The 144,179-nt window shown below is 45.2% G+C and overlaps 2 protein-coding genes and 1 long non-coding RNA gene across 3 annotated transcripts; all 3 read left to right on the plus strand.

Annotated features, from left to right (window-relative positions):
• The first annotated feature begins 17,873 nt into the window (after positions 1-17,873).
• LOC143786276 (FAST kinase domain-containing protein 1, mitochondrial-like) lies at positions 17,874-62,395 on the plus strand. The gene is made up of 15 exons (XM_077275553.1): positions 17,874-18,598; positions 29,901-29,983; positions 37,695-38,178; positions 38,253-38,321; positions 38,702-38,827; positions 40,779-41,177; positions 41,412-41,522; positions 42,331-42,462; positions 43,444-43,944; positions 45,164-46,062; positions 49,999-50,127; positions 51,539-51,670; positions 53,053-53,166; positions 56,918-57,059; positions 62,029-62,395. The coding sequence occupies exons 3-15, from the start codon at positions 37,844-37,846 to the stop codon at positions 62,219-62,221; spliced, it is 3,282 nt and encodes a 1,093-aa protein (XP_077131668.1). The 5' UTR covers positions 17,874-18,598; positions 29,901-29,983; positions 37,695-37,843; the 3' UTR covers positions 62,222-62,395.
• A 28,411-nt stretch (positions 62,396-90,806) lies between these two features.
• Positions 90,807-118,995, plus strand: LOC143785827 (uncharacterized). Its single transcript, XR_013218099.1, has 4 exons — positions 90,807-91,173; positions 104,240-104,322; positions 118,351-118,834; positions 118,909-118,995. It is a non-coding gene; the product is annotated as an uncharacterized LOC143785827 (long non-coding RNA).
• A 163-nt stretch (positions 118,996-119,158) lies between these two features.
• On the plus strand, positions 119,159-130,700 carry LOC143786277 (FAST kinase domain-containing protein 1, mitochondrial-like). Its single transcript, XM_077275554.1, has 6 exons — positions 119,159-119,235; positions 119,358-119,483; positions 127,490-127,888; positions 128,123-128,233; positions 129,047-129,178; positions 130,160-130,700. The coding sequence occupies exons 1-6, from the start codon at positions 119,159-119,161 to the stop codon at positions 130,698-130,700; spliced, it is 1,386 nt and encodes a 461-aa protein (XP_077131669.1).
• Positions 130,701-144,179: the final 13,479 nt, after the last annotated feature.

Genomic DNA, 144,179 nt, shown 5'->3' on the forward strand with positions numbered 1-144,179 from the left:
CAGCCAAAGTCTCTTCCTTGCAAAACAGGACGGAACACAACACACAGTCTTTCTATCTTCCCTCAGGAAACTTCTTCCTGCACGCTGCTACAGCTCCACCTCTTCACTCAGCCTTGAGCAGTCCATAGCAAAACAAGAGCAGGGGAGAACCACAGAACATACCATCACATAGACAAAGGGGGGTGCAGCCTCTTAAAGTGACAGCGTGTTTCTTATTATGCATAACAGCACCACCCTCTTACATGCCTCCCTTCTTAATGATGGTCGTCCTCGGCCATCACAGCTTCATGGTAAAAGTATAATGAAGGAGACAACAAAGGTATACAAACAGACAGAGCACACTGTTCTACATATCGGACTGGTGGAACCCCTGCATTAGACCTCTGGGATCTCCGAAGCTCTTGGCTGTCAGGCAAGGCTTGACTATCTTCCAGAGGAACACTTGTTGCAGGGGACACTGTGAGCTCTTGTCTAGTTTCATCCTCACATGGCGGTACTGGTACATCCATGGGATTACCGTTTCTGGGCGGCTGAGAACCCCCTACTGTGTCAGGGACGGTCCACCACTCCTCATCGATTTGGCCATCAGGCATGACAGATTCAGGAGGTGGAGTGGCGCCTTCAGGCGACAATGGCGTAGAACAGACCTCAGACCGGCAAGGCCGCAGCATATTTCTGTGAAGTACTCTAGGGGCGGATGCCCCATTCTCAATCTGTACCTTGTAGACAGGGCCGTTAGCATACACTCTCTCGATAACCTTGTACGGCTGTACTTCCCATCTCTCACTTAGTTTTCCCTTGGGGCGCTTCTCTCTGACCAACACTCGGTCTCCAGGTTGGAGCGGTAACTCTTGAGTCGGTTTGCGGGCCGTATGTTCTTTTTCTTGCAGTTGCTGACCCGCCAACCGCCGTATCGTTTGCAAACGTTGTCGATGCTCTTTCACCCATGAGGTGACATTTCGCTCCATCAGCTCCTCTGGCTGTTCCAGGTTCAGCTCAATGATCTCTCGTCCAGCTCTTCCAAACAACAGTAGATAGGGGGTGTAACCCGTGGTGGAGTGGACCCGATTGTTGTAGGTCCAGACCAATTCCGGCAGATAGTCTGGCCAACACACCTTCTTATCCTCTTCCAATGTTCTCAGCATCTGAAGCAAGGTTCTGTTAAAGCGTTCGCAAGCTCCATTGCCTTGAGGATGATAAGGGGTGGTCCGGGACCGCTCGATGCCATACATGCGATACAATTCTTCCATCACCTTGCCTTGGAAACACGCGCCTTGGTCGGAGTGGATGCGCTTTGGGCACCCATACACCCGGATGAAGTCTTGGCAGATGGCTCGCGCCGCCGATTCCGCAGTCTGGTCTCTAGTCGGGGTTACTACTGCGAACTTAGAAAAATGATCGGTCATCACCAAACAATATTGCAGCCCCCGGGCCGAGTGTCCCACGAGGAGATAGTCGATCATCAAGACTTCCAATGGCTCCTTAGTTTGTATGGTCTGGACGGGTGCCCTCTGTTCAGTACTCTTAATGAGGTCACATACTCGACACTGCCGGCAAACCTCTTCCACCACAAGCTCCAACCGAGGACAATAGACATGCCGCTGCAACCATTGGTAGGTCTTTGTGGAGCCAAAGTGCGCTCCGAATTCATGGGCTTCTTTAGCTATTTCTTGAGCCATTCTTCCTGGGATGACCACTTGCCACCTTACTTCCATATCTTTTGGCTGTTGCTTCTTACGATATAGTACTGACTCTCTCACTTCCAGTCTATCCCACTGGTGCAACACACTCCTCATTTCAGAGTCCAGATCATCTCTTTCTTGTTTGCCAGGCTTCCGCTTTTGCGTTATCCACCATTTCATCTGTCTCAGCCCTTCGTCTTCATCCTGAACGTGTCCCCATTCTTCATTGGTTCTTCCCAGGGACCGAGGTAAGGCGCAGGCCTCCCTTCTTGACTGGGCCACAACCATCGGGGGCTTGAACTTATTAAAGTCTGGGGTTTCCTCCTCTTCAAGTTGTTCATCAAGATCCCCCACTGGAGTCTCCACAGGCACTCTGGACAGCCCATCCGCATTTGCGTTTTCGGTAGCAGAGCGATAGCGGATAGTAAAGTCGAACTTGGCCAGGCGAGCCATCCACCTTTGTTCTAAGGCCCCCAGTTTAGCATTCTCAAGGTGGGCCAGGGGATTATTGTCTGTTCGAACTTGAATTTTTGTACCTGTCAGGAAGCCTGCAAACTTTTCTGTCATGGCCCACACCAGAGCCAGGAGCTCTAACCGGAAGGAGCTGTAATTGTGAGGGTTTCTTTCGCTGTCTCGCAGGGACCTGCTAGCATACCCGATGACTCTCTCATGTCCATCCTGTATCTGAGAAAGTACGGCACCGAGTCCATGTAGGCTACCATCGGTGTACAACAGGAACGGTTGATCGAAGTCTGCGTAGGCCAAAATCGGGGCCGAAGTAAGGGCACTCTTCATAGCCTGGAAGGCCTCGTGTTGTCCCTGTGCCCAGGGGATGCGCTGGGTCTTCGGCACTCCAGCGGTCCCCCTCAGCAACTCATTGAGAGGACCGGCCATCTTCGCGAAATCTTTAACAAACCGACGGTAGTAACCCGCGAGTCCCAGGAAGGCCTGGAGTTCTCTCACTGTTTGAGGGACTGGCCACTTCTGGATAGCAGCCACTTTTTCTGGCGAGGGTAGAACTCCATCTTGTGACACAATGTGACCCAGGTACTCGATCTCCCTCTTGAAGAGGTGGCATTTCTTTGGCTTCAACTTCAGGTTATGAGCACGCAATCTTCCGAGTACCTGTCCAAGCCGGGCAAGGTGGTCTTCGAAAGAGGACGAAAACACAATGATGTCATCCAGATAGATCAGGGTAGCCTCGAAATTTAGATCTCCCAAACACTTTTCCATCAGCCGTTGAAAGGTGCCTGGAGCATTGGAGAGCCCGAAGGGCATCCGGTTAAACTCGAACAGTCCCATAGGGAGAATGAAGGCAGTTTTCTCTCTGTCTTTCTCCGCCACGGCTACTTGCCAATATCCGCTTGCTAGGTCCAGGGTGGAGAAGTACTTGGCTTTCCCCAAAGCTGTCAAGGATTCCTCGATGCGGGGCAACGGATACGAGTCTCGAACAGTGCAGGCATTGAGTTTTCTGTAATCTACACAGAACCGGATAGTCCCGTCCTTTTTCTTGACGAGCACCACCGGGGCTGCCCAAGGGCTCTGACTACTCTGCACCACTCCTGAATCCAGCATCTGCCTCAGTAATGTTTTCACCTCTTGGTACATTTTGGGCGGGATCTGCCGGTATCGTTCTCGAATTGGACGAGCTTCCCCAGTCGGGATCTCATGCGTGATGGCTTCAGTACAGCCGAAATCTTCGGCATGACGGGCGAATGCGGCCTGATTCTTCCACAGCATAGTTTCTATCGCTTGCACACGCTCAGGGCCCATAGCCTTCACATCCACTTCCATTTGCTCAAGGATGACCCGTCCACTCCACTCCGGGGATGGTGTCTCTTCGTCTTCCGCAGCAACTGCTAGGGCCCACCCCACGCCTTCTTTCGGTGATAAAGACATCTCCTTCTGACTCACCACTTCACCCTTATGCAGGTACACCAAGGCCAGATCTGTCCCTCGTGGCAAGGCGACCTCCCTGGGGCTCACATTCAAAGCTCTTATGGGGACATGTCCTCGCTGGACCACAGCTATCGTACGAGCTATCATGACTTCTTGATCCACTCCTCCGCCTACCATAGGCTGAACAACCACTTCCAACCCATCAAGGTTGCGGTGAGTCCCCACTGGGAGGTACACTATAGTTTCTTGCTCGGGAGGTAGGATTACAGGTTCTTTCCCAGGAGCCCGGATGACCCCTACCGTCTGATAAGATGGCACACTCTTCTGCGTCCCACAGACGCGGATCAGTCGTTGAAGGGCTTCTTGAGTAGGCTTATGTGGGGTAGCCTTCTTCCAATATCCAGGTCCCGCTTGGTAAACATAATCTGATCGAGTTCACGTAGGATATTCATTCCCAGTACTACAGGCACATCTTTCTTGATAGGCTCAGGGACTAGCAGGATCCCTTTTCTCCCAACTTCTTGGCCACAGATTCGAATATTCATCCACACGACCCCTGTGACCGGGATCGGTTGTAGGTTGGCAGCAAACAACCGGATCAATGTCTCTTTCTCTGGCTTGGCCAGGTCCTGGAAATGCTGCTTGAAGTATGCTTCTGGCATCGTTGTCACTTGTGACCCGGTATCTACCAGGCAATCTACCAGAACTCCTTCAAATTCAGCACGTAGGATGGGGCTCCCAGCGATCAAGTGTTCGTTATGATATGGAGCGGCCTCTCTTCTCGCCTCCCCCGCAGAGTGCCGCACTACTGCGGGGGTTGGTAGTTTAACGGCGGCTTCCACTGGCCTTGAGTATAGTTCCGACAGTCTCTGGCGAGGTGCCCCCGTCCTCTACACTCCCAGCATTGAACGCCTCCCCCTCGCCGAGGGGTACTTCCAGCCTGTCCTCGGGCCGCCGATGTCTGACGGGAGGGGGCTTGTTCCCACTGATCCCTTGTCGATCGGGCCGAAGAATGGTTGTATGAGTATGGTGGGCCAGTTTCTTGTAGTTCCCCCACTCTCCGCTCCATCTGGGTCAGTTTCTCTTGTACGTTCACAAGGGACCGCTGCAAATCTTGCACTACCTGGACCAGCACTTCTTGAGGGTTTGGGTCCCCTCTGGCATTGGTGCTCTGGACACGCATCACTCCAGACGCATAGCTTTCTTCTTTACTTCGGGCCACTGTTTCCGCCAGGACTTGACGAAACGTAAGGGCCGGGTCTGCCCGGACCCATTCTGACAGTGCTCTCCTCAAGGATGTACTGTGTAGTCCCAGAATGAATTGCTCCCGGAGTATCCGGTCTTTAGAGCCCATGCCGCCAAGTCCATCTGCCTCCTTTCTCTGCACCTCTTCGAACACTTCTTGCAGTGCTGTTGCATACTGAGAAATTCCTTCTTCTTCCCGCTGCAGCCTAGAGAAAAATTTGGCGCGAAGGTGTCCCGCGCTAGCGGTCTCACCGTAGATCTCTTCCAGGAACTTCACTAGCTCCTTCAGGGTACTGCGGGTGAGTTCTGGTTGTAGGCAGACGTTTCTGCGGGCTTCCCCCTCTAAGGCAGTTAAAGCAATGTCCACTTCAAGGTATGGGCTGATGTTATAAATCTTCAGGGTGCATTGCAGCCGTGACACCCAGTCGGACAGTGGCATATTCTTGCCGTCAAATTTTGGGAGCACACTAAATATGGTGCCCATAGGGAGTGTCCTTGCAGGGGTTCCACCAATGCCCACAGCATCCCCATTAATGTTAGCATTCCCGCCATTGCTGTCTGCTGCCTCCATCTTAGTGACAGAACCCTGCTCGCAGCGCCACTTGAAGCGATGGCCCGGGGACCACCACGGTGCAGGAGACTACTGTACACAAGACGAGGTGCAATCAACAAAGGATAGATTTATTGGGAGACAGGGAATGGAGGGGACATGGAAGATGCAAAAGCGGATTTACAATAGCAAAAGATAATGCACATGAGTCAACTTGTCTATATAACCGCACAGTGCTTCAACAATCATAAACTCAGAATCTATCTCATCAGCAACTTTACACAATAAAACATATATATCTCAATGCTACTCTGCATATATCCTCCCTGGCCTCTACTACGCAGGCCACACGGATACCGTGCTCTAGCTACTGTAGCCTGCACTAGACCCTAACTGGTGCACCAGGCAGGAACAGACTCACGGTGATGTTGGGGACACAGGTCCAGTCCCAGGGGGCCCCCAAAAGTCCACAACGGTGGTGCGCACGGATTCCTATCGGCTCTGCAAAGCGTGGTCTTCTCCTTGCTCCTGGAAACTGTAAGTCCCCTTCCAAGTATCTTCGTGGCTTCACCAACCAGCGCAGAACAGCCACTCTTTGCTGTAAACGGGAAAGTCTATCTGACAAACACAGTTCGTCTCAAGCTGTGTAATCTTTCTTGCAGCCAAAGTCTCTTCCTTGCAAAACAGGACGGAACACAACACACAGTCTTTCTATCTTCCCTCAGGAAACTTCTTCCTGCACGCTGCTACAGCTCCACCTCTTCACTCAGCCTTGAGCAGTCCATAGCAAAACAAGAGCAGGGGAGAACCACAGAACATACCATCACATAGACAGACAAAGGGGGGTGCAGCCTCTTAAAGTGACAGCGTGTTTCTTATTATGCATAACAGCACCACCCTCTTACACATCCACCCAAGAACTGGTTGCAAATTCATGACCACTAGGGGTCTCACTAATCCACTGTTCACAGTCTGCGAGGCGTGGTCCTTCTGGGCAGCAAAAACAGGAACTATGGGAGTGTCCTACACGATCTGATTCTGCAGGGGAAGTGCATGTCTTCAGTGCCATCTCACAGATCTGCGGAGCATCATTTCTCTCTGTACGATATACCTTGATTCAACTTGTCCAAGTGTTTTTGCAGTACCATTATATCTCCATCCATGATTTCTCAAGCACTTTTCCAAAATTGTGTAGTCAAGCTAAGTGAATTCACTATCTACCTTTCTGTTATTTCATAAGCAGTTGCGATGATCGGCATCTTCTCTGAAGTACTGATGAAAACAGAATCATTTTACTTCTTTTCAAGAACAGTTTAGTGCTTCTATTGGTTTCTGTTCTAACTTGGCTTGTCCCATGACTTCTATCTCACTAAGGCCAGTCTCACACGTCCAGATAATTCCGGCACTGGAAAAATCGGTACCGGAGTTATCCGTGTCCGTGTGTCCGTGAGCTCACGTGGCACATCAGTGTGGCACACGAACCGTGCAGGAGACAGCGCTACAGTAAGCGCTGTCCCCTGCTTTGGGTGCTGAAGCCGCTATTCATTTCTTCTCTCCAGCAGCATTCGCTGGAGAGAAAGAATGAAAAATCATTGTTTTTTTATTTTTTTTTTCCGGTTAAAATAAAGTACCCTGTAACCAACCCCCTCCCACCTACTGTGCGCCCGCCCGCTGGAAATAAAATACTCACCCAGCTCCCTCGATGCGTCCTCTCAGCGCCGCAGCTTGTCCTGTATGAGCGGTCACATAGTGCTGCTCATTACAGTGATGAATATGCGGCTCCACCTCCCATAGGGACACACAGATGGCATACGGACAGCATCCGTGTGCGGTACGTGTTTTACACGGACCCATTGACTTTAATGATGTGTGATACGTGCGCTCCCACGAACACTGACATGTCTCTGTGTTTTTCAAACGGACACACGGTCCGTGAAAACACACTGACATGTGCAGAGACACATTGATTTTAATGTGTCTACGTGAGTCAGTGTCTCCGGTACGTGAGAAAGCTGTCACCACACGTACCGGAGCCACTGACGTGTGAAACCGGCCTAATGATACAAGGAGTTTTCCATTCTCTACCAATGATGTAGCAGCATGTCTCCCCAGTGTCAGACTGGGGTGTTTAGAGCCCAATAGACGAATGCGAAGGGTCACCCCACAGCTGCAAGAAAAGATTTTCTTTTTGATCTTATGCTCAAGGACCAAGTGTTCTACCATTTAGTACATGTGCAAAACAGGACCCTAATGTACATGCTCCAAGTTAAAAATTAGGTGTCCATCAAGCACTTAAAACCCTTTTTTAACAACTTCCACTGCCAATAATAATAATAATAATAATAATCTTTATTTATATAGCGCCAACATATTCCGCAGAGCTTTACAGTTTAACAGTTTCAAACACAGCAGTCATAGGAAACAACGTTAACAATACAGTAATAAAGCACAATAAGACGACCCTGCTCGTGAGAGCTTACAATCTACAATGAGGTGGGGAGATACAACGTACAGAAGCTTATTTACAATGATGGTCCAGCCATCTTCAGGGGGTGGGGGGTAGATGGAGATAGTGAATGGGCTACACACACACAAACATAAAATGAGTTTGATTAGGGAACGTGACAGGCCGCTCTGAACAAATTTGTTTTGAGCGAGCGCTTAAAACTATGCAAGTTGTGGCTGGTCCTAATATCTTGGGGTAGAGCATTCCAGAGGATTGGCGCAGCACGGGAGAAGTCTTGGAGTCGGGAGTGGGAGGTACGGATTAGTGCAGAGGTTAGTCGAAAGTCATTTTGCAGAGCGCAGCGGTCGGTTAGGCCGATAATGGCAGGGAGTGCTGCTGTGTGCTGGAAAAAATCAAGGTAAAGTTTATTGTTACTGTTGTACAAATATGTATAAACCTAGATTTGCTATTTCTTTTAAAATCTTTGCATACCCTTTCCACCTTTTTCATAACTCATCACAGTTTTCTCCTGTTAATTGTAATGTAGGCCAGCCTCTTGTCTCCGTACATTTCATAATACACTGTTGGGGGAACATTTATCAGGACCGTCATGTCATATGACGGTCTTGATATCTCCCTTGCAGGTGCAGGATGTCCCATAGGGTCACATGACTGATATTTTTGGTTCATGTTTTGGCAGTGTAGTGCGCAAGCTTCCTCCCTCCTTATTTTCTTCCTGACTTCTCGATGTATACATCCTGAATGCGCCCAGTGGCATGAGGTACTGCACTATGTGTGTCTTACAACACAATGAGTGTTATAAAGAGTAAAAATACGCGTGGAAAATAAAATTGAGTTGAAAATATTGTTTGCATGCAGTTTCAGATCTATCCAATATATTTTTTTGCTGTGTTACACAAAAGCATTCCACCTCAAGCCACAAATATTAATTACTTTTAATAACATATTGTAAAGTAATATCTTATAAAATTAAAAAATGTATGTCTGTCTATCACCCTACCTGTTCCCTCTGTTCTGCTAATGACCTAAGGCCGACGTCACACTGGCATATTGCATCGGATGCGAGAGCACAGTCCTCTGCACAGTCAAAACACATGACCCAGTGTTATTGGGTTTTAGTAACGTCAGCTGATCCCCAGCTGTGTATGCGGCAATGTGTCCTGCAACCGCCACGCTGACACAACAACTGAAATTTAAGGGAACCTGTCCCCCCCCAAGCGTTTGTTACTGAAAGAGCCACCTTGTGCAGCAGTAATGCTGCACAAGGTACAGGTAGCTCTTTTAGTTTTGCTCCTTGCTCATGCTGAACTTAACACTTATACAATGTGTCCCCTGATGCCGTAAAACTGTCCCGGAGGTGGGACTTTCCTTCGTAACGGGACTTTCCCAGCCGTCATCCCTACCCCCTTGGTGCCCTGCGCCACCTCCTTAGCGGTGTTTGAATCTGTCTAGTAGCCTGTGCTGTTTTGTTCAACCTTGGCCATGCGCAGTCTGCGCTGCCCGTCTTCTGACATCATTTGGTGTCAGGCAGACTGGGCCTGTGAGGCCGCGCTGCCCGAGATCCCTCCTCGCAGTCTCTTCTGATTTAATCATACTGCGGGCCTGGGATCCATGGGCATGCGCAGTGCATATCTTCACCTCAGGCTCTCACTCATCTCCCTCCGCCTTCTTCAGACTGGGCCACTGCCGTGACGCGCGGTGCATATATTCGCCTCTCACTCATCTCCTTCCGCCTTCTTCAGACTGTGCGGCTTCACGGCCGTGGCATGTGATTAGGGATCAGCTACCGCCGCACAGTCTAAAGCAGGCGAAAGGACGTGAGTGAGAGGCGAACATATTTACTGCGCAAGGCCATGAATCCCAGCCCCACAGTGTGAATAAATCACAAGACACTGCGGGGCTGGGATTCATGGGCAGCGCGACCGCACAGGCTGACATCAAATGATGTCAGAAGACAGGCAGCGCTAACAGCGCATGGCCAAGGGATAACAGCGCAGACTCCGGTACACAAAAAAGCAGCGCTCAGGAGGCTGCGCCCAGCGCCAAGGGGGTATTTTTAACAGCTGTGCTGCGTGTCATTAAGAAGGAAAGTCCCGCGTCCATGACGGTTTCACGGTATGAGTGGCACAATTTTAAAAGTGTTTCGTTCAGCGTGTGCAAGGAGCATAATTAAAAGAGCAACCTTTTCCTTGTGCAGCATTACTGTTGCACAAGCTGGCTCTTCTAGTTACTAACGCCTGGGGGTTTAAAGGTTCACTTTCAATTTGCTCCAATTAGGCCTCAGCCTATACTCTGCTCCTCCTGCTGACCCTGGGCTCCAACACCGCTAGTTGCTGCCTGGAAGTGCTGAGAAAAACAATTGCTCCTGTGTTAGTGGGGTTCAGTAACGTCAGCTGCTCCCCTGCTGTGTAACCGACAATGTGTCCTGCGACCGCCACGCTGACACTCCATCAGATATTAAAGTGCCTCCAGTGCAGGCTTCGGCCTGCACTCTGCTCCTCCTGCTGACCCTGGGCTCCAACACCGCTAGGGGCTGTAGGATGACAATCTTGAATAGGCCCCCATCCTGGTTCCAGTACTGTCAGCTGGTTCCAGGCAGAGCCTTTGGCTTAGGTGCCTCCTTCTGGGTATCCGAGTTCCACCAACGTCAGGTGGTCCTTGGTAGTGCTTTCTGGCATGGGTACATCCTGCTTACTAACCGGGTTCCAGTAACGTCAGCTGGTCCTCGGTAGTTCCATTGGCTCTTGGACCTTTGGGTAGCTATCCGGGTTCCAGTTCCATCAGCTGGTTCTCGGCATTTTCTCAGCCTTCATGTACCTTCTGCTACATTTCCAAGTTCAAGACCCTAAAGACGACGACCCTGAAGACCACCCCTAAGATGACAACGACACCAGAGACAACAACCCCTGAGATGACGACCCTGGAGACGACGACCCTGAAGACCACCCCGATGACAACGACGACCCCGGAGACGACGACCCTGGAGACGACGACACGGAAGACCGAGAAGCAGAAGAACAAGACGCTGCAGAACAAAGAGCAGAAGAACATTAAGCATAAGACTAAACATCAGAGCAAAATATATTATCTAAATTATAAGCAGAAGAAGACTAAGCAGTGTATGGGGGTGAGTCCGTTCCTCCTCGTGGTGCCCCTGGATAAAGCCTGATGCTGCAGGCCTAACTGAACGCAGACAAATGTAACTCTTTTGTGACAGGCAGAACGGAAGGTGTAATCTTCAAACTTTTATAGACAACAACTACAGGAATGCCTGTCACAAATAAGAATATGATGAAGAAGTAGAATATGAAGAAGAATAATAGTTTAATAAAAAGAATATGAAGAATGTAACAAAAAAAATAATAGGTAGAAGATGAAGAAGAAGATGAATAAGGTGAAGAAGAAGTTGATGTCAAAGATGCTGCTGAGGATGATGAAGAAGAAAGTGTGGGAGAAGTAAAAAAGAAGGTGAAGGGCATGGAAGTAGTGAAAGATCAATATCTGACAAATTAAAAAAAATCTTAACATGGTCAATATCTTTGTAACTCCGAACGTCTTAAATTTTTTTTTAAATTCCTGCTATTCTATTTGATTGGGCTAAACCTCTGTGCCTTTAATGTCTCCGCCACCTCCCCCAATACATCCTACATTATTCTTAGCTGTTTTCCTTCATGTAGAATGAACCTACAAGGAAAGAAAGGGTTTATTTTAATTCCGATATTTTGGTCCCATTGACTTGCATTGGTATCGGGTATCGGTATCGGCGATATCCGATATTTTTTGATTATCGGCCGATCCAATCCGATACTGATACTTTCCGATATCGGAAGGTATCGCTCAACACTAATTGCGACGTATTGCCACACGTCGCAACCGTCGTGCGACGGTTGCGTCGTGTTTTGGGGACCGCCGCAACAAAAAAATGTTACATGTAACATTTTTTTGTGCATCTAGTCCGCCATTTCCAACCGCGCATGCGCGGCCGAAACGCCGTGCCCTCCTCCCCGGACCTTGCAATGGGGCAGCGGAAGCGTCGTAAGACTGCTTCCGCTGCCACGTCGGGCATTTTTTTCACAGTATGCGTCGGTACGTCGGGCCGACGCAGTGCGACGACCCTGTACCGACGCTAGTGTGAAAGCAGCCTAATGCAACTGTTGCTGTATTGCAGGGTAGTCTGTAACCATGGAAATGAGAAGTGTATACTGCAATAGAAAGATGAGTCAACCCAACAAAGGAGGCAATGTGGACAATTACAAAATACTAGTAAGTGCCATAGATTTACTTTCTGTACACAGTCAATATCATTTATTAATGTGAAGCAGCCCGTTTAAGAAGCAAAAAAGGGACAAAGGAAGTTTGAGAAAAAAAGGGGAAAATAACAAAAGTTTATATTTTTGGTTTATCGCTTTCCACTCCCGCCATTCTCGCAGCCATAGCTTTATATATTCATATAGTTTTATGACCAGCTTATCTTTTTGCAGGACAATTTGTAAGTTCTAATGGCTGCACTTAATATTAGGTTCAAGTGGAAAGCAGAAAAAAAAGCAAAATGGGGTGCAATTTGAAAATTCAATTTTGTCACAATTTTATGGCTTTTATTTTAATGCCGTTCCCCACGTGCTCTGAGGAACCTGTCAGCAGGATTGTGTTCAGCAAACTACACACAGTGTCAGGTCGGCGCCGTTATACTGATTACAGTGAGACCTGGTGCTGAAATCCGTCTTGTGGTTGTTGTTTAATCTTTATTTTCAGTATTGAGTTAATGATATGCTTGTGCTTCGGGGCGGCCTGTGGGGGTCTTCATGTGATGCTCTGATTAGCTATTCATAATGCAAAATGCTGACAGGTCACTGATCCCTCACTGACCCGCCCCCTAGTTTCCATAATGAATACAATCACATAGTGAATAAAAAAAAGAAACGCTTTTGCAGGCAGATGCCAGCCTTGGCCCCTGCACTGCAGCATAATCGCATGGTTACTGTGCACTTAATCCCTTTTGCAGATTTCCTTGAGCAAAAATAAAATATCAATTTTGTCAGTGGCACTTGGGGCACCTGTGCAATAGCAGCTATCGGTTTGTATAGAGATCCGATAGCTGCAACTGCGCATGCGCCAGCGTCACCATCTTACTAGAGAAGATTTTAAAAATCCTCATCAAATATGGCGCCGCTTGCGCAGTAGCAGCTGTCGGAGATCGCCAAGGGATCAGTGACCTGTCAGCAGTCTGCATTATGAATACCTAATCAGAGCACCACATACATGAACCCCGTGTTAGGGCTGTCCCACACGTCCAGATAATTCCGGTACCGGACAAATCGGTACCGGAGTTATCCGTGTCCGTGTGCCTGGGAACTCACGGAGGCCATACCTGCGGCACACGTGTGCCGCCCGTATGGCGAGTGGGTACCACACGGAGCGTGTGGTACCCACTCTGCATGGTGCTGAAGCTGCGATTCATATCCTCTCTGCAGTAACGTTTGCTGCAGAGAAAATATGAAGAATAGTGTTTAAAATAAAGATTTAGGTGTCCGCCGCCCCCCCACCCCCTGTGCGCCCCCCCCGCTGGTCAGAAAATACTCACCCGGATCCCCCGTCGGCAGTCGCTCCTTCCTGGTCTGGCCGCGGCTTACTGTATGCGGTCACGTGGGGCCGCTCATTTACACTCATGAATAGGCGGCTCCGCCCCTATTGGAGGTGGAGCCACATATTCATGAGTGTAATCGGCCGCATACAGTAGAGAAGCCGCGGCCAGACCAGGAAGGAGCGACTGCCGACGGGGGATCCGGGTGAGTATTTTCTGACCAGCGGGGGGGGCGCACAGGGGGTGGGGGGGCGGCGGACACATGGATCTTTATTTTAAACACTATCATTCATATTTTCTCTGTAGCAAACGCTGCTACAGGGAACATATGAATGGCGGCTTCAGCACCATGTGGGGGGGACAGCGCTTACTGTAGCGCTGTCTCCGGCACGCCACACGGACCCCAGACGGAGAATGTCCGTGTGAGGTCCGTGTTTTACACGGACCCATTGACTCTATTGGGTCCGTGTAATCCGTGCGCTCCCACGAACACTGACATGTCTCCGTGTTTGGCACACGGAGACACGGTCCGCACACGGTCCGCACAAAATCAATGACATCTGAACAGATGCATTGATTTTTATGGGTCTACGTGTGTCAGTGTCTCCGGTACGGGAGGAAACTGTCACCTCACGTACCGGAGCCACTGACGTGTGAAACCGGCCTTAGGACTCGAGCATATCAGCACCACAAAACTGAGAATAAAGATTAAGAAACAACAAGATAGATTTCATCACCAGGTATCATTGTAATCAGTATGACGCCGCCGACCTGACACTGTGTGTCGGTTACTGTGCACAATCCTGCCGACAGGTTCCCTTTGACGTCCTTCTCCAGGTCAGTATGACTACAGCAGCACAACAATAAGTAGAGCTTTACTTGTGTTTACTAGAAAAAAACTAAACGTGGGAACATTTTTATTCTGCTTGTTTCATTGCCATATTCTAATATATTTTTTTTATATTTCCGGATCTGTGTGAGAGCTCATTTTTTGGTGTCACAGCCTTTACTTTTTAATTATATGATTATATAGTGTGTATCACTTTTTGAATAATTTTGATTCGATATTTTCACAGATGTGACGTCACTAACCAAAAGGAGAATCAGCCATTTAGATTTCTTTTCTATTATGCTGTTTGCCGTATGGAATCCAAAAATATATTGTAATAGTGCAGGCAACTTCAGATGGTAGAACACTTGGTCCTTGAGCATAAGAGCAAAAAGAAAATCTTTTCTTGCAGCTGTGAGGTGACCCTTCGCATTCGTCTATTGGGCTCTAAACACCCCGGTCTGACACTGGGGAGACATGCTGCTACATCATTGGGAGAGAATGGAAAACCCCTTGTAGCATTAGTGAGATAGAAGTCATGGGACAAGCCAAGTTAGAACAGAAATCAAGAGAAGCACTAACCTGTTCTTGAAAAGAAGTAAAATGATTGTGTTTTCATCAGTACTTCAGAGAAGATGCCGATCATCGCAACTGCTTATGAAATAACAGAAAGGTAGATAGTGAATTCACTTAGCTTGACTACACAATTTTGGAAAAGTGCTTGAGAAATCATGGATGGAGATATAACGGTACTGCAAAAACACTTGGCCAAGTTGAATCAAGGAATAACTTACAGAGAGAAATGATGCTCCGCAGATCTGTGAGATGGCACTGAAGACATGCACATCCCCGGCGAAAAAAAACGGATCCGGCGGAAAAAAACGGATCCGGCGGGAAAAAAACGGATCCAGCACAAAAAAAAACAGTTCAGCAGGAAAAAACGGATCCGTCGGAAAAAACACGGATCTGGCTTGTCAAAAAAACAGATCCGGCGCAAAAAAAACCCCGATTGGCGGGAACAAAACGGATTCAACAAAAAGAAAAAACGGATCGGCGGAAAAAAACGGATCTGGCGGAAAAAAACGGATCTGGCGTAAAAAAAAACGGATTAGGTGGAAAAAACGGATCGGCGAAAAAAAACGGATTAGGTAAAAAAAAACGGATCGGCGAAAAAAAAACGGATCTGGCTTGTAAAAAAACGGATCTGGCGCAAAAAAACCCCGATCGGCGGGAACAAAACGGATTCGGCAAAAAAAAAAACGAATCGGCGTAAAAAAAACCCGGATCCGGCACAAAAAAAACGGATTGGCGGGATAAAAACAAAGTCGGCAAAAAAAACGGATCAGAAAAATAAAATGGATCCGGCGGAAAAAAAACGGATCTGGCTTGTAATAAAATGGATCCGGGGCAAAAAAAACCCGATCGGCGGAAAAACACGGATCCGGCGAAAAAAAAACGGATCTGTGGTAAAAAAAAACGGATCCGGCGCAAAAACAAACCGATTGGCGGAAAAAAACCGGATTCGGCAAAAAAACACAGATCGGCGGAAAAGAACGGGTCCGGCGGAAAAACAAACAGATTGGCGGAAAAAAACGGATTCGGCAAAAAAAAACGGATCTGCGGAAAAAAAACAAATCCGGTGGAAAAAAAACCCGGATCCGGCAGAAAAACGGATCGGCGGAAAAATACGGATCCGGCGAAAAAAAAACGGATCTGGTGTAAAAAAACGGATCCGGCGCAAAAACAAACCGATTGGCGGAAAAAAAACAGATTCGGCAAAAAAACACGGATCGGCGGGAAAAAAACGGATCCAGCGGAAAAACAAACAGATTGGCTGGAAAAAAAATGGATTCGGCAAAAAAAAACCGGATCTGCAGAAAAAAACGAATCCGGCGGAAAAAAAAACGGATCCGGCGGAAAAACAGATTGGCGGAAAAATACGGATCCGGCGGAAAAACGGATCGGCGGAAAAATACAGATCCGGCAAAAAAAAACGGATCTGGCGTAAAAAAACCCGGATCCGGCGCAAAAACAAACCGACTGGCGAAAACGATGGATTCGGCAAAAAAAAAAAACGGATCGGCGGAAAAAAACGGACCCGGTGGAAAAAACGGATCCGGCAGAAAGATAAAACCAATCCGGTGGAAAAAAAAAAGGATCCGGCCGACAAAAAATGGATCCTGCGTCTAGAGACTACAGCCGTCGGCCTTACCATTGCACCACAAGGTCAAGTGATCCCAGGTACTAATTTTTGCTAATTTTACTAATTTTACTAATTTCCTGTATCAGAGTCAAGTATCAGACTCCGGTATCAGAGTATTTCTGAGGTTTGACTTTCATTTGTGACTTTGATATGTGAAAGTCAGGTATCAGAATCAAGTATCAGACTCCGGTGTCAGAGTATTTCTGAGGTTATTTCTGATGTTACTGTGATTTGTGACCATGTTGCAGCGGTATACTGACTTATGTTACTGACTTTATGGCAGGTTCATCCTGCAGACACTAGATGGCGCTGTGGCTCCCGATGACGTCACGGCTCCTTGCAGCCTCTAGTCAGTAATAGCAGCACTAGACAATCGCCGGGCGCGGTGGCGTGCGCCTGTAATCCTAGTTACCAGGGAGGCTGAGTGCTGGAGCGCTTGAGTCCAGGTGTTCTGGGCTGCCCTGTGCTATGCCGATTGGGGTGGGGTGTCAACATCAGGTCGGTATTTGTGACCCTGGGGGACCTCAGAACTAACCAGTGGTCCTGAAGTGGGAGGAGGCCGGACGCGGCCTAAGAGACCCCATGCCGATCAGCGGTGCGGATCGCCCCGTCCATAGCCCTCGTTGTAGAGTCTACAATGGGGAGCAGGCTGGACAACACAGCGTGACAACCACTTTTTATACACACAGAAAATATTCATTTTAGATCGGGAAATCATTATTAATGTAGAAAAAGATCCAATTTCTTAAAATTGTGATGTTTATTAGAAAATTCAATGCAAACATTCAAGACTGTCTATGTAAATACTATGCATTGAACTTTGTACTTAGTTCTCTAATAAACATCGACATTTTAAGACGCTGAATTGTTTCTACATTTGATCCCTTGGCTTCCGTGCTACAATGCCCCTAGAGTCGGAGCTGTTTTTTCTTTTTTCACCAGATCATTATTAACCCTCAGTCACATCTGCAATAATTATTATTCGGTTGCTGCTTTGAAGGTAAAAATAATGAACTATGCAAAATATGAAAATGTAAATATATATATATATATTCCTCCTGTACTTTCTCACTATCTCCCCAGATTCTGATATTACGTCTCCTTATCTCTCTGTGATGCCGTTACACTGAGCGCTACTGACACCTACTGGCGAAACCAATAAAATGCTTCCATCTGTTGTGCAGTACTAGGTGTTACCAGCAGAGGCCACTCCAGCTCTAAACCTTCAGGACGAAACATGAATCACCTGCAAATATCACATTATAATGAGGTTACGCTGAAGGCCTCATGAGAAAATGACCTATTGTTTATATCAGGTTTTTTTTCTTCAATGTATTTTTTTCCATATAACAATCTGTATTAAAAATATAGTAGTAATATAATATATCAAAAATTATTAACACAAATAAATATATTTAAAAAATTACCAATAATAAGTATAAAATAAACAGACCACAAATCAACCCCCTAAAAACACAAGAAGATCCTAAGGGTGCGTGTCCACGTTCAGGATGGCCGGCGCTTTGGACGGAGCGGAAAACTCGCTCTGCCCTAAGCCCCGCCCCCTTCTGGAGACACGATGATGCCGGATGTGTTCATTGCACACATCCGGCATCATCGCACCCCACACATAGGGCCCTGTGATTTACCTTGCAGCGGCGCAGCAAGGTAAACGGACATGCTGCGATCTAAAAAGACGCGGCGCATGTCCGGAATCGCAGGGCCGCCGGGTGCGTATTAGCACGCATAGTGGAGACGGGATTTCATAAAATCCCCTCCACTATGCTGTAACATCTGGACGCGGCAGATTGAATGCTGCGGCTCTGCTCAGCGTTCAATCCGCTGCTATTCCGGATGTAAAACGGCCCGTGGACACATACCCTAAGACAAACACACTGACGAGCAAAAGAGTAACAATGTTTTGACCTTTTGACTTTCAGGCTCCATATCTCACCATCCACTACTGCTTCCAACGTGAGACTCCCATCATTTTATAGACAATCATCTTGGCTGTCTTATACACAAATGTATTGTTTATTGTTGATGCGTTTCAGATTCCACCGACTCCTTCCTCAGGATAACCATACAAAAATCAATCAATTGTCCTGCAGACGTTACACAAGTCTGGAAGCTGCAAATAAGGTGAGAGACTTCAACTTCACTATTGTGATGAGAAGCGTTGGCTTGAGTTTGCAAAAACGTATGACAAATGGACAGTATAAGATTGAAGATGGGTGATTTGGAGCGATGAGATGAAAGGCAACAGACTAGTCTCTGATGGGTGCAAATGGGTCTGGAAGAAACAAGGGAAAACGGGGCCAATGGCTGCAATCATTGAAGGAACTGTCAAGTTTTGGTAGAGGAAACCTGATCATATGGGGTTGTTTCAGGGTATGTACACACTTTCCGGATTTTTTGCGTTTTTTCGCTATAAAAACGCATACATATGCATCCCATCATTTAGAATGCATTCCGCAATTTTTGTGCATATGTCACTTTTTTTTCCCGCGAAAAAAATGCATCGCGGTAAAAAACGCAGCATGTTCATTAATTTTGCTGATTTTTTGCGGATTTCCCACCATATTATTGCATTTGGAACCCCCGGAAAAATCTGCAAAAAAATCCACACAAAAAATGCGAGAAAAACATGAAAAAACGCACAGGATTTCTTGCAGAAAATGTCCGGTTTTGGTCAGGAAATTTCTGCAAGAAATCCTGACGTGTGCACATAGCCTCACAGCCAAAGATGTTGGATACTTGACCAGGATCGATGGTGGTCTCACGGCTGAGCTATATGTGTATTTTGATCTGACGTTTAGATCGGACTCGGACATCACTAAGATGACAGTTCTGTTCGATTTTTACACAGACCCATAGACTTGCATTGACAATTTTGTTCTGACGTTTGGATCAGTATGGAACATATCTCCATGATTTTGTATGGACTACAAACAATCCCGGACATGTGAACTGCCCCATTCACTATTTTAGGCACAAGTGTTATCTGTGAAAAGCACGGATAGCACATCCCACCCTATTTCCTTATAGATTGTAGCTTGCGAGCAGGACCCTCACTCCTCCTGTACCTGCGGATCTGTGTCACTTTGTGATATATTTATTGTCTGTTCATGTCCCTGCTTAATTGTAAAGTGGTCAGAAAATGTTGGCGCTATAGAAATAAAAATATCATCATCACTAGTATAAGAAAATATAACGTGTGAATGAGCCGTTGATAATTATCAATTGTAATAATTAATTTAGTTCCAAGTTTATTAAGCTAATTTATAGATGAATGGGAAAGTGTCTAATATTTCTAGGGAAGACCACAAATGTATTACATAGGGCAAAAATGTGACGGGTTTGGCAGAGGTTTTAGGACAGTTAGGCCGGCGTCACACTAGCGAGTTTTACGGACGTATGAGCGCAAGAAAATACGTCCGTAAAATACGCATTACACACGGCCCAATGATTCTCTATGGCCCAGCTCCTATCAGCCGTATTTTACGGATCTGTATTATACGGCCGTAGAAAATCGCAGCATGCTGCGTTTGTCACCGTATTGCGCAAAAAAATCGCCAATGAAAGTCTATGGGGGCGAGAAAAATATGGATTACTCACGAACCAGCAGTGTGACTTGCAAGAAATACGCAGCGGTGTTATAGAGAAAAGCCGGCAATTCAATTGCCGGCTTTTGCTATCTCCTTCCCAAACCCGACAGGATATGAGACATGGTTTACATACAGTAAACCATCTCATATCCCTTTTTTTTTTTGCATATTCCACACTAATAATGTTAGTAGTGTGTATGTGCAAAATTTGGGCCCTCTAGCTATTAAATTAAAGGGTTAAATCACGGAAAAAATTGGCGTGGGCTCCCGCACAATTTTCTCCACCAGAGTGGTAAAGCCAGTGACTGAGGGCAGATATTAATAGCCTGGAGAGGGTCCATGGTTATTGGCCCCGCCCCCGGCTAAAAACATCTGCCCCCAGCCACCCCAGAAAAGGCACATCTGGAAGATGCGCCTATTCTGGCACTTGGCCACTCTCTTCCCACTCCCGTGTAGCGGTGGGATATGGGGTAATGAAGGGTTAATGTCACCTTGCTATTGTAAGGTGACATTAAGCCAGATTAATAACGGAGAGGCGTCAATTATGACACCTATCCATTATTAATCCAATAGTATGAAATGGTTAAGAAAACACACATTATTACAAAGTATTTTAATGAAATAAAGACAGATGTTGTTGTAATATTTTATTAGACTCTTAATCCACCTGAAGACCCTTGTCACCTGAAACAAAGTAAAAAAAAAACAAACAACAATATTCCATACCTTCTGTCGTTCTGTCCCACGTTGCAAATCCATCTGAAAGGGTTAACTAATTTTACAAGCAGAAGCCTGTTAATGCAGCCGCACCTGCCTGTAAAAACCAGGGGAATGAATGGAAAGCAGGGTGACCTGTAGTTACCTTGAGTTGCGGTGATGCGCCCTCTGCTGGATGTCCTCATGAACTGGAGCCTGTGAAAAGTTCCCACGCTCGAGTTCATATGAGGACATCCAGCAGAGGGCTAGGTAGTAGGTAGGGATGTGAACGCTGTGTTCTGGGATGGGTGGGCGCAGAGGAGTCTGCGGGATGTGCCGTGGTGCTGTGCCTGGATTTGCCATTGTGCCGCGTCTGGATGTGCCGTGATGCTTGGATGTGCCGTGATGCTTGGATGTGCTGTGGTGCCGGCATGTGCCGGTGCCTGCGCCGGGATGTGTCGGCGCCGAGATGTGCCGTGGTGCCGGCATCTGCCGGTGCCTGCGCCGGCATGTGTCGGCGCCGGGATGTGCTGTGGGGCTACGCCGGGTGGTGCGGTGGGTCCGCTGGCCGTGCTGGGGTCTGCTGCAGGCGTCATTGCTGTGTGTGTCTCTGTGTGCAGGCGTCGTCCGATGGGACTACAAGTCCTATCGGACGATGCCTGCTACAGTGACAGTGAGTGACACATTAGCCAATGATGGGACAGTAGTAGTCCCATCATCCAGCTAATGTGTTGAATGTAAAAAAAAACAACACACACACACACACACACGTACATACATACAGACATACAGTACATACAACATGCAGACACAGTACATACAGACATACAACATACACCATGTGACATGCAACATGTGGCGACATGAGAGGGAATGCGACATATGACATGCAAAATGTTACATGCAACATGCGACGACATGCAACATGCCACATGCAACATGCAACAACATGTGACGGCATGTGACATGCAACGACATGTGACATGCGTCAACATGCAACATGTGACAACATGCGACATGCGACATGTGACATGAGATGACATGCGAAATGCAACATGTGGCAGCATGCGACATATGACAACATGTGACATGCAACATGCGACGACATGCAGCATTCGACGACATGCAGCATTCGACGACATGCAACATGCGACGACATGCGACGACATGCGACATGCGGCGACATGCAACATTCGACAACATACGACGACATGCAATGACATGCAACATGTGACATGCGACGACATGCAACGACATGCAACATGCGACAACATGCAACATGCGACGGCATGCAACAACATGCAACATGTGACATGCGACGAAATGCGACATACAACATGCGAGGGCATGCGACATGTGACAACATGTGACATGCGACAACATGCAACATGAGACATGTGATATGCGACATGCACCATGCGACAACATGCAACATGCGAGAACATGCAACATGTGACGACATGCAACATGTGACATGAAACATGCAACATGCGACGACATGCAACATACGACATTCAACATGCCACATACAGTACATACATACAGTACATACATACAACATACATACAGACGTACAGTACATAAAACATAGAGTACATACTCACTATCACTTGTCACTTTGTTCCTCGAAGCCAGTGTTACCTGTAAAAAATATTAAAATAATAAACAAACACTATACTCCCTGATCTGCAGAAATCCAATTAAAACGAGTGTCCCTCGCCGATCTCCCGTGGAGAGCAGGAGCATCAGCTGATGCGACCGCTCTCCAGGGGCTCCAGGAATACAATGATGGAAGGTATCCTTCCACAATGTTTTCCCCACAATGTATTCCTACGCCCCTGTGAGAAAATAGTCCCTAGTCTCACTTTTGGCATTGCTGTGTGAGAAAGTTCCCACGCAGCTTTTTGCCATAAAGTGATACCAGTGAACTATAGTAACCTCTCAGTGATGCACTGCAGGAGCCATTGTCTCCTGTCAGTGTGTCACATAGGGTCCTATAGAGCAGTGACATCACCCGATGTCACTGTTCTATAGGGGAGATCGTCATGGGACACTCGTTATTAATTGGACTACGGTGGACAGGTAGTATACGGTTTATTATTTTACATTTTTTGCAGGCGCCGAAGTATGGTAAGTATGCTTAAATGAAGAATATTAACCCCTTTCTGCCAGCTGACGGAATAGTACGTTAGCTGGCAGATCCCCTGCTTTAAGGTGGGCTCCGGCGGTGAGCCCACCTTAAAGCCGCAATATGTCAGCTGTTTTGTACAGCTGACATGTGTGCGCAATGAGCGCGAGCGGAATCGCGATCCGCCCGCCCCCATTAACTAGTTAAATGCCGCCGTCAAGCGCTGACAGCGGCATTTAACTAGCGCTCCCGGCTGCACGGCCGGAAGTGCTCACACCGCTGACCCCCGTCATATGATCAAGGGTCAGCGGTGCATTGCCATAACAACCAGAGGTCTCCTTGAGACCTCTATGGTTGTTGATGGCCGATTGCTTTGAGCGCCACCCTGTGGTCGGCGCTCAAAGTACACCACCATTTCTACTACATAGAGGTGATCTGTACTTCACCTCTATGTAGCAGAGCCGATCGTGTAGTGCATGCTTTTAGCCTCCTATGGAGGCTATTGAAGCATGCCAAAATAAAAAAAAAAAAGTGTTTAAAAATATAAAAAATATATAAAAGTTTAAATCACCCCCCTTTCGCCCCAATCAAAATAAAACAATTAAAAACAAATCAAACCTACACATATTTGGTATCACCGCGTTCAGAATCGCCCGATCTATCAATAAAAACAAAGGATTAACCTGACCACTAAATGGCGTAGCGAGAAAAAAAATCAAAACGCCAAAATTACGGTTTTTTGGTCGCCGCGACATTGCATTAAAGTGCAATAACGGGCGATCAAAGAACGTATCTACACCAAAATGGTATCATTAAAAATGACAGCTTGGCATGCAAAAAAGAAGCGCTCACCTGACCCCAGATCACGAAAATTGGAGACGCTACGGGTATTGGAAAATCGCACACTTTTTTTTTTTTTTTGCAAACTTTGGAATTTTTATCCACCACTTAGATAAAACATAAACTAGACATGTTAGGTGTCTATGAACTCGTAATGACCTGGAGAATCATAATGGCAGGTTAGTTTTAGCATTTAGTGAACCTAGCAAAAAAGCCAAACGAAAAACAAGTCTGAGATTGCACTTTTTTTTGCAATTTCATCACACTTGGAATTTTTTTCCCATTTTCTGTTACATGGCATGGTAAAACCAATGGTATCGTTCAAAAGTACATCTCGTCCCGCAAAAAATAAGCCCTCATATGGCCATATTGACTGAAAAATAAAAAAGTTATGGTTCTGGGAAGTAGGGGAGCGAAAAACAAAAACGAAAAAACGGAAAAAGCTCTGGGGGTGAAGGGGTTAAAATACTTTTTCCCTAATGTGTGTGTGTTTTATTAATCCTTTAATACTATTGGATTAATAACGGATAGGCGTCTTATTGACGCCTCTCCGTTATTAACCCGGCTTAATGTCACCTTACAATAGCAAGGTGACATTAACCCCTTATTACCCCATATCCCACCGCTACACCGGAGTGGGAAGATAGGGGCTAAGTGCCGGAATTGGTGCATCTTACAGATGCGCCATTTCTGGGGCGGCTGCGGACTGGTATTTGTAGCTGGGGGGAGGGCCAATATCCATGGCCCCTCTCTAGGCTATGAATATCAGCCCGCAGCTGTCTGCGTAGCCTTTCTGGCTATGAAATATAGGGGGACCCCACGTCATTTTTTTGGGGGGTCCCCCTATTTTAATAGCCAGTAAAGGCTACGCAGACAGCTGCGGGCTGATATTCATAGCAGGCTACAAATATTGGCCCTCGGCTGTCGGCTTTCCCCCTCTGGCGCAGAAAATTTCGCGGGAGCCCACGCCATATTTTTTTTTCTTCGTTTTTTTTTAACTGAAACATATTGTTCATTAACCCCTTTCTGCCAGCTGACGGAATAGTACATCAGCTGGCATTATCCCCACGCTTTGAGGTGGGCTTCGGCGGTGAGCAACATGTCAGTTGTTTTCATTACAACAAAAAAAATTGTTTTTTTGGTCGCCGCGACATTGCATCAAAATGCAATAATGGGCAATCAAAAGAACGTATCTGCACAAAAGTGGTATCATTAAAAACGTCAGCTCGGCGAGCAAAAAATTAGCCCTCACCCGACCCAATATCTCAGAAAATATAGACGCTACGGGTATCGTAAAACGGCGCAATTATTTTATTTCTTTTTAGCAAAGTTTTGAATTTTTTTTTACCACTTAGATAAAAAATAATCTACACGTGTTTGGTGTCTATGAACTCGTAATGACCTGGAAAATCATAATGGCAGGTCAATTTTATGCTGTGTGCACACGTTGCAGATTTGGGTGCAGAATTTTCTGCACAAAATCTGCATCTCCTTGCTGAAAACGCAGCTGCGTTTTTTATGCATTTTTTTCACGTTTTTTTCATATTTTTTGCGTGGTTTTCATGCGGGTTTTTTGTGTGGTTTTGATGCAGTTCTTGGTGCGGTTTTTGCGTGGTTTTGATTCAGTTTTTGCTGCAGTATTTGGTGCGGTTTTTTGCGTGGTTTTGATTCAGGTTTTTGATGCTTTTTTATGCAGTTTTTGGTGAAGTTTTGATGCAGTTTTTGATTCAGTTTTGATGCAGTTTTTGGTGCGGTTATGATGCAGTTTTTGGTGCGGTTTTGATGCAGTTTTTGGTGCGGTTTTGATGCTGTTTTTGGTGCGGTTTTGATTCAGTTTTTGGTGCAGTTTTGATGCAGTATTTGGTGTGGTTTTGATGCAGTATTTGGTGCTGTTTTGATGCAGTTTTTGGTGCGGTTATGATGCAGTATTTGGTGCGGTTTTGATGCTGTTGTTGGTGCGGTTTTGATGCTGTTTTTGGTGCCGTTTTGCTGCAGTTTTTGATACAGTTCTTGGTGAGGGTTTGATGCATTTTTGATGCAATATTTGGAGCAGTTTTGATGCAGTTTTTGGTGCGGTTTTTGCGCGGTTTTGATTCAGTTTTTGCTGCAGTATTTGGTGCTTTTTTGCGTGGTTTTGATTCAGGTTTTTGATGCTTTTTTATGCAGTTTTTGGCGAACTTTTGATGCAGTATTTGGTGCGGTTTTGATGCAGTATTTGGTGTGGTTTTGATGCAGTTTTTGGTGCGGTTTTGAAGCAGTTTTTTGTGCGTTTAGGCCATGTGCCCACGCTGCGGATTCCGCTGCGGAATTTTCTGCAGCGGATTTGATAAATCCGCAGTGCAAAACCGCTGTGGTTATTACTGCGGATTTATCGCGGTTTCTATAGCGGTTTCCGCTGCGGATTTACACCTGCAGTTTTCTATTGGAGCAGGTTTAAACCCGCAGCGCAATCCGCACAAAGAAATGACATGCTGCGGAATATAAACCGATGCGTTTCCGCTCGTTTTTTCCGCAGCATGTACACTGCGGAATTCATTTCCCATAGGTTTATATTGTACTGTAAACTCATGGGAAACCGCTGCGGACCCGCAGCTGCGGAAACGCTGCGGTTCCGCAGCAAAATCCGCAGCGTGTGCACATACCCTTATGATGCCATTTTTGGTGCGGTTTTGATGCAGTTTTTGGTGCGGTTTTGATGCGGTTTTGATGCAGTTTTTGGTGCGGTTTTGATGCTGTTGTTGGTGGGGTTTTGATACAGTTTTTGGTGCAGTTTTGATGCTGTTGTTGGTGCGGTTTTGATGCAGTTTTTGCTGCAGTTTTGATGCAGTTTTTTGTGGAGTTTTTTCGCGCTTTTGATGCATTTTTTAATTTTTTTTGGTGCGGTTTTTGCGTGTTTTTTGTGCGTTTTTGTATGCATTTTTGAAAGCTAAATAAAGATGTATTATTGAACAAAAAAAAGATTTGTGATGTCATTATTGTCCAACCTCCTCTTTTACATTTGTCCAACCCACACTCAATTACACACAGATAGATAGACATATAGATGATAGATGAAATGGATAGACAGAGCTACATATAGATAGATCTATAGATGCATACATCTATCTATTCCTATATCTATCTATAGATATATCTGGATAGATATATCTATTGATAGATGTATGGATAGTGTAGGGTGCGTGTCCACTGTCCAGATTACATCCAAATTAGCTGCAAATTGGATGCTGCGTACTTGTAGTCCCATCAGATGATGCCTGCACACACCCCAAAAGACCCCCCGCACAGCCTCGCACACACCCGAACAGTCCCGCACACACCCGAACAGTCCCGCAGACCCCGTCCGCACACACATACACGCACACCATCACCGCCCACACACTTCCCTCCTCCCGAACTGCAGCGTTTCTCGGACCCACATCCGCATCTAAACTGCAGCTCTTTTTTACATCTGCGGTTTTGCTGCAGATGTGCCCGACTCAATGAAAGTCTATGGGTACAGAAACGCTGCAGTTTGGCAAAAAAAGAAGTGATATGCTGCTGAAAAAAAAAAGCTGCGTTTCGGTGTGTCTTTTTCCGCAGCATGTGCACAACAAGTCTGCTGCTCCCATAGACTTACATTGGTTGAGCACTACACTGCGGATTTGATGCAACTCTGGGCAGCAAAAAACCCTGCGGATCTGCAATCAAATCCGCAACGTGTGCACAGCCTTAGCATTTAGTGAACCTAGCAAAAAAGCCAAGCAAAAAACAAGTGTGGGATTGCACTTTTTTTGCAATTTCATCGCACTTTGACTTTTTTTCACATTTTCTGTTACACGACATGGTAAAACCAATGGTGTCGTTCAAAAGTAGAACTTGTCCCGCAAAAGATAAGCCCTCACATGGCCATATTGATGGAAACATTATGGCTCTGGAAAGAAGGGGAGAGATAAACGAAAAAAGCTCCAGGGGTGAAGGGGGTTTAGAAACATGGATATGGACATATCTATGGAAATAGACATAGATATATAGATATATCTGTATGTATCTATCTATCCATCCTATATCTCTGTATCTATCTATCTATCTATCTATCTATCTATAATAATAATTTTTATTTATATAGCGCCAACATATTCCGCAGCGCTTTACAACTTATAGAGGGGACTTGTACAGACAATAGACATTACAGCATAACAGAAATCACAGTTCAAAACAGATACCAGAAGGAATGAGGGCCCTGCTCGCAAGCTTACAAACTATGAGGAAAAGGGGAGACACGAGAGGTGGATGGTAACAATTGCTTTAGTTGTTCGGACCAGCCATAGTGTAAGGCTCGGGTGTTCATGTAAAGCTGCATGAACCAGTTAACTGCCTAAGTATGTAGCAGTACAGACACAGAGGGCTATTAACTGCATAAAGTGTATGAGAACATGATGAGAGGAACCTGATAATGTTTATTTTTATTTATTTTTTTATTTTTTTATTTTTTTTAGGCCACACAGGGATAGTTAGGTTAATGCGTTGAGGCGGTAGGCCAGTCTGAACAAATGCGTTTTTAGGGCACGCTTAAAACTGTGGGGATTGGGGATTAATCGTATTAACCTGGGTAGTGCATTCCAAAGAATTGGCGCAGCACGTGTAAAGTCTTGGAGACGGGAATGGGAGGTTCTGATTATTGAGGATGCTAACCTGAGGTCATTAGCGGAGCGGAGGGCACGGGTAGGGTGGTAGACTGAGACCAGAGAGGAGATGTAGGGTGGTGCTGAGCCATGGAGTGCTTTGTGGATGAGGGTAGTAGTTTTGTACTGGATTCTGGAGTGGATGGGTAGCCAGTGTAATGACTGGCACAAGGTAGAGGCATCGGTGTAATGGTTGGTGAGGCATATGATCCTGGCAGCAGCATTCAGGACAGATTGGAGCGGGGAGAGTTTGGTAAGAGGGAGGCCGATTAGTAGAGATTTACAATAGTCCAGACGAGAATGAATAAGTGAGACAGTAAGAGTTTTTGCAGAGTCGAAAGTAAAAAAAGGGCGAATTCTAGAAATGTTTTTGAGATGCAGATAGGAAGAGCGAGCCAGTGATCGGATGTGGGGGATGAATGAAAGCTCGGAATCAAGGATGACCCCAAGGCAGCGGGCATGTTGCTTTGGAGTAATGGTGGAACCGCACACGGAGATGGCAATGTCAGGCAAAGGTAGGTTAGTAGAGGGAGAGAACACGAGGAGTTCAGTTTTTGACAGGTTCAGTTTCAGATAGAGGGAGGACATGATGTTAGAGAGAGACATCTGTGTGTAATGGAGTGTGCGTTGGACAAATGTAAAAGAGGAGGTTGGACAGAAATGACATCACAAATCTTTTTGAAGCTAGAGGAGGTTCCTGCTTAGTGGCAGTGCAATGCATCATGGAACTTGTAGTATTAGAGCACAATAACTCAGGAGAAAGGAAGTTGTCGATTAACCCCATGAGAGCTAGATCCAGCACTGAAGATGTGCTGCTACAGCATGATAAAAGGTAATATTGCTAAAATAAAGACAGTGGATGTTTTCAGTAGCACATAATTGCAAGATTTATGAAAAAAAAAAAATTATTGTAGTGGACAACTTATTTAAGTCTGAAGTTCCAGCCTGGACTCACCGGACTCAAGTTAGTCTGCAGTTAGCTATTAGTTATTAGCTATTCGATTTTCATGTATGGCAGTTAGCTATTAGTTATTAGTTAGCTATTCGATTTTCATGTATGGTTAATTATACATAGAGTGGATATTGTTTGGGTAAAATTTTGATCAGGACTTTGAGATGTTTATTTTGACTACTTGTGGTCCTGGGTTATTCACGTAAATCGCTTATGCCGCACATAATCAAACGCACTCAATCGTACGTAAATTCAATTTGAAAACAGGTACCCTTGACCACTAGTATTAAAAATGAACATATCAATGTCCTGAATAATATTTACCAAAAAAATTATCAACTCTGTGTAGTTCAGAAGTTATTCACGTAAATCGCTTATGTCGCGCATAATCAAACACACTCAATCATACGTAAGTTCAATTTGAAAACAGGTACTCTAGACCACTAGTACTCAAAATGACCAGCTCAATGTCCTGAACAATATTTGTCAAAAAAATTATCAACTCTATGTGTAGTTCAGAAGTTATTCACGTAAATCGCTTATTTTTGTATGTTAACAGAACCTTGGAAGAGTTTCACCAGTAACTTGCTAGAACTATCATCAAAATGTACTTCATGGCCAGAATGTTGTCAACTACATCCAGTAAGACATTAATTATTCACAGAATCAGCTTACCTTGAACCACAAGTAGTCAAATGAATCAAGTTCAAGTTCTGCACATAATCTGAAATAAAATATCAGAACTCTGTATAGTTCAGAAGCGAAAAGGAAAAATCACTTATTTCCATGTGGGAAAATAAACATGGTAAAATGTCGTTAATAATGTATTAGGTGTGTTTTCAAAATGTTTTATACCTTGTCAGTAAACAATGCAGTCAGTTTGGGAGTTAGGCCGGAGTCACACACAACATATAAAAATACAGTCCGTTTTTGATGGCCGAGATAAGCAGAAAATTTCCTGAACAGTGATCCGTATTCAATGCGAGGATGCAATTTTTTCTCCTACAATTATCCGTGTGCCATCCGTGTGGCATCCGTATGGCGAAATTTTCTCGACGGCTTGCAAAATGGACATAGAATGGTTCCATGGCCTCAAATATTCCTTATAACATATATACAGTCTATATATACACTGTGTTCCAAATTATTATGCAAATAATATTTCCTCATATTTTCTCTAAATTACCTATCTGAATTGCAGTCATTGTTATTTTCCAGTCATCTACTATTCTAGTATAATTGCAATGTTTTGGAAAAAACTGCCTATGAAAACAGTATCTTTTTAAAAAAAAATAAACACTCAAAATGCATGTTCCAAATTATTATGCACAGCAGAGTTTTCAACCTCTTTTTTTTATTTTGAACAAAAAAAGGTCAATTGTGAAGTTATAAGCATTATCAGCTTATTACAAAATGAAATCAAACAGTTTTCAAGTGAAAACTTTATTCTAGGTGATGTTACATTTGCACATAGGACTCCTTGTTCGAAAAAAGCTTCTGAACTCTCTCGTCCATTGAATTTGTCAGTTTTTGGATGGTTTCTGCTTCATTTGTTTTGCATGTGGACAGAATACCCTCCCAGAGCTGTTGCTTAGATGTGAACTGCCTCCCGCCATCATAGACACTCCTTTTGATGATGCTCCAGAGGTTCTCAATGGGGTTGAGGTCAGGGGAAGATGGTGGCCACACCATAAGTTTGTCCTCTTTTATGCCCATAGCAGCCAGAGATGCAGATGTGTTTTTTGCAGCATGAGATGGTGCATTATCATGCATGAAAATGATCTTGCTGCGGTTCTTCCTCTTGAACCATGGCAGGAAGTGTTGTTTTAGAAAGTCCACATAGATTATGGAGTTCATCTTTACCCCTTCAGGGATCATAAAGGGGCCGACAATCTCTCTCCCCATGATTCCAGCCCAAAACATTACTCCACCTCCTTGTTGGCGCCTTAGCCGTGTTTTCATGGGGTGTCCATCAACCAGCCATCCTCCACTCCATCCATCTGGACCATCGAGCGTTGCGCGGCACTCATCGGTGAACAAAACAGTTTGGAAGTCAGTCTTCGTTTGTTTTAAGTTTCTTTTTATTAGTTTTACACAAATAACAGATAGGTAAATGGTAACATGTGGATTTGAGATACATCAGTATGACATATAACCCAATCTCGGGAAGGCTAGTTCAATAATAACATGTAACATTAGTGATGAACATGTAGATAAACATGTGGATAAACATAAGATTACAGTAAGATGCAATCATTAAGAAAGTTCAGATTTGAAGTCTTGTGACTTCCCGAAGGCTAGATCAGAAACCAAAAACAACTCCACATTAATGCGACATTTAACCAATACACACATACTGTAAATAGAAAGAAAGAAAGAAGAGGAGAAAGGGGGTAGGTGATAGATTCACTAGAAGGGGAGGGTTCGGCTTATCGTAAAATAGGTGCAAGGGATTTAGAGGGGGGACATCGACACGTTCATTTCTGGATTAGGAAGAGATCCAAACCTCTAAAGAGATTTCTAATTGTTAATGAGAGCCAAATACTCATCACTAGATCTGAAAGATTTCCAGGGGACCTATGTTGTGTGGAATTTCTCTTGTGAGAAAAAAGTGAAAGCAGAAATTTCTTCTATATAGTATAACTGGTCCACTTTGTTGACCCAATCCGAAATGCTCGGGCAGTTTTTAGTCAACCAGTGGACTGGGATAAGAAGCTTAGCTGCTGATAGAAGGAAAGCCAACAGGGATTTATTTTTATATTTTGAGTTGTCCCCCTTCCAGTTTAAAAAAATGAGTGTCAGGGAGGGTGGATGTAGTAATTTGCATATTTTAGTTATATGTTTTAATACTTCTTTCCAAAAAGTTTGTAGTATTTCACAAGACCACCACATATGCAGAAAAGTACCAACGTCTTTAGTACATCTCCAACAGGTTGGTGAAGAATTAGGATACCAAAGATGAGATAGAGTTGGGGTAGTGTACCATCTAGTGACTATTTTATACGAATTTTCCTGTACTCTTATACAACTAGATGGGCCATGCGAATTTTTGTAAATTTGATCTACCTCCCAGTCCTGAAATTCAGTATCAAGGTCTTTTTCCCAGTTATGTATGTAAGCTCTGTGATATATGTTATGCAGTAACCCCTGTAACAGGTAGGGGGCGCTGCATGGTCTCCCCGGAATCTGCACGGAGTTGTATTGAGGCCGTGAGAATTGACCTGCAGTGATGTCAGGATCACGTGACCAGTCCATGTGATCCATTACTGTGGGTGTGGTTACAGGTACATAACGTGACCAGAGTGTGGGTCACATGTTCCTGTGTGGTTCCAGTGTTTGGACCTGAAGGGTCCAAGTGCAAAATCCCTGAGGGAGTTCCTGAGGGCTCGGTGTGTTCCTGTGTTGGAAGCCTGGGAGGAGGCTTCCTGGAAAGCACCTGCTGGCGTGGGAGGTCCTAGTAGGAGGACCGGATCCCGGAGCCGTGCACAGTGGAACTGGGGAAGCTGGAGTCCTTCGGTGAGGTCTGGACTGACTAGTGTGTGCCGGCCAGGCAAGTTGGTGATCCCTGTAAGGCAGCTTACCCGGAGGTGTGGACTGGCGAGGAGTCAGCAGGTGGAGCCGGAGCTCCCGTCAGGTATCGTACAGGCCGTAGTGCTTGTGAAGTCTATGAACTATGTGGTCTCCCTTGGGAACTGGTTAAGGGAGGACCAGCGTGTTAGTGTCCGTGAGGCAAAGCCGTACACTGAAGTGTTAGAAGCTGCAAGTAAATATTACCAGTTGGTGCCTGTTGTGTTTCATGTTATGAACTGTGCGTAACCCGGTTTATGAGGCTTAATAAACCGCATGGACTGCTTTGTTTTATAAACCCGTGCCCGTGTGCTTGAATATCGCGGCCAAGTGAGTGTCCCCCAACACTCTCAGTGAGAGAAACCTTACAATTGGTGGATAATTTTGGCAACAATCCCGCTAGCACACGTGGAGTTAATTGCTGTGGCAGAGCCACGAAGGTGACAAGCGTCTAGCGGTAACTCGGCGGGGTTACGAAATTGACAAGCGTCTGCTGTGACTCGGCGGGGTCACAAAGGTGACAAGCGGCAGCGGTGGAGCCGTGCAGAGCCGTGTGGAGAGTAGCCGTGGTTGCAGCGAGAGGTGTTATGACCCCAATGGCGAGGGTCTCAGAGATATCAGCAAGTCTGCGAAGTACAAAAATCCAGCTCATAGGGCAGTGGTAACTGGGTTGACCATATAACTTATATGGTCAACAAAAACCCTATCAAAAATCCACGCTGGAGATTCAAGAACCCCCGAACCGTCTAACGGCCCGGGGGGAGAACACCAGCCACCCTAGAGCTTCCAGCAAGATCAGGATACAGATTATATACAAGCTGGACAAAATGCAAACAAAAACAAATAGCAAAAAGCAAAAAAGCAGACTTAGCTTAATCTTGCAGGAACCAGGATCAGAAGACAAGAGCACTACAGATTAGCTCTGATATCAACGTTGCCAGGCATTGAACTGAAGGTCCAGGGAGCTTATATAGCAACACCCCTACCTAACGACCCAGGTGAGCATACAAGGGATGAATGACATACCCAGAGTCAAATCACTAGTAGCCACTAGAGGGAGCCAAAAGGTAAATTCACAACAGAGAGGTTCCACAGCAGGCGGAGCTGTAGTGGCTTGTGGTTGGCAGCACCTGGAGGTGCCGGTTGTGTGTGACTGCAGCGGGAGCTGTGGCGGTACCAGCAGGAGCTGGTGAAAGTGACATAGAGAAAAAAAAAAAATTTCTTTTTGTGCAGACTCTTAAAAGGCCAGTACAAGCCCAGAGACATTGGGGTGTACTGTGTGAACTGGGGCCTGAGTGCCGTGGGGGAGTCCACGGGGTGTATCCCAGGGAGGGGAGTATCCCTAATAGTGAGCGGTGGCCCAAACGGGGATGGTTGCCCAAAAGGGGGCGGAGACCCAAAAAGGGGCGGTAACCCGAATAGGGGTAATGGCCCAAAAAGGGGTGGAATCCCGAAGGGGGGCTGAATCTCGAACCGGGGTGGTATCAAAAAGCGGAGCACTTGCCCAGAAAGGGGGCGGAGCCAAAAAGGGGCGGCAATCAGTGAGGTGTCACGACTGTGTCCTTTTTGGCTGGATGGAAAGTGTGTGCAAGGGTTGATAGACCCGGGGAGAGAAGCGTCTGTGCTGGGAACCCGTCCAGGAGATTCTGTGTCACCTGGCGACACTGAATATCTCCAGGTAGCCACTATCTACATTGTCGCAGCGGAGGTTGCCACATACCATGAGGTGGTTGTAGACCCGATCTTGCCGTATCCTATGGTAATAGGACAAGATTTGGTAGCACTGTGGGAAAAGGCTGAAGTGTTTGTGGATATAATGTGGATGTCAGTTAGTAATGTTGAGAAGGCAGGCCTGACCAGAGGGAAAGGTGCGACTGTCCAACTAACTGACCTGACGTCACCTGAAGTGTGCCACAATACGACTGATAGTGGTCTGCTGGATAAAACACGTGGAGCTGACACCCAGACAGAGAGTGACTTGCAGGGTCATCAGACTGTGGGGTGTGACACAGATTCTGGGGGTGACTGTGACAAATCATGGCCAGTAACAAGCGCATATGCCCTGGTGACAGGTGGAGGACGGGGACCAGGACCTGTGGTAACGGGTGGAGGACGGGGTCCAGGACCTGTGGTAACAATAATTAATAACAATAATAATAATAATAATAATAATAATAATTAGTAACAATAACAATTCAATACAATTAAATGTCATAAGGACTTCAAAAATGGCGTTATTAGACGTAGGCGCCGCGAGCTAAATTTCCAGCGCTTTGCCTTTTGCTGATTCGTCAGACCGCTCGCGGTCGGTGGCCAGTAGGAATCGCTGGGAGAATTTAGTTGTGATTTTTAAGAGTTTTAGACGTGTGTGAAAGAAATACTGCAAAGTTAGAATGCTTTAATAAATAGAAGTGTTGATACTTTATTATTATAAATGAACAAAATGCAAAGAGAATGAAAAAGAAGGAAATCAAATCAGGATTCGGCATCCTTCGAAATCGCATCAAAGAACGTATTCTTCTGTGTACACTCGCACAAAGTCATGGATGATGTAGGATTATAGCCGGGTGTATAAACCATTATACAAAACGGGGGGGAATGATCATCATTTACATAGGAAGGTTAAAATACAGTCGTTGACTGAAACAGAAACAGCTGTGTAGGAGGCTTAATACTGGGCGAAGAACAGCCGAACTCTATACAAAGGTGAGGTTGTGGAAGACAGTTTCATGTTATAGATCTTTCACCATTAAAGTAGAGAGGAGTGCAGTGGATCCCGGGCGCTGCTGCTACTAAGGTTAATCCTCAGGTATGCTTAAGGGAGGAGTAGGTTCTACGCAAACATTTTTATTTATCCTCTGTTCCGGGATCCACCTCACTGATCTTTCCTTTCCTTGTTGTGTCCTCTTTCCATTTGGTCTGCATACGGCGGATATTGGATAATATCTAACTCTTTACATAGTTGTGCCGCACACAACCTGTTCAGATGAGCGACCAACCCTCTGACTTGCCCTGACTAGTGATGAGCGAATATACTGGTTACTCGAGATTTCTCGAGCACGCTCAGGGGTCCTCTGAGTATTTTTTAGTGCTCGGAGATTTAGTTTTTCGTGCCGCAGCTGAATGATTTACATCTCTTAACCAGCTTGATTACATGTGGGGATTCCCTAGCAACCAGGCAACCCCCACATGTACTTATGCTGGCTAACAGATGTAAATCATTCAGCTGAGGTGAGGCAAACTAAATCTCCGAGCACTAAAAAATACTCGGAGGACCCCCGAGCATGCTCGGGAAATCTCGAGTAACGAGTATATTCGCTCATCACTAGCCCTGACCTGTTGCCCACAGTGTTACACAGGGAGCACCTCTTGTATTTTCTCTCTTCAGGTCTTTCACCATAGGCAGACCGAGCCATGGTCTTCAGCTGAGGACCATAGTTGGATGTGAGACTAGTCTGACTCTTCTTGGTATTTTGCAGCACTGCATCAGGTGATTCGCAGTCGTGGGACCCGTCAATCACCTGCTGTGGCACTTGGACTTTCTGGACTTGGTTTCTCTATTGCTATGGTCCACGGCCGGATCTTTAAAGTATATTATCTCTGAAAAAAATATCACTGGCTGTAATCAGGCAGCCAGGCTCTGATTAATGCTGCCTATTGTTTGGGCAGCATAAATCAAGCGACAGGTTTCTTTTAATGGTAACCCGAAGAAAGCCAGCAAGGATTACTATAAATAAAATGGCTCAGTGCTTTCCTAGCATTCTGTAGGGGTCCCAGTGACTTCACCTCCAGGCAATCGGCATAGGTGACATATCCTAGTTATATACCACCACTGTATAAGGCGGGCTGATTATGATACTAAAGATCACTCTCCTTCTTACTGGGCAGAAGTGTAAGTTTAAGGCTTTAAACATTCCAAAGATATTGCATTATTCCTTCCCATAGCATGCTGGTCTTTGGGGTTCTAGGATCCCTGGCGATCCTGAGGATGGGGCTCTTGATAAAGGGAACGAGGCTTGGCATAGTCCAATCTCGAAATGAGCGGTAGGTGCACATGCTCAACCTCCGCACCATTCATTGTGTATGGGACTGCTGGAAATAGCTGAGTGCTAAGCTTGGTTTATAAGCTCCAGTGTTCTTTTTTGGAGATTTTTTTGGGGTATGAGAAGTTGGGACTCCAGCAGCCAGTAAGTCAACCCTTATCTTTAGAAGAGGGGACGATTTACTAAACTAGAAATCACCCTTTAAACTCACCATGTAATTACATGGATGAAATGGGTCTGACACGTTCTCCACCCGATCATTCAAAGGGAGGGTAGGGTGCGATCTTCTTTGATGTCCTTATGCCTCAATAGGTTTGTTTTTATCACCAGATGCTAAAAAATGCTCTGGACAAATAACTTTAAGCTTCATATTCTAATATACAGGGGTGCATATGCTGGCATAAATGTCTATTCATATTATTATTTTTATACTATGTGGATAGGTAGATGCTGTCCTGCCGGTTGCATGGCCAGAAGGGTCACCAGACCTTACCCAGATTGACTTGATTTTTATTTGGGAAGTTATAAAAAATGAGGTTTGTTTAAGAAAATCATGCACAATTGATAACATTCAACTATTATTTAAACTGTACACCGACTTCTGCACCCCCTGTATACCAATACCATATAATAAGTATGTTAAAATGCTGATTGTATAATCTGTATGTGGAAAGAACACAGCCTTACATATAAGTTGTGGGTCCACTATTATTATTATTCCTTTTTTATCTCTTCCTTTACAGATGGCTTTAATCAAAGTGTCTTATCATATCTTGAAGTAACAAGATCTTCTCCGGAGAGAGGAATATCCACTTTCTAAGAAGATGTTGGAAGAAAAGACATAGAATATTTTTATTTCTCTAAGGTCCTAAGCCTTTCGTACAGTCCAGACATGTTCTGCTGGAGGAGGGCTTTGCCTCTTTCTCTGCGCTTCTTTCAGATGCGTAGTATCAGTTCGGATCCGCTCCTGGATCAGTTGATGACTAGCACAAACCAATTCCAGATTTTTCAACTCGTTGGCATCCATAAGTCTAAGCTTACAGTACATCATGTGGGTTGCGCCATCAATACATTATGGGAGCTTCAGAAGGGGAAGCCGAGTGCAAACGCAAATCATGAAACCGTCCGAAATCACCCGGAATTTATTGCTCTTCGGATCCTGGCAGAAAATAAAATTGACTTTATGAGCGACACCACCCTGGTGAATACGCTGTATGCCGTTATAAGGTACGAGCCACTTGCTCCATTGCTCGGTCCTTATGTTGCATCTCGTTTACCATTGTTGTATTCTGTATTTCAAGGTTTAATGTGGAAGCGCACGACTCTTTGGTGCAGCAGCTGCTAATGGAAGGCTGGAGAAGACTGGAAAAGTAAGGCTGGTGGAATGTTTGATTACCAATCCCAGCAGCCATTTTGCCATTTAGTTGCCCAGCATTAGCTCTTTGGCTCTTGAGGTTCGTCATGCTGTGTGTTGCCCAAAGGTTTTCCGCATTGTATCCCTCTTCTCCCACTAGTATACACGTCATAGCATTTCATTGTAGCATCGTAAACATGAGACAAGATGCACAGCCAGGACAGTGGAGTCCTGCACTTTTGCAACTGCGGACTGGAAAAACGAAACCTAAAAAGTTAGATCAATAAATTACTTTTTTATAAAGAAATCTTTTGGATTTTATCCTATATAACTGTATGGCGCATTGTTTGTTATTTTGTATTTATATGATTGATTGTATGTTTTTACCTGTTTCAGGTTTGAACCGGAGACGTTGTCGAAATTCTCAGTTTGTTTGGAAAAACTAGATCTGGGCAGCAGTCCGTTAATGGGAAAGGTAGCCAATGCCCTGAACACGGGCCTGGAGAACATACAAAATATTAGGTAAGCGGTCACCAGTATCTAAGACTACTGGAAGTGATTTAAAGGGATCCTGTCAGGTCACAGTGGCTCTCTCAGAGCTGAAATAATTGTCTTCACAGTCCTTATGTTTCCAAAGGTAATTTATTCCTATTTACTTATATCTACTACTTCCCTATTGTAGTATAACCTGATATGTTTGGTGATGGGTCGACTCCAAAGGGGAAAACTCCTCCTCAGGATGTGAGTTATCTCTGACCAGAGGTGTTGTTTTCATAGAACTATCCGGATAGTGAATGAGGGCAATACAAATGTGGAGGATATGCATAACTTTATGCTACAGGAAGGGCATGATTTTATTGCTGGATTATGGCAAGTAAATCATCATGTCAGCAGTTTGCGAGTCCTGAGTGACCTGACAGGTTTCCTTTAAGAAGCTAACGAGGAGTGGTCCCCATTGACCCCTTAAAGTGGACGCATCACTGTCAAACATATCAAGTTATTTTACAGCGGAGAGATAGCACATATAACTAAATATACAATAAATTACCTTTGGAAGCAATAGGACTGTTAAACAGTCATTTTAGTTCCGCCAAAGTCGTGGTAAATACAGCTCATGGGAGCAGCCATCTTGGCTCCGTCAGCTCTGCCTCTGGTGTTCTAATAGGACACGCCCCCAAATTCCAGCCTTGTTGTTATTTTTCTACTGAATCTTGCATATGTATATTTGTTTTAATTTCTTTTTCACCCATGGATTTCTATAGGCAGAGACTGGTGCAACTATCCTTCAATGTCATCACCCCACACACTAATAAAAAAAAAAAAATAACAAAAATAAAACATCATTTTTTAAATGTAAGGGTATGTATCCACGTTCAGGAAACGCTGCGTTTTTGACGCAGCGCTGAGCCGCAGCATCAAAAACGCAGCGTCCAGATGTTACAGCATAGTGGAGGGGATTTAATGAAATCCCGTCTCCACTGTGCATTAAAAAACGCATGCGTTTTTCCTGCGAAAACGCACATGCGGAGCGTTTTTTCAGAACGCAGCATGTTGCTACTATGAGCAAAACACGCAGGAACACCGCAGGTGACCTGCCAGTGACCTCAGGTGCATTTTTGGTCAGGATTTTACCTGCATAAAATCCTGACCAAAGCCTGAAGCAAACCTGACCGTGGACACATACCCTAAGACTTCCATTTACTGTCTGATGTTAAAAATATTACTAATAAATGCGTAAGGCAAAATAGTACTTGTCTACAAAAATAAGACCATATTGACCTGTGGTGACACGCGAATGAAAACAATGAAAAAAAAATTCTAGAATGCTGAAAAGGGAAAAAAATTAATGTGCTTAACTGTTTTTTGTTTTTTTTTAAAAAAGCCAAATCTGGAAATGCTGTAAAATAACAAAATAAGTATAACTTCCCTGCTGAAGCCAATGCCGATCCCGCGTTACCTCTCTGCTGATACTTAGAGCAGGGAGATTAGTTTGATTAACTTGCTATTTGGGCTCGTGCATAAGACGAATTTTCTCAGATGAGTGCTATGTGTAGTTTTCACTTGTAGCGCTCGTAACTATGATATTCAATAGGGCTGTGCACATGTCCAAAATTTATTTAATCTTTTTATCGGACTCTGCGGGAAAAAATGTGGGTTATGTCTGATTTTGACCCATCTGAGTGCAGTATGATGGAGGGGCAGAGACTCTGATTCCAGCGATGTGTCACTTACTGGGCTGCTTGCTGTAGTTTTGATAAAGTTCCTGTTTTCTCTGCTGCAGATCTTGCAGTGCTCTAAATACTGAGCTCTGTATAACCCGGCCCACACCTCTGATTGGCTGCTTTCTGCGTAGGGTGTCAGGATAAGCTCACTGATGGACTCTCAGTTAACTCATTTTGCAAGCCACTCTCTATATCACACACTTCATATGTGCTATAGATCACATTCATGATCCTTTTTAATCCTTTTCCAGATACCTGTCCAGTCTTATGATGAAGACATTCCCGGTCACCTCTAAGCGGTTGCAGCACCGACTGATCAGCAAGGCAGAATCCTTAATGGAGGGGGATAACTACATAGATGTGCACAGCGTGCGCCGGGTCGTCCAGTTTCTGTGCCTTATGAAGTATGACTACCAGCCCCTCTTGGATAAATGCAATCAGATTTTTGTGCGGGACAAGAATAAAATGAGCACGGACACCATGTGCATCGTCAGCGGCCTCTACCGGCAAATGGCTTTCAAGCAGTACGAGTTTCAGGTGATGGCAAAATTGTCTCTGCTCGAAATATCAAACCTATGGAATAATGCGGATCATTTCGGAAAAATATTTTGTGCCTTATTTCCGATGGCTTCTCAAGAGATAAGAAATAGGTGAGTGGGCCCCTTAAAGGGATGTGATGTATCGGCCCCTTAAAGGGATACTACGTATCAGCCCTGAACCAACAGAAAAAATCCCATAATGCAATGATAATACTCAAATAGAACTCGTATTCCCTAATTAGAGGAAGCTCCTGATTATTTTGTAGTCTAATCTAGGAATTCAGTACTGGAAACAATTGCCAAATGTTGGATTTGTAAAGGTTTGAGCTCCTTTGTTCCCTCCAGGCTTGAAGACGACCTTGTCATACTGGCAGGTAAGATCCATCACATCAGTCTGGTGTACGTGCTGGAGACCATGGCGGAGGCCGAGTGCAAGAACCCAATCCTCATTCAGAAGTAAGTGGATTCTCTAAGCCGTGAATGGTTTGGAGCTGGATCCTTCCTGTCCAATCTGATATTGTCCATATTATCACGGTCCGGGTACGGGCTGCACCCCAGCGAGGGTCTGCTGACCCAAATATACATGTGTGAGGCCAGGAGATCCTCGGCCAATTCGGTCCATACCTGGATCATAATATATGGATGTCTGAATCCTGCCATATTTCCATTTACTGTTCAGATGGATGCAAGCTGTTGTTCCCTGTAATCAGCCATTTCAGGCTCTTAGTATTCTCCTCCTAGCAAATAAGTACTGAGAGGTTTTATTTTTTTTTTTGCCTGATCCCTTTGATGTACAGACCGATGAGTCCGATGGTGGATTTCTCCACTCCTCAATGCATGAGCCACCCTACTGAGCATTCATGTCCATGGGGGGAATAGAGTGAGAGCGAGCTGATGGCCAGATGAACGCTTGGCCGACCCTCACGGTATATGGGGCCTTTACAAACCTATGAACCATTTTATATGGTGCACATTCTTGAAGCATCTTTACAGTGGAGCAAGGAGCGTCCACCACTTATTAGAGACTCTGTCGGCCGTTTCCTAACTTATTGATGACACTGGCGCAGTGTGTTGTGTCGTTTTTGCCATCAAAGTTACAAAAACCCATATGTACGTCAGTGGGGCTTGTGGTCCGGGTGAAATTTGTTCTGCCACACACGGCACACTGTGTGGGAGCGTCCCTTCTGGATGAGGACGTGGCACGGCTGTGGATGGAGTCTCGTTATGTTGCTTGATGACGTGTGATCTTTTTCTCTCCGTTCAGGATCTGCTCCGCCATCCAGGACAATCTGGATCATTACCATCGCCTGTATCTATGTAAGCTCACAGATGCCGTGGTTTGCCTGCCCTGCCAAAACTATCAACCGTTTGCGGATCTACAAAAACGTCTAACTGCGTAAGTGCAATTTCCATGCATGTGTGGCGAGTAATCGGGTTAAAGGGACATGTGGACGGCCCTATTAGAATGGCGCTGGGTTTACCATGTGGGTAAGACAAGGTCACTAATAAGAATACAAACATACGACTGGTATACCGTGAGGGCCAGGAGCGGACACAGACAGCAGAGGCCCCTGTGCAAGAACAATATATGGACCATCTGCAGCCGGAGAGCTCCTTATAATGCACAATGCCACCTGGTTTGGGGAAAGCAGTGGCCCCCGGACCTCTCGGGCCCCTGTGCGGCTGCACTGGTTGCACCAATGGTATGTCCGCTACTGGTCAAGGTGACATTGGGGAGTCCTCCAGCGTGCATGCGCACAGTGTAACTGCAGAGGCCTGTGCGCGCTCACCGACCGCGCTCACTGACCTCTCTCCTCTGCTGTGGCTGCTCGCTCCACGGAAAGATGCAGAAGTGTGGCGAGCAAGAAGCGTTAAAGAAAGAAGAGGGAGGAAAATCGCATGGCCGCAGCAGAGAGGAGAGAGATCTGTGAGTGCGTGCGCTGGCTCCTGCTGCTACATTGTGTGCTTTCCCCAAGCGAGCGCTGTCAATCAACACAGGAGGCAAAAAAATATCTTGGCCGTGCCAACAACGGACACCCGGATTTTAACATAAATATGCTCAACAATAATAGTTTATTACTACAAACATATGGGTTGTATAAGGACTATTTTATAAGGCTTATTTTAATTAGTAATTTTGGAGTGACACTCATCACAAAGTGTTTTTTTTTTTGTTTGTTTTTAATAAATACGTGACATTTTTGTTCTATGGACCTTTTATTTTATCTTTTGCCTGGGGAAACCACAAAAATAAAGCCCACATTAATGTGTTTTGAGGGTTTTGGTGGCTTCTTTTTGTTCCCTTTGTCACATGTATAAATGATTTGATTCTGAGATGGTGACTTGTTTTTGGTGCCTGAAATGTCCCTTCCCGTAGCTTTATGAAGACGTCTCATGTCCCATCTATGGTGGTTATGATGACCAGGTCACTGTCGCTGCTGACCCTTACTAGAGTGGATGAAGCCGTCCTTAGAAAGATTGACGACGTCATTCCCCAGTGTGACCTCAGCGACCTGAATAGCATCGCGAACAGCGTCATCCGGTGGTTACAGCCCGCCCAGCTGTCCAGGCAGAATAAATCCGGGATGTATGAGAAACTCCTCCATAAAGTGAGCCGATACGGACTGGAGAGAGTGAAGAATATGGACGACATTGATCATCTGTTGAATGAGCTGACGTACGTGATGAACGGGCAGTGGCTGCAGAATATGCTGATAGACGACATCCTGCTCACCTGCCAGCGCCTGCTGCACCAGGTCACCTGGAGGAACGCACCGTTTCTGGCGCTGGTTATTAGTTACTGTAATACTCTGTGTCCTCCGGTTCTGGACAAGATCGCAGAAGTCACCATGGAGAATGTCACAAAGGTAGAAGCCCCGTGGGTTCAGATTGGAAGGCCAGTCACTGGCCCAAACTAAACATCTGGTGGCCAAAGGTCTATTCAGTGCGTGCACCTGACAGCTGTCTAGGGGCGGCTTAAAGAGCACCAGTCCTGTGTGTTACACTATAGTACCCCCATGTAATAATTATTCTGGGGCATCTTTTCATTGTTGTTCCTCTGTTATTCCTCCAGGAAATCCTTAAAGGGATTCTCTCATCATGTATCTTTGGTAGCACCCATCTCCCCTGCCTCCCGATTTTTCGCTTGCAATGGGGTAAGGGGACAGGGGACAGTGGTGCGCTCCTAAGGTCCAGATGGCCTGCAGAGGCAGATGTGCATGCTGCTTGTCTGGGAAACTGGACACTTCTGACAAGCTGCAGGAGTGGCTGGTAACCTAAACAATGAGCAGTAAACTATAGAATTAAAACTCCTTCCATTATTGCAAACGGAGAGGATTTTAAAGTAAGAAGTAAATTGTTTTTACAAGCACTTTTGGCCACTATAGATGAGACAATTCCTTTAAATGAAGGATTTGGTGTTACTGTTCTACCAGTCAATACTTGTACTCTTAGGACACAATCAGATGACCGAATAAATTGGACTGTGATCGGACCACAATTCACAGACTGGCCGGCGGCTCTCCCGACCTGAGCGTGACCGCTTCATGTTTTCCTGTACAGCCATCATGCTCAGGTCGGTAGAGCCGCTGGACAGTCTTTGCATTGTGGTCCAATCACAGTCCAATTTATATGGTCGTCTGACTGCGCCCTTAGGTCTCAGACGTCTGGTTTTTTTCATACATGTTCTCAGTGTTTCTCACAGATCATGTACCTATTATAGTCTATGGGGCTGTTTACATGTATGTTTTGCTTTTTTGCAGTGCCTGCAAAAAACCAAACTGAGATATGGCCACTTTTGATCTGAATCATGGATCAAATTCTCTGATGCAAGTCTATAGAGGGGGGGCTGTATGGGGCGCAGCTAAAAGGAAGCCCCCACATGACTGCGTTGCCATGGGGAGCAGGGTAGTAATTTTCTTTTAAAAAGTTAGAATGGGAGGCTCAGGATTGGTGGATAGCAAATGGGGCGGGGAATTCTATGGGATTGGGAGGGGGGGACCTGGGAAAAGTGCGGGAAAGGGGGTCAGTCAGTTAGAGACAGCCAAAGTGAGTGGACCAGCTGCCGCAGCGTTACTCACCATGGCCGCGGTAGACAGCTTGGTCGCTCGGCTTCGCAGAGAGGCAAGATCCAGGAGGGCCGGATGGCTTGAAGAGCAGCTCACTGGGCTGCTAGGAGGCAGTGACAGCCAGGACAGCGGGAGCCGGGGCCGGAGTTCCAGGAGGTCGAGGCCGCCCGAGAGGCTGTCCCCGGATACCACACCGCACGGCAGGCGCAGGCCGCGGAGCCCCTCACGGGACCCTGCGGGGGCTGGGGGACGCGGCGCAGCCACACCGCCCGCCCCCCCCTCCGGCAGGAATCCACTCGGCGGCCCTGCCGGCGCGAGACGACGAGGCGCTGCGGGAGCTGGGCAGGCGCGGCAGGACGCCGGCGCTTCACCGGATGTTATGGCCGCACTTCCGGTTCGGCCTGGCAGGGAGCGCGGGAGCGCTGCAGCGCCGACATCTGCACTCCAGACCCGCCGGGGAGCTGCTCCAGCGGCGGTGATTCCAGGGACGGTGCGCGGTAGGAGCGCAGCAGCGGCAGCAGCTGACAGGAGCCGGGACCCGGGAAGTACTGCGGCGGGTGCACCTAGACCTCTGCCGCACGGTGCACCTGGCTCTGGGACAGGACGGCGCAGCAGGATGGTGGCCAGGCCAGTGGCATCACCGCGGCAAGGAGCACGTGGTCGAGGCAGCGCAGGAGCGGCGCACAGAGCGGATGGTCCGGCTGCGGCACCCAGGGGACTTATGCAAGCTGCCAGATCCAGGTCCAGCAGGAGGTCGAGGGAGCGGTCGCCTTCGCCAGTCTCGGTCCCCCCTGGTGACGTGGAGGCCAGGGGCGCGGGCCTGGGGCAGAGGAGCAACAGCGACGACTCAGGGAGCGAGCATCGTGACGAAAGCGATCGGCAGGCTTCAGGAGGCACGGCTGGTGGGGACACAGCACCTGCGCAGCCCCGTGAGTATATGTCCAGTCCTTTTCCGGTGGCGGGTGTTTCGGGGTCTGTTGAGCGGAGTGGGGGTGGTGGTGAGGTTCCGGGTATTAGAGAACTTTTGGCGGGTATGTCACAGATCTTGAGAAGATTGGATGGCGGGGTTGCGGATAGTGCCCGAGCGTCGCCCGCTGGGGCTTGGGTGTCGGTTGCCGGTTGTGGAGTTGGGGGTCCGAGCGAGATTGCAAGTTCCGTTAGCGGGCCGCTGTCCTCAGCGGCCGGTGTGTCGGTGTCGGTACAAACCGAAACGGGGAGGGGCGATACCGTCAAGTTAGATGATAGGGCAAAAGGTGAGGTTTTTGTGTGCTTTGAGGGCCCGCTGGGGGCCCATTTGAAGAAGGAGGTGAAGGAAAAGATTTGGAAAGACGAATACGTCGAGATTTTCTCTCTCCTTCCTTTAGAAAAATTTAATTTGGATAAAGGAAAGAAAGATGATAGTAAAAAGGAGGAGGAGGAAAAGAGGCGTTGGCGCCTTATTCCTCAGACATTTGTTAACTGGCAGCAGGCATTTAACATTCTGGCGAGCGTGATAGGGGAGAAAGCCCCAGAGAATTGCTCGGGCCTTTTCTGTTATTTGGAGTCTATTGGTGAAGCGCATCGTACCTATGGGGGCCAGGCTTGGCTGCGATACGATGAACAGTTCAGGCAGCGCAAGGCGATGAGGCCCGAGATAAGATGGGATCAAAAGGACATTGGATTGTGGTTGAAGGTTATGGCACCGGTGCGTTACGGGCAGTCCTTTCAAGGGGGCGGAGGGGGTAGCGGTCAGCAGTCAGGACAAGGTGGAGGAGGTCAGGGGTCACAGGCTAAGGAAAAGACGGGGACATGCTGGCAGTTTAACGACGGCCAGTGTAAGTTTGGCGCAACCTGTAAGTTTAAACATGTGTGCTCCCACTGTAGCGGGGCCTCACATGGGGCCGCTAAATGTTTTAAGAAATCACGGGGCAAGCCATCCGTGGGTGGCGGTCAAGGGGGAGACTCCGGTGAGGCTTCAAAAGATGGCCCCCTATCTAAATAGATACCCGGATTCTCTCAAGGCAGAGGTTATTAGAGAAGGTTTTCTTGAGGGGTTTAAGATCCCTCACCCGACGCATGTTGTCCCTTTTTCTACGAAAAACTTGAGATCGGCTAGTTTGCATTCGGAGATTGTTTCGGCTAAGCTGGCAAAAGAGGTTGAATTGGGAAGAATGGCGGGGCCGTTTAGTTCGCTGCCTATGGCTGACGTAATTGTTTCCCCGCTTGGGGTGGTGCCTAAGAAGGAGCCGAATAAGTTCCGGCTCCACGAAGTAATCCATCTGAAGGGGTTAACTAATATTACAGGCACAGCCCTGCTAAATGCAGCGGTGCTCCGTGCCTGTAATCCCCGGCAAATGAATGAAATGTAGGTCATTGACCTACATTTCCTTCAGTCGCGGTGAGGCGCCCCTGCTGGATGTTCTCATGAACTGCAGCCTGGGAACTTTTTCCCACGCTCCAGGTCAGATGAGGACATCCACCAGGGGGCGCATCACCGCGACTGAAGGAAATGTAGGTCAATGACCTACATTTCATTCATTTGCCGGGGATTACAGGCACGGAGCACAGCTGCATTTAGCAGGGCTCGTGCCTGTAATATTAGTTAACCCCTTCAGATGGATTACTTCGTGGGACGAGACGGTTCACCAGAAGGTATGTATCTTGTGCGTTTATTATTTTTCCAAGCGAGGGTGTTCCTGATGGATTGAGAGAACAATAAATTATTACAACAACCGCTGTGTTTATTGCATTAAAATACTTTTAAATCATGTGTGTGTGTGTTTTTTAACCCTTTCCAACAATTGGATTAATAATGGATAGGTGTCATAATTGACGCCTCTCCATTATTAATCTGGCTTAATGTCCCCTTCCAATAGCAAGGTGGCATTAACCCTTCATTACCCCATATCCCACCGCTACAGGGAGTGGGAAGAGAGTGGCCAAGTGCCAGAATAGGCGCATCTTCCAGATGTGCCTTTTCTGGGGTGGCTGGGGGCAGATGTTTTAGCCACGGGGGGGGGCCAATAACCATGGACCCTCTCCTGGCTATTAATATCTGCCCTAAGTCACTGGCTTTACCATTCTGGCGGAGAAAATTGCGCGGGAGCCCACGCCAATTTTTTCCGCCATTTAACCCTTTATTTCAGCAGCTACAGCGCTGAAATTTTGCACATACACACTACTAACATTAGTAGTGTGGAATATGCAAAAAAAAGGGGGATATGAGATGGTTTACTGTATGTAACCATGTCTCATATCATGTCGGGTTTGTGCAGGAGAAATGAAAAGCCGGCAATTGAATTACCGGCTGTTCACAGATATCGCGCTGAATGAAATCTAAATACAGAATATATATATATGTGTCTCAATGACATATATATATATATACTGTATATATGTTTTCCCGAACATTTGAGCACATAAATCCATTAGATGTCGGTTTTGCAAGCCTGCGCGAAAATCTCGCAGTACGGATGCCATACGGATTACATACGGAGGATGCCATGCGTAAAATACGCTGACACACCCTGACTACGGATCACTATTTTGGGAACATTTCTCTGTATTACGGCCGTAGTACGGACGTATAATACGTGGCGTATTGTCTTACGCCAAGTGTGAGGCCGGCCTTACTGTGATTTCCGCCTCCGCGTTGCAAAAAGTGAAAATATGCAAAAAATTCCACATTATCATTAACAAGCTGCAGATTAGAAAACCTAAACCCCACAACTTTTTTTTATTATTTTTAGTACATTGTGGTTATTGTGCAGATAATCACATCAGAATTTCAGTGATGAATTTCCCATATCATAGACTGTGGTCACACGGGCAAGTGAAGAAAAGAGAAAAAAAAAGAATTGTCCCGTTTTCATCTAAAAAATGTAGCCCTAATGTTATAATTTCCTTATCTTTATGGATTGGGACCTTGTCTAAAATAATTTTAATAAAGTTGCTACGTCATCCCATATTATGATCCTGAGCTGCAGATTATTTCTTTTCCCTGCCGCTGTCCAAACTATCATCAGAATACAGGCCGCCACGTACAGCAGTCATTGCTCTACACCGCTTCCCCTTAAAAAAAACAAACGAAAAAAAACATGTTCTGCACAAGAATTCTACCATTTTCTAATCTATTTCTTCCTTTTTCACAAAGAAAATGAAGGTATTGTAGCTGAGTGACATCGCCGCATTTACGCATTTTAAGCCCTAGGAAACAGACACATTCCATAAGGCTCCGTTCACCTCTGTGTCATCTGATCCCAGCGGCGGCTGTCATTTCCCATTGGTTTCTGACAGCAGTATCTTTTCCATTAAAGACTCCGTAACCAGTAGCCGAGCCGCCGGTGCAGATGTGAACAGATCCGTAAAAATGAATGGAATTTGCCCAGAGGGGTCGGGCTGATTCCTCCTCCTGCTAACATACCTTATTCTTAAAGAGTGACTGGCGATTTTGTAATATATTCTATGAGAGAAATGTGCTACTTCCCCTCCTTTCAATCTCCATTCTCTATATAGACAGATTTTCCCATTACTGTGAGATAGGTTGGTGCTTATAAAATTCTATGGAGAGGAGGTGGAGACGGACACAGACTTTCCGCTGTAAGTTCTTCTGAATCATCAGTTACACTTCTCCATGGAACTTTATGAGCACCAGCTGTCTCCTATCTCAGTAATGGAAGATTTTACTCATGAACTGAGCGTGAAAGATCAGTCCAGGAGGAGAGGAAAAAAAAAGCCGATTTGTCTGATAAGACTTATTTTTATGAGTGCTATTGATTTATGAAATAAAAATGAAAACTCTTTAATACTTCAGCTTCGTCTAATATCAGATCAGGAATGAAAAAAAAAAATGTATAAGATAGTGGTTGTGTTATTTTACCTTCCAGACTCCTTCCCTCCTCATCTCTTGGTTCTGGTGGGCTTCACTCTTGCTGTTGCACAGTATTTCCCAGAAGATCTGATTAAAGCCATTTTCAATATTCGTTTCCTAACTAAACTGGATTCCGAACTGGACAGTAAGTGTCATGTGAGCGAATGCTCCACCTTTATCCATTTAGGTTCTATATTGCTCATGTTGCCCCTAGGACTTAGGCTGGCCGTACATATGAGAGGCTTTGTCTTCTCTGATCTCCCAGCACCATGTATGCTCGTGTCTTCTGAGCGTGCATCTTTATTTTAATGGGGTAAGGGATCACTTTGCAAATATGCCCCATCCTCATTTCCCCAACATCTGTCATCAGGGTCGGCTAATATAAATCGAATATTTCTTTGCAGCTTTACCTGCATTACCCATCCTGGTGCGAGACCCGGCACAGAAAGCCTAATACCCTATAAAATTTAATAAAGCTTTTATTTAACCCTTACACAACTGGGCAATTTTTTTTTGTTTTGTTTTTAATTATTATTTATTTTCTGTTTATTTTTTTTATCATTCTACTTTCAATTTTCAATATTAATTTGTTATTTTTGCACAAGACAAATTGTAATGAATTCAGTTAACCGTATAATGCACACACAAAATTCCAAGAGCAGTGAAATGGTGAAAAAAAGACGCAATTCTGCCATTGTTGTTGTTTGGTTTTTTTTAAACAATAACCCAGCAGTGTGACTCTTCAAGTCGGAACGTTTATAGTTGTCTTGTTTGTTTTAGTTCCTTTTTCTTTTTTTTCACCAATGGTGGGGGTTAGGTTCTTTATATTTCAGTGGCAACAAGAAAATCAGAACTTTTTGTGCATGAACATTTTTAAGTTTGTGACTTTTTCTGAGATCTGGAAGTTTTTTGTTTTGTTTTTCCCATTGTTCCATTATTGGAACCAATGTATTAGGCCTTGTTTTTTTTTATCAAATGTTTGGGAAATGAGGATCTTTGATATCAACCAACCTGATCCTTTACTCCATTGAAATAAAGATGCACGATCAGTTGACAAGGTCATACATGGTTCTGGGAGGTCAAACAAGATTGTCACCATTTTGGGGTACTTAAAACCTTTTATATAGAAGGGTTCACATATGTAAGAAAAAAAAAAAAAATATATATATATATATATATATATATAAATAAAATGTAATGTAATTTTTATTTTGGGATTTTTTTGTATTTTGAAACTGGATAGTAGTACAAAGTAAAAATCTTAGTCTCCTATGATGCCTAAAACTTTACAGGACTACTAAACTGATGACAATAATAGCCTTTAATAGACCCCCACTGCACTAATAACCCATGGCCACCCCATGGTCTCTTGGGGGGTGGGGTACAGTGGGCAATCGAGGCTAGCGCCAGTCATAGTGTTACAGGCGGGTGCTGGCTGTGTAACGCCGCTGGCACCCGCTATGTACGGCGCAGGCTCAGTATCACATGTTGGGAACGCTTTTGATTTCTGTGTGTTGTAGATTTTCTCTTTCTTCACTAATTATATTATTTTTTAGCTTTTCTGCCTGACAAAAGTGCCAAGATACGAATGCGCCTGATGCAATTAAATCGGGCGGTTTGTCTCGAGTGCCCGGAATACCAAGTCCCATGGTTTCATGAAGAATACTGTCGACAGATGAAGCATAGAGGTGCGGGGCTCGTTTTATTCATTTAGTTGTTAGTTTGTTTTTGTATGCTTAAGAAAAAAAAAAAATAAAATTGAGTGACACATGATAAAAAAAAAAAAAATCAGCGCTCAAATTCCAGTGCCGGCTCCCAGCTGAGGCTCTGGTCTCAGTGTTTTAACAGTGATGTTGCGTTGACAGTGCTCAGCACCACTGCAGCCAATCACTGAGCACAGAGGCTCTGCCGCCTACCTCGTTGAGCTTAGGCTGGTTTCACACTTGCGTTTTGATCTGCTGCGTTTTAGCGCTAAAAAACGCATGCGTTTTTTTTTCTGTACTTAACATTAAAAAAATGCATGCGTTTTTTAGCGTGCGTTTTGACGCGTTTTTGGCAACGCATGCGTTTTTTGACGCGTGCGTTCATTTGCAGAAATGCAACCTGCAGTAATTTCTAGCTGCGTTTTTTCCCCGCAAAAAACGCATGCGTTTATTCGCGGCAAAAAAATGCATTGCTGTCTACGCATGCGTTTTTAAGCACATGCGTTTGCTTGCGTTAAAAACGCATGCGTTTTTATAGAAAAACACAAGAAAAAACAAGAAAACCCTAACCCTAAACACAAGAAAAAACAAGAAAACCCTAACCCTAGGGTTACTAGGGATCCTAACCCTTAGGTTAGTAACCCTAGGGATCCTAACCCTAGGGATCCTAACCCTAACCCTAGGGATCCTAACCCTAACCCTTAGGGTTAGGGTTACGATCCTAACCCTTAGGGTTAGGATCCCTAGGGTTAGGGTTAGGGTTAGGATCCCTAGGGTTAGGGTTAGGATCCCTAGGGTTACTAGGGATCCTAACCCTAACCCTAGCTATTTCTGTTTTTAGTGGGTTTTCTAGTTGATTTTGATGATTGGCAGCTGTCACACACTTCTCAGCCTGCGTTTAAAAAACGCAAACGCAGGAAAAAACGCATGTAAATGCCGCAAAACACCACGTTTTTTTTTCTGCATGCAAAAACGCATGCGTCTAAAAAACGTGGTGTTTTGCCGCGTTTACATGCGTTTTTTCACCACACGCGTTTTTTTTTAAAACGCTGCAGATCAAAACGCAAGTGTGAAACCAGCCTTAGTGATTGACTACAGCGGTGATTTGGGCTGTCGGACATAACGTCATCTCTGCAGCCCAAACTGAGACCGGAGCAGCGAGAGGGAACCGGCACTGAAACCGGGGAGGACATGTACCTGCTCTGTTTGTTATTTTAGAGTGTTTGGGGTCCACTTTTCTGAAAGTGAACAATCCCTTTAATATTCTCCACTGCAAAAGTATATTGTGCGATTTATGGATATGCAATAAGGAATAATCCTTAGAATATTAAAAAGTTGTTTTTTGTTTGTTTTCTTTTTTTGCTCAGAAGGTAACAGTAAGAGATCCATATACCATCAAATCCACTTATTTCTCGGAGATCTCTTTGGGGGAGTTAATTATGCCAAGATGTTTGTGACTACTCCATATTATTACACAGTAGGTAAGATTGTGAAATGTAAAAAAATATATATTTTGCTGCACTAAGAAATCACAAACGCCGCTCTGCTCTGGAAAGAAATGTTATAATTTAAAGATATGTCAAAATTCATCAAATATTGTGACTGTTTAATAACTTTTGTGCAAATAAAAGCAACACAGCCACAAGCAAAACACTGACATATGAGGCAATGGGAGATCCTGGGGGGATGTAATTCAGGGTGGGGACAGTTTGAGTTGCATTTTAGTATATGATATCACAGGATGACTTCCACACACATCTACTTCATATTATATCACGTTTCTTAGCGGAGGACCCACTGGTGATCGTTGTCTAAAAGCCCGCAGTTCCTTTATTTGTTTAGTTCTTCATACGGTTGTTGCCATAAAAAAAATTAAAACAAAAGTCTATACAGTCAATCAATATTCTGCACAGAATCGTAATTGAGCAGGGGTCGCCCACTCCTTTTATTCTTTACCGGACTGCTTGAAATGGCTGAGTGCGGTCAGACACCCCCAAGAGATCAGTAACTTGCCTCCTGTTTTATAGAAAGGGGATAACTTTTAAAAACCCTTTTAAGCTGTGTGCACACGTTCCAGATTATTCGCACATTTTTTGCACGTTTTTTCGCAACCAAAACGCTTAAAAAACGCATACATATGCATTCCATCATTTATAATGGTTTCCACAATTTTTGTGCACATGTTGCGTATTTTTCAGCGAAAAACGCATGCGGAAAAATACGCAGCATGTTCATTAATTTTGCGGATTTTAAGCGGATTTCCCACTATATTATTACATTGGGAACCTCCGGAAAAAAAGCGAAAAATCCGCGCAAAATACGCGATAAAAACGCGTGCAGAATTCCTGCGGAAAACCTCAGGATTTTCTCAGGAAATTTCTGCATACTTTCCGGATGTGTGCACATACCCTTAGGGTCCCTTTCCACTTGCGAGATAAAAAACGGTCCGTAATCTGGACCGAAAAAACGGATGGAACGTATGCGATTGTCATGCGAGTGTCATGCGAGTGCCATGCGATTTTTTAATCGCACCATCCGTATGACATCAGTATGACATCCGTATTGCTGTCCGATTTTTACGCACCAGTGTCCTTTGAAAAGCCGGCAATTCAGCGCGGTGTACAGTAAAATCACACTGACAGGTTAGAATAGAGTAGATATATACACATAGAATAGGTATATATACATATATATATGTCAGTGAGACACCTATATATGTATATTTATATTTAATGCAGCGCTAGATAGCATAAAAGCCGCTAATTCAATTGCCGGCTTTTTCCTTCTCCTGCACAAACCCGACAGGATATGAGACATGGTTTACATACAGTAAACCTTCTCATATCCCCATTTTTTTTTGCATATTCCACACTACTAATGTTAGTAGTGTGTATGTGCAAAATTTGGCCGCTGTAGCTGCTGAAATAAAGGGTTAAATGGCGGAAAAAATTGGCGTGGGCTCCCGCGCAATTTTCTCCGCCAGAATGGTAAAGCCAGTGACTGAGGGCAGATATTAATAGCCAGGAGAGGGTCCATGGTTATTGGCCCCCCCCCGTGGCTAAAAACATCTGCCCCCAGCCACCCCAGAAAAGGCACATCTGGAAGATGCGCCTATTCTGGCACTTGGCCACTCTCTTCCCACTCCCTGTAGCGGTGGGATATGGGGTAATGAAGGGTTAATGCCACCTTGCTATTGGAAGGTGACATTAAGCCAGATTAATAATGGAGAGGCGTCAATTATGTCACCTATCCATTATTAATCCAATTGTTGGAAAGGGTTAAAAAACACACACACACACATGATTTAAAAGTATTTTAATGCAATAAACACAGCGGTTGTTGTAATAATTTATTGTTCTCGCAATCCATCAGGAACACCCTCGCTTGGAAAAAATAATAAACGCACAAGATACATACCTTCTGGTGAACCGTCTCCTCCCACGAAGTAATCCATCTGAAGGGGTTAACTAATATTACAGGCAGGAGCCCTGCAAATGCAGCTGTGCTCCGTGCTTGTAATTCCCCAGCGAATGAATGAAATGTAGGTCATTGACCTACATTTCCTTCAGTCGCGGTGAGGCGCCCTCTGCTGGATGTTCTCATGAACTGCAGCCTGGGAACTTTTTCCCACGCTCCAGGTCATATGAGGACATCCACCAGGGGGCGCATCACCGCGACTGAAGGAAATGTAGGTCAATGACCTACATTTCATTCATTCGCTGGGGAATTACAAGCACGGAGCACAGCTGCATTTGCAGGGCTCCTGCCTGTAATATTAGTTAACCCCTTCAGATGGATTACTTCGTGGGAGGAGACGGTTCACCAGAAGGTATGTATCTTGTGCGTTTATTATTTTTTCCAAGCGAGGGTGTTCCTGATGGATTGCGAGAACAATAAATTATTACAACAACCGCTGTGTTTATTGCATTAAAATACTTTTAAATCATGTGTGTGTGTGTGTTTTTTAACCCTTTCCAACAATTGGATTAATAATGGATAGGTGACATAATTGACGCCTCTCCATTATTAATCTGGCTTAATGTCACCTTCCAATAGCAAGGTGGCATTAACCCTTCATTACCCCATATCCCACCGCTACAGGGAGTGGGAAGAGAGTGGCCAAGTGCCAGAATAGGCGCATCTTCCAGATGTGCCTTTTCTGGGGTGGCTGGGGGCAGATGTTTTTAGCCACGGGGGGGCCAATAACCATGGACCCTCTCTAGGCTATTAATATCTGCCCTCAGTCACTGGCTTTACCATTCTGGCGGAGAAAATTGCGCGGGAGCCCACGCCAATTTTTTCCGCAATTTAACCCTTTAATTTAATAGCTAGAGCCCCCAAATTGTGCACACAGACACTTGTTACATTAGTGAAGAGGAATATGTAATAAAAAAAGGGATATGAGATGGTTTACTGTATGTAAACCATGTCTTATATCATGTCGGGTTTGTGCAGGAGAAGGAAAAAGCCGGCAATTGAATTAGAGGCTTTTAAGCTATCTAGCGCTGCATTAAATATAAATATACATATATAGGTGTCTCACTGACATATATATATGTATATATACCTATTCTATGTGTATATATCTACTCTATTCTAACCTGTCAGTGTGATTTTACTGTACACCGCGCTGAATTACCGGCTTTTCAAAGGACACTGGTGCGTAATAATCGGACAGAACTCGCATGGTGCGAGTGCGGTGCGATTTTTTTCTCGCACCCATTGACTTGCATTGGCGAGTCTCGTCCGAGAATCGCAGCAATACGCAGCATGCTGCGATTTTTTTCTCAGCCGATCCAGATTTTTCTCAGTCCGATTTCGGCTGAGAAAAAAATCGCAAATGAAAAGCCACCTATTAAATAACATTGGTCAGAGTGCAATCCGATTTTTTATCGGATTGCACGCATCCGTTTTCCTCGCAAGTGGAAAGGGACCCTTAAAGTGTTTTTCCGGCTTTTGAAAACAAGTGTCCAATTGATTGTAGTTTGTTTTAAAAACAAACAAAGTGAGCCTGGCTCACCCTCCCCAGGTCCAGCATTGAGCCTCTGCCGCTGTTGCCATTATGTTGACCATAAGTGAGCTCAGCGGCTCTGGTCAAGTTGATGACACTAATTGGCTGTTGATGTGACCTGAGCACTGCACACACCAGGAGCTCGCTGAGTGGACCCAGGGAGGGTTTTTGGAAGGTGTTGGACTGTGATTCTCCTAACATTTGATGCTTGCTTTCTATAGACTTCGAGTGCATCCTGAGCAAAAATAAAAAGCCTACCGCCTACATAGAGGAGAACAAGCTGTCCGCCAATGTGGCCGAAGTCCAGTGGGGCCAGGACAGTCAGATGTGTGATAACAAGTCTCTACCTCAAGGAGCCCAGAGGTTGGTGATTCTGTGTGTAGACATGTGGTGCTAGATCACGACGCAGCCTCATTCTCTTAAAAAATAGCCTTCATTTTAAGTTTTCTTACATAAATCCATAGAAGACATGCAAATAAGAAACTTTGTAATATGTCTCCAGCACAAAAAAGAAACACCAAACCGCACTGCCAGCTGATATCAATCCAATACTGCCGTTATCCACCTCACACTCTGAAGGTTAGGGTAGCCATATGTATCTCATATCAACTAAGGGGTGCGGCATCCAGCAAGTGTGCACTTAGTCCAATAGAAAAAAGAAAAGAAAAAGGGAGCGCACTTACCCCTGTTGTAAAAGGTTTCACTTTATTAGAACATCTTTAAAAACAGATTGCTGGGAGGGATGGAAGCAGCTCCGGACAACGGCCGTTTCGTGCGTACAAGCACTTCAACGGGTCCTGGAGACTTGTGGATCTCAAACAGATTAAATAGACCCTGTTAGGTTGCCAGCTCCGCCCACCACCTGTGGCATATGGTTCAGCGGGCGGGCAATCAATCAGAACGACAGCGATACTGTACTTAAAAACAACAATACATATAAATTAAAAACAATATCAAAGCACAAATAACAGAGAAAAAATCAAAGCATCCAATATTTATGAGATTTACAAAAAGACTGACATGTCTACCTTATCGTTTAGACCTATGGGTCCCGCAGCGTCTGTGCGCAGGATCCATCTGGCTTCCCTGCGCAGAAGGAGGCGGTGGAGATCCCCGCCTCCCTCTGGTAGGGACACCCGTTCAAGGCCGGCAAACCGCAGTACATGAGCGTCTCCTGCGTGGTGAGTGCGAACATGGTTTATCAATCTTAGAGCCCCCTTACCTGTTTTAATCGAGTTGAAATGTTCCCTGATCCGAACAAAAAGGGGCCTGATAGTTTTACCAATGTAGAAGTTTCTACAAGAACAGAACAAGACATAGACCACATGAGTGGTCCTACAGGAAATGAAGTCGCGTACGCAATGCTGTATATGCCCGACTCTAACACTGTTCCCGGTGTGGTGAAAAGAACAGAAGTTACAACCCCCACATTTAAAATTCCCTTGTGGGATGCTGTCTGTCAGCCAGTTGTTTTTCTTTGATATAAAGCGATTATGAACAACACTATCTCTGATATTTTTACTCCGACGGGCGGCAAAAAGAGGACCTCGATCTACTACATTTTGCAAGTCTCTGTCCTGTCGCAGGATATGCCAGTTTTTTCTGATAGCGGCTCTAATTTGATTGTCCAGGGGACCATATTTGAAGCTAAAGATAAATCTTTTTTCTTGTTGTTTTTTTTGGGAGAATGTAGATATCTCTGTTTTAACCGCCCTATCCAGAGCACTATTAAGAATAGCAGGGGGATAACCTCGTTTCAAGAATCTGTCTTTTAAATCGGCTGACTGTTTGGCAAATACCTCTGGGTTGCTGTTTATTCTTTTAACCCTAAGGAATTGACTGTATGGGAGGGACCGCTTAATGTATGGCGGGTGGGCACTATTAAAGTGTAATAACGCATTCGATGCCGTGGGTTTTCGGTATACTTCTGTGGCAATAGTATTTTCCATAGTTTGTAATTTAACATCCAGGAACACCAGACTGGAACCTCCGAATTGCGAGGTAAAACACATGTTCATGGTGTTGGACGTCCCCAGGTAGTTCACAAATTTGGTGAACTCATCCTGGTGCCCGTCCCACACCACGAACATGTCATCAACGTATCTAGCATAAAGCTTGATATGCTTGAGGAATGGGTTTTTTTGAGGAATAAATATACTCCTCCTCAAACCTGGCAAGGAAGAGGTTCGCCAGGGTACATGCGACGGGGGTACCCATTGCGGTACCCACCGTCTGCAGGTACCACTGGGTGTCAAATTGGAAAGCATTGTGTTCCAGGATGAAGGAAAGACCTTCACATATGAAGTGTGTAGTGTCAATACTTGTCGGAGTATTATCAAGGATGCGTCTCACCGTGTCCACTCCCAATTTTTGGGGGATCCTCGTATAGAGGCTTTCAATATCTATTGATGCCAAAGCATAGGTGTCTCTCCATTCAAAGTCTTTTACAAGCTTGAGGAATTCTCCCGTATCTTTTATATAAGATGGAATGTCTCTTAATAAGGGACATAGCAGCCAGTCTATATATGAAGATAATGGCTCCGTAAGTGACCCCACCCCCGATACAATTGGACGGCCCGGGGGAGTTTCTGCAGACTTATGAAGTTTCGGTATGTGGTACCAATGGGGTTTTCGGGGAAAACCCGGTAATAGTTTTTCAGCCTGTTTTACGGAAAAGACACCTCTATCTACGTATCTCCTTAATAAGGAACGTAACAGATTCTTGAATTGAGTAGTGGGATCCCCCTTTAGTTTCATATAAGTTTTCTCCTCAGAGAGCTGTCTGAGTGCTTCTGTTTGATAATATTCTCTAGTCATCAGAACTATACTGCCACCTTTGTCCGCACCGCGGACTATTACATCATGCCAACTCTCTATTTCCTTTAGGGCTCGTTTTTCATTAGGCTGTAAATTTTCATTAGGATGTTCATAAATTAAAGCCTCCACATCTTTTAGTACTTGTAATTCAAAAATATCTACCAGATTACCTGGCGATGTGGGAGGCATGTAGGTAGATTTAGTGCCGCCAAGGAAAGGGAGAGTGGCTGACGTATCACTATGTGTGGAAACAGATGAAGCACCTGTGGATTCAAGTAGAATCTGCATTTCCTCCCGTACGTCGCCAAATGGGTCTTCCGTGACAAAAAAGCCAAGGGGGCCCACATGGCAAGGTGCCTCCCCAGGGAAGACGGTGCACGAAGTGGAGGCGGCAGATTTGTTCTTATTTAGAGAAAAAGATTTATGCAAATGAATTTTGCGAGTCGCCTTAAACAAATCAATTTTGAAGTCCACTATATTAAATGGTTCTGGTAAACAAAAATTTAATCCCTTTGAAAGTGCTGATCTATGTGCCTCGCTGAGGATTTGTGGAGTTAAATTAACCACTGTCAGTTCGTTGGTCTCCAAGAGACTTGTCTCCTTTTTTTGATGTTTCTGTCTGCCATTTCTTCTACTCCCTCGGCGCGTCCTGCGTCTAAAGGGGACCCTGCTGTAATCGTCATGTGGCCTGAGGTCATCGAGGTGGACGGGGCAGTGGAGTCTTCCGTAGCGCTGGAATCGGAGTCGGTTGTTAAGTAATCCCTTTTGTTCTTGTTAAAACTTTTATTACGTGGCTGACCTTTATTATGGTTCCACCTCTTAGGGAATTTACGGTGATTTTGTGAAGGGACACCCTTGTTCCAGGTAAAGATTTTTCCTGTTTCGAAGTCAACCTTGTCTCTAATGAACTTGTCTTTTTTTCTTTGTTTTATTTCGTTCTGCAATGCAATCAATTTAGCATCCAATTTTTTATCTGTTGCCAGCCATTGTGTCTCAGACAATCTAGTTCTCAATTCATCTTTTGTTTTGGACAATTCCATTTTGGTTATCTCATAATTTGCGATATTTTGCTTAAGGACCAACTGTAATAAATCTTGGGAGCACTGTAGAAGTATTTTCTCCCATTCTTTGACAAAGATTTCATTATCCTTGAATTGGGCCATTTCTTTTGTGACCCGCAGTCCCCGCGGTACCCGACCGCATTCAACATAGGATTTCAAGGAGTTGTTGGTCCAAAATAAATTCACCTCTCTTTCTGCAGTCAAAAAGAGTTTATGTTCTAAAGTTTTTGTGCTTAGAGAAAAAATGTTGTCATGCAGTTCACATTCTGAAAAGTAGGAATCCACGTTTTCCCTCCCAGCTAAAAGTCCATGTGAAAAAGATACCGCTGCCGTCTCCATATTCAGGAGTCACTGCCGGTGAGTAATCACCGCGGCGTGTGAACTAACCAGGTGTGGAAAGGAATAGATGAACAGCTGAGCGTGCTGGTAATATGGCAAAGAATGTCAGTCTATATGAATCCAGCACAAAAAAGAAACACCAAACCGCACTGCCAGCTGATATCAATCCAATACTGCCGTTATCCACCTCACACTCTGAAGGTTAGGGTAGCCATATGTATCTCATATCAACTAAGGGGTGCGGCATCCAGCAAGTGTGCACTTAGTCCAATAGAAAAAAGAAAAGAAAAAGGGAGCGCACTTACCCCTGTTGTAAAAGGTTTCACTTTATTAGAACATCTTTAAAAACAGATTGCTGGGAGGGATGGAAGCAGCTCCGGACAACGGCCGTTTCGTGCGTACAAGCACTTCAACGGGTCCTGGAGACTTGTGGATCTCAAACAGATTAAATAGACCCTGTTAGGTTGCCAGCTCCGCCCACCACCTGTGGCATATGGTTCAGCGGGCGGGCAATCAATCAGAACGACAGCGATACTGTACTTAAAAACAACAACAGACAGACAGCTGACAGACAGCATCCCACAAGGGAATTTTAAATGTGGGGGTTGTAACTTCTGTTCTTTTCACCACACCGGGAACAGTGTTAGAGTCGGGCATATACAGCATTGCGTACGCGACTTCATTTCCTGTAGGACCACTCATGTGGTCTATGTCTTGTTCTGTTCTTGTAGAAACTTCTACATTGGTAAAACTATCAGGCCCCTTTTTGTTCGGATCAGGGAACATTTCAACTCGATTAAAACAGGTAAGGGGGCTCTAAGATTGATAAACCATGTTCGCACTCACCACGCAGGAGACGCTCATGTACTGCGGTTTGCCGGCCTTGAACGGGTGTCCCTACCAGAGGGAGGCGGGGATCTCCACCGCCTCCTTCTGCGCAGGGAAGCCAGATGGATCCTGCGCACAGACGCTGCGGGACCCATAGGTCTAAACGATAAGGTAGACATGTCAGTCTTTTTGTAAATCTCATAAATATTGGATGCTTTGATTTTTTCTCTGTTATTTGTGCTTTGATATTGTTTTTAATTTATATGTATTGTTGTTTTTAAGTACAGTATCGCTGTCGTTCTGATTGATTGCCCGCCCGCTGAACCATATGCCACAGGTGGTGGGCGGAGCTGGCAACCTAACAGGGTCTATTTAATCTGTTTGAGATCCACAAGTCTCCAGGACCCGTTGAAGTGCTTGTACGCACGAAACGGCCGTTGTCCGGAGCTGCTTCCATCCCTCCCAGCAATCTGTTTTTAAAGATGTTCTAATAAAGTGAAACCTTTTACAACAGGGGTAAGTGCGCTCCCTTTTTCTTTTCTTTTTTCTATTGGACTAAGTGCACACTTGCTGGATGCCGCACCCCTTAGTTGATATGAGATACATATGGCTACCCTAACCTTCAGAGTGTGAGGTGGATAACGGCAGTATTGGATTGATATCAGCTGGCAGTGCGGTTTGGTGTTTCTTTTTTGTGCTGGATTCATATAGACTGACATTCTTTGCCATATTACCAGCACGCTCAGCTGTTCATCTATTCCTTTCCACACCTGGTTAGTTCACACGCCGCGGTGATTACTCACCGGCAGTGACTCCTGAATATGGAGACGGCAGCGGTATCTTTTTCACATGGACTTTTAGCTGGGAGGGAAAACGTGGATTCCTACTTTTCAGAATGTGAACTGCATGACAACATTTTTTCTCTAAGCACAAAAACTTTAGAACATAAACTCTTTTTGACTGCAGAAAGAGAGGTGAATTTATTTTGGACCAACAACTCCTTGAAATCCTATGTTGAATGCGGTCGGGTACCGCGGGGACTGCGGGTCACAAAAGAAATGGCCCAATTCAAGGATAATGAAATCTTTGTCAAAGAATGGGAGAAAATACTTCTACAGTGCTCCCAAGATTTATTACAGTTGGTCCTTAAGCAAAATATCGCAAATTATGAGATAACCAAAATGGAATTGTCCAAAACAAAAGATGAATTGAGAACTAGATTGTCTGAGACACAGTGGCTGGCAACAGATAAAAAATTGGATGCTAAATTGATTGCATTGCAGAACGAAATAAAACAAAGAAAAAAAGACAAGTTCATTAGAGACAAGGTTGACTTCGAAACAGGAAAAATCTTTACCTGGAACAAGGGTGTCCCTTCACAAAATCACCGTAAATTCCCTAAGAGGTGGAACCATAATAAAGGTCAGCCACGTAATAAAAGTTTTAACAAGAACAAAAGGGATTACTTAACAACCGACTCCGATTCCAGCGCTACGGAAGACTCCACTGCCCCGTCCACCTCGATGACCTCAGGCCACATGACGATTACAGCAGGGTCCCCTTTAGACGCAGGACGCGCCGAGGGAGTAGAAGAAATGGCAGACAGAAACATCAAAAAAAGGAGACAAGTCTCTTGGAGACCAACGAACTGACAGTGGTTAATTTAACTCCACAAATCCTCAGCGAGGCACATAGATCAGCACTTTCAAAGGGATTAAATTTTTGTTTACCAGAACCATTTAATATAGTGGACTTCAAAATTGATTTGTTTAAGGCGACTCGCAAAATTCATTTGCATAAATCTTTTTCTCTAAATAAGAACAAATCTGCCGCCTCCACTTCGTGCACCGTCTTCCCTGGGGAGGCACCTTGCCATGTGGGCCCCCTTGGCTTTTTTGTCACGGAAGACCCATTTGGCGACGTACGGGAGGAAATGCAGATTCTACTTGAATCCACAGGTGCTTCATCTGTTTCCACACATAGTGATACGTCAGCCACTCTCCCTTTCCTTGGCGGCACTAAATCTACCTACATGCCTCCCACATCGCCAGGTAATCTGGTAGATATTTTTGAATTACAAGTACTAAAAGATGTGGAGGCTTTAATTTATGAACATCCTAATGAAAATTTACAGCCTAATGAAAAACGAGCCCTAAAGGAAATAGAGAGTTGGCATGATGTAATAGTCCGCGGTGCGGACAAAGGTGGCAGTATAGTTCTGATGACTAGAGAATATTATCAAACAGAAGCACTCAGACAGCTCTCTGAGGAGAAAACTTATATGAAACTAAAGGGGGATCCCACTACTCAATTCAAGAATCTGTTACGTTCCTTATTAAGGAGATACGTAGATAGAGGTGTCTTTTCCGTAAAACAGGCTGAAAAACTATTACCGGGTTTTCCCTGAAAACCCCATTGGTACCACATACCGAAACTTCATAAGTCTGCAGAAACTCCCCCGGGCCGTCCAATTGTATCGGGGGTGGGGTCACTTACGGAGCCATTATCTTCATATATAGGCTGGCTGCTATGTCCCTTATTAAGAGACATTCCATCTTATATAAAAGATACGGGAGAATTCCTCAAGCTTGTAAAAGACTTTGAATGGAGAGACACCTATGCTTTGGCATCAATAGATATTGAAAGCCTCTATACGAGGATCCCCCAAAAATTGGGAGTGGACACGGTGAGACGCATCCTTGATAATACTCCGACAAGTATTGACACTACACACTTCATATGTGAAGGTCTTTCCTTCATCCTGGAACACAATGCTTTCCAATTTGACACCCAGTGGTACCTGCAGACGGTGGGTACCGCAATGGGTACCCCCGTCGCATGTACCCTGGCGAACCTCTTCCTTGCCAGGTTTGAGGAGGAGTATATTTATTCCTCAAAAAACCCATTCCTCAAGCATATCAAGCTTTATGCTAGATACGTTGATGACATGTTCGTGGTGTGGGACGGGCACCAGGATGAGTTCACCAAATTTGTGAACTACCTGGGGACGTCCAACACCATGAACATGTGTTTTACCTCGCAATTCGGAGGTTCCAGTCTGGTGTTCCTGGATGTTAAATTACAAACTATGGAAAATACTATTGCCACAGAAGTATACCGAAAACCCACGGCATCGAATGCGTTATTACACTTTAATAGTGCCCACCCGCCATACATTAAGCGGTCCCTCCCATACAGTCAATTCCTTAGGGTTAAAAGAATAAACAGCAACCCAGAGGTATTTGCCAAACAGTCAGCCGATTTAAAAGACAGATTCTTGAAACGAGGTTATCCCCCTGCTATTCTTAATAGTGCTCTGGATAGGGCGGTTAAAACAGAGATATCTACATTCTCCCAAAAAAAACAACAAGAAAAAAGATTTATCTTTAGCTTCAAATATGGTCCCCTGGACAATCAAATTAGAGCCGCTATCAGAAAAAACTGGCATATCCTGCGACAGGACAGAGACTTGCAAAATGTAGTAGATCGAGGTCCTCTTTTTGCCGCCCGTCGGAGTAAAAATATCAGAGATAGTGTTGTTCATAATCGCTTTATATCAAAGAAAAACAACTGGCTGACAGACAGCATCCCACAAGGGAATTTTAAATGTGGGGGTTGTAACTTCTGTTCTTTTCACCACACCGGGAACAGTGTTAGAGTCGGGCATATACAGCATTGCGTACGCGACTTCATTTCCTGTAGGACCACTCATGTGGTCTATGTCTTGTTCTGTTCTTGTAGAAACTTCTACATTGGTAAAACTATCAGGCCCCTTTTTGTTCGGATCAGGGAACATTTCAACTCGATTAAAACAGGTAAGGGGGCTCTAAGATTGATAAACCATGTTCGCACTCACCACGCAGGAGACGCTCATGTACTGCGGTTTGCCGGCCTTGAACGGGTGTCCCTACCAGAGGGAGGCGGGGATCTCCACCGCCTCCTTCTGCGCAGGGAAGCCAGATGGATCCTGCGCACAGACGCTGCGGGACCCATAGGTCTAAACGATAAGGTAGACATGTCAGTCTTTTTGTAAATCTCATAAATATTGGATGCTTTGATTTTTTCTCTGTTATTTGTGCTTTGATATTGTTTTTAATTTATATGTATTGTTGTTTTTAAGTACAGTATCGCTGTCGTTCTGATTGATTGCCCGCCCGCTGAACCATATGCCACAGGTGGTGGGCGGAGCTGGCAACCTAACAGGGTCTATTTAATCTGTTTGAGATCCACAAGTCTCCAGGACCCGTTGAAGTGCTTGTACGCACGAAACGGCCGTTGTCCGGAGCTGCTTCCATCCCTCCCAGCAATCTGTTTTTAAAGATGTTCTAATAAAGTGAAACCTTTTACAACAGGGGTAAGTGCGCTCCCTTTTTCTTTTCTTTTTTCTATTGGACTTTGTAATATGTCTGATCATAGAAATCTGCTTCTTTCTCCTCCTGAACTGATCGTTCATTCTCAAAATTCTCAACTTCCAAGTAAAATCTGTTTTCCGTGAATACAGATTTTCCCGTTACTGAGATAGGAGATGACAGTTAGTGCTCACAAAGTTCTATGGAGACTGATATAGCAGAATGTCTGTGTTCCGCTAGCTCCTCTCCCCCCCTCCATAGAATTTTAAAAGCACCAACTGTCATCTCCTATCTTAATCGAGGAGGAGAAAAGGGCGGTTTCTCCATTGAGGAACAGAGGAGCTAGAGAGATGAGCAGTAAAATCAGTATAATTTTTTTTTTTTTACAAATGAATGGCTTTTTCCGGTTCAGAAAAATAGCGGTTTGGGCAAATGGATGTTTTTTTGGAAAAATTTGAGTAGAATTCAATTCCTCTTGATTTTGTTTGTTGGACTCTAACATATTATTTCTTTCATCTTTATAGAGTTGCCATTGACTTTCTTAATCCAGTGGCATTTTGCAGAAACTCTTCCAAGATTAAAGGCTTAAATGCAATGAAGAAGAGACATTTGGAGATCCTGGGGTACTATGTAGTTCAGGTTGGTTACAATTCGAGTTGTGTTTTAGGATATTATATCATGATGGGTTCCTCATGTCTGTATAATAGTATCTTCTCCTATGTCAGTCTGTGTGTTTTTATATATATATATATATATATATATATATATATATATATATATATAGTGCCTTGCGAAAGTATTCAGGCCCCTTTTCAACCTTTTCCCACATATGCTTCAAATCATGTTTGAAGCATGATATGTGGGAAAAGGTTGAAAAGTTCCAGGGGGCCGAATACTTTAGCAAGGCACTATATATATATATATAATTTTCTCTGAGACAATTTCTATAGATGACTTCCCGCAGTTACATGTTAGTTCTCTATTACAGATCCCTAGTTTTGAATGGAATTCAATGGACCTTGGAACAAAGGAAACGTGGATTAACTACCTCCGGAAGAAGATTTTTGCTAGTGAACTGTGAAATGTTTTGTGCCACCCTGTAAATAAAGTATATTTTTTATTCATTCATATATGTGTGTTCTCTTACAAAGGAGCAGTACTTGCACAACATGATTTTTGGCGAAAGGTCAATAAACATAGCTGTATAACGTAAGAAAAACATGGCTGGCATCTGGCACCAAGATATTATCAGCAGATTGGGTTCGTTCTGCTCCGTTCACTGTCGAATTGAGAAGCAAGCGGAGCAGGTGACGTCACATCTGGAGATCGGGGCACGTGTTCCAGCAGGTGGCTAATCTGATGTCAACTACCCCTACCCTTAAAGTTGTGAGGTTCGGGCTCCATGGATCAGACTCGTTTTTTCCTGCACGTCCCAAACACCCAATCTGATTGACATCCGGGAAGTTTGGAGCCCAAGTCATCACTTTGAACTTTTGTCATGTACCTGTCAAGTCCTCCTGGGAGATTTAGGGTTAGAAGATCACTACGTATTGTGAATCGCAGATCTTCCATTTAGCCTGTGTATTTGTGTCCCATGTTAAATTAATTTGGTGCTGAAGAGGTTAACAACTTTTTCTATGTTGGTCAGAAACTTGCAAGCTCCATTTTCAGCTGCTTCTGATCTGGTCATTGCCTCTCCCTGTTAAACCTGGCCAGACCTTCTCTGCATTGCCAGTGAAATCTTTCCTTCCTAGCTCCTTGGAGACTCTGTGCTGAGTTGTAGATCGTTGTTGCTGCTGGAGATTGTTGCATGCTGTTTTTGGGTGTATGCTTTCCTCATTGTCCTATTCCCATTTGGTTGGTACATTCCTATTCTTCCCTATATGCCTCTTTACCTTTGGTGAGTGTTTGTATTTCTGTTGCTTAGGCTAGGTTCCCATTGCGTTAATGGGAGAGCGCTAACGGACAGCGTTGCACGGCGAAATTAACGCCGTGCACCGCGTCCGTTAGCGCTCCCATTGCCGGCAATGTTAAAGCGCATTGCTAGCGGGTGTCATTTTCGGCACGCGCTAGCGATGTGCCGGTCTTTTGTAGCGCGCCTCAGACGCTGCTTGCAGCGTTCGCGGCGCGCCAGAGGTCCGTTCCCCGCTCTCAGAGCGGGGACGTTAACGCGACCCCTAAACGCGGCCCCGAAAAAGACATTGCGTTAGCGCAATCCGCTAGCGCTAAACGGATTGCACTAACGCAATCTGAACCTAGCCTAACTGTTATCCCTGTTTGGTCTTTGTGTCCTGTTTACCTTACATTTCTGTCCCAGAGTGGAGGAGGAGACAGAACAGAGTTTAACAGGAGCATAGTAAGGTTGGAGACTTCTACCTTCAAGAGTACCTCCGGGACAGGGAAAGTTAGGGTCCCAGTTACAGGGACAGTTTTAGGCCCCCCCTTCCTTACTGAAGACGTCACAACGTGACATGAAGTTTTTGCAGCGTGGTACGGGCATTATCCTGCTGAAAGAGGCCACTACTATTAGGAAATTCCATCACTGCAAAGGGGGCTACTTACTTTTGCTGTATAATGTTTAGTTTGATGGTACCTGTCACATCCACATCATATCATTGCTGGGATCTGAGGTTTCCCAGCTGAATGTTGCACATCACTCTGACGGCCTGTCTTCTTACCATAGTGCATCCTGCACCATCCCTAGTAAGTGACGCTTGAGCCCGGCAGTCCACATAAGATATAAGAAAACATGAACCCTCAAACCAGGGCCCCTTCTTCCATTGCCTCATTGTATGGGTCTGATGCTGACATAACATGCCCAGTACTGATGCTTGCAGCAAAGGACGGGTGAGCTCGGGCACCATGACCTGTCTGTAGCCCCATACATACAGCTGTGCTGACTTAATCACAGCCGGAATTTACTTTTTTTTAGCAATTTTATCATTTTTGATCTTCTTGTGCACAACCATACCCCACGCCCCCCAAAAAACAAACCAAAACAAAACACCGACAAGTGTTTTCTTAAAGGTAATCTGTCATCAGAATTTTACTACCAATTTATATCCTCCTGTTTCGGGACGACCATAATGGTAAAATGTTGTGCTAGAGGTGTCACTAGTGAGCCTTTATCAAGTCTGATATTTTTTTTTTTTCCCTGATTTTGGTTAAATTAACCCCTTCACCTCGAAGCCTGTTCTGACCACTGTCATTTTATGAGGTCATAACTCTGAAACGCTTCAACGGATCCTGGTGATTCTGACATTGTTTTCTCGTGACATATTGTATTTTGTGATAGTGGTAAAACTTCTTCGATATGACTTGCATTTAATTGTGAAAAAAACAGAAATTTGTCGAAAATTATGAAAATTTAGCAATTTTCAAATTTTTCATTTTTCTGCCCTCAAATTAGAGAGATATATCACATAATATAGTTAATAAACAACATTTCCCACATGTCTGCTTTACATCAGCACAATTTTGGAAACATAATTTTTTTTTGTTAGGGAGTTATAAGGGTTAAAAGTTGACCAGCGATTTTTCATTTTTGCAACAAAATTTGCAAAACCATTTTTTTTAGGGACCACCTCACACTTGAAGTGACTTTGAGGGGTTTATATGACAGAAAATGCCCAAAAGTGACACCATTCTAAAAACTGCACCCCTCAAGGCACTCAAAACCACATTCAAAAAGTTTATTAACCCTTCAGGTGCTTCACAGGAATTTTTGGAATGTTTAAAAAAAATTGAACATTAAACTTTTTTTTTACAAAATTTTTACTTCAGATCCAATTTGTTTTATCTTACCAAGGGTAACAGGAGAAATTGGACCACAAAAGTCGTTGTACAATTTGTCCTGAGTACGCCGATACCCCACATGTTGGGGTAAACCAATGTTTGGGCACATGGCAGAGCTCGGAAGGGAAGGAGCGCCATTTGACTTTTCAATGCAATATTGGCTGAAATTGAGATCGGAACCCATGTCGCGTTTGGAGAGCCCCTGACGTGCCTAAACAGTAGAAACCCCCCACAAGTGACCCCATTTTGGAAAGAAGACCCCCTAAGGATCTTATCTAGATGTGTGGTGAGCACTTTTAACCCCCAATTGTTTCACTAAAGTTTAGAATGTAGCGCCGTGAAAATTAAAAAATCATTTTTACTTTCCACAAAATGATGTTTTAGCCCGCAATTTTTTTTTCCCCAAGGGTAACAGGAGAAATTGGACCTCAAAAGTTATTGTGCAATTTGTCCTGAGTACGCTGATACCCCATACATGGGGGGAAACCACTGTTTGGGCGCACGGCAGAGCTCGGAAGATAAGGAGCGCCGTTTGAAATGCAGATTTAGATGGATTGGTCTGCAGGCATCATGTTGCATTTGCAGAGTCCCTGATGTACCTAAACAGTAGAACCCCCCCACAAGTGACCCCATATTGGAAACTAGACCCCCCAAGGAACTTATCTAGATGTGTTGTGAGAACTTTGAACCAACAAGTGTTTCACTACAGTTTATAACGCGGAGCCGTGAAAATAAAAAATATTTTTTTTCCACGAAAATGATATTTTAGCCCCCACATTTTTTTTCCCCAAGGGAAACAGGAGAAATTGGACCACAAAAGTTGTTGTCCAATTTGAGCTGAGTACGCTGATACCCCATATATGGGGGGGGACCTGTTATGGTCTGGTGATTAAGGAGCGACATGCGACTAGCTCTGAGCAGGTGGTAACTATACCGACCGCAGTTCCTGATCTTAACACAGACACTAGCAGTAGCCGTGGGATGTTCCTGTCACTCCCTGGACACCTCGTCACAGCCGGAGAACTAGCTACCCCTAAAGGTAGAAGCAGGAAAGCTATCTTGCCTCAGAGAAAATCCCCAAAGGATAAGACAGCCCCCCACAAATAATGACTGTGAGAGGAGAAGGAAATGACATACGTAGTATGAAACAAGATTTAGCAAAGGAGGCCACTACTAGCTAGAAAGAATTAGTACAGGACAGAACACTGTGCGGTCAGTAATTAAAACTAGAAAAAGTCCACCGCAGAGAAATGCAAAAATCTCCACACCTGACTAAAGGTGTGGAGGGCAAACTCTGCTGCCCAGAGCTTCCAGCTTAGCTGACTAGATACATACTGATAAGCTGGACAAATGAGCAAAACATAGAAAGTGCAAAACAACAAAGTCCACAACAAGTGAACTGCAAAAAGACAAGCAAGGACTTAGCTTTGCTGAAATGGTCAGAGTGACAGGGAAATCCTCAGAGAGCCATGACTCCAAGCTCAACAATTGACAACTGGCATTGAATTAGGGAAAAGGCAAGACTAATATAGCAGAGCCAGAAAGACGATCAGTGAAAACAGCTGCTGATGCTAAATCCAAGAAGCAGCCATACCACTCAAAACCACAGGAGGGAGCCCAAGAGCAGAACTCACAAAAATGCTACTTATAACCACCGGAGGGAGCCCAAGAGCGGAATTCACAACAGGGACCACTGTTTGGGCGCACGGCAGAGCTCGAAAGGGAAGGAGCACTGTTTGAAATGTAGACTTAGATGGATTGGTCTGCAGGCGTCATGTTGCATTTGCAGAGTCCCTGATGTACCTAAACAGTAGAAACCCCCCACAAGTGACCCCATATTGGAAACTAGACCCCCCAAGGAACTTATCTAGATGTTTTGTGAGAACTTTGAACCAACAAGTGTTTCACTACAGTTTATAACGCAGAGCCGTGAAAATAAAAAAATTTTTTTTTTTCACGAAAATGATTTTTCACGTTTTTATTTTCCCAAGGGCATCAGGAGAAATTGGACCACAAAAGTTGTTGTCCAACTTGTCCTGAGAACGTTGATACCCCATATGTTCGGGGGGACCACTGTTTGGGCGCACAGGAGAACTCGGAAGGGAAGGAGCACTGTTTTAGTTTTTCAAAGCAGAATTGGCTGGAATTGAGATCGGACTCCATGTCGCGTATGGAAAGCCCCCTGATGTGCCTAAACAGTGGAAACCCCCAATCATAACTGAAACCCTAACCACAGCCCTAACCCTAGCCCTAACCCCGACCTTAACCCCAGCCCTAACCCTAGCCCTAACCCCAACCCTAACCCTAGCCCTAACTCTAGCCCTAACCCTAGCCCTAACCCTAATCCTAATGGGAAAATGGAAATACATACATTTTTTAAAATTTTATTATTTTTCCCTAACTAAGGGGGTGATGAAGGGGGGTTTGATTTACTTTTATAGCGTTTTTTTGGCGGATTTTTATGGTTGGCAGCCATCACACACTAAAAGACGCTTTTTATTGCAAAAAATAATTTTTGCATCACCACATTTTGAGAGCTATAATTTTTCCATATTTTGGTCCACAGAGTCATGTGAGGTCTTGTTTTTTGTGGGACGAGTTGACGTTTTTATTGGTACCATTTTCGGGCACATGACATTTTTTGATTGCTTTTTATTACGATTTTTGGGAGGCGGAATGAACAAAAACCAGCAATTCCTGAAATTCTTTTAGGGGGGGCGTTTATACCATTCCACGTGTGGTAAAATTGATAAAGCAGCTTTATTCTTCATGTCAGTACGATTACAGCGATACCTCATTTATGTAATTTTTTTATGTTTTGGCGCTTTTACACAATAAAAACTATTTTATATAAAAAAATAATTGTTTTTGCATCGCTTTATTCTGAGAGCTATAACTTTTTTATTTTTCTGCTGATGATGCTGTATGGCAGCTTTTTTTTTGCAAGACAAGATGACGTTTTCAGCGGTACCATGGTTATTTATATCCGTCTTTTTGATCGCGTGTTATTTCACTTTTTGTTTGGCGGTATGAGAATAAAGCGTTTTTTGCCTTTTTTTTTTTTACGGTGTTCACTGAAGGGGTTAACTAGTGATATAGTTTTATAGGTGGGGTCGTTACGGACGCGGCGATACTAAATATGTGTACTTTTATTGTGTGATTTTTTTTAAATTTAGATAAAGAAATGTATTTATGGGAATATTTTTTTTTTTTTCTTTATTTAGGATTTTTTTTTTAATTTTTTTTTTACACATGTGGACTTTTTTTTTTTTTTACTTTTTTACTTTGCCCCAGGGGGGGACATCACAGATCGGTGATCTGACAGTGTGCACAGCACTCTGTCAGATCACCGATCTCACAGACAAGGGCAGAGGCTTGCCGGCGCCTGCTCTCAGCAGCTCTTGCAGGCGCCGGCAAGCCAGGTCAGTAAATGACCCGGAAGGAGTCCCGCAGCCATCTTGGATCCGGGGACTCCTTCCAGGTCACCGGAGCAGCGCGATCTCATCGCGTTGCTCCGGTGGGAGAGCGCAGGTAGCCCCCGTCCCTGCGTGATCCCCCTCTATGCCGCTGTCACTATTGACAGCGGCATCAGAGGGGTTAAATGCCCGTGATCGGCGATAGCGCCGATCGTGGGCATTGCTGCGGGGTGTCAGCTGTCATATACAGCTGACACCCGCACCCGATCACCGCGGCGCTCAGCGTGAGACCGCGGTGATCGGTCCGCCGTACTAGTACTGCGGCTGGCACAAATGCAGTGCCGGCAGCGCAGTACTAGTACGGCGGATGTCGCGAAGGGGTTAATATCTGACATTCTTATCCCCCTGCCTTGTTAGCAAATAGTTTCAGACATGCTGTGTATTTACATCACATGGCCAAAGAAATTGGGTGGGAGCTACTGATTTACTATATATCTAATTCCAAGTGACTGTACATTTACTTAAAGTCACAGGAAAGGGTCTAATGCTCAAATGACTTTATACAATTGTTTTCTTTGCATCCACCCAAGAACTGGTTGCAAATTCATGACCACTAGGGGTCTCACTAATCCACTGTCCACAGTCTGCGAGGCGTGGTCCTTCTGGGCAGCAAAAACAGGAACTATGGGAGTGTCCTACACGATCTGATTCTGCAGGGGAAGTGCATGTCTTCAGTGCCATCTCACAGATCTGCGGAGCATCATTTCTCTCTGTACGATATACCTTGATTCAACTTGTCCAAGTGTTTTTGCAGTACCATTATATCTCCATCCATGATTTCTCAAGCACTTTTCCAAAATTGTGTAGTCAAGCTAAGTGAATTCACTATATACCTTTCTGTTATTTCATAAGCAGTTGCGATGATCGGCATCTTCTCTGAAGTACTGATGAAAACAGAATCATTTTACTTCTTTTCAAGAACAGTTTAGTGCTTCTATTGGTTTCTGTTCTAACTTGGCTTGTCCCATGACTTCTATCTCACTAAGGCCAGTCTCACACGTCCAGATAATTCCGGCACTGGAAAAATCGGTACCGGAGTTATCCGTGTCCGTGTGTCCGTGAGCTCACGTGGCACATCAGTGTGGCACACGTGCGGCAGCCGTGTGCCGCCCGTGTGCCAACTGGGTACCACACGAACCGTGCAGGAGACAGCGCTACAGTAAGCGCTGTCCCCTGCTTTGGGTGCTGAAGCCGCTATTCATTTCTTCTCTCCAGCAGCGTTCGCTGGAGAGAAAGAATGAAAAATCATTGTTTTTTTATTTTTTTTTTCCGGTTAAAATAAAGTACCCTGTAACCAACCCCCTCCCACCTACTGTGCGCCCGCCCGCTGGAAATAAAATACTCACCCAGCTCCCTCGATGCGTCCTCTCAGCGCCGCAGCTTGTCCTGTATGAGCGGTCACATAGTGCTGCTCATTACAGTGATAGTGAAACCAACCACCAAAGATAGGCACCCACCAGAAAGTAAATGAGCATGGGAATGAGTTTAAAAAATGCCTTTATTAATACAATTGGCAACAATTACATAAAAGTAAAATATATATATTGTATATAAAAAATATATTAAAATTACATATAACTTTTATCCACACGGTCCAGGAAATATATGCTCTTAATTGCACAACCCCCAATGTAATAGTATATTTTTCAGACTATGCATATCATAAAGTGCAAAAAGTAGAGAAATGGTGTTACACCCAATAAATAAATAAGCTATGTGCAAAAATGCAATTAAAATAATAACACTGTGCAAAAAATGCAAAGGATGACACTTAAAAATACTGTGCCATCAGTGCAAAAAAAGTGCCAAATAACAAGGGGTTAAAGCAGCCCAAAAAAAGTGCTAAATGTGCCTGTCTGTGATCAGACCAGATAGTATCCAGCCTTTAGTAAATAATAGGTAACACAACAATGTGTGAGCGAAAATAGATTTCATATATACCTGGGGGGTAATGGAGACCTGGACCTGTGTGCGCCCGACGCGCGTTTCGGATTTGTATCCTTCGTCAGGGGTGATCCAATAGTTCTAAGAAGGGGTTTATATAGTGGGGTCTAATAGACGCCGCGGCCCGAGTGTGAGCGGCGCATGCGCAGACTGGAGGTCCGAGAGTTCCGGTCCCCGCGTCACATGACCGGCCGCACAGGAACGGAGTACCCGGCGTAGCCCAGGCAACATGGACGCGGGGCGCCGCAGCTCACAGACACAGGCTGGGCATGCGCACCACCAAGAGCGCAGCGTGTAATGGGACGTAAGTAAAGAACCTAAAAATTATATAGCAAAATATGGGCTGCTTTAATTAATAGATATAAATATAAATCAATAAGGGGATTATATAAAAATAAATAATTTCCCCAGAGTGCCCATACAAAAATAAATAAAAATAAAGTGGATGTATATTCTACCAAACTGATAAATATAGCAATTATGGGCTGCTATAACTCCATAAATATAATATATCCAGAAAAATCAAAAGGAAAAAAATATAAAAAAATATATAAATAAAAATAAATAATTAATTAATTTACCCAAGATACCCATACAAAATTTAAATAAATATATATACACACAAGCTGACTCAAAATTGAAAAAAATATAAAATAAAAAAATAAAGAAAAATAATAACAGCTGTTCCTATATATGGTATATCTGTACATATGGAATATCACAGCCAGCTATATTCGGACAAAATGTGGAAAATTATCGTTGAACAGTTAAATCTAAGTAAAAGATATATGAATAATTACATACATATGAATATGATATAAAAATAAATATATACAAGAACTATTATGATTTAATAATAAATAATAAATACAATTTCTTTCTATCTTCACAGTGTCCACTGCTTGAAAAAGCTTGAAATATACGGCAGACTTCACAGTTCAAGAATCCACTGCGGCCATCAGCGTCCACAATCAACAGTCCCACATGGTAAGTATGAACTAAAACTATCTATAAAAGAATAAAAGGTTAAAATACAATACAATAATTAAAAAAATTAAAACTATGGTATTAAATTCACGGTTTACAGAAAAGGTATAAAACTCAGGTTCTCATTCAGTCCTTTAGGTGACACGGTATCAAGTGTCCATATCCATTTTGTCTCTTTTCTCGCCAGGGCCATACTTATTTCCCCACCTCTCTCATTGCTCTTAATCATATCTATACCTGTCACTTTTAACAATGATGCATCACAGTTATGGTGTAGTTTAAAATGTTTAGGGATCGTTTTTAATAAGGATATCTCTTCCACTTCCTTAGCAGCAATGATTCCACGTACATGTTCCCTGGTACGTATTTTAAGTTGTCTAGTTGTCATTCCTATGTATACCAGGGAACAAGGACATACAGCATGATAGATCACAGCTTTAGAGGTACAGGTTATAGCCTGCTTGATTTTATATATACCAGTACCATCATGGTTACAAAACATGTCAGTTCTCATAATATTTGGACAAGCGATACAATGGCCGCATGGTTTGCAGCCAGGTATAATTTTTGTATCTGTAAGAAAAGATGGAATTTCCGGGTTAAAAGAATAATGACTCCTTACTAATTGGTCCTTCAAGTTTCTGCATCTTCGATAAGTAATATTGGATGTCTCACCAATATATTGCGATAGGACCGGGTCAGCCTTCAAAATTGCCCAAGATTTATTAATATAGGCCCTCATTAATTCATTTTGCCCATGGTATTGTGTGATATACCTTACTATTTTATCACGTTTTGGTGGTTTATTTTCATATAACGCCTGATGTCTAGTTATATGTTTAGCACGATTATATCCCTTTTTCACTGAACGCTTACTATATCCTCTCTCCAAAAACCTCGCCTTAAGATCCAGTGCCTGTCTCTCAAAATCAGCCTCATTCGTACATATCCTCCTTAGGCGCAAAAATTGGCCTATGGGGATTGATTTAATCATAGCTGGAGGATGTGACGATGAAGCATGCAGCAAAGAATTCACCGCTGTTGACTTCCGGAAAATATCACTGTACAGACAACCGTTATCATCCCTATGTATACCCACATCCAGAAATTCCACAAACTTACTATCACATTTGTATGTCAAATGGATATTTAAAGAATTTTGATTTAATTGTTCCATAAAAGCCTGAAGAGATTCAGTAGGCCCCTGCCAGATAAAAAATATGTCATCAATGAACCGCACCCAAATAGGGATGCGGTCCATTGATGACACTGGCTCGGTATGGAAGAGGTCCTTCTCCCACAGCCCCAGGAACAAATTAGCATACGAGGGCGCAAATGATGCGCCCATTGCTGTGCCCTGGAGCTGAAGGTAGAAGGACCCCTTAAAAAGAAAAAAATTTTTTTCTAAAGAAAATTTAAGCATATCAACTGTGAATTGTCTCATATATCTTTTACTTAGATTTAACTGTTCAACGATAATTTTCCACATTTTGTCCGAATATAGCTGGCTGTGATATTCCATATGTACAGATATACCATATATAGGAACAGCTGTTATTATTTTTCTTTATTTTTTTATTTTATATTTTTTTCAATTTTGAGTCAGCTTGTGTGTATATATATTTATTTAAATTTTGTATGGGTATCTTGGGTAAATTAATTAATTATTTATTTTTATTTATATATTTTTTTATATTTTTTTCCTTTTGATTTTTCTGGATATATTATATTTATGGAGTTATAGCAGCCCATAATTGCTATATTTATCAGTTTGGTAGAATATACATCCACTTTATTTTTATTTATTTTTGTATGGGCACTCTGGGGAAATTATTTATTTTTATATAATCCCCTTATTGATTTATATTTATATCTATTAATTAAAGCAGCCCATATTTTGCTATATAATTTTTAGGTTCTTTACTTACGTCCCATTACACGCTGCGCTCCTGGTGGTGCGCATGCCCAGCCTGTGTCTGTGGGCTGCGGCGCCCCGCGTCCATGTTGCCTGGGCTACGCCGGGTACTCCGTTCCTGTGCGGCCGGTCATGTGACGCGGGGACCGGAACTCTCGGACCTCCAGTCTGCGCATGCGCCGCTCACACTCGGGCCGCGGCGTCTATTAGACCCCACTATATAAACCCCTTCTTAGAACTATTGGATCACCCCTGACGAAGGATACAAATCCGAAACGCGCGTCGGGCGCACACAGGTCCAGGTCTCCATTACCCCCCAGGTATATATGAAATCTATTTTCGCTCACACATTGTTGTGTTACCTATTATTTACTAAAGGCTGGATACTATCTGGTCTGATCACAGACAGGCACATTTAGCACTTTTTTTGGGCTGCTTTAACCCCTTGTTATTTGGCACTTTTTTTGCACTGATGGCACAGTATTTTTAAGTGTCATCCTTTGCATTTTTTGCACAGTGTTATTATTTTAATTGCATTTTTGCACATAGCTTATTTATTTATTGGGTGTAACACAATTTCTCTACTTTTTGCACTTTATGATATGCATAGTCTGAAAAATATACTATTACATTGGGGGTTGTGCAATTAAGAGCATATATTTCCTGGACCGTGTGGATAAAAGTTATATGTAATTTTAATATATTTTTTATATACAATATATATATTTTACTTTTATGTAATTGTTGCCAATTGTATTAATAAAGGCATTTTTTAAACTCATTCCCATGCTCATTTACTTTCTGGTGGGTGCCTATCTTTGGTGGTTGGTTTCACTATTTTATTACAGTGGTCTCCACTGGTAATACTCCACGGTACACCCTGACCACGGCTATAATTTTATTGAGAATATCCTTTATATTTATTTAATTCTGTGGATCATTGAGGGTAGTCTGTGTTTAACAAATCATTACAGTGATGAATATGCGGCTCCACCTCCCATAGGGACACACAGATGGCATACGGACAGCATCCGTGTGCGGTACGTGTTTTACACGGACCCATTGACTTTAATGATGTGTGATACGTGCGCTCCCACGAACACTGACATGTCTCCGTGTTTTTGAAACGGACACACGGTCCGTGAAAACACACAGACATGTGCAGAGACACATTGATTTTAATGTGTCTACGTGAGTCAGTGTCTCCGGTACGTGAGAAAGCTGTCACCACACGTACCGGAGCCACTGACGTGTGAAACCGGCCTAATGATACAAGGAGTTTTCCATTCTCTACCAATGATGTAGCAGCATGTCTCCCCAGTGTCAGACTGGGGTGTTTAGAGCCCAATAGACGAATGCGAAGGGTCACCCCACAGCTGCAAGAAAAGATTTTCTTTTTGATCTTATGGACCAAGTGTTCTACCATTCAGTACATGTGCAAAACAGGACCCTAATGTACATGCTCCAAGTTAAAAATTAGGTGTCCATCAAGCAATTAAAACCCTTTTTTAACAACTTCCACTGCCAATAATAATAATAATAATAATCTTTATTTATATAGCGCCAACATATTCCGCAGAGCTTTACAGTTTAACAGTTTCAAACACAGCAGTCATAGGTAACAACGTTAACAATACAGTAATAAAGCACAATAAGACGACCCTGCTCGTGAGAGCTTACAATCTACAATGAGGTGGGGAGATACAACGTACAGAAGCTTATTTACAATGATGGTCTAGCCATCTTCAGGGGGTGGGGGGTAGATGGAGATAGTGAATGGGTTACACACACACACAAACATAAAATGAGTTTGATTAGGGAACGTGACAGGCCGCTCTGAACAAATTTGTTTTGAGCGAGCGCTTAAAACTATGCAAGTTGTGGCTGGTCCTAATATCTTGGGGTAGAGCATTCCAGAGGATTGGCGCAGCACGGGAGAAGTCTTGGAGTCGGGAGTGGGAGGTACGGATTAGTGCAGAGGTTAGTCGAAAGTCATTTTGCAGAGCGCAGCGGTCGGTTAGGCCGATAATGGCAGGGAGTGCTGCTGTGTGCTGGAAAAAATCAAGGTAAAGTTTATTGTTACTGTTGTACAAATATGTATAAACCTAGATTTGCTATTTCTTTTAAAATCTTTGCATACCCTTTCCACCTTTTTCATAACTCATCACAATTTTCTCCTGTTAATTGTAATGTAGGCCAGCCTCTTGTCTCCGTACATTTCATAATACACTGTTGGGGGAACATTTATCAGGACCGTCATGTCATATGACGGTCTTGATATCTCCCTTGCAGGTGCAGGATGTCCCATAGGGTCACATGACTGATATTTTTGGTTCATGTTTTGGCAGTGTAGTGCGCAAGCTTCCTCCCTCCTTATTTTCTTCCTGACTTCTCGATGTATACATCCTGAATGCGCCCAGTGGCATGAGGTACTGCACTATGTGTGTCTTACAACACAATGAGTGTTATAAAGAGTAAAAATACGCGTGGAAAATAAAATTGAGTTGAAAATATTGTTTGCATGCAGTTTCAGATCTATCCAATATATTTTTTTGCTGTGTTACACAAAAGCATTCCACCTCAAGCCACAAATATTAATTACTTTTAATAACATATTGTAAAGTAATATCTTATAAAATTAAAAAATGTATGTCTGTCTATCACCCTACCTGTTCCCTCTGTTCTGCTAATGACCTAAGGCCGACATCACACTGGCATATTGCATCGGATGCGAGAGCACAGTCCTCTGCACAGTCAAAACACATGACCCAGTGTTATTGGGTTTTAGTAACGTCAGCTGATCCCCAGCTGTGTATGCGGCAATGTGTCCTGCAACCGCCACGCTGACACAACAACTGAAATTTAAGGGAACCTGTCCCCCCCAAGCGTTTGTTACTGAAAGAGCCACCTTGTGCAGCAGTAATGCTGCACAAGGTACAGGTAGCTCTTTTAGTTTTGCTCCTTGCTCATGCTGAACTTAACACTTATACAATGTGTCCCCTGATGCCGTAAAACTGTCCCGGAGGTGGGACTTTCCTTCGTAACGGGACTTTCCCAGCCGTCATCCCTACCCCCTTGGCGCCGTGCGCCACCTCCTTAGCGTTGTTTGAATCTGTCTAGTAGCCTGTGCTGTTTTGTTCAACCTTGGCCATGCGCAGTCTGCGCTGCCCGTCTTCTGACATCATTTGGTGTCAGGCAGACTGGGCCTGTGAGGCCGCGCTGCCCGAGATCCCTCCTCGCAGTCTCTTCTGATTTAATCATACTGCGGGCCTGGGATCCATGGGCATGCGCAGTGCATATCTTCACCTCAGGCTCTCACTCATCTCCCTCCGCCTTCTTCAGACTGGGCCACTGCCGTGACGCGCGGTGCATATATTCGCCTCTCACTCATCTCCTTCCGCCTTCTTCAGACTGTGCGGCTTCACGGCCGTGGCATGTGATTAGGGATCAGCTACCGCCGCACAGTCTAAAGCAGGCGAAAGGACGTGAGTGAGAGGCGAACATATTTACTGCGCAAGGCCATGAATCCCAGCCCCACAGTGTGAATAAATCACAAGACACTGCGGGGCTGGGATTCATGGGCAGCGCGACCGCACAGGCTGACATCAAATGATGTCAGAAGACAGGCAGCACTAACAGCGCATGGCCAAGGGATAACATAACAGCGCAGACTCCGGTACACAAAAAAGCAGCGCTCAGGAGGCTGCGCCCAGCGCCAAGGGGGTATTTTAAACAGCTGTGCTGCGTGTCATTAAGAAGGAAAGTCCCGCCTCCATAACGGTTTCACGGTATGAGTGGCACAATTTTAAAAGTGTTTCGTTCAGCGTGTGCAAGGAGCATAATTAAAAGAGCAACCTTTTCCTTGTGCAGCATTACTGTTGCACAAGCTGGCTCTTCTAGTTACTAACGCCTGGGGGTTTAAAGGTTCACTTTCTTTTTTTTTTTTTTTCAATAATGTTTTTATTAAACTTTTTTAACAATACACATATAAAATTTAGACAAAAAAGGGGGGGGGAGGGGGGGTCAAGGAAAAACTGAAACAAGATATAATTTGCACATTGTCGTATCAATCAGTCAATGTTACGTCACATCTCGAGCAATACGATGTGAGCAAATAAAATAATTTGCATAAACATGACAAATAAGCAAAATGACTAATTTTGAAAGGTCTGTTCTTGGGGAGGGGGGGGGGGGGGAAGGAGAACACCTGGGGAAAATGGGAGTAGGGGGAGGGGGGGAGGGGGAAGGGGGGAGAGCACACGGCTTCCACCTCTACATCCTCAGATTTGCATGCCCCAATCCGCGAATCATCCTCACAGAGGCGGACGACCTGCTATTGTCTGTTCCAAGAACCAAGTTGTCATCTTAAAACAATCTCTGATTCCTTGCTTAGTGTGAGTCGGAAGAATCGCTATAAATGGTTCCCATGTGTCAAAGAATGTCTGAGTCCGTCTCTCTTTCTGAAGAGAAGCATCTATCCAGTCCATTCTAAACAGAAAAGCAAGTTTCTCTAGGAAAAGTCGCAATGTGGGCACTTTAGGCGCCAACCAGTTTTGTAGAATTGTTTTACGAGCTGCAGCTGAGATAATAAAAAGGAATTTTTTACCATGGTATGGAATATGGACGTCGTTATCTGTAACATGACCAAAGAGAGCCCAGGCCGGAGTAAGTGTGATGTTATATAAGGTGTGCGTCAACACAAAGGTATGTATACGCTGACAGAACAATTGAATTTGTGGACAAGCCCAGAAGCTAAAGGTTCACTTTCAATTTGCTCCAATTAGGCCTCAGCCTATACTCTGCTCCTCCTGCTGACCCTGGGCTCCAACACCGCTAGTTGCTGCCTGGAAGTGCTGAGAAAAACAATTGCTCCTGTGTTAGTGGGGTTCAGTAACGTCAGCTGCTCCCCTGCTGTGTAACCGACAATGTGTCCTGCGACCGCCACGCTGACACTCCATCAGATATTAAAGTGCCTCCAGTGCAGGCTTCGGCCTGCACTCTGCTCCTCCTGCTGACCCTGGGCTCCAACACCGCTAGGGGCTGTAGGATGACAATCTTGAATAGGCCCCCATCCTGGTTCCAGTACTGTCAGCTGGTTCCAGGCAGAGCCTTTGGCTTAGGTGCCTCCTTCTGGGTATCCGAGTTCCACCAACGTCAGGTGGTCCTTGGTAGTGCTTTCTGGCACGGGTACATCCTGCTTACTAACCGGGTTCCAGTAACGTCAGCTGGTCCTCGGTAGTTCCATTGGCTCTTGGACCTTTGGGTAGCCATCCGGGTTCCAGTTCCATCAGCTGGTTCTCGGCATTTTCTCAGCCTTCATGTACCTTCTGCTACATTTCCAAGTTCAAGACCCTAAAGACGACGACCCTGAAGACCACCCCTAAGATGAAAACGACACCAGAGACAACAACCCCTGAGATGACGACCCTGGAGACGACGACCCTGAAGACCACCCCGATGACAACGACGACCCCGGAGACGACGACCCTGGAGACGACGACACGGAAGACCGAGAAGCAGAAGAACAAGACGCTGCAGAACAAAGAGCAGAAGAACATTAAGCATAAGACTAAACATCAGAGCAAAAGATATTATCTAAATTATAAGCAGAAGAAGACTAAGCAGTGTATGGGGGTGAGTCCGTTCCTCCTCGTGGTGCCCCTGGATAAAGCCTGATGCTGCAGGCCTAACTGAACGCAGACAAATGTAACTCTTTTGTGACAGGCAGAACGGAAGGTGTAATCTTCAAACTTTTATAGACAACAACTACAGGAATGCCTGTCACAAATAAGAATATGATGAAGAAGTAGAATATGAAGAAGAATAATAGTTTAATAAAAAGAATATGAAGAATGTAACAAAAAAAATAATAGGTAGAAGATGAAGAAGAAGATGAATAAGGTGAAGAAGAAGTTGATGTCAAAGATGCTGCTGAGGATGATGAAGAAGAAAGTGTGGGAGAAGTAAAAAAGAAGGTGAAGGGCATGGAAGTAGTGAAAGATCAATATCTGACAAATTAAAAAAAATCTTAACATGGTCAATATCTTTGTAACTCCGAACGTCTTAAATTTTTTTTTAAATTCCTGCTATTCTATTTGATTGGGCTAAACCTCTGTGCCTTTAATGTCTCCGCCACCTCCCCCAATACATCCTACATTATTCTTAGCTGTTTTCCTTCATGTAGAATGAACCTACAAGGAAAGAAAGGGTTTATTTTAATTCCGATATTTTGGTCCCATTGACTTGCATTGGTATCGGGTATCGGTATCGGCGATATCCGATATTTTTTGATTATCGGCCGATCCAATCCGATACTGATACTTTCCGATATCGGAAGGTATCGCTCAACACTAATTGCGACGTATTGCCACACGTCGCAACCGTCGTGCGACGGTTGCGTCGTGTTTTGGGGACCGCCGCAACAAAAAAATGTTACATGTAACATTTTTTTGTGCATCTAGTCCGCCATTTCCAACCGCGCATGCGCGGCCGAAACGCCGTGCCCTCCTCCCCGGACCTTGCAATGGGGCAGCGGAAGCGTCGTAAGACTGCTTCCGCTGCCACGTCGGGCATTTTTTTCACAGTATGCGTCGGTACGTCGGGCCGACGCAGTGCGACGACCATGTACCGACGCTAGTGTGAAAGCAGCCTAATGCAACTGTTGCTGTATTGCAGGGTAGTCTGTAACCATGGAAATGAGAAGTGTATACTGCAATAGAAAGATGAGTCAACCCAACAAAGGAGGCAATGTGGACAATTACAAAATACTAGTAAGTGCCATAGATTTACTTTCTGTACACAGTCAATATCATTTATTAATGTGAAGCAGCCCGTTTAAGAAGCAAAAAAGGGACAAAGGAAGTTTGAGAAAAAAAGGGGAAAATAACAAAAGTTTATATTTTTGGTTTATCGCTTTCCACTCCCGCCATTCTCGCAGCCATAGCTTTATATATTCATATAGTTTTATGACCAGCTTATCTTTTTGCAGGACAATTTGTAAGTTCTAATGGCTGCACTTAATATTAGGTTCAAGTGGAAAGCAGAAAAAAAAGCAAAATGGGGTGCAATTTGAAAATTCAATTTTGTCACAATTTTATGGCTTTTATTTTAATGCCGTTCCCCACGTGCTCTGAGGAACCTGTCAGCAGGATTGTGTTCAGCAAACTACACACAGTGTCAGGTCGGCGCCGTTATACTGATTACAGTGAGACCTGGTGCTGAAATCCGTCTTGTGGTTGTTGTTTAATCTTTATTTTCAGTATTGAGTTAATGATATGCTTGTGCTTCGGGGCGGCCTGTGGGGGTCTTCATGTGATGCTCTGATTAGCTATTCATAATGCAAAATGCTGACAGGTCACTGATCCCTCACTGACCCGCCCCCTAGTTTCCATAATGAATACAATCACATAGTGAATAAAAAAAAGAAACGCTTTTGCAGGCAGATGCCAGCCTTGGCCCCTGCACTGCAGCATAATCGCATGGTTACTGTGCACTTAATCCCTTTTGCAGATTTCCTTGAGCAAAAATAAAATATCAATTTTGTCAGTGGCACTTGGGGCACCTGTGCAATAGCAGCTATCGGTTTGTATAGAGATCCGATAGCTGCAACTGCGCATGCGCCAGCGTCACCATCTTACTAGAGAAGATTTTAAAAATCCTCATCAAATATGGCGCCGCTTGCGCAGTAGCAGCTGTCGGAGATCGCCAAGGGATCAGTGACCTGTCAGCAGTCTGCATTATGAATACCTAATCAGAGCACCACATACATGAACCCCGTGTTAGGCCGGTTTCACACGTCAGTGATTCCGGTACGTGAGGTGACAGTTTCCTCACGTACCGGAGACACTGACACACGTAGACACATAAAAATCAATGCATCTGTTCAGATGTCATTGATTTTTTGCGGACCGTGTCTCCGTGTGCCAAACACGGAGACATGTCAGTGTTCGTGGGAGCGCACGTTTTACACGGACCCAATAGAGTCAATGGGTCCGCGTAAAACACGGACCTCACACGGACATTCTCCGTCTGGGGTCCGTGTGCGTGCAGGAGACAGCGCTACAGTAAGCGCTGTCCCCCCACATGGTGCTGAAGCCGGTATTCATATCTTCCCTGCAGCAGCGTTTGCTGTAGAGAAAATATGAAGAATAGTGTTAAAAATAAAGATTTAGGTGTCCGCCGCCCCCCCACCCCCTGTGCGCCCCCCCCCCCCCCCCCCCGCTGGTCAGAAAATACTTACCCGCTCCCTCGCTCCTTCCTGGTCTGGCCGCGCCTCCTACTGTATGCGGTCACGTGGGGCCGATCATTTACAATCATGAATAGTCGGCTCCGCCCCTATGGGAGGTGGAGCCACATATTCATGACTGTAAATGATCGGCCCCACGTGACGGCATGCAGGAGAAGCCGCGGCCAGACCAGGAAGCAGCGAGGGAGCGGGTAAGTATTTTCTGACCAGCGGGGGGGCGCACAGGGGGTGGGGGGGTGCACAGGGGGTGGGGGGGCGGCGGACACATGGATCTTTATTTTAAACACTATTCTTCATATTTTCTCTGCAGCAAACGCTGCTACAGGGAAGATATGAATCGCAGCTTCAGCACCATGCAGAGTGGGTACCACACGCTCCGTGTGGTACCCACTCGCCATACGGGCGGCACACGTGTGCCGCACGTATGGCCTCCGTGAGTTCCCAGGCACACGGACACGGATAACTCCGGTACCGATTTATTCCGGTACCGGAATTATCTGGACGTGTGGGACAGCCCTTAGGACTCGAGCATATCAGCACCACAAAACTGAGAATAAAGATTAAGAAACAACAAGATAGATTTCATCACCAGGTATCATTGTAATCAGTATGACGCCGCCGACCTGACACTGTGTGTCGGTTACTGTGCACAATCCTGCCGACAGGTTCCCTTTGACGTCCTTCTCCAGGTCAGTATGACTACAGCAGCACAACAATAAGTAGAGCTTTACTTGTGTTTACTAGAAAAAAACTAAACGTGGGAACATTTTTATTCTGCTTGTTTCATTGCCATATTCTAATATATTTTTTTTATATTTCCGGATCTGTGTGAGAGCTCATTTTTTGGTGTCACAGCCTTTACTTTTTAATTATATGATTATATAGTGTGTATCACTTTTTGAATAATTTTGATTCGATATTTTCACAGATGTGACGTCACTAACCAAAAGGAGAATCGGCCATTTAGATTTCTTTTCTATTATGCTGTTTGCCGTATGGAATCCAAAAATATATTGTAATAGTGCAGGCAACTTCAGATGGTAGAACACTTGGTCCTTGAGCATAAGAGCAAAAAGAAAATCTTTTCTTGCAGCTGTGAGGTGACCCTTCGCATTCGTCTATTGGGCTCTAAACACCCCGGTCTGACACTGGGGAGACATGCTGCTGCATCATTGGGAGAGAATGGAAAACCCCTTGTAGCATTAGTGAGATAGAAGTCATGGGACAAGCCAAGTTAGAACAGAAATCAAGAGAAGCACTAAACTGTTCTTGAAAAGAAGTAAAATGATTGTGTTTTCATCAGTACTTCAGAGAAGATGCCGATCATCGCAACTGCTTATGAAATAACAGAAAGGTAGATAGTGAATTCACTTAGCTTGACTACACAATTTTGGAAAAGTGCTTGAGAAATCATGGATGGAGATATAATGGTACTGCAAAAACACTTGGCCAAGTTGAATCCAGGTATAACTTACAGAGAGAAATGATGCTCCGCAGATCTGTGAGATGGCACTGAAGACATGCACATCCCCGGCGAAAAAAAACGGATCCGGCGGAAAAAAACGGATCCGGCGGGAAAAAAACGGATCCGGCACAAAAAAAAACAGATCAGCAGGAAAAAATGGATCCGTCGGAAAAAACGGATCCATTGGAAAAAAAACGGATCTGGCTTGTCAAAAAAACAGATCCGGCGCAAAAAAAACCCCGATTGGCGGGAACAAAACGGATTCGGCAAAAAGAAAAAACGGATCGGCGGAAAAAAACGGATCTGGCGGAAAAAAACGGATCTGGCGTAAAAAAAAACGGATTAGGTGCAAAAAAACGGATCGGCGAAAAAAAACGGATTAGGTAAAAAAAAACGGATCGGCGAAAAAAAACCCCGATCGGCGGGAACAAAACGGATTCGGCAAAAAAAAAAATGGATCGGCGTAAAAAAACCCGGATCCGGCACAAAAAAAAACGGATTGGCGGGATAAAAACAAAGTCGGCAAAAAAAACGGATCAGAAAAATAAAACGGATCCGGCGGAAAAAAAAACGGATCTGGCTTGTAATAAAATGGATCCGGGGCAAAAAAAACCCGATCGGCGGAAAAACACGGATCCGGCGAAAAAAAAACGGATCTGGGGTAAAAAAAAACGGATCCGGCGCAAAAACAAACCGATTGGCGGAAAAAAACCGGATTCGGCAAAAAAACAGATCGGCGGAAAAGAACGGATCCGGCGGAAAAACAAACAGATTGGCGGAAAAAAAAACGGATTCGGCAAAAAAACCCGGATCTGCGGAAAAAAACGAATCCGGCGGAAAAAAAACAGATCCGGAGGAAAAACGGATCGGCGGAAAAATACGGATCCGGCGGAAAAACGGATCGGCGGAAAAATACGGATCCGGCGAAAAAAAACGGATCTGGCGTAAAAAAACGGATCCGGCGCAAAAACAAACCGACTGGCGAAAAAACGACGGATTCGGCAAAAAAAAAACGGATCGGCGGAAAAAAACGGACCCGGTGGAAAAAACGGATCCGGCAGAAAGATAAAACCAATCCGGCGGAAAAAAAAAAGGATCCGGCCGACAAAAAAATGGATCCTGCGTCTAGAGACTACAGCCGTCGGCCTTACCATTGCACCACAAGGTCAAGTGATCCCAGGTACTAATTTTTGCTAATTTTACTAATTTTACTAATTTCCTGTATCAGAGTCAAGTATCAGAGTATTTCTGAGGTTTGACTTTCATTTGTGACTTTGATATGTGAAAGTAAGGTATCAGAATCAAGTATCAGACTCCGGTGTCAGAGTATTTCTGAGGTTATTTCTGATGTTACTGTGATTTGTGACCATGTTGCAGCGGTATACTGACTTATGTTACTGACTTTATGGCAGGTTCATCCTGCAGACACTAGATGGCGCTGTGGCTCCCGATGACGTCACGGCTCCTTGCAGCCTCTAGTCAGTAATAGCAGCACTAGACAATCGCCGGGCGCGGTGGCGTGCGCCTGTAATCCTAGTTACCAGGGAGGCTGAGTGCTGGAGCGCTTGAGTCCAGGTGTTCTGGGCTGCCCTGTGCTATGCCGATTGGGGTGGGGTGTCAACATCAGGTCGGTATTTGTGACCCTGGGGGACCTCAGAACTAACCAGTGGTCCTGAAGTGGGAGGAGGCCGGACGCGGCCTAAGAGACCCCATGCCGATCAGCGGTGCGGATCGCCCCGTCCATAGCCCTCGTTGTAGAGTCTACAATGGGGAGCAGGCTGGACAACACAGCGTGACAACCACTTTTTATATACACAGAAAATATTCATTTTAGATCGGGAAATCATTATTAATGTAGAAAAAGATCCAATTTCTTAAAATTGTGATGTTTATTAGAAAATTCAATGCAAACATTCAAGACTGTCTATGTAAATACTATGCATTGAACTTTGTACTTAGTTCTCTAATAAACATCGACATTTTAAGACGCTGAATTGTTTCTACATTTGATCCCTTGGCTTCCGTGCTACAATGCCCCTAGAGTCGGAGCTGTTTTTTCTTTTTTCACCAGATCATTATTAACCCTCAGTCACATCTGCAATAATTATTATTCGGTAAAAATAATGAACTATGCAAAATATGAAAATGTAAATATATATATATATATTCCTCCTGTACTTTCTCACTATCTCCCCAGATTCTGATATTACGTCTCCTTATCTCTCTGTGATGCCGTTACACTGAGCGCTACTGACACCTACTGGCGAAACCAATAAAATGCTTCCATCTGTTGTGCAGTACTAGGTGTTACCAGCAGAGGCCACTCCAGCTCTAAACCTTCAGGACGAAACATGAATCACCTGCAAATATCACATTATAATGAGGTTACGCTGAAGGCCTCATGACAAAATGACCTATTGTTTATATCAGGTTTTTTTTCTTCAATGTATTTTTTTCCATATAACAATCTGTATTAAAAATATAGTAGTAATATAATATATCAAAAATTATTAACACAAATAAATATATTTAAAAAATTACCAATAATAAGTATAAAATAAACAGACCACAAATCAACCCCCTAAAAACACAAGAAGATCCTAAGGGTGCGTGTCCACGTTCAGGATGGCCGGCGCTTTGGACGGAGCGGAAAACTCGCTCTGCCCTAAGCCCCGCCCCCTTCTGGAGACACGATGATGCCGGATGTGTTCATTGCACACATCCGGCATCATCGCACCCCACACATAGGGCCCTGTGATTTACCTTGCAGCGACGCAGCAAGGTAAACGGACATGCTGCGATCTAAAAAGACGCGGCGCATGTCCGGAATCGCAGGGCCGCCGGGTGCGTATTAGCACGCATAGTGGAGACGGGATTTCATAAAATCCCCTCCACTATGCTGTAACATCTGGACGCGGCAGATTGAATGCTGCGGCTCTGCTCAGCGTTCAATCCACTGCTATTCCGGATGTAAAACGGCCCGTGGACACATACCCTAAGACAAACACACTGACGAGCAAAAGAGTAACAATGTTTTGACCTTTTGACTTTCAGGCTCCATATCTCACCATCCACTACTGCTTCCAACGTGAGACTCCCATCATTTTATAGACAATCATCTTGGCTGTCTTATACACAAATGTATTGTTTATTGTTGATGCGTTTCAGATTCCACCGACTCCTTCCTCAGGATAACCATACAAAAATCAATCAATTGTCCTGCAGACGTTACACAAGTCTGGAAGCTGCAAATAAGGTGAGAGACTTCAACTTCACTATTGTGATGAGAAGCGTTGGCTTGAGTTTGCAAAAACGTATGACAAATGGACAGTATAAGATTGAAGATGGGTGATTTGGAGCGATGAGATGAAAGGCAACAGACTAGTCTCTGATGGGTGCAAATGGGTCTGGAAGAAACAAGGGAAAACGGGGCCAATGGCTGGAATCATTGAAGGAACTGTCAAGTTTTGGTAGAGGAAACCTGATCATATGGGGTTGTTTCAGGGTATGTACACACTTTCCGGATTTTTTGCGTTTTTTCGCTATAAAAACGCATACATATGCATCCCATCATTTAGAATGCATTCCGCAATTTTTGTGCATATGTCACTTTTTTTTCCCGCGAAAAAAATGCATCGCGGTAAAAAACGCAGCATGTTCATTAATTTTGCTGATTTTTTGCGGATTTCCCACCATATTATTGCATTTGGAACCCCCGGAAAAATCTGCAAAAAAATCCACACAAAAAATGCGAGAAAAACATGAAAAAACGCACAGGATTTCTTGCAGAAAATGTCCGGTTTTGGTCAGGAAATTTCTGCAAGAAATCCTGACGTGTGCACATAGCCTCACAGCCAAAGATGTTGGATACTTGACCAGGATCGATGGTGGTCTCACGGCTGAGCTATATGTGTATTTTGATCTGACGTTTAGATCGGACTCGGACATCACTAAGATGACAGTTCTGTTCGATTTTTACACAGACCCATAGACTTGCATTGACAATTTTGTTCTGACGTTTGGATCAGTATGGAACATATCTCCATGATTTTGTATGGACTACAAACAATCCCGGACATGTGAACTGCCCCATTCACTATTTTAGGCACAAGTGTTATCTGTGAAAAGCACGGATAGCACATCCCACCCTATTTCCTTATAGATTGTAGCTTGCGAGCAGGACCCTCACTCCTCCTGTACCTGCTGATCTGTGTCACTTTGTGATATATTTATTGTCTGTTCATGTCCCTGCTTAATTGTAAAGTGGTCAGAAAATGTTGGCGCTATAGAAATAAAAATATCATCATCACTAGTATAAGAAAATATAACGTGTGAATGAGCCGTTGATAATTATCAATTGTATTAATTAATTTAGTTCCAAGTTTATTAAGCTAATTTATAGATGAATGGGAAAGTGTCTAATATTTCTAGGGAAGACCACAAATGTATTACATAGGGCAAAAATGTGACGGGTTTGGCAGAGGTTTTAGGACAGTTAGGCCGGCGTCACACTAGCGAGTTTTACGGACGTATGAGCGCAAGAAAATACGTCCGTAAAATACGCATTACACACGGCCCAATGATTCTCTATGGCCCAGCTCCTATCAGCCGTATTTTACGGATCTGTATTATACGGCCGTAGAAAATCGCAGCATGCTGCGTTTGTCACCATATTGCGCAAAAAAATCGCCAATGAAAGTCTATGGGGGCGAGAAAAATATGGATTACTCACGAACCAGCAGTGTGACTTGCAAGAAATACGCAGCGGTGTTATAGAGAAAAGCCGGCAATTCAATTGCCGGCTTTTGCTATCTCCTTCCCAAACCCGACAGGATATGAGACATGGTTTACATACAGTAAACCATCTCATATCCCTTTTTTTTTTGCATATTCCACACTAATAATGTTAGTAGTGTGATTGTGCAAAATTTGGGCCCTCTAGCTATTAAATTAAAGGGTTAAATCACGGAAAAAATTGGCGTGGGCTCCCGCACAATTTTCTCCACCAGAGTGGTAAAGCCAGTGACTGAGGGCAGATATTAATAGCCTGGAGAGGGTCCATGGTTATTGGCCCCCCCCCTGGCTAAAAACATCTGCCCCCAGCCACCCCAGAAAAGGCACATCTGGAAGATGCGCCTATTCTGGCACTTGGCCACTCTCTTCCCACTCCCGTGTAGCGGTGGGATATGGGGTAATGAAGGGTTAATGTCACCTTGCTATTGTAAGGTGACATTAAGCCAGATTAATAACGGAGAGGCGTCAATTATGACACCTATCCATTATTAATCCAATAGTATGAAATGGTTAAGAAAACACACATTATTACAAAGTATTTTAATGAAATAAAGACAGATGTTGTTGTAATATTTTATTAGACTCTTAATCCACCCGAAGACCCTTGTCACCTGAAACAAAGTAAAAAAAAACCAAACAACAATATTCCATACCTTCTGTCGTTCTGTCCCACGTTGCAAATCCATCTGAAAGGGTTAACTAATTTTACAAGCAGAAGCCTGTTAATGCAGCTGCACCTGCCTGTAAAAACCAGGGGAATGAATGGAAAGCAGGGTGACCTGTAGTTACCTTGAGTTGCGGTGATGCGCCCTCTGCTGGATGTCCTCATGAACTGGAGCCTGTGAAAAGTTCCCACGCTCGAGTTCATATGAGGACATCCAGCAGAGGGCTAGGTAGTAGGTAGGGATGTGAACGCTGTGTTCTGGGATGGGTGGGCGCAGAGGAGTCTGCGGGATGTGCCGTGGTGCTGTGCCTGGATTTGCCATTGTGCCGCGTCTGGATGTGCCGTGATGCTTGGCTGTGCCGTGATGCTTGGATGTGCTGTGGTGCCGGCATGTGCCGGTGCCTGCGCCGGGATGTGTCGGCGCCGAGATGTGCCGTGGTGCCGGCATCTGCCGGTGCCTGCGCCGGCATGTGTCGGCGCCGGGATGTGCTGTGGGGCTACGCCGGGCGGTGCGGTGGGTCCGCTGGCCGTGCTGGGGTCTGCTGCAGGCGTCATTGCTGTGTGTGTCTCTGTGTGCAGGCGTCGTCCGATGGGACTACAAGTCCTATCGGACGATGCCTGCTACAGTGACAGTGAGTGACACATTAGCCAATGATGGGACAGTAGTAGTCCCATCATCCAGCTAATGTGTTGAATGTAAAAAAAAACAACACACACACACACACACACACACACGTACATACATACAGACATACAGTACATACAACATGCAGACACAGTACATACAGACATACAACATACACCATGTGACATGCAACATGTGGCGACATGAGAGGGAATGCGACATATGACATGCAAAATGTTACATGCAACATGCGACGACATGCAACATGCCACATGCAACATGCAACAACATGTGACGGCATGTGACATGCAACGACATGTGACATGCGTCAACATGCAACATGTGACAACGACATGTGACATGAGATGACATGCGAAATGCAACATGTGGCAGCATGCGACATATGACAACATGTGACATGCAACATGCGACGACATGCAGCATTCGACGACATGCAGCATTCGACGACATGCAACATGCGACGACATGCGACGACATGCGACATGTGACATGCGGCGACATGCAACATTCGACAACATACGACGACATGCAATGACATGCAACATGTGACATGCGACGACATGCAATGACATGCAACATGCGACAACATGTAACATGCGACGGCATGCAACAACATGCAACATGCGACAACATGCAACATGCGACGGCATGCAACAACATGCAACATGTGACATGCAACGAAATGCGACATACAACATGCGAGGGCATGCGACATGTGACAACATGTGACATGCGACAACATGCAACATGAGACATGTGATATGCGACATGCACCATGCGACAACATGCAACATGCGAGAACATGCAACATGTGACGACATGCAACATGTGACATGAAACATGCAACATGCGACGACATGCAACATACGACATGCAACATGCCACATACAGTACATACATACAGTACATACATACAACATACATACAGACGTACAGTACATAAAACATAGAGTACATACTCACTATCACTTGTCACTTTGTTCCTCGAAGCCAGTGTTACCTGTAAAAAATATTAAAATAATAAACAAACACTATACTCCCTGATCCGCAGAAATCCAATTAAAACGAGTGTCCCTCGCCGATCTCCCGTGGAGAGCAGGAGCATCAGCTGATGCGACCGCTCTCCAGGGGCTCCAGGAATACAATGATGGAAGGTATCCTTCCACAATGTTTTCCCCACAATGTATTCCTACGCCCCTGTGAGAAAATAGTCCCTAGTCTCACTTTTGGCATTGCTGTGTGAGAAAGTTCCCACGCAGCTTTTTGCCATAAAGTGATACCAGTGAACTATAGTAACCTCTCAGTGATGCACTGCAGGAGCCATTGTCTCCTGTCAGTGTGTCACATAGGGTCCTATAGAGCAGTGACATCACCCGATGTCACTGTTCTATAGGGGAGATCGTCATGGGACACTCGTTATTAATTGGACTACGGTGGACAGGTAGTATACGGTTTATTATTTTACATTTTTTGCAGGCGCCGAAGTATGGTAAGTATGCTTAAATGAAGAATATTAACCCCTTTCTGCCAGCTGACGGAATAGTACGTTAGCTGGCAGATCCCCTGCTTTAAGGTGGGCTCCGGCGGTGAGCCCACCTTAAAGCCGCAATATGTCAGCTGTTTTGTACAGCTGACATGTGTGCGCAATGAGCGCGAGCGGAATCGCGATCCGCCCGCCCCCATTAACTAGTTAAATGCCGCCGTCAAGCGCTGACAGCGGCATTTAACTAGCGCTCCCGGCTGCACGGCCGGAAGTGCTCACACCGCTGACCCCCGTCACATGATCAAGGGTCAGCGGTGCATTGCCATAACAACCAGAGGTCTCCTTGAGACCTCTATGGTTGTTGATGGCCGATTGCTTTGAGCGCCACCCTGTGGTCGGCGCTCAAAATACACCACCATTTCTACTACATAGAGGTGATCTGTACTTCACCTCTATGTAGCAGAGCCGATCGTGTAGTGCATGCTTTTAGCCTCCTATGGAGGCTATTGAAGCATGCCAAAATAAAAAAAAAAAAGTGTTTAAAAGTATAAAAAATATATAAAAGTTTAAATCACCCCCCTTTCGCCCCAATCAAAATAAAACAATTAAAAAAAAATCAAACCTACACATATTTGGTATCACCGCGTTCAGAATCGCCCGATCTATCAATAAAAACAAAGGATTAACCTGACCACTAAATGGCGTAGCGAGAAAAAAAATCAAAACGCCAAAATTACGTTTTTTTGGTCGCCGCGACATTGCATTAAAGTGCAATAACGGGCGATCAAAGAACGTATCTACACCAAAATGGTATCATTAAAAATGACAGCTTGGCATGCAAAAAAGAAGCGCTCACCTGACCCCAGATCACGAAAATTGGAGACGCTACGGGTATCGGAAAATCGCACACTTTTTTTTTTTTTTTGCAAACTTTGGAATTTTTATCCACCACTTAGATAAAACATAAACTAGACATGTTAGGTGTCTATGAACTCGTAATGACCTGGAGAATCATAATGGCAGGTTAGTTTTAGCATTTAGTGAACCTAGCAAAAAAGCCAAACGAAAAACAAGTCTGAGATTGCACTTTTTTTTGCAATTTCATCACACTTGGAATTTTTTTCCCATTTTCTGTTACATGGCATGGTAAAACCAATGGTATCGTTCAAAAGTACATCTCGTCCCGCAAAAAATAAGCCCTCATATGGCCATATTGACTGAAAAATAAAAAAGTTATGGTTCTGGGAAGTAGGGGAGCGAAAAACAAAAACGAAAAAACGGAAAAAGCTCTGGGGGTGAAGGGGTTAAAATACTTTTTTCCTAATGTGTGTGTGTTTTATTAATCCTTTAATACTATTGGATTAATAACGGATAGGCGTCTTATTGACGCCTCTCCATTATTAACCCGGCTTAATGTCACCTTACAATAGCAAGGTGACATTAACCCCTTATTACCCCATATCCCACCGCTACACCGGAGTGGGAAGATAGGGGCTAAGTGCCGGAATTGGCGCATCTTACAGATGCGCCATTTCTGGGGCGGCTGCGGACTGGTATTTGTAGCTGGGGGGAGGGCCAATATCCATGGCCCCTCTCTAGGCTATGAATATCAGCCCGCAGCTGTCTGCGTAGCCTTTCTGGCTATGAAATATAGGGGGACCCCACGTCATTTTTTGGGGGGGTCCCCCTATTTTAATAGCCAGTAAAGGCTACGCAGACAGCTGCGGGCTGATATTCATAGCAGGCTACAAATATTGGCCCTCGGAATAAAGATACAAAAAGCATAAATATTTAACCTTAGCCAGGAGCATAACTATGATTACTCCTCTCAATCTGTACAAAAAAATCAAGAAAAAATAGTGGACAATTGTAAACTTTCTACCAAAAAATGAGTACAAAGTACCCACAGACCACCATACTACACAAAATAAAATCAATAAAGTTTATTGAAAAGATATTTAAAAAGACATAACATAGTACTGTATAGAGATATAGAAAAAGGACTCAGTCTAAAAATCCCAACTAAGCAGCAAATATTAACACAGTGTTGAACATTATTGATGACAGGTATATCTCAGTACTGAGGCTCATTCAAAATCCTTTAAGGCAGATAACCATTATATTATGCCCGGATAGATAAAGCTAAAAATACCGTTGACAAATATTCACTATAGTGCTTACCCATCATCAAATGCCGCTGTGGGACCGCCCCGACGCGCGTTTCGCAACTCACGTGCTTTCTCAAGGGGAGTGTGTGTCCCATCCTTACCTAACCTCCTTAAATACCCCCTGTGATTTCCGAGATTGCCAATGGAGTTCGCATGTGGGAACGCCATATTCAGCCCACAGCTGCATCGGGTCCGGCACTCAAGTTCCGGCGCGTGTTAGAGGAAAAACCTCGTGACGTCATTAAACACGCGCCGCAGCTTCAGAGAGGCCGCGCTCAATGCCAGGGCAAGAATATGTGATCGCGCATGCGCATATCGGCGCCATTTTTATGAAGTCCTATAAGGAACATCTCCTCTCAATAACCCACGGTATAAAGAAGAAAAGGGGAGGGGGAAATATAACCACACATGGGCATATCAGCACCATCTCAGAAAGGTAATACTGAAATTTTGTCCATTAATGCCTCACAAAATGTGAAGCAAATATAGATGGCACATATATATCAGCGCTATTTCAATAGCCCTGAAAGGCTGATTGCGCATGCGCATATAAACACCATTGTAATAATACTAATGAAAGTGTTATGGAATTACACTTAATAATAATAATTAATTTCTTCTTTATACCGTGGGTTATTGAGAGGAGATGTTCCTTATAGGACTTCATAAAAATGGCGCCGATATGCGCATGCGCGATCACATATTCTTGCCCTGGCATTGAGCGCGGCCTCTCTGAAGCTGCGGCGCGTGTTTAATGACGTCACGAGGTTTTTCCTCTAACACGCGCCGGAACTTGAGTGCCGGACCCGATGCAGCTGTGGGCTGAATATGGCGTTCCCACATGCGAACTCCATTGGCAATCTCGGAAATCACAGGGGGTATTTAAGGAGGTTAGGTAAGGATGGGACACACACTCCCCTTGAGAAAGCACGTGAGTTGCGAAACGCGCGTCGGGGCGGTCCCACAGCGGCATTTGATGATGGGTAAGCACTATAGTGAATATTTGTCAACGGTATTTTTAGCTTTATCTATCCGGGCATAATATAATGGTTATCTGCCTTAAAGGATTTTGAATGAGCCTCAGTACTGAGATATACCTGTCATCAATAATGTTCAACACTGTGTTAATATTTGCTGCTTAGTTGGGATTTTTAGACTGAGTCCTTTTTCTATATCTCTATACAGTACTATGTTATGTCTTTTTAAATATCTTTTCAATAAACTTTATTGATTTTATTTTGTGTAGTATGGTGGTCTGTGGGTACTTTGTACTCATTTTTTGGTAGAAAATATTGGCCCTCGGCTGTTGGCTTTCCCCCTCTGGCGCAGAAAATTTTGCGGGAGCCCACGCCATATTTTTTTTTCTTCGTTTTTTTTTAACTGAAACACATTGTTCATTAACCCCTTTCTGCCAGCTGACGGAATAGTACATCAGCTGGCATTATCCCCACGCTTTGAGGTGGGCTTCGGCGGTGAGCAACATGTCAGTTGTTTTCATTACAACAAAAAAAATTATGTTTTTTTGGTCGCCGCGACATTGCATCAAAATGCAATAATGGGCAATCAAAAGAACGTATCTGCACAAAAGTGGTATCATTAAAAACGTCAGCTCGGCAAGCAAAAAATTAGCCCTCACCCGACCCAATATCTCAGAAAATATAGACGCTACGGGTATCGGAAAACGGCGCAATTATTTTATTTATTTTTAGCAAAGTTTTGAATTTTTTTTTACCACTTAGATAAAAAATAATCTACACATGTTTGGTGTCTATGAACTCGTAATGACCTGGAAAATCATAATGGCAGGTCAATTTTATGCTGTGTGCACACGTTGCAGATTTGGGTGCAGAATTTTCTGCACAAAATCTGCATCTCCTTGCTGAAAACGCAGCTGCGTTTTTTATGCATTTTTTCACGTTTTTTTCATATTTTTTGCGTGGTTTTCATGCGGGTTTTTTGTGTGGTTTTGATGCAGTTCTTGGTGCGGTTTTTGCGTGGTTTTGATTCAGTTTTTGCTGCAGTATTTGGTGCGGTTTTTTGCGTGGTTTTGATTCAGGTTTTTGATGCTTTTTTATGCAGTTTTTGGTGAAGTTTTGATGCAGTTTTTGATTCAGTTTTGATGCAGTTTTTGGTGCGGTTATGATGCAGTTTTTGGTGCGGTTTTGATGCAGTTTTTGGTGCGGTTTTGATGCTGTTTTTGGTGCGGTTTTGATTCAGTTTTTGGTGCAGTTTTGATGCAGTATTTGGTGTGGTTTTGATGCAGTATTTGGTGCTGTTTTGATGCAGTTTTTGGTGCGGTTATGATGCAGTATTTGGTGCGGTTTTGATGCTGTTGTTGGTCTGGTTTTGATGCTGTTTTTGGTGCCGTTTTGCTGCAGTTTTTGATACAGTTCTTGGTGAGGGTTTGATGCATTTTTGATGCAATATTTGGAGCAGTTTTGATGCAGTTTTTGGTGCGGTTTTTGCGCGGTTTTGATTCAGTTTTTGCTGCAGTATTTGGTGCTTTTTTGCGTGGTTTTGATTCAGGTTTTTGATGCTTTTTTATGCAGTTTTTGGCGAACTTTTGATGCAGTATTTGGTGCGGTTTTGATGCAGTATTTGGTGTGGTTTTGATGCAGTTTTTGGTGCGGTTTTGAAGCAGTTTTTTGTGCGTTTAGGCCATGTGCCCACGCTGCGGATTCCGCTGCGGAATTTTCTGCAGCGGATTTGATAAATCCGCAGTGCAAAACCGCTGTGGTTATTACTGCGGATTTATCGCGGTTTCTATAGCGGTTTCCGCTGCGGATTTACACCTGCAGTTTTCTATTGGAGCAGGTTTAAACCCGCAGCGCAATCCGCACAAAGAAATGACATGCTGCGGAATATAAACCGATGCGTTTCCGCTCGTTTTTTCCGCAGCATGTACACTGCGGAATTCATTTCCCATAGGTTTATATTGTACTGTAAACTCATGGGAAACCACTGCGGACCCGCAGCTGCGGAAACGCTGCGGTTCCGCAGCAAAATCTGCAGCGTGTGCACATACCCTTATGATGCCGTTTTTGGTGCGGTTTTGATGCAGTTTTTGGTGCGGTTTTGATGCGGTTTTGATGCAGTTTTTGGTGCGGTTTTGATGCTGTTGTTGGTGGGGTTTTGATACAGTTTTTGGTGCAGTTTTGATGCTGTTGTTGGTGCGGTTTTGATGCAGTTTTTGCTGCAGTTTTGATGCAGTTTTTTGTGGAGTTTTTTCGCGCTTTTGATGCATTTTTTAATTTTTTTTGGTGCGGTTTTTGCGTGTTTTTTGTGCGTTTTTGTATGCATTTTTGAAAGCTAAATAAAGATGTATTATTGAACAAAAAAAAGATTTGTGATGTCATTATTGTCCAACCTCCTCTTTTACATTTGTCCAACCCACACTCAATTACACACAGATAGATAGACATATAGATGATAGATGAAATGGATAGACAGAGCTACATATAGATAGATCTATAGATGCATACATCTATCTATTCCTATATCTATCTATAGATATATCTAGATAGATATATCTATTGATAGATGTATGGATAGTGTAGGGTGCGTGTCCACTGTCCAGATTACATCCAAATTAGCTGCAAATTGGATGCTGCGTACTTGTAGTCCCATCAGATGATGCCTGCACACACCCCAAAAGACCCCCCGCACAGCCCCGCACACACCCGAACAGTCCCGCACACACCCGAACAGTCCCGCAGATCCCGTCCGCACACACATACACGCACACCATCACCGCCCACACACTTCCCTCCTCCCGAACTGCAGCGTTTCTCGGACCCACATCCGCATCTAAACTGCAGCTCTTTTTTACATCTGCGGTTTTGCTGCAGATGTGCCCGACTCAATGAAAGTCTATGGGTACAGAAACGCTGCAGTTTGGCAAAAAAAGAAGTGATATGCTGCTGAAAAAAAAAAGCTGCGTTTCGGTGTGTCTTTTTCCGCAGCATGTGCACAACAAGTCTGCTGCTCCCATAGACTTACATTGGTTGGGCACTACACTGCGGATTTGATGCAACTCTGGGCAGCAAAAAACCCTGCGGATCTGCAATCAAATCCGCAACGTGTGCACAGCCTTAGCATTTAGTGAACCTAGCAAAAAAGCCAAGCAAAAAATAAGTGTGGGATTGCACTTTTTTTGCAATTTCATCGCACTTTGACTTTTTTTTCACATTTTCTGTTACACGACATGGTAAAACCAATGGTGTCGTTCAAAAGTAGAACTTGTCCCGCAAAAGATAAGCCCTCACATGGCCATATTGATGGAAACATTATGGCTCTGGAAAGAAGGGGAGAGATAAACAAAAAAAGCTCCAGGGGTGAAGGGGGTTTAGAAACATGGATATGGACATATCTATGGAAATAGACATAGATATATAGATATATCTGTATGTATCTATCTATCCATCCTATATCTCTGTATCTATCTATCTATCTATCTATCTATCTATCTATAATAATAATTTTTATTTATATAGCGCCAACATATTCCGCAGCGCTTTACAACTTATAGAGGGGACTTGTACAGACAATAGACATTACAGCATAACAGAAATCACAGTTCAAAACAGATACCAGGAGGAATGAGGGCCCTGCTCGCAAGCTTACAAACTATGAGGAAAAGGGGAGACACGAGAGGTGGATGGTAACAATTGCTTTAGTTGTTCGGACCAGCCATAGTGTAAGGCTCGGGTGTTCATGTAAAGCTGCATGAACCAGTTAACTGCCTAAGTATGTAGCAGTACAGACACAGAGGGCTATTAACTGCATAAAGTGTATGAGAACATGATGAGAGGAACCTGATAATGTTTATTTTTATTTATTTATTTATTTATTTTTTTATTTTTTTTAGGCCACACAGGGATAGTTAGGTTAATGCGTTGAGGCGGTAGGCCAGTCTGAACAAATGCGTTTTTAGGGCACGCTTAAAACTGTGGGGATTGGGGATTAATCGTATTAACCTGGGTAGTGCATTCCAAAGAATTGGCGCAGCACGTGTAAAGTCTTGGAGACGGGAATGGGAGGTTCTGATTATTGAGGATGCTAACCTGAGGTCATTAGCGGAGCGGAGGGCACGGGTAGGGTGGTAGACTGAGACCAGAGAGGAGATGTAGGGTGGTGCTGAGCCATGGAGTGCTTTGTGGATGAGGGTAGTAGTTTTGTACTGGATTCTGGAGTGGATGGGTAGCCAGTGTAATGACTGGCACAAGGTAGAGGCATCGGTGTAATGGTTGGTGAGGCATATGATCCTGGCAGCAGCATTCAGGACAGATTGGAGCGGGGAGAGTTTGGTAAGAGGGAGGCCGATTAGTAGAGATTTACAATAGTCCAGACGAGAATGAATAAGTGAGACAGTAAGAGTTTTTGCAGAGTCGAAAGTAAAAAAAGGGCGAATTCTAGAAATGTTTTTGAGATGCAGATAGGAAGAGCGAGCCAGTGATCGGATGTGGGGGATGAATGAAAGCTCGGAATCAAGGATGACCCCAAGGCAGCGGGCATGTTGCTTTGGAGTAATGGTGGAACCGCACACGGAGATGGCAATGTCAGGCAAAGGTAGGTTAGTAGAGGGAGAGAACACGAGGAGTTCAGTTTTTGACAGGTTCAGTTTCAGATAGAGGGAGGACATGATGTTAGAGAGAGACATCTGTGTGTAATGGAGTGTGCGTTGGACAAATGTAAAAGAGGAGGTTGGACAGAAATGACATCACAAATCTTTTTGAAGCTAGAGGAGGTTCCTGCTTAGTGGCAGTGCAATGCATCATGGAACTTGTAGTATTAGAGCACAATAACTCAGGAGAAAGGAAGTTGTCGATTAACCCCAGAGAGCTAGATCCAGCACTGAAGATGTGCTGCTACAGCATGATAAAAGGTAATATTGCTAAAATAAAGACAGTGGATGTTTTCAGTAGCACATAATTGCAAGATTTATGAAAAAAAAAAAATTATTGTAGTGGACAACTTATTTAAGTCTGAAGTTCCAGCCTGGACTCACCGGACTCAAGTTAGTCTGCAGTTAGCTATTAGTTATTAGTTAGCTATTCGATTTTCATATATGGCAGTTAGCTATTTGTTATTAGTTAGCTATTCGATTTTCATGTATGGTTAATTATACATAGAGTGGATATTGTTTGGGTAAAATTTTGATCAGGACTTTGAGATGTTTATTTTGACTACTTGTGGTCCTGGGTTATTCACGTAAATCGCTTATGCCGCACATAATCAAACGCACTCAATCGTACGTAAATTCAATTTGAAAACAGGTACCCTTGACCACTAGTATTAAAAATTAATATATCAATGTCCTGAATAATATTTACCAAAAAAATTATCAACTCTATGTAGTTCAGAAGTTATTCACGTAAATCGCTTATGTCGCGCATAATCAAACACACTCAATCATACGTAAGTTCAATTTGAAAACAGGTACTCTAGACCACTAGTACTCAAAATGACCAGCTCAATGTCCTGAACAATATTTGCCAAAAGAATTATCAACTCTATGTGTAGTTCAGAAGTTATTCACGTAAATCGCTTATTTTTGTATGTTAACAGAACCTTGGAAGAGTTTCACCAGTAACTTGCTAGAACTATCATCAAAATGTACTTCATGGCCAGAATGTTGTCAACTACATCCAGTAAGACATTAATTATTCACAGAATCAGCTTACCTTGAACCACAAGTAGTCAAATGAATCAAGTTCAAGTTCTGCACATAATCTGAAATAAAATATCAGAACTCTGTATAGTTCAGAAGCGAAAAGGAAAAATCACTTATTTCCATGTGTGAAAATAAACATGGTAAAATGTCGTTAATAATGTATTAGGTGTGTTTTCAAAATGTTTTATACCTTGTCAGTAAACAATGCAATCAGTTTGGGAGTTAGGCCGGAGTCACACACAACATATAAAAATACAGTCCGTTTTTGATGGCCGAGATAAGCAGAAAATTTCCTGAACAGTGATCCGTATTCAATGCGAGGATGCAATTTTTTCTCCTACAATTATCCGTGTGCCATCCGTGTGGCATCCGTATGGCGAAATTTTCTCGACGGCTTGCAAAATGGACATAGAATGGTTCCATGGCCTCAAATATTCCTTATAACATATATACAGTCTATATATACACTGTGTTCCAAATTATTATGCAAATAATATTTCCTCATATTTTCTCTAAATTACCTATCTGAATTGCAGTCATTGTTATTTTCCAGTCATCTACTAGTCTAGTATAATTGCAATGTTTTGGAAAAAACTGCCTATGAAAACAGTATCTTTTTTAAAAAAAATAAACACTCAAAATGCATGTTCCAAATTATTATGCACAGCAGAGTTTTCAACCTCTTTTTTTTATTTTGAACAAAAAAAGGTCAATTGTGAAGTTATAAGCATTATCAGCTTATTACAAAATGAAATCAAACAGTTTTCAAGTGAAAACTTTATTCTAGGTGATGTTACATTTGCACATAGGACCCCTTGTTCGAAAAAAGCTTCTGAACTCTCTCGTCCATTGAATTTGTCAGTTTTTGGATGGTTTCTGCTTCATTTGTTTTGCATGTGGACAGAATACCCTCCCAGAGCTGTTGCTTAGATGTGAACTGCCTCCCGCCATCATAGACACTCCTTTTGATGATGCTCCAGAGGTTCTCAATGGGGTTGAGGTCAGGGGAAGATGGTGGCCACACCATAAGTTTGTCCTCTTTTATGCCCATAGCAGCCAGAGATGCAGATGTGTTTTTTGCAGCATGAGATGGTGCATTATCATGCATGAAAATGATCTTGCTGCGGTTCTTCCTCTTGAACCATGGCAGGAAGTGTTGTTTTAGAAACTCCACATAGATTATGGAGTTCATCTTTACCCCTTCAGGGATCATAAAGGGGCCGACAATCTCTCTCCCCATGATTCCAGCCCAAAACATTACTCCACCTCCTTGTTGGCGCCTTAGCCGTGTTTTCATGGGGTGTCCATCAACCAGCCATCCTCCACTCCATCCATCTGGACCATCGAGCGTTGCGCGGCACTCATCGGTGAACAAAACAGTTTGGAAGTCAGTCTTCGTTTGTTTTAAGTTTCTTTTTATTAGTTTTACACAAATAACAGATAGGTAAATGGTAACATGTGGATTTGAGATACATCAGTATGACATATAACCCAATCTCGGGAAGGCTAGTTCAATAATAACATGTAACATTAGTGATGAACATGTAGATAAACATGTGGATAAACATAAGATTACAGTAAGATGCAATCATTAAGAAAGTTCAGATTTGAAGTCTTGTGACTTCCCGAAGGCTTGACAACGGGTATCCGTGACTCCTGTGAGCTTCTAGTATTAAAACCTTCACCTTACCTCATATTACCCCTAACAAAAACAGCCGCCACCCCCATTGTCTAAGAAGAAACAGAAAACGCCATTAAACACAAACAATTGGGTTGGATTAATTGGCCACAGCAGCCGTTTATTAACATTTAAACATACAAAATCATGAAACAATAAACCCCGGAGGTGGGTGACCCTCGAAGCCCGAAACATATGTCCAACATTTTTCCGCCAAACGTCCCGCCTATTTTGGCCTTATATCCGCCTTACCCCCAGCCGCTATGCACCAGCTCAGGGGCAAACTCCACCCGCCAGGCCAAACCCGTACACCTGTTTTTGTTCCCCTACTAATCCCTTCCTGGGATTATCTGTCCCCCTTTGACCAATTTAAAATCACCCCGGAGAGTCCAGGACCTATTGAGATCCCCCCCCATCCATCCGCCATTTTCCACTTCCACCAACTTCGAGGATCACCACCCCATGCCATGCTGCCGCGACAGATCATTTACCATACTTAGTCATAATTAAATATCTTCGTAAACTATAAGCCTATTTTTAGTCCAAAGTTACTAACATCCGATCAATAATCTTAGGCTAATAACAATAAAAGGGAGGGTGGGTGGGAGCTTCGTCTGTGGCCGGTGAGTACCCAAAATGGTTGCCCCACTCACGTGGCCGCCCCTTTTTATAAGGTCCCCACCCCCCTGACCATAACCCCTCCTCCGTTTTCAAATTCAAAAAACTCTTCCCCTCCCCTCAGATCCTTTAACCTTATCACCCCCAGCAGTCCTAAGAAGCTCATTTACGTCGCACGTTCCCCTGTCATGGCGGCCTCCCCTAATTGCCAGGGGCCCAGTACGGCCTTTCTTGACAACGGGTATCCGTGACTCCTGTGAGCTTCTAGTATTAAAACCTTCACCTTACCTCATATTACCCCTGACAAAAACAGCCGCCACCCCCATTGTCTAAGAAGAAACAGAAAACGCCATTAAACACAAACAATTGGGTTGGATTAATTGGCCACAGCAGCCGTTTATTAACATTTAAACATACAAAATCATGAAACAATAAACCCCGGAGGTGGGTGACCCTCGAAGCCCGAAACATATGTCCAACATTTTTCCGCCAAACGTCCCGCCTATTTTGGCCTTATATCCGCCTTACCCCCAGCTGCTATGCACCAGCTCAGGGGCAAACTCCACCCGCCAGGCCAAACCCGTACACCTGTTTTTGTTCCCCTACTAATCCCTTCCTGGGATTATCTGTCCCCCTTTGACCAATTTAAAATCACCCCGGGGAGTCCAGGACCTATTGAGATCCCCCCCCCATCCATCCGCCATTTTCCACTTCCACCAACTTCGAGGATCACCACCCCATGCCACAAACATAAATGCCCCAAAACCTTAGACATTTATGTCCCACCAAACCTTCAAAGCTGTTTCGATTCCCTCCTGGATCGCCAAACACCACATATCGGTACCAACCGCGTTCAGATGCACCCCATCCAATCTCCAATAACCTCCCGTACCGGACTCCAAGTTGACGTGCCGCACCACTACTGCTCCGTTCCTTGCCATGAAACGCGAAACAGCTTTGTTCACCTTAATCCGTGCTTTGTTTATCCCCTCCAATGACCTAGTACCCCGCCAAACCTTCCTCGGGACGATGTCGGACCACACTACCAAAACCTTAGGAAACATTGCCCACAACCTTAACAAATCGAACTTAATGTCTTTTATAAGTTCTCTACAAGGCCTCTTCCCCAAGTCATTTCCTCCCAAATGAATAACCAAAATTTGCGGAAACTGATCCCAGCGCACAAAACGGTGAAACTCAGGTAAAAATTGGCTCCACGTCATTCCCCTTTTTCCAATCCATCGTAAGGTTGCCACGTCCCGTGAAAAACCCAACTGCCGACCATCAGGACGAACCGCTGCCCTCTCTGCCGCCCAGAACACGAATGAATGTCCCATAATCCAAACTAGCCTTGTGCCGTGTTCTGTAAGAGAATAAAGGAGAACATCTATCAAACTCAATACAAAAAAGACCCCGAAACATTGGAACCATGCGGTTATATCAAACTCGGGCGAACATAAGATCGGAATCTCTCCGATTCCCACCGCCCGATTCGTTTAACCACCTCATCCCCCAAACCTCTCCTGGCTGCCTCCGTCGCAGCCCCAATACGAAATGAATGCCCGCTGTATTTCGCCGGTGAAATTCCCCCTAACTCCAAACACTGCCGAAATATGGAAACAAACTGGAAACGAGATAAGAAAGAACCATCCGCATGAACCAACAATGGGTCAGATAGAACCCCTTCTCTTCTCAGCAAGTTACTCACACAGATTACCGGGCACAACGGACAACTCGGAACTTCAAATAACACTATTTTACAACCTTTACCGGTAACGTCCGTTTTTGATGACCGAATAAACACAACCACCCTATCTGATGAAACATCCACGTCTTCTCTCCTCAAACCCCCTCCCCTGTATCTGGAAGGGCTAACCAACTCCCCCAAACGAAATGCTTCGAAAAAGGCTAACGAAAAAGCCGCATGGAACAACGCTACTTCCCATTCTGAGAAACAAACAGAACTCAGGTGCCTACCAATTATTAACAACACTTCAAAGGAAGCAGGTCGTCTGTCGTCCAACGACTTCTGCCCTTTCTTCCAACCTCTTACTAACTGCGCAACCAAAAAGGATTTCGTCTCATCCCGCAAACCTCTGGCCTTGAAGCCAAATGCTAGACCGGCTAGGAACTTACTCATCTTGGACACCGACCAACCCGACTCCCATACATGCCCTAACAACAACAACAGCTTATACTCATCGTCCATACCAGCCCCATATGACCCCTTCCAATTCTCCCAAGTGCTCCAAGCTTCATTGTATTGCAACCAAGACCTATCCGAAAGTGATCTAGCAAATAACTCCCCTACAGCCCGAAGGGCAGGTTCCACAGTTCCGCTGGACAATCCTGGCCCGCCGAATCCAAGCAAGGTCTCAGCCCTTGAGACTGATGCCACTGTGGATGGAAAAAGACATTATCAGCGTTAGTAGGCATGGTTGCCTTGCCATCTGCTACTATCCACAAATTAAACTTGAGGCCCAGGAACACCAGATGCTGCAGTACCCTAACCACTTCCGTAGATGCTGCCGATAGTGTGTTGATTGCTTCCACAACGCCCACATGTTCACAAGAAAAACGGATTTTTTTGTTCATCACCATTCCGCCCCAAACTGACAATGCCACTACTCGAGGAAACAATTGTAGCAAAACCCGATTTTGCAACAAGCCGTGCTCACGCCACCTAGGTGCCCACTCCGCTACTACGCTCTGACCGCAATATTGCACATTGAAGCCAAACATTTCACTCACGTTAACGCAAAAACCTAAATCCACCGCATTCTCAACTGTTTGAATCCAGATGGATCTGCCATTATAGTCCTCCAAGAACAGGGCCCATATCTTCAAGTCCTGCTTCAATTCTCTCGTCAATCTGATGAAGTGCAGAGGAGATTTCACTCCCACCGTAGCCAAAGACAAACGCCGACAAAATGGACGGCCCATCGGCATAATCCTGCAAGCAAAGTTCAGCTTGCCCAGCAAAGATTGTAAATCATGCAGCGTTATCTTACGCCGTGTACACGCTTTCTGAACTTCTTCCCGAAACGCAACCACCTTGTCCTCAGGCAATCTGCATTCCATCGCTATGGTGTCAATTTCTATGCCTAGAAAACTCAGCGTGGTCATTGGCCCAACAGTCTTTTCCGCCGCCAAAGGAACTCCAAATCCCCGAGCTACTCTCTCCATTGTGTGTAGTAAAATCGAGCAAATTGCAGACTGCGGTGGGCCCACAAACATGAAATCATCGAGGTAATGTAAGCAATTACTCAAACCAGATACATCCTTAACGACCCATTCTAAGAATGTACTAAAAGCCTCAAAGTAAGCACATGATAGCGAACAGCCCATGGGGAGACACCGATCAATGAAGAAACCTCCGTCCCAAAAACACCCCAACAAATGCATACTCTCCGGGTGTACTGGCAACAGGCGAAAAGCCGCTTCAATATCCGTCTTCGCCATCAGAGCCCCCCTACCGCATAGCCGCACCAAATTCATTGCTGCGTCGAACGACATGTAAGAAACCGCACACAGTTGAGGGTCAATCCCATCATTCACCGACAGACCTTTCGGGAATGACAAATGATGAATAAGCCTGAATTTGTTAGGTTCCTTTTTTGGAACCACTCCAAGCGGTGACACTCTCAGATTGCTGATCGGAGCCACTGAAAAAGGTCCTGCCATCCGTCCTAAATCAACCTCTTTTTTTAACTTCTCCGAAACTACATTAGGAAACTGCAATGCCGACTTTAAATTCTTTTTTGACAAACCAACAACTTGCTCAATAAACGGAATTTTGAAGCCGTAACCAAAACCCTCCCTCAACAGTGACGCTGCCGCTCTATCAGGGTATCTATTTAGATACGCCTCCATCGCGTCCAGTCGCACCGGCGTCTCCCCTTTTTTCAGCAACTTCCCCGCCTCTTGTTTTCCCACCTCTGAAACATCTGCTTGCCCCATGTGTGCCCCCACAAGTTGAACATTCGTGCTTGAACTTACACTTGCTCCCAAACCTACAGGTCCCCTCATTAAAGGAAAAACACAGTCCCTTCTGCATTGCGGCCGAGTGTCCCGACTGCCCTGAACTCCCGGCGCCCCCATGAAATGGCTGATTTCCCTGGCTTGTTCTAGCCAGTGCCATAACCCTCATCCACAACGCAATGTCCTTATGGTCCCAACGTATGCTCGAGCGGACTGCTTTACGCTGCCTAAATTGCTCGTCATATCGCAGCCAGCCTTGCCCTCCATACACCCTATAAGCCTCACCAATTGCATCCATGTAGCAAAAGAGACCGGAACAATTTTCCGGTGCCTTTTCCCCTATGACGCTCGCCAATATAGCAAAAGCTTGTAACCAATTCGAAAAAGAACGAGGGATCAGACGATACCTCTTCTTTTCCTCGTCCTCTTTTTTTGAATCATCTCTCCGTAACCTATCAAGATTGAATCTCTCTAACGGTAGCAATGAAAAGATATCCACATAGTCCCCTTTCCAAATCTTTTCTTTCACCTCCCCCTTTAAATGTGACCCCAGAGGCCCCTCAAAGCACACGTATACCTCGCTCCTTGCTGAATCGTCCAAACGCACTGCCTCCTCGTTTTCCTTCACTTTGCTAGCCCCTGCGCTCTGAGCCCCGCTTCCCAAATCAGCTGACCCAGACCCCCTTTCCGCATCATTGCTGCCTCCCCCCGACGCAGCTGAGCCTGTCGTACCCCGGCCTCCACCCTGTGAAAGCGCTTCAGTGTCCGATAGCAGACCCACACCCGTCGCCCTTTCTGCGCTCCCTAGCCAAGCCGCTGTAGGTGACCCCACCCCAATAGGACCCCCGTACCAAATTCTAGCCAAATCTCTAAGGCCATGTAAAATTAAATTCATCCCCCCACTAGCCCCCCCCATAAATGCCTCCCGGTCCCTAACCTCATTAGGAGCTAAGCAGGGGTTAAATATAGAAAATTGCTGGCTCTCACCTGGCTGCCTGGGTGCTGTGAACCCAGCAGCCGCAGATCCTGGATCCTGATGAATGAGTGCTGGCTCCATGCTGGGTCTGGATACCGCTGGCTCCGCAGCTCCCGGGTCAACCTGCCTCACCAGCTGCCCACCGCCAGAAGCAGGCAAACCGGCGATAGTGGCAGGGCCCCTCGGAGCTGCCGCCGCTGTCCACAGGGCGCCGCCATCTTGGGGAGGTCCTGAGTCCTGGATTATAGATGCAGAGCTCCAGGATGCGGCGCCATCTTGGTGAAGATCCTGGTCACGTGACGCCGAGCTCCCTGCTGCGGCGCCATCTTGCCTGAGACTCCGGCCGTGTAACGATGCTGGAGCACCGCTGACAGAGGCAGCCGGCTGCTGCCCGCCTCTCACCGGAGCCGCTGCCGCTGTGTCCGGTCCCCGGTGTCCGTCCTGCGCCACTCTCCTCTGCGCACCTGAAGACAGGCCGGCCGATTGCCGGCCGCTGGATCTCCTCCGCATGGGGGCCCGTCCCCTGGCTCCTCGCGCTGCTCCACGCCGAGCAGGGCCAGCCGGGCTGCTCGCACCTGCCGCTCCCGGTCCTGAATCCCGACGCCTCTGTGCTGCGGGGGGGGGAGGAACCCGGCCCCTGTTGTGGGTCCCGCCTGGAGGAAGGATTCCTCCCAGCCTGTGGGCGCGGGGCAGGGGGAGTGCGCCCGCCGGCCCTGGCTGGAGGGTCCCCGGAGGGGCTCCTAACGCGGCGCCGGACCCGGGGGGTAGCCTCAGGGCTTAAGCGCGCCGGAGGGCGGGACCTCCGCGGCCGGCGTCCTGCTGGAGGAGCGATGGAGGCTCCGGCTACCGTCCCCTGGAGCAGGCTGGAAACCGAAGCCTGCAGCCAATCAGCGCCCTGAGTGCCCGCTGCGTCCCTCAACTGCTGCAGTAAGGCCTCCACATCCATCGTGGTGAGTACTCTGGAGCTTCGTCTGTGGTCGGTGAGTACCCAAAATGGTTGCCCCACTCACGTGGCCGCCCCTTTTTATAAGGTCCCCCCCCCCCCGACCATAACCCCTCCTCCGTTTTCAAATTCAAAAAACTCTTCCCCTCCCCTCAGATCCTTTAACCTTATCACCCCCAGCAGTCCTAAGAAGCTCATTTACGTCGCACGTTCCCCTGTCATGGCGGCCTCCCCTAATTGCCAGGGGCCCAGTACGGCCTTTCTAGATCAGAAACCAAAAACAACTCCACATTAATGCGACATTTAACCAATACACACATACTGTAAATAGAAAGAAAGAAAGAAGAGGAGAAAGGGGGTAGGTGATAGATTCACTAGAAGGGGAGGGTTCGGCTTATCGTAAAATAGGTGCAAGGGATTTAGAGGGGGGACATCGACACGTTCATTTCTGGATTAGGAAGAGATCCAAACCTCTAAAGAGATTTCTAATTGTTAATGAGAGCCAAATACTCATCACTAGATCTGAAAGATTTCCAGGGGACCTATGTTGTGTGGAATTTCTCTTGTGAGAAAAAAGTGAAAGCAGAAATTTCTTCTATATAGTATAACTGGTCCACTTTGTTGACCCAATCCGAAAAGCTCGGGCAGTTTTTAGTCAACCAGTGGACTGGGATAAGAAGCTTAGCTGCTGATAGAAGGAAAGCCAACAGGGATTTATTTTTATATTTCGAGTTGTCCCCCTTCCAGTTTAAAAAAATGAGTGTCAGGGAGGGTGGATGTAGTAATTTGCATATTTTAGTTATATGTTTTAATACTTCTTTCCAAAAAGTTTGTAGTATTTCACAAGACCACCACATATGCAGAAAAGTACCAACGTCTTTAGTACATCTCCAACAGGTTGGTGAAGAATTAGGATACCAAAGATGAGATAGAGTTGGGGTAGTGTACCATCTAGTGACTATTTTATACGAATTTTCCTGTACTCTTATACAACTAGATGGGCCATGCGAATTTTTGTAAATTTGATCTACCTCCCAGTCCTGAAATTCAGTATCAAGGTCTTTTTCCCAGTTATGTATGTAAGCTCTGTGATATATGTGATGCAGTAACCCCTGTAACAGGTAGGGGGGGCTGCATGGTCTCCCCGGAATCTGCACGGAGTTGTATTGAGGCCGTGAGAATTGACCTGCAGTGATGTCAGGATCACGTGACCAGTCCATGTGATCCATTACTGTGGGTGTGGTTACAGGTACATAACGTGACCAGAGTGTGGGTCACATGTTCCTGTGAGGTTCCAGTGTTTGGACCTGAAGGGTCCAAGTGCAAAATCCCTGAGGGAGTTCCTGAGGGCTCGGTGTGTTCCTGTGTTGGAAGCCTGGGAGGAGGCTTCCTGGAAAGCACCTGCTGGCGTGGGAGGTCCTAGTAGGAGGACCGGATCCCGGAGCCGTGCACAGTGGAACTGGGGAAGCTGGAGTCCTTCGGTGAGGTCTGGACTGACTAGTGTGTGCCGGCCAGGCAAGTTGGTGATCCCTGTAAGGCAGCTTACCCGGAGGTGTGGACTGGCGAGGAGTCAGCAGGTGGAGCCGGAGCTCCCGTCAGGTATCGTACAGGCCGTAGTGCTTGTGAAGTCTATGAACTATGTGGTCTCCCTTGGGAACTGGTTAAGGGAGGACCAGCGTGTTAGTGTCCGTGAGGCAAAGCCGTACACTGAAGTGTTAGAAGCTGCAAGTAAATATTACCAGTTGGTGCCTGTTGTGTTTCATGTTATGAACTGTGCGTAACCCGGTTTATGAGGCTTAATAAACCGCATGGACTGCTTTGTTTTATAAACCCGTGCCCGTGTGCTTGAATATCGCGGCCAAGTGAGTGTCCCCCAACACTCTCAGTGAGAGAAACCTTACAATTGGTGGATAATTTTGGCAACAATCCCGCTAGCACACGTGGAGTTAATTGCTGTGGCAGAGCCACGAAGGTGACAAGCGTCTAGCGGTAACTCGGCGGGGTTACGAAAGTGACAAGCGTCTGCTGTGACTCGGCGGGGTCACAAAGGTGACAAGCGGCAGCGGTGGAGCCGTGCAGAGCCGTGTGGAGAGTAGCCGTGGTTGCAGCGAGAGGTTCCACAGCAGGCGGAGCTGTAGTGGCTTGTGGTTGGCAGCACCTGGAGGTGCCGGTTGTGTGTGACTGCAGCGGGAGCTGTGGCGGTACCAGCAGGAGCTGGTGAAAGTGACATAGAGAAAAAAAAAAAAAAAAAATTTCTTTTTGTGCAGACTCTTAAAAGGCCAGTACAAGCCCAGAGACATTGGGGTGTACTGTGTGAACTGGGGCCTGAGTGCCGTGGGGGAGTCCACGGGGTGTATCCCAGGGAGGGGAGTATCCCTAATAGTGAGCGGTGGCCCAAACGGGGATGGTTGCCCAAAAGGGGGCGGAGACCCAAAAAGGGGCGGTAACCCGAATAGGGGTAATGGCCCAAAAAGGGGTGGAATCCCGAAGGGGGGCTGAATCTCGAACCGGGGTGGTATCAAAAAGCGGAGCACTTGCCCAGAAAGGGGGCGGAGCCAAAAAAGGGGCGGCAATCAGTGAGGTGTCACGACTGTGTCCTTTTTGGCTGGATGGAAAGTGTGTGCAAGGGTTGATAGACCCGGGGAGAGAAGCGTCTGTGCTGGGAACCCGTCCAGGAGATTCTGTGTCACCTGGCGACACTGAATATCTCCAGGTAGCCACTATCTACATTGTCGCAGCGGAGGTTTCCACATACCATGAGGTGGTTGTAGACCCGATCTTGCCGTATCCTATGGTAATAGGACAAGATTTGGTAGCACTGTGGGAAAAGGCTGAAGTGTTTGTGGATATAATGTGGATGTCAGTTAGTAATGTTGAGAAGGCAGGCCTGACCAGAGGGAAAGGTGCGACTGTCCAACTAACTGACCTGACGTCACCTGAAGTGTGCCACAATACGACTGATAGTGGTCTGCTGGATAAAACACGTGGAGCTGACACCCAGACAGAGAGTGACTTGCAGGGTCATCAGACTGTGGGGTGTGACACAGATTCTGGGGGTGACTGTGACAAATCATGGCCAGTAACAAGCGCATATGCCCTGGTGACAGGTGGAGGACGGGGTCCAGGACCTGTGGTAACGGGTGGAGGATGGGGTCCAGGACCTGTGGTAACAATAATTAATAACAATAATAATAATAATAATAATAATTAGTAACAATTCAATACAATTAAATGTCATAAGGACTTCAAAAATGGCGTTATTAGACGTAGGCGCCGCGAGCTAAATTTCCAGCGCTTTGCCTTTTGCTGATTCGTCAGACCGCTCGCGGTCGGTGGCCAGTAGGAATCGCTGGGAGAATTTAGTTGTGATTTTTAAGAGTTTTAGACGTGTGTGAAAGAAATACTGCAAAGTTAGAATGCTTTAATAAATAGAAGTGTTGATACTTTATTATTATAAATGAACAAAATGCAAAGAGAATGAAAAAGAAGGAAATCAAATCAGGATTCGGCATCCTTCGAAATCGCATCAAAGAACGTATTCTTCTGTGTACACTCGCACAAAGTCATGGATGATGTAGGATTATAGCCGGGTGTATAAACCATTATACAAAACGGGGGGGAATGATCATCATTTACATAGGAAGGTTAAAATACAGTCGTTGACTGAAACAGAAACAGTTGTGTAGGAGGCTTAATACTGGGCGAAGAACAGCCGAACTCTATACAAAGGTGAGGTTGTGGAAGACAGTTTCATGTTATAGATCTTTCACCATTAAAGTAGAGAGGAGTGCAGTGGATCCCGGGCGCTGCTGCTACTAAGGTTAATCCTCAGGTATGCTTAAGGGAGGAGTAGGTTCTACGCAAACATTTTTATTTATCCTCTGTTCCGGGATCCACCTCACTGATCTTTCCTTTCCTTGTTGTGTCCTCTTTCCATTTGGTCTGCATACGACGGATATTGGATAATATCTAACTCTTTACATAGTTGTGCCGCACACAACCTGTTCAGATGAGCGACCAACCCTCTGACTTGCCCTGACTAGTGATGAGCGAATATACTGGTTACTCGAGATTTCTCGAGCACGCTCAGGGGTCCTCTGAGTATTTTTTAGTGCTCAGAGATTTAGTTTTTCGTGCCGCAGCTGAATGATTTACATCTCTTAACCAGCTTGATTACATGTGGGGATTCCCTAGCAACCAGGCAACCCCCACATGGACTTATGCTGGCTAACAGATGTAAATCATTCAGCTGAGGTGAGGAAAACTAAATCTCCGAGCACTAAAAAATACTCGGAGGACCCCCGAGCATGCTCGGGAAATCTCGAGTAACGAGTATATTCGCTCATCACTAGCCCTGACCTGTTGCCCACAGTGTTACACAGGGAGCACCTCTTGTATTTTCTCTCTTCAGGTCTTTCACCATAGGCAGACCGAGCCATGGTCTTCAGCTGAGGACCATAGTTGGATGTGAGACTAGTCTGACTCTTCTTGGTATTTTGCAGCACTGCATCAGGTGATTCGCAGTCGTGGGACCCGTCAATCACCTGCTGTGGCACTTGGACTTTCTGGACTTGGTTTCTCTATTGCTATGGTCCACGGCCGGATCTTTAAAGTATATTATCTCTGAAAAAAATATCACTGGCTGTAATCAGGCAGCCAGGCTCTGATTAATGCTGCCTATTGTTTGGGCAGCATAAATCAAGCGACAGGTTTCTTTTAATGGTAACCCGAAGAAAGCCAGCAAGGATTACTATAAATAAAATGGCTCAGTGCTTTCCTAGCATTCTGTAGGGGTCCCAGTGACTTCACCTCCAGGCAATCGGCATAGGTGACATATCCTAGTTATATACCACCACTGTATAAGGCGGGCTGATTATGATACTAAAGATCACTCTCCTTCTTACTGGGCAGAAGTGTAAGTTTAAGGCTTTAAACATTCCAAAGATATTGCATTATTCCTTCCCATAGCATGCTGGTCTTTGGGGTTCTAGGATCCCTGGCGATCCTGAGGATGGGGCTCTTGATAAAGGGAACGAGGCTTGGCATAGTCCAATCTCGAAATGAGCGGTAGGTGCACATGCTCAACCTCCGCACCATTCATTGTGTATGGGACTGCTGGAAATAGCTGAGTGCTAAGCTTGGTTTATAAGCTCCAGTGTTCTTTTTTGGAGATTTTTTTGGGGTATGAGAAGTTGGGACTCCAGCAGCCAGTAAGTCAACCCTTATCTTTAGAAGAGGGGACGATTTACTAAACTAGAAATCACCCTTTAAACTCACCATGTAATTACATGGATGAAATGGGTCTGACACGTTCTCCACCCGATCATTCAAAGGGAGGGTAGGGTGCGATCTTCTTTGATGTCCTTATGCCTCAATAGGTTTGTTTTTATCACCAGATGCTAAAAAATGCTCTGGACAAATAACTTTAAGCTTCATATTCTAATATACAGGGGTGCATATGCTGGCATAAATGTCTATTCATATTATTATTTTTATACTATGTGGATAGGTAGATGCTGTCCTGCAGGTTGCATGGCCAGAAGGGTCACCAGACCTTACCCAGATTGACTTGATTTTTATTTGGGAAGTTATAAAAAATGAGGTTTGTTTAAGAAAATCATGCACAATTGATAACATTCAACTATTATTTAAACTGTACACCGACTTCTGCACCCCCTGTATACCAATACCATATAATAAGTATGTTAAAATGCTGATTGTATAATCTGTATGTGGAAAGAACACAGCCTTACATATAAGTTGTGGGTCCACTATTATTATTATTCCTTTTTTATCTCTTCCTTTACAGATGGCTTTAATCAAAGTGTCTTATCATATCTTGAAGTAACAAGATCTTCTCCGGAGAGAGGAATATCCACTTTCTAAGAAGATGTTGGAAGAAAAGACATAGAATATTTTTATTTCTCTAAGGTCCTAAGCCTTTCGTACAGTCCAGACATGTTCTGCTGGAGGAGGGCTTTGCCTCTTTCTCTGCGCTTCTTTCAGATGCGTAGTATCAGTTCGGATCCGCTCCTGGATCAGTTGATGACTAGCACAAACCAATTCCAGATTTTTCAACTCGTTGGCATCCATAAGTCTAAGCTTACAGTACATCATGTGGGTTGCGCCATCAATACATTATGGGAGCTTCAGAAGGGGAAGCCGAGTGCAAACGCAAATCATGAAACCGTCCGAAATCACCCGGAATTTATTGCTCTTCGGATCCTGGCAGAAAATAAAATTGACTTTATGAGCGACACCACCCTGGTGAATACGCTGTATGCCGTTATAAGGTACGAGCCACTTGCTCCATTGCTCGGTCCTTATGTTGCATCTCGTTTACCATTGTTGTATTCTGTATTTCAAGGTTTAATGTGGAAGCGCACGACTCTTTGGTGCAGCAGCTGCTAATGGAAGGCTGGAGAAGACTGGAAAAGTAAGGCTGGTGGAATGTTTGATTACCAATCCCAGCAGCCATTTTGCCATTTAGTTGCCCAGCATTAGCTCTTTGGCTCTTGAGGTTCGTCATGCTGTGTGTTGCCCAAAGGTTTTCCGCATTGTATCCCTCTTCTCCCACTAGTATACACGTCATAGCATTTCATTGTAGCATCGTAAACATGAGACAAGATGCACAGCCAGGACAGTGGAGTCCTGCACTTTTGCAACTGCGGACTGGAAAAACGAAACCTAAAAAGTTAGATCAATAAATTACTTTTTTATAAAGAAATCTTTTGGATTTTATCCTATATAACTGTATGGCGCATTGTTTGTTATTTTGTATTTATATGATTGATTGTATGTTTTTACCTGTTTCAGATTTGAACCGGAGACGTTGTCGAAATTCTCAGTTTGTTTGGAAAAACTAGATCTGGGCAGCAGTCCGTTAATGGGAAAGGTAGCCAATGCCCTGAACACGGGCCTGGAGAACATACAAAATATTAGGTAAGCGGCAGTAGCGTAGCTACCAGGGGGGCAGAGGGGGCCATCGCCCCGGGCCCCGCACTCTGAGGGGGCCCACCGGGAGCTACGCTACTGTAACTGCATCGGCGTGCGCAGCGCGCCGATGCAGTTACATTCTGCGGCAGAGCAGGGAGAATCGATCCCCTGCTCTGCCGCTATGGGGCCCCTGAGCAGGCGGGGGGGGGGCCCGGTGCCAGCAGTGGGCCCCCCGCCCGTCATCGCATGGTGAGCTGTATCGGAGGCCGATACAGCTCACCGCAGTGATGAGGGAAGGAGCGCTGCGCTCTTCCCATCATCCCCCACACTGTCTGACAGCGGGCGCGATGACGTCACCACCCAGCGCCCGCTGTCAGATGAGCGGGAGCAGGGAGCGCCGCTGGAACAAGGAGTTAGAGAGGTGAGTATTTACTGTGTTTTTATGGGGGCTGCCTTATCTTCAGTATCTGCCTATAGGGGGGGGAGTGCTGCCTTATCTTCAGTATCTGCCTATAGGGGGGGAGTGCTGCCTTATCTTCAGTATCTGCCTATAGGGGGGGGAGTGCTGCCTTATCTTCAGTATCTGCCTATAGGGGGGGGGGGGGGTGCTGCCTTATCTTCAGTATCTGCCTATAGGGGGGGGAGTGCTGCCTTATCTTCAGTATCTGCCTATGGGGGGGGGGGGAGTGCTGCCTTATCTACAGGATCTGCCTATGGGGGGGAGTGCTGCCTTATCTACAGGATCTGCCTATGGGGGGGAGTGCTGCCTTATCTACAGGATCTTCCTATGGGGGGGAGTGCTGCCTTATCTACAGGATCTGCCTATGGGGGGGAGTGCTGCCTTATCTACAGGATCTGCCTATGGGGGGGGGCTGCCTTATACTACAGAGTCTGCCTATGGGGGGTGCTGCTGTAAACTACAGGGTCTGCCTATAGGGGTGCTGCCTTGTGCTATATTGAGGACTATCTGGCACATTATACTATATGGAGGTTATCTATGGGGCCATCATACAGTGTGGGGATTACAGAGTTGGAGCCATCAAACAGTTTGAAGGCTACTAAGGGGTCAGTATAATGTGTGGGTGGTCCTATACAGTTAGGGGGCATTATACTGTGTATAGGGGGGGGGAGACTCGGGACATTATTAAATGTAAAGTGGGCACTTATTGTAATAGGATAACTCAGGTTACTGTGACTATCCAAGGGGCACACAGAGGGCATTGTTACTTTCTAGGGGGCAAAATGTGGGCTCTGTTTTCTAGGGCACTTGCACTCGTCATTACTATATTGTAGAGGGGTGCTTTAGAATTTAGAGGGTACAGAGAACCACACAGCAGGTGCAGTAATAGGGACACATATGGCAGCAGCGGCTCAGTATTGAGGTATCTGGGGCAGTAATAGGGACACATACGGCAGCAGCGGCTCAGTATTGGGGTATCAGGGGCAGTAATAGGGACACATACGGCAGCAGCGGCTCAGTATTGGGGTATCAGGTGCAGTAATATGGACATATACACCAGCAGCGGCTCAGTATTGGGGTATCAGGTGCAGTAATAGGGACACATACGGCAGCAGCGGCTCAGTATTGGGGTATCAGGTGCAGTAATAGGGACAATTATGGCAGCAGGTGCTCAGTATTGGGGTAGCAGCAGGATGAGGGGTTTGTGCAGGTTGGGAATAGATGGTGATGGCTGGAATATAAGAAGTGAAACGTGTCCTTGTTTTTTTTTCTGCAGACGAGTTGTTGCTGGAAGAAGTTGTCATGTCGGTCTGGGCCAGATGGAAAAGACGGGAAAAGTGACGATTCCATCATAAAGAATGTCAACGGTAAGTCATTATCTGTAACTGTGCTGTGATCTCTTATATGTTCTGTAGGACTGGTATCTACCACTGACCATATGGCGGTAATATCCATCTTGGTCGTTATATAGAGATTATCTTCAGTAACAGCGCAGTTTGCTGAGGTTCTCCTCCCCTATTAGGGGGCGTCATCAAGTTGTACTTAAGGTTACCTGGTTAGGGGCCCACTCAGAAGCTTCGCCCCCCCTGGACCAAAACCCTAGCTACGCCTCTGGTAAGCGGTCACCAGTATCTAAGACTACTGGAAGTGATTTAAAGGGATCCTGTCAGGTCACAGTGGCTCTCTCAGAGCTGAAATAATTGTCTTCACAGTCCTTATGTTTCCAAAGGTAATTTATTCCTATTTACTTATATCTACTACTTCCCTATTGTAGTATAACCTGATATGTTTGGTGATGGGTCGACTCCAAAGGGGAAAACTCCTCCTCAGGATGTGAGTTATCTCTGACCAGAGGTGTTGTTTTCATAGAACTATCCGGATAGTGAATGAGGGCAATACAAATGTGGAGGATATGCATAACTTTATGCTACAGGAAGGGCATGATTTTATTGCTGGATTATGGCAAGTAAATCATCATGTCAGCAGTTTGCGAGTCCTGAGTGACCTGACAGGTTTCCTTTAAGAAGCTAACGAGGAGTGGTCCCCATTGACCCCTTAAAGTGGACGCATCACTGTCAAACATATCAAGTTATTTTACAGCGGAGAGATAGCACATATAACTAAATATACAATAAATTACCTTTGGAAGCAATAGGACTGTTAAACAGTCATTTTAGTTCCGCCAAAGTCGTGGTAAATACAGCTCATGGGAGCAGCCATCTTGGCTCCGTCAGCTCTGCCTCTGGTGTTCTAATAGGACACGCCCCCAAATTCCAGCCTTGTTGTTATTTTTCTACTGAATCTTGCATATGTATATTTGTTTTAATTTCTTTTTCACCCATGGATTTCTATAGGCAGAGACTGGTGCAACTATCCTTCAATGTCATCACCCCACACACTAAATAAAAAAAAAAAAATAACAAAAATAAAACATCATTTTTTAAATGTAAGGGTATGTATCCACGTTCAGGAAACGCTGCGTTTTTGACGCAGCGCTGAGCCGCAGCATCAAAAACGCAGCGTCCAGATGTTCCAGCATAGTGGAGGCCTCCGTCCTCCACATCCTCTGCCTGAGACGTTCAGTTCAGAGGGCACGATGACGCGCTTAATGCGCGCCGCCCTCTGACTGAACAGTCACAGCCAGAGGACACGACCCGGAAGACAGACCGGCGCGCAGCAGTGGAACGGGAGGACAGGTAAATATAGCAAGTGCCGGGGGCCTGAGCTAGCGGCGACTCCGGCACCTGACCCCCACAGCGCGCCGGTGTCCCCGCCTGCTCAGGCCCCCAGCACAGCCACGCACAGCCGCCCGCACTCAGCAGAGCCACGCACAGCCGCCCGCAGTCAGCAGAGCCACGCACAGCCGCCCGCAGTCAGCAGAGCCACGCACAGCCCCCCGCAGTCAGCAGAGCCACGCACAGCCCCCCGCAGTCAGCAGAGCCACGCACAGCCCCCCGCAGTCAGCAGAGCCACGCACAGCCCCCCGCAGTCAGCAGAGCCACGCACAGCCCCCCGCAGTCAGCAGAGCCACGCACAGCCGCCCGCAGTCAGCAGAGCCACGCACAGCCGCCCGCAGTCAGCAGAGCCACGCACAGCCGCCCGCAGTCAGCAGAGCCACGCACAGCCGCCCGCAGTCAGCAGAGCCACGCACAGCCCCCCGCAGTCAGCAGAGCCACGCACAGCCCCCCGCAGTCAGCAGAGCCACGCACAGCCCCCCCGCAGTCAGCAGAGCCACGCACAGCCCCCCGCAGTCAGCAGAGCCACGCACAGCCGCCCGCAGTCAGCAGAGCCACGCACAGCCGCCCGCAGTCAGCAGAGCCACGCACAGCCGCCCGCAGTCAGCAGAGCCACGCACAGCCGCCCGCACTCAGCAGAGCCACGCACAGCCCCCCGCAGTCAGCAGAGCCACGCACAGCCCCCCGCAGTCAGCAGAGCCACGCACAGCCGCCCGCAGTCAGCAGAGCCACGCACAGCCGCCCGCAGTCAGCAGAGCCACGCACAGCCGCCCGCAGTCAGCAGAGCCACGCACAGCCGCCCGCAGTCAGCAGAGCCACGCACAGCCGCCCGCAGTCAGCAGAGCCACGCACAGCCGCCCGCAGTCAGCAGAGCCACGCACAGCCGCCCGCACTCAGCACAGCCGCCCGCACTCAGCACAGCCGCCCGCACTCAGCACAGCCGCCCGCACTCAGCACAGCCGCACTCGGGCAGTAGAGCCGGAGAGAGAAAGATGGGAGCAACATATGGCAGAATGGAAACAGGAACAGGCAGAATGGGGGCGCGGGATGGGAGCAGCACATGACAGAATGATTGCGCACGATGGGAGCAGCACATGACAGGATGGGGGTGCAGGATGGAAGCACATGACAGGATGGGGCGCAGGATGGGAGCACATGACAGGATGGGAGCAGCACATGACAGAATGGGGGCACACACATGACAGGATGGGGGTGTAGGATGGAGCAGCATATGACAGGATGGGGGCGCAGGATGGGAGCACATGACAGGATGGGGACGAAGGATTGAGCAGCACGACAGGATGGGGGTGCAGGATGGAGGAGCACATGACAGGATGGGGGCGCAGGATGGAGCAGCACATGACAGGATGGGGACGAAGGATTGAGCAGCACATGACAGGATGGGGGTGCAGGATGGAGGAGCACATGACAGGATGGGGGCGCAGGATGGAGCAGCACATGACAGGATGGGGGCGCAGGATGGAGCAGAACATGACAGGATGGGGACGCAGGATGGAGCAGCACATGACAGGATGGAGCTGCAGGATGGAGCAGCACATGACAGGATGGTGACCATATACCAATATAAATGCTCGCCACCCGGGCGTAGAACGGGTTCAATAGCTAGTTACTAATAAATGCGTAAGGCAAAATAGTACTTAAAGTAAATAAATAATATATTCAGTGGCGCTTAGAGACCAGCTTGGTGTATTGCTGCAGATTTATACCACCACCACACTGTGGTTAAAGGAATTGTTCCTATATACACTAAAATAAATAATTAAATCTGCGCAAAAAACCAATTTTATTAGTGAGTATATAAGATTTAATAGAAGTACAAGAAAATAGAGAAAATAATGAAAATATAGAACGATCGTTATATGGCACTAATATAAATAAGCACAAACAATAACAATAAAATATTATGCCAGTGGTTTGTAAAAAGAGGTAGGGCCTCTTTCTCTTCTATATAGACAGGATATCCAAAAAAATAGGGGTAATAAATAGATGCTCGGCGAAAAAATGACCTAAAAACTTGACCTAAAACCAAATAATAAACCAGTCCGATTTTTAGTTTAAGAGCAATAAAGTGCACCATGCGGAAAAAAGATATAGAAGACCAAAACAGACCCAAAAGAAACTACAAGAAGATGCCCCGGCCGGTGGCAGAGCTTCAATAAGACGAGGTATAGCAGCACGTGGCAGCCGAATTAGCCGGGTCGGAAACCAGCTGTACGTGCCGCTTTTTACCTTAGATGGAGCTCGTGTCGTTGTAGAGAAAATACTTCCTTTGTTGATCCTTCGCTGGAAAGAGTCCCAACTGCTGGGCAAGTAGTGTGGTCACGATTTCCTGCAGTGTTCTCTGCTACCTGGCGTTGTAGCTCTCCGGAGCAGGACCTGCCGTGACGTAATGGATCACGTGAACAGGAAAGTAGTATGCAAACTGAACGTTCAGAAAGTACGGGTCGCCACATGGGCCACAATCCTACGCGTTTCGGAAAGAACGCTTTCCTTCATCAGGGATGGCCAAAGGTGACCCGTAGAGTCCTTTTATACAAAACTGAAAGAGTCAGCTGGTGTCACATAAACCCGAACAGCTCTATCTCACTGTTTAAACCCTTCGGTATGATGGTGTCCAGGGTAAATATCCATTTACTTTCTGCTCTGGACATAGTAGCAATAAAATTTCCCTTTCTCCAGGGTACTGGAATTTTCTCTAATCCCACAATTTCCATGGACTTTAGATCGCCATTATGTTCTACCACAAAGTGTTTTGACAGAGGGTGGCCCATAAATTTCTTCTTAATGTTACCTATATGTTCGTTTATCCTCACTTTAAGTGGGCGCTTCGTGCGTCCCACATACAATTTCTCACAAGGGCATCTAATAGCATATATCACCCCTTCTGTGTCACAAGAAATAAATTGATTAATATTATATTTTTTATCATGATCAATAAGTGCGCTTTGTTTTTTGGTATTAGTTTTTTTACAGATGTTGCACTTGCGGCATGGAAAAAAGCCTTTGATATTCTTAGTAATATGAGTTTGTGTGTCACATATAGAGCGATATTGAACTGTTGGTGCAATGAGGTTACCAAGATTGCGGGCTTTCTTATAAATAAATCTAGGATATGTGGGGATATGGTTTCCCAAGACCTTATCCTCTTTTAAAATACCCCAGTGCTTGTTCACAATTTTTTTCAGGATGGCAGAGTTGGAGTTAAATTGTGTGATAATGGGCACAAATCCTAATTTCTGACTGTCATCATTCTGAAATTTGTTTTTCTTTTTTTTGTTTTTATTTTTAAGTAAATCCTGGTCGAGATATATAGGCAACTTGATTTTTTGAAAATTCTAGATCCTTCGGGTCATACCCTTTGTCTAGAAATTTATTGGTTAGAACAACGGCTTCATTTTCAAAATCATATGCCCTTGAACAGTTACGGTGCAACCTCATTTGGGTATATTAATCAACCAGGCTGGCAAATGACAACTAGACATATGAATAAAACTGTTTGTGTCGGTTGGTTTATTATACTCTTTCCAGCGAAGGATCAACAAAGGAAGTATTTTCTCTACAACGACACGAGCTCCATCTAAGGTAAAAAGCGGCACGTACAGCTGGTTTCCGACCCGGCTAATTCGGCTGCCACGTGCTGCTATACCTCGTCTTATTGAAGCTCTGCCACCGGCCGGGGCATCTTCTTGTAGTTTCTTTTGGGTCTGTTTTGGTCTTCTATATCTTTTTTCCGCATGGTGCACTTTATTGCTCTTAAACTAAAAATCGGACTGGTTTATTATTTGGTTTTAGGTCAAGTTTTTAGGTCATTTTTTCGCCGAGCATCTATTTATTACCCCTATTGTTTTGGATATCCTGTCTATATAGAAGAGAAAGAGGCCCTACCTCTTTTTACAAACCACTGGCATAATATTTTATTGTTATTGTTTGTGCTTATTTATATTAGTGCCATATAACGATCGTTCTATATTTTCATTATTTTCTCTATTTTCTTGTACTTCTATTAAATCTTATATACTCACTAATAAAATTTGGTTTTTTGCGCAAAATAGTACTTGTCTACAAAAATAAGACCATATTGACCTGTGGTGACACGCGAATGAAAACAATGAAAAAAAAATTCTAGAATGCTGAAAAGGGAAAAAAATTAACGTGCTTAACTGTTTGTTTGTTTTTTTTTTTTTTTTAAAAAGCCAAATCTGGAAATGCTGTAAAATAACAAAATAAGTATAACTTCCCTGCTGAAGCCAATGCCGATCCCGCGTTACCTCTCTGCTGATACTTAGAGCAGGGAGATTAATTTGATTAACTTGCTATTTGGGCTCGTGCATAAGACGTATTTTCTCAGATGAGTGCTATGTGTAGTTTTCACTTGTAGCGCTCGTAACTATGATATTCAATAGGGCTGTGCACATGTCCAAAATTTATTTAATCTTTTTATCGGACTCTGCGGGAAAAAATGTGGGTTAAAATGTGGGTTATGTCTGATTTTGACCCATCTGAGTGCAGTATGATGGAGGGGCAGAGACTCTGATTCCAGCGATGTGTCACTTACTGGGCTGCTTGCTGTAGTTTTGATAAAGTTCCTGTTTTCTCTGCTGCAGATCTTGCAGTGCTCTAAATACTGAGCTCTGTATAACCCGGCCCACACCTCTGATTGGCTGCTTTCTGCGTAGGGTGTCAGGATAAGCTCACTGATGGACTCTCAGTTAACTCATTTTGCAAGCCACTCTCTATATCACACACTTCATATGTGCTATAGATCGCATTCATGATCCTTTTTAATCCTTTTCCAGATACCTGTCCAGTCTTATGATGAAGACATTCCCGGTCACCTCTAAGCGGTTGCAGCACCGACTGATCAGCAAGGCAGAATCCTTAATGGAGGGGGATAACTACATAGATGTGCACAGCGTGCGCCGGGTCGTCCAGTTTCTGTGCCTTATGAAGTATGACTACCAGCCCCTCTTGGATAAATGCAATCAGATTTTTGTGCGGGACAAGAATAAAATGAGCACGGACACCATGTGCATCGTCAGCGGCCTCTACCGGCAAATGGCTTTCAAGCAGTACGAGTTTCAGGTGATGGCAAAATTGTCTCTGCTCGAAATATCAAACCTATGGAATAATGCGGATCATTTCGGAAAAATATTTTGTGCCTTATTTCCGATGGCTTCTCAAGAGATAAGAAATAGGTGAGTGGGCCCCTTAAAGGGATGTGATGTATCGGCCCCTTAAAGGGATACTACGTATCAGCCCTGAACCAACAGAAAAAATCCCATAATGCAATGATAATACTCAAATAGAACTCGTATTCCCTAATTAGAGGAAGCTCCTGATTATTTTGTAGTCTAATCTAGGAATTCAGTACTGGAAACAATTGCCAAATGTTGGATTTGTAAAGGTTTGAGCTCCTTTGTTCCCTCCAGGCTTGAAGACGACCTTGTCATACTGGCAGGTAAGATCCATCACATCAGTCTGGTGTACGTGCTGGAGACCATGGCGGAGGCCGAGTGCAAGAACCCAATCCTCATTCAGAAGTAAGTGGATTCTCTAAGCCGTGAATGGTTTGGAGCTGGATCCTTCCTGTCCAATCTGATATTGTCCATATTATCACGGTCCGGGTACGGGCTGCACCCCAGCGAGGGTCTGCTGACCCAACTATACATGTGTGAGGCCAGGAGATCCTCGGCCAATTCGGTCCATACCTGGATCATAATATATGGATGTCTGAATCCTGCCATATTTCCATTTACTGTTCAGATGGATGCAAGCTGTTGTTCCCTGTAATCAGCCATTTCAGGCTCTTAGTATTCTCCTCCTAGCAAATAAGTACTGAGAGGTTTTATTTTTTTTTTTGCCTGATCCCTTTGATGTACAGACCGATGAGTCCGATGGTGGATTTCTCCACTCCTCAATGCATGAGCACCCTACTGAGCATTCATGTCCATGGGGGGAATAGAGTGAGAGCGAGCTGATGGCCAGATGAACGCTTGGCCGACCCTCACGGTAAATGGGGCCTTTACAAACCTATGAACCATTTTATATGGTGCACATTCTTGAAGCATCTTTACAGTGGAGCAAGGAGCGTCCACCACTTATTAGAGACTCTGTCGGCCATTTCCTAACTTATTGATGACACTGGCGCAGTGTGTTGTGTCGTTTTTGCCATCAAAGTTACAAAAACCCATATGTACGTCAGTGGGGCTTGTGGTCCGGGTGAAATTTGTTCTGCCACACACGGCACACTGTGTGGGAGCGTCCCTTCTGGATGAGGACTTGGCACGGCTGTGGATGGAGTCTCGTTATGTTGCTTGATGATGTGTGATCTTTTTGTTTTTCTCTCTGTTCAGGATCTGCTCCGCCATCCAGGACAATCTGGATCATTACCATCGCCTGTATCTATGTAAGCTCACAGATGCCGTGGTTTGCCTGCCCTGCCAAAACTATCAACTGTTTGCGGATCTACAAAAACGTCTAACTGCGTAAGTGCAATTTCCATGCATGTGTGGCGAGTAATCGGGTTAAAGGGACATGTGGACGGCCCTATTAGAATGGCGCTGGGTTTACCATGTGGGTAAGACAAGGTCACTAATAAGAATACAAACATACGACTGGTATACCGTGAGGGCCAGGAGCGGACACAGACAGCAGAGGCCCCTGTGCAAGAACAATATATGGACCATCTGCAGCCGGAGAGCTCCTTATAATGCACAATGCCACCTGGTTTGGGGAAAGCAGTGGCCCCCGGACCTCTCGGGCCCCTGTGCGGCTGCACTGGTTGCACCAATGGTATGTCCGCTACTGGTCAAGGTGACATTGGGGAGTCCTCCAGCGTGCATGCGCACAGTGTAACTGCAGAGGCCTGTGCGCTCTCACCGACCGCGCTCACTGACCTCTCTCCTCTGCTGTGGCTGCTCGCTCCACGGAAAGATGCAGAAGTGTGGCGAGCAAGAAGCGTAAAAGAAAGAAGAGGGAGGAAAATCACATGGCCGCAGCAGAGAGGAGAGAGATCTGTGAGCGCGTGCGCTGGCTCCTGCTGCTACATTGTGTGCTTTCCCCAAGCGAGCGCTGTCAATCAACACAGGAGGCAAAAAAATATCTTGGCCGTGCCAACAACGGACACCCGGATTTTAACATAAATATGCTCAACAATAATAGTTTATTACTACAAACATATGGGTTGTATAAGGACTATTTTATAAGGCTTATTTTAATTAGTAATTTTGGAGTGACACTCATCACAAAGTGTGTTTTTTTTTGTTTGTTTTTAATAAATACGTGACATTTTTGTTCTATGGACCTTTTATTTTATCTTTTGCCTGGGGAAACCACAAAAATAAAGCCCACATTAATGTGTTTTGAGGGTTTTGGTGGCTTCTTTTTGTTCCCTTTGTCACATGTATAAATGATTTGATTCTGAGATGGTGACTTGTTTTTGGTGCCTGAAATGTCCCTTCCCGTAGCTTTATGAAGACGTCTCATGTCCCATCTATGGTGGTTATGATGACCAGGTCACTGTCGCTGCTGACCCTTACTAGAGTGGATGAAGCCGTCCTTAGAAAGATTGACGACGTCATTCCCCAGTGTGACCTCAGCGACCTGAATAGCATCGCGAACAGCGTCATCCGGTGGTTACAGCCCGCCCAGCTGTCCAGGCAGAATAAATCCGGGATGTATGAGAAACTCCTCCATAAAGTGAGCCGATACGGACTGGAGAGAGTGAAGAATATGGACGACATTGATCATCTGTTGAATGAGCTGACGTACGTGATGAACGGGCAGTGGCTGCAGAATATGCTGATAGACGACATCCTGCTCACCTGCCAGCGCCTGCTGCACCAGGTCACCTGGAGGAACGCACCGTTTCTGGCGCTGGTTATTAGTTACTGTAATACTCTGTGTCCTCCGGTTCTGGACAAGATCGCAGAAGTCACCATGGAGAATGTCACAAAGGTAGAAGCCCCGTGGGTTCAGATTGGAAGGCCAGTCACTGGCCCAAACTAAACATCTGGTGGCCAAAGGTCTATTCAGTGCGTGCACCTGACAGCTGTCTAGGGGCGGCTTAAAGAGCACCAGTCCTGTGTGTTACACTATAGTACCCCCATGTAATAATTATTCTGGGGCATCTTTTCATTGTTGTTCCTCTGTTATTCCTCCAGGAAATCCTTAAAGGGATTCTCTCATCATGTATCTTTGGTAGCACCCATCTCCCCTGCCTCCCGATTTTTCGCTTGCAATGGGGTAAGGGGACAGGGGACAGTGGTGCGCTCCTAAGGTCCAGATGGCCTGCAGAGGCAGATGTGCATGCTGCTTGTCTGGGAAACTGGACACTTCTGACAAGCTGCAGAAGTGGCTGGTAACCTAAACAATGAGCAGTAAACTATAGAATTAAAACTCCTTCCATTATTGCAAACGGAGAGGATTTTAAAGTAAAGTAAAGTAAAGTAAAGCTTGCTGCAATGTGACTCTCTGTAGCTGGAAGCTCTTGTGGACTGAAATTGCCACTCCAGTGGCATGAGTTGTCACTGGAGTTTTAAAGTAATTTCAGGATGGTGTTTTTGAGTAGTGTTTTGAAGTTGACCGTGAAGTAACTCTTTCCTATCCTTCTGCTATCTAGAAAGCGGACCTCACTGTGCTAAATCTGCTGTTCATCCTACGTATGTCTTTTCCTCTTAACTCACCGTCAATATCTGTGGGGGGCTGCTATCTCCTTTTGGGGTTCATCTCTGGAGGTAAGGCAGGCCTGTATATTCCTCTGATAGGGGTAGTTAGATCTCCGGCTGGCGCGTGGTGTCTAGGGCATCGTAGGAACACTCCCCGGCTACTTCCAGTGTTGTGTCAGGTTCAGGTCACGGTCAACTTTAGTTTCCATCACCCGAGAGCTAGTCCGTTTTGTTATTTTTATTTCCCTGCCATTGGGGTAATCATGACACTTCCTCATCCGAGTTGGTTCCTCTGTTTTTTCAGAATGTGGTTCGCTTGCATGGCATTCCGGAGAATATCGTTTCTAACAGGGGGACCCAGTTCGTGTCTAGATTCTGGCGGGCGTTTTGTGCTAGGATGGGCATTGATTTGTCGTTTTCGTCTGCGTTCCATCCCCAGACTAATGGCCAGACCGAACGAACTAATCAGACATTGGAGACTTATTTGAGGTGTTTTGTGTCTGCGGATCAGGATGACTGGGTTGCCTTTTTGCCGTTGGCGGAGTTTGCCCTCAATAATCGGGCTAGTTCTGCCACTTTGGTTTCTCCATTTTTTTGCAATTCGGGGTTTCATCCTCGTTTTTCTTCCGGTCAGGTGGAGTCTTCGGATTGTCCTGGAGTGGATGCTGTGGTGGATAGGTTGCATCAGATTTGGGGGCAGGTAATGGACAATTTGGAGTTGTCTCAGGAGAGGACTCAGCGTTTTGCCAACCGCCGTCGTCGTGTTGGTCCTCATCTTCGTGTTGGGGACTTGGTGTGGTTGTCTTCCCGTTTTGTCCCTATGAGGGTTTCTTCCCCTAAGTTTAAGCCTCGGTTCATCGGCCCGTATAAGATTTTGGAGATTCTTAACCCTGTGTCCTTTCGATTAGAACTCCCTGCATCTTTTTCTATTCATAATGTCTTCCATCGGTCATTATTGCGCAGGTATGAGGTACCTGTTGTGCCTTCCGTTGAGCCGCCTGCTCCGGTGTTGGTTGAGGGTGAGTTGGAGTACGTCGTGGAGAAGATCTTGGACTCCCGTGTTTCCAGACGGAAACTTCAGTATTTGGTCAAGTGGAAGGGTTACGGTCAGGAGGATAATTCGTGGGTGACAGCCTCTGATGTCCATGCCTCTGATCTGGTCCGTGCCTTTCATAGGGCTCATCCTGATCGCCCTCGGGGTTCTTGTGAGGGTTCGGTGCCCCCTCCTTAAGGGGGGGGTACTGTTGTGAATTTGGTTTTGGGCTCCCCCGGTGGTCACTGGTGGTACTGGACTTGTCTTCACTTTCTCTGTTCACCTGTTTCCTCCAGGATATGGGAGTTTCCTATTTAGCCTTGCTGCTCAGTCATTGCCTTGCCGGTCATCAATGTAACCAGAGCTTTCTGTTGCATGTTCCTGCTCCTAGTCTTCTGATCAGCTAAGTTGGACTTTTGTCCTGAGTATTATTTTGCATTTTTGTTCCAGTTCACAGTTATGGTATATTTCTGTAGCTGGAAGCTCTTGTGAGCTGAAATTACCACTCCAGTCTCATGAGTTGATACTTGAGTTTAAAGTAATTTCAGGATGGTTTTGTAAATAGGGTTTTCAGCTGACCGTGAAGTTCCCTTTCTTATTTTTCTACTATCTAGTAAGTGGACCTCGCTTTGCTGAACCTGCCTTCATACTACGTATGTCTTTTCCCTCTGAACTCACCGTCAATACATGTGGGGGGCTTCTGTCACCTTTTTGGGGAATTTCCACTAGAGGTAAGCTAGGCCTGTTTTTCCTCTGCCAGGGTTAGTTAGTCCTCCGGCTGGCGCTGGGCGTCTAGGGATATACGTAGGCACGCTACCCAGCCACTGTTAGTTGTGCGGTAGGTTTAGCTCACGGTCAGCTCTAGATTCCATCATCCAAGAGCTAGTCCTGATTTATGCTTTTCTGAAGTTCTCTTGCCATTGAGAACCATGACAAAATAGTCACTAGATGGTACACTACCCCAACTCTATCTCATCTTTGGTATCCTAATTCTTCACCAACCTGTTGGAGATGTACTAAAGACGTTGGTACTTTTCTGCATATGTGGTGGTCTTGTGAAATACTACAAACTTTTTGGAAAGAAGTATTAAAACATATAACTAAAATATGCAAATTACTACATCCACCCTCCCTGACACTCATTTTTTTAAACTGGAAGGGGGACAACTCGAAATATAAAAATAAATCCCTGTTGGCTTTCCTTCTATCAGCAGCTAAGCTTCTTATCCCAGTCCACTGGTTGACTAAAAACTGCCCGAGCATTTCGGATTGGGTCAACAAAGTGGACCAGTTATACTATATAGAAGAAATTTCTGCTTTCACTTTTTTCTCACAAGAGAAATTCCACACAACATAGGTCCCCTGGAAATCTTTCAGATCTAGTGATGAGTATTTGGCTCTCATTAACAATTAGAAATCTCTTTAGAGGTTTGGATCTCTTCCTAATCCAGAAATGAACGTGTCGATGTCCCCCCTCTAAATCCCTTGCACCTATTTTACGATAAGCCGAACCCTCCCCTTCTAGTGAATCTATCACCTACCCCCTTTCTCCTCTTCTTTCTTTCTTTCTATTTACAGTATGTGTGTATTGGTTAAATGTCGCATTAATGTGGAGTTGTTTTTGGTTTCTGATCTAGCCTTCGGGAAGTCACAAGACTTCAAATCTGAACTTTCTTAATGATTGCATCTTACTGTAATCTTATGTTTATCCACATGTTTATCTACATGTTCATCACTAATGTTACATGTTATTATTGAACTAGCCTTCCCGAGATTGGGTTATATGTCATACTGATGTATCTCAAATCCACATGTTACCATTTACCTATCTGTTATTTGTGTAAAACTAATAAAAAGAAACTTAAAACAAACGAAGACTGACTTCCAAACTGTTTTGTTCACCGATGAGTGCCGCGCAACGCTCGATGGTCCAGATGGATGGAGTGGAGGATGGCTGGTTGATGGACACCCCGTGAAAACACGGCTAAGGCGCCAACAAGGAGGTGGAGTAATGTTTTGGGCTGGAATCATGGGGAGAGAGATTGTCGGCCCCTTTATGATCCCTGAAGGGGTAAAGATGAACTCCATAATCTATGTGGAGTTTCTAAAACAACACTTCCTGCCATGGTTCAAGAGGAAGAACCGCAGCAAGATCATTTTCATGCATGATAATGCACCATCTCATGCTGCAAAAAACACATCTGCATCTCTGGCTGCTATGGGCATAAAAGAGGACAAACTTATGGTGTGGCCACCATCTTCCCCTGACCTCAACCCCATTGAGAACCTCTGGAGCATCATCAAAAGGAGTGTCTATGATGGCGGGAGGCAGTTCACATCTAAGCAACAGCTCTGGGAGGGTATTCTGTCCACATGCAAAACAAATGAAGCAGAAACCATCCAAAAACTGACAAATTCAATGGACGAGAGAGTTCAGAAGCTTTTTTCGAACAAGGGGTCCTATGTGCAAATGTAACATCACCTAGAATAAAGCTTTCACTTGAAAACTGTTTGATTTCATTTTGTAATAAGCTGATAATGCTTATAACTTCACAATTGACCTTTTTTTGTTCAAAATAAAAAAAAGAGGTTGAAAACTCTGCTGTGCATAATAATTTGGAACATGCATTTTGAGTGTTTATTTTTTTTAAAAAAGATACTGTTTTCATAGGCAGTTTTTTCCAAAACATTGCAATTATACTAGAATAGTAGATGACTGGAAAATAACAATGACTGCAATTCAGATAGGTAATTTAGAGAAAATATGAGGAAATATTATTTGCATAATAATTTGGAACACAGTGTATATATAGACTGTATATATGTTATAAGGAATATTTGAGGCCATGGAACCATTCTATGTCCATTTTGCAAGCCGTCGAGAAAATTTCGCCATACGGATGCCACACGGATGGCACACGGATAATTGTAGGAGAAAAAATTGCATCCTCGCATTGAATACGGATCACTGTTCAGGAAATTTTCTGCTTATCTCGGCCATCAAAAACGGACTGTATTTTTATATGTTGTGTGTGACTCCGGCCTAACTCCCAAACTGATTGCATTGTTTACTGACAAGGTATAAAACATTTTGAAAACACACCTAATACATTATTAACAACATTTTACCATGTTTATTTTCACACATGGAAATAAGTGATTTTTCCTTTTCGCTTCTGAACTATACAGAGTTCTGATATTTTATTTCAGATTATGTGCAGAACTTGAACTTGTTTCATTTGACTACTTGTGGTTCAAGGTAAGCTGATTCTGTGAATAATTAATGTCTTACTGGATGTAGTTGACAACATTCTGGCCATGAAGTACATTTTGATGATAGTTCTAGCAAGTTACTGGTGAAACTCTTCCAAGGTTCTGTTAACATACAAAAATAAGCGATTTACGTGAATAACTTCTGAACTACACATAGAGTTGATCATTTTTTTGGCAAATATTGTTCAGGACATTGAGCTGGTCATTTTGAGTACTAGTGGTCTAGAGTACCTGTTTTCAAATTGAACTTACGTATGATTGAGTGTGTTTGATTATGCGCGACATAAGCGATTTACGTGAATAACTTCTGAACTACACAGAGTTGATAATTTTTTTGGTAAATATTATTCAGGACATTGATATGTTCATTTTTAATACTAGTGGTCAAGGGTACCTGTTTTCAAATTGAATTTACGTACGATTGAGTGCGTTTGATTATGTGCGGCATAAGCGATTTACGTGAATAACCCAGGACCACAAGTAGTCAAAATAAACATCTCAAAGTCCTGATCAAAATTTTACCCAAACAATATCCACTCTATGTATAATTAACCATACATGAAAATCGAATAGCTAACTAATAACAAATAGCTAACTGCCATATATGAAAATCGAATAGCTAACTAATAACTAATAGCTAACTGCCATACATGAAAATCGAATAGCTAATAACTAATAGCTAACTGCAGACTAACTTGAGTCCGGTGAGTCCAGGCTGGAACTTCAGACTTAAATAAGTTGTCCACTACAATAATTTTTTTTTTTCATAAATCTTGCAATTATGTGCTACTGAAAACATCCACTGTCTTTATTTTAGCAATATTACCTTTTATCATGCTGTAGCAGCACATCTTCAGTGCTGGATCTAGCTCTCATGGGGTTAATCGACAACTTCCTTTCTCCTGAGTTATTGTGCTCTAATACTACAAGTTCCATGATGCATTGCACTGCCACTAAGCAGGAACCTCCTCTAGCTTCAAAAAGATTTGTGATGTCATTTCTGTCCAACCTCCTCTTTTACATTTGTCCAACGCACACTCCATTACACACAGATGTCTCTCTCTAACATCATGTCCTCCCTCTATCTGAAACTGAACCTGTCAAAAACTGAACTCCTCGTGTTCTCTCCCTCTACTAACCTACCTTTGCCTGACATTGCCATCTCCGTGTGCGGTTCCACCATTACTCCAAAGCAATGTAAGAGGGTGAACTGTAGTCCCACTGAGAGGGCACTAGGACCCTGTGGTTTTTGCCTGCTGCAGCAGAGAACAGACCCTGGAAGACTCCGAGAGACAATGTGTGCTGGGGGGTGGGGTCTGGTATCTCGTGTGTAAAGTGAAACAAGGAAGTGAGAGGAGAGAGACGAGAGAAAGGCGGGAAGAGAGAGCAGAAGCTGCTGTGAATGTGATATAACCAAGAGACTGTGGATTTTACTGTGAGTTTTTTTGGAGAAAAAGAAGCTATTGAGAGACTTTGCATTGCTAACGTTGTCCTGGAGAAAAGCTAACCTTTTGTTCAACTCTGTGAGACACTTTTGTTGCTAACCTTTTATTTTGGAAGACTGAAACTTCACTGCAAACCCACTACGTATTTGAGAGTCTGTGGAATACCTGTGCATTGATTGGAGAACAAGTCTGACAGATTGCTGATACAGAGACGGACGGGTTGTCGTGGAAGCATTCCTAGGAGCTACAGAAGAAGAGACAATATCGTGAGGCCACTAAGTCCCCGGCGTTTGGGCTCGGCATCCGCCGATCAGAAAAGAGGAGCTTGCTGTAACTTATTGGCGCTGAAGATATAGACTGGGCTGCAGCCTGTGCGGATTCCTACCTGAGAGGAGATCCATCTTAAGATACGGTACCATAAGTTATAGATACCCGGGTATCCCTGCTCATAGTGTTTACTTGTTACTTAGAGGTGTATCTTATATTAGAGTTGTGTAAGTTATACTCAGTGTGCCATTCCAGGGGCTCCCTTTATAACACTACAATCAATTTACACTTTACTTCAGCACATGCCGAAATACGACGGGCGCAATATGGCGTTGCAAGATTGGGCTGAGAGAATCCGGAGTATTCTGCGCATGTGTAATTTGACCCCCGCGTTACGCGCTGAGCTGGCATTAAATGCACTGGAGGGCGATATTAGACGTATGGTGATGGTGCGCCCAGAATCAGAGAGGGATACGTTAGAAAAGATTTTGGAACTGTTAGAGGGGAGTTTGGGGGGCCGAGCGCGTGTGGCCCAGCTTCGGTCCCTATTCTTTAATCGTCCCCAGAGAGAGTGTGAGTCCCTGATGCAGTACTCTAATATCTTGCAAGAGACGCTGAATGAGATGCAGCGACTAGACCAGGGGGCCATGGGAGCGTTCCGGGAAGTAGACCGCTTGCTCCGGGATCAATTCATCACCGGTTTAGCTAATAGACTTCTCCGGGACAAACTGTTGGAAATGGCCCGGGCTGCACCAGAATTATCCTTCTGGCAGATTTACCGAGCTGCAGTGGAAAGGGAAGAGAAATCTACCCATGTGCCCGAGGGGTCAGTGAACAGTGCCCAGCTGGAAGAAGGTGGGTCATCAGGGTCAGGGGGAGAGGGGCTGGTGAGCGTGGTACAAGCTTTGCGTGCTGAGGTGAAGGAGTTGAAGCTGAAATTGTCTCAACTGACAGTTGATCCTGCCTCTACCCCCTCACGGGGGCCTCCTGCCCCACCCCCTGGAACGGTGACCCCACAGACGGCCAGGTCGTCCTATCAGAATGAGTCAAGCCCTCGTCCACGAGGAGCAATCACCTGCTGGAAGTGTGGGCGCCAGGGACACATCTCTCGTTACTGCCGGACGCTTGCAGCCCCAGAAACCCCGTCGCCGGCTTTAAACTTCCGGCCGCTGCCATGAGAGGGCAAGCAGCAGCGGCCCCACCCACACAAAGCCCTCGACGGAATGAGCAAGATTTGTTTGCATGTAGTCCAGTGATAGAAGCAGAATTTGAAGGGCGGAAGATGAGGTGCTTGGTTGACACGGGATCCGAATGTACTATAATGCCACTAGAAGTATATGAGAGATACTTCAGTCGACTAGTGATTCCAGAGGATGGCCGAGTGATACGACTGACCGCCGCAAATAATGGTCAACTGTCAGTCAAGGGAATCGCGTGGATGCAACTAAAAATGTTTGGTCAAGAGCTGGGGCAGAAAGGGGTAGTACTGGTGGATCACCCCCCTAGAAGAGGGATGGAAGTGACGCTCGGAATGAACGTGCTGCGAGACTTGAATCACCAGATGTATGCCAGTGAAGGACCCCAATACTGGGCCCGTGCGACAAGACACCGACCCACACAGAGAATTCTACACCGTCTAGTGCTGAGTTGCGACTTGCTGAAAAGTGCGGTCCCAGGCGGCCGGGTGGGCCGGGTCCGAGTGCCATCGAGGGCCCCGATCCTGCTGGGACGAAGACAAGAGGAGCTCTTCATGCTGCCTGTGGGAGCTGCACAGAGATTGAATGGGCTTGAAGTGCTACTTGAGCCCGCCCGAGAGGGTTCCTCATTTGCCAAGGTACATGTGGCCCGGTCTCTGGCGATTGTGAAGAATGGACGAGTGCCGGTCCGATGCATCAATGTTTTAGATGAAGCTGTTGCAATTCCTGCTGGAACCATACTGGCTGAACTGTTCGTGCCGGCAGAAAAGGTGCCGGAAAATGCAGGATTCGAACTGCGACCAGACCAACATTCATCCTGGACCTTTGCGGTCGAGGTAGGCCGGACTGAGCCTCCTACGGAGGAATGGAATGGTCATGTGATCATGGAGCAGATGGGAGTGGATCGGGAGAAGCTGACCCCCGTGCAGTTGGAGCAGTTGGAGAGAGTTTTGTGGGAACATCAAGAGACCTTTTCCCGACATGGAGAGGACTTCGGGTGTACCCAGATGATTGAGCATGAGATTCCAACGGGGGATACTCCACCCATTAGAGAAAGATATCGGCAAATTCCTCCAGCGCTTTATCAAGAGGTGAAGAGCATGGTGGCCAGTATGCTGGACAACCAAGTGATCCGAGAGAGCCGGAGTCCCTGGGCGGCTCCTGTAGTCTTGGTCCGCAAGAAGGATGGGACACTCCGATTTTGTGTGGACTATCGAAAATTGAACGCCCACACCGTACGGGACGCATATCCTTTACCCCGTATTGAAGAATCCCTGTCGGCCCTTGGTCGGGCCAGGTATTTCTCAACGTTGGATTTGGCAAGCGGGTACTGGCAGGTCTCAATGGCTGAAAAAGATCGGGCCAAGACGGCGTTTGTCTTGCCAATGGGGCTCTTTGAGTTCAACCGGATGCCCTTTGGCCTCGCTACCGCCCCGGGAACCTTCCAACGCCTGATGGAACATTGCTTGGGCGATCTAAATTTTGAATCAGTCCTGATATATCTAGACGACATTGTGGTGTTCGGAACCTCATTTGAAGATCATCTGGAGAAGCTGCGTCAAGTTCTCCGGCGGCTCAAGAGCTACGGTCTGAAAATAAAGCCAAAAAAAGTCAACTGTTACGAAACCAGATTGAATATTTGGGGCATCTGGTGACCCCGGACGGGGTACTACCTTTAGACAGTAAGATCAAGGCGGTACAAGAGTGGCCACCTCCTTGTGACCTGCAAGAAGTGCGGGCCTTCCTGGGCCTAGCAGGATACTATCGGCGGTTTGTGCCTAAATTCTCACAAGTGGTGAGTCCCTTGAATGAACTTTTGAGAGGGACAGCGCTGGGTCCTCGAAATCGCCCCATACCATGGGGGCCCCTACAGAAAAAGGCATTTGATGAAGTGAAAACCGCCCTAACGAGTGCCCCATTGCTGGCCTACGCCCGGTTTGACACCCCTTTTTTGTTGTATACCGATGGTAGTCTCCATGGGTTGGGGGCAGTACTAGCACAGGTGCAGGACGGCCGAGAGCGAGTGATTTCTTATGGCAGCAGATCTTTAAGAGACTCCGAGCGAAATCCGGCTAACTACAGCTCATTCCGGCTGGAATTGCTGGCCCTGGTGTGGGCAATGACAGAACGCTTCGCCGAGTATCTAACAGGAGCTGAGGTGCTAGTCATGACAGATAACAACCCGCTAGCTCACTTAGAGAATGCAAAACTGGGAGCGTTAGAGCAGCGGTGGGTCGCCAGACTAGCCAAGTTCAATTACCGTATTAAATTTCGCTCTGGTCGAGAAAACGGCAATGCAGATGCATTGTCAAGAGCGCCCCTTGGGTCATCAGGGGAAGATGTTGACGAACAACTTGAGGACACTGAAACTCCAGCTTTGGGGCAGATACCTATCTTCCAAAGTATGGTACACTCAAGTGGGGTGGCCACTGGGATGCCCTGTGTTCTGGGTAAAACATCCTCAGATTGGACAAGAGTCCAGGATGAGTGTCCGGACGTTGCACTTGTGCGCCGTTGGGTACAAAACAAAACCTGGCCCAGTGCAGACGACAAGGCTCAGTTGTCCATGGAAGGAATGAAACTCCTTCGACAATGGGATAAATTGTGTGTGGAACAAGGTCTTTTGTATCGTAAGGTGTACCTGCAATCGGAGCTGCAGCATCGGTACCAACTGATAATTCCTGTGGGAATGGGTCCAGTGGTCGCTCGTGAGGCGCATGAGAAGGGGGCCCATTTTGGAAGTGAAAAGACACTTCAGTGGTTGCAGCGAGTTCTCTATTGCCCTGAGTTGGGAGGGATGGTGGCCGACGCGTGTCGGCAGTGCCGAATTTGTGGGCTCAACAAAAGCCCTGAGCAGCGGGCTCCCACACAGTCTATTAAGACTTCAGCTCCACTGGAGCTACTCATGATTGATTACGTGTTGATAGGGTACTCTACGTCAGGGTACTCCTATTGCCTGGTGATGACAGATCACTTTACCAAGTATGCTGTAGCGGTGCCGACAAGAGATCAGATGGCCAAGTCAGCGGCTGAGGCAGTGTGCCGACATTTCTTCCAAGTGTTCGGGTGTCCGCAGAGAATACATTCAGATCAAGGGGCCTGCTTTCAGGGGACGCTGATGAAAGAGTTGCACCAGCTCTATGGTATCGAGCAGTCGAGAACAACGCCTTACCACCCTCAGGGTAACGGGGCGTGTGAGCGTTTTAATCGGACCTTGTTGCAAATGTTGAGGTCCTTAGAGAGTCAGCAACAGACATGCTGGCCTGAGTATCTCCCCGAATTGATGTGGGCTTACAATAACAGGGTGCACAGTACTACTGGTTACTCACCACACATGTTAATGTTTGGTAGACCTGGCCGAGACATTGAGGATTTGAACGTGCCAGATCCCTCCTCTGCCCCCCCCTTGCGCCTGTTGAGGTAGGACTCAGGAGAACTACACGATCTACGGCCGGAATACCGCCTCAGCGATATGCTCAAGATGAATTTGAGTGGGAAGGTATGTCGAGGACGCCAACCTCTAGTGGGGTGGCATGTAAGAGGGTGAACTGTAGTCCCACTGAGAGGGCACTAGGACCCTGTGGTTTTTGCCTGCTGCAGCAGAGAACAGACCCTGGAAGACTCCGAGAGACAATGTGTGCTGGGGGGTGGGGTCTGGTATCTCGTGTGTAAAGTGAAACAAGGAAGTGAGAGGAGAGAGAGAAAGGCGGGAAGAGAGAGCAGAAGCTGCTGTGAATGTGATATAACCAAGAGACTGTGGATTTTACTGTGAGTTTTTTTGGAGAAAAAGAAGCTATTGAGAGACTTTGCATTGCTAACGTTGTCCTGGAGAAAAGCTAACCTTTTGTTCAACTCTGTGAGACACTTTTGTTGCTAACCTTTTATTTTGGAAGACTGAAACTTCACAGCAAACCCACTACGTATTTGAGAGTCTGTGGAATACCTGTGCATTGATTGGAGAACAAGTCTGACAGATTGCTGATACAGAGACGGACGGGTTGTCGTGGAAGCATTCCTAGGAGCTACAGAAGAAGAGACAATATCGTGAGGCCACTAACTAAGTCCCCGGCGTTTGGGCTCGGCATCCGCCGATCAGACAAGAGGAGCTTGCTGTAACTTATTGGCGCTGAAGATATAGACTGGGCTGCAGCCTGTGCGGATTCCTACCTGAGAGGAGATCCATCTTAAGATACGGTACCATAAGTTATAGATACCCGGGTATCCCTGCTCATAGTGTTTACTTGTTACTTAGAGGTGTATCTTATATTAGAGTTGTGTAAGTTATACTCAGTGTGCCATTCCAGGGGCTCCCTTTATAACACTACAATCAATTTACACTTGTTCCTGTTTAGTTGCCCTGTTAGGTAAATTTCTTACTAGTCTTTGTAGCATACAGTTCTCAGGAGACCTTGGAGTGGCACAGTGATTTCAGCTGCTGCTGAGCTGGTGTATCTTTGGGGTGCATATACTTAAATATTTTCCATATTACCTTTATTATTTTGCCTTTGAGTAAAAATACCGTTGGAGATTTCTGCCTTAGTCTTGGTTTGTGACTCACTGGATCTTATTCGGACCTCTGGTCATTACAGCAACATGCCCGCTGCCTTGGGGTCATCCTTGATTCCGAGCTTTCATTCATCCCCCACATCCGATCACTGGCTCGCTCTTCCTATCTGCATCTCAAAAACATTTCTAGAATTCGCCCTTTTTTTACTTTCGACTCTGCAAAAACTCTTACTGTCTCACTTATTCATTCTCGTCTGGACTATTGTAAATCTCTACTAATCGGCCTCCCTCTTACCAAACTCTCCCCGCTCCAATCTGTCCTGAATGCTGCTGCCAGGATCATATGCCTCACCAACCATTACACCGATGCCTCTACCTTATGCCAGTCATTACACTGGCTACCCATCCACTCCAGAATCCAGTACAAAACTACTACCCTCATCCAAAAAGCACTCCATGGCTCAGCACCACCCTACATCTCCTCTCTGGTCTCAGTCTACCACCCTACCCGTGCCCTCCGCTCCGCTAATGACCTCAGGTTAGCATCCTCAATAATCAGAACCTCCCATTCCCGTCTCCAAGACTTTACACGTGCTGCGCCAATTCTTTGGAATGCACTACCCAGGTTAATACGATTAATCCCCAATCCCCACAGTTTTAAGCGTGCCCTAAAAACGCATTTGTTCAGACTGGCCTACCGCCTCAACGCATTAACCTAACTATCCCTGTGTGGCCTAAAAAAAATAAAAAAATAAATAAATAAAAATAAACATTATCAGGTTCCTCTCATCATGTTCTCATACACTTTATGCAGTTAATAGCCCTCTGTGTCTGTACTGCTACATACTTAGGCAGTTAACTGGTTCATGCAGCTTTACATGAACACCCGAGCCTTACACTATGGCTGGTCCGAACAACTAAAGCAATTGTTACCATCCACCTCTCGTGTCTCCCCTTTTCCTCATAGTTTGTAAGCTTGCGAGCAGGGCCCTCATTCCTCCTGGTATCTGTTTTGAACTGTGATTTCTGTTATGCTGTAATGTCTATTGTCTGTACAAGTCCCCTCTATAAGTTGTAAAGCGCTGCGGAATATGTTGGCG

Source organism: Ranitomeya variabilis, chromosome 7, assembly GCF_051348905.1.
Source record: "Ranitomeya variabilis isolate aRanVar5 chromosome 7, aRanVar5.hap1, whole genome shotgun sequence".
Lineage (NCBI taxonomy): Eukaryota > Metazoa > Chordata > Amphibia > Anura > Dendrobatidae > Ranitomeya > Ranitomeya variabilis.

Excerpts from the sequence above, each read along its gene's own strand:
- LOC143786276 (XM_077275553.1), top strand. The coding sequence starts at position 37,844 with ATGTTCTGCTGGAGGAGGGCTTTGCCTCTTTCTCTGCGCTTCTTTCAG. Across the intron at positions 38,179-38,252 it reads ACGCTGTATGCCGTTATAAG|GTTTAATGTGGAAGCGCACG; the intron begins GTACGAGCCACT and ends CTGTATTTCAAG. Across the intron at positions 53,167-56,917 it reads TCCATATTATTACACAGTAG|ACTTCGAGTGCATCCTGAGC; the intron begins GTAAGATTGTGA and ends TGCTTTCTATAG.
- LOC143786277 (XM_077275554.1), top strand. The coding sequence starts at position 119,159 with ATGAGACAAGATGCACAGCCAGGACAGTGGAGTCCTGCACTTTTGCAA. Across the intron at positions 119,236-119,357 it reads GGAAAAACGAAACCTAAAAA|ATTTGAACCGGAGACGTTGT; the intron begins GTTAGATCAATA and ends TACCTGTTTCAG. Across the intron at positions 119,484-127,489 it reads GAGAACATACAAAATATTAG|ATACCTGTCCAGTCTTATGA; the intron begins GTAAGCGGCAGT and ends ATCCTTTTCCAG.